The following is a 144,179-nucleotide window of genomic DNA, read 5'->3' as shown; positions in this document are numbered from 1 at the left end:
AGCAACAGCTTGCAGATGTTTGGGGCGATGCGGCCAGGGAGTGAGCGTTCCCACCGCGGCCTGAATGAAAAAGCATGTCAGAAAGTTCTCCTTGGCCAAGATCTGACAGTGATCTATGACTTCTCACTGCCTACCCACCGCTCCATCAGCCCTTGACTTCAGTACCACGATATTTGGCCACAAGATAGTTAGCACTGGTTTGGTTCAGACTAAAGAAGCTTCAGCATATACTATTATTTATTTATTTATTTATTATTAAGTATTAGGCCCACCTGGATGGAGTCCAGTAGCAGATGTTCTGCTGGGGCCGTGGCTTCAATGCGCAACTCCAACCAAACGGCCCTGCTGAGACCCAGCTCCAAAAGCAAGCTAAATAACAGCTCCTGCCGAGTTCACTCTAGCTGAAGGCATCAAACTATATGAAGCTCTCTGCCCTAGCCCTGCCTCAGATAATGCAGTCTTTAGAGCTAGCAACAGCAGCACATGGCAGATCAAACTGTACTCATAGATTTATGAGTTAAATATTCATTAAATATTTTGATGTTTAAGAAATCGCTGTATATGGATATGGCAGTTACTTTTCTCCTTTGTTAACTTGGCAGAAATTGGAAAGCTGCCAGTCCTGGCTGGACGATCCATTTAAACATTTGGTTAAACACCTGCCCAGCACCTGCCCTGAAAGTGAAAGATTTAATTTTTTTAACTGAAAATAAAAACAGTAACATATTGATGTAAGAAATATTACAGAAATATGAACAGTATGTTAACCTTCTACAGTATGTTAACAAGTTCTGCAGTTCGACATAAATTTGATCTGAAATGTGATCAGATCTTCATTTAAGTTCTTAAACTACATAAAGATAACCTAATTGAAATAACAGCTCAACACAACTAAAATAACAAGTTTTTTCTCCAAACTCAACCTCTTCCCAAATCGAATGTCCTATAAATTCCATCTTTACCTCACATGTCTATGTCTTTGTGACCCTCCACCACCCCATCACCTCCCTTTTAACCCTGTCATCTATCATTTCTAGCTCCACTTATCAGAGGGGGCTGGCTTTCTACCAAAAGCAGAATGTACCTGAACTCCAGCCCAAAGTTTTCTTCCATATAATTGTAAGGTGATTGCATTATCCGAAATAATAAAATGCCACTTTTAATGACTACTGCAGTCTTATTCAACCCCTTCATGACCATTGTCTTTAGTCTATAGTAGAACACTTCTTTGCAGTTATGAGTAATTTTCAAGTCAAGTCAAGTGGGTTTTTATTGTCATTTCAACTATACACAGAGTACACAGTGAAACAAAACAACGTTCCTTCAGGACCATGGTGCAACACAGACACAGTGCATACAGAATTTTAGCCTGTTCCCCATGGGCAGTGGCCCCCAGTTTACAAACATTTTTGACACCAACCAACCACGCTTCAGAAGAAGTCCTGGAAGATCCTGGATTGTCCGTCACAGTCGCCTGACTTGAACCCCTATGCAGTACATTTGCAGAAGGTCATAACAGCAAAAAGTGGTATTTTGTGCTGAATTTAGGGAAACTGCTTGTTTTATTATATCTTGCGTTGAGCAATTTAAACTGTCCTTGTTTGATTGGTTCATCACAATCGGCTGAAAGTTTGTACATTTTGCTAATAAAGCTAATATGCAATGGGGCTAAATAATTTTGATGTTGCAGCTGTATGTTCAAAACATTACAGTTCTTATTTATTTATTGAGGAAATTATTAACAGTAAATGTCTTTGTCTGAACAATATGACCCTCTGCTTATAGTAAATGCTGTGAGCCCATTGAGCAGCAATAACTTCAGATGAACATTTCTGGTACCTAGGGATCAATCCTGCAATGAATTAGAGGGAATTTTGGCCCATTGATGCTTCAACCCAGTGATTCTGGTGAGTTTGTTTAAGCTTCACAGACAGTAGTCATAGTCATAGACATAGTGTTTTCTAGAATTCACAGGTTAATGTGAATAATAATAATAATAGGAAGCCTTCCTGGCCCCAAGGCAGAAAAGCAGCACCATACCATGATATGTTTGGAGGCTCTTTTGTTGAAATGCAGTGTTTGGTTTTTGCCAAGCAAAATGTTTTACATTCTACTCAATTTTGGATTCCTTAGAACATTGCTCTAATAGTCCTCTGGCTTGTCCATGGAGCTTCAGAGGGGCAGCAGTGTTCTCTCCTTCCTATCCTGTGATGCTCACCATTCTTGTTTAGTGTTTTCTTGATGCTAGAAATTGATATTACGCAATGCACAAGAGGCGTGTAGGCCCTTGGATGTTACCCTGGGTTCTTTGCGACTTCCTGTAATATTACAGCATGCTGATGGAGTGATTCTTGTTGGATGATCCCTCCTTGGGAGAGTAGCAGTGGTGTTGAATTTCCTCCATTTGTGTGTTATTTGCCTCACTGTGGATTGATGGAGGTCAAACTATTTAGAAGTTATTTTGTAGCCTTTTCAAACCTGGTGAGCTTTGGTAAGTTTCTGGAATCATTTGGTCAAGGCATGCCACACATCCATTCGCCTGTGTGGTGAAGACCAAGACTGTGCTCTAAACTAAAAATATTGGGAAAATTCTGCTTAGTAAATAATTTAACAAATATTTGTTTTTTTGTGGGTTTAAATGGGCTTTCCAATTTTAGGGGAAAATTGGGGACTTGTGGTGATCACATTTTCAGTCACAAATATGTATAGAAATATAGAATATAGACAATTCATAACCACGTGAGTGGCACTGTAAATAAAGCAAGATTTTATTTGAAGTAACTATTGAGCCTTTCTATTGGTCCTTCTGTCATAAAATGTTGAGACTATGTAAAGGGCAGCTGGACTGACAGCAAGAATAATGTATTATACATTGAATTTGTACACAAGTCAGGAATCTTAAAAGTGTATAATAAACAGAGAGAGTGAGAAACAGAGAGAGAGAGAGAAAGAGGTTGTCTGATAAAGCCAGCAGACACTATTGCCAGATATAGGTGCAGCAGTGTGTCGGAGAAAACATCCTTATCAGCAGGCTGGACAAAGCTCCTCGGCAAAGAGCGGCCTGCCTGTGGGCAGATAGAGATTTTATCACGGTCAGGGAGAGCAGCAGTCTGGAGGGAGTGCTGAGGTTGAAAGCCATGCTAAGGTGGGCCTGGTCTGGGCTGGAGAGGACAGCACTGGTTCAAAGTTCCACCTCCGAGCACAGAAACATGAGTGTCTATAACTAGCCCAGTGAATGTATTAAGAACAGCTACAATGTGTCAAAGAATTACTAGAGCTGCGCTTGGAGTAACAGCCTACTGGAGCATTCAGATCAGTGCCATGATGGCTGGGGTTGCCAACCTTGAATATGTGGTTTTACGGCTGTGACTGATCAGTCTAGACTGATTTCTACTGATATCTCTATTCTGATATCTAAATGTATCTACATTTTATTTCTTTGCTTTTTTTATTAATCAATAATGTAATGTAATCTATGTAAATACAGACTGACAGGAAGTGATAAAGCATTTCTATGCCAACGTACGTGCTGCTGTTGTCGTGACACATCCTTCATGTAAACATTTAATAAATAAAGTAAAATGGCAACACTTTTTCAAGATAAAAACATCTTAGTAATGATCAGTAAATGTCTTTCTATACATTTTAATTAGGCATTTAAGTATGAAGATGGACAATTAATCACGTGAGCGATTTTAACTAATGGAACAGTCGGGGATAGGATGTGTCACAACACTGTCGCCACTGGACTCACATTGTTGTCTGCCTTTTTTTTTTCTAAATTGTCCACACAATGTTGCTCCTCCTTTTCCGTTTTGAATTGCATTGTGGGACAATCATGTACATTGTTACCACACTCAAAAACTGAGCAGTTCTAAGTATGCATAGTAGATACTTGAGTATACTCAACTATGACAGTTTTCTCTATATCGTATACTCCATACTTAACAAGTTATGAGAGTTATATGATGATTAGCCATAACATTAGTACCAGTTAAAGTGAAAAACATTGATTATCTTTATGTACAGTGGCATCTGTCAAGGGGTGGGATAAATTAGGCAGTAAGTCTGTTCTCGAAGGCGATGATGTGTTAAAAGCAGGAAAATGGGCGAACATAAGGAGCTGAGACACTTTAACAAGGGTCAGATAGTGATGTCTAGACAACTGGGTCAGAGCATCTCCAAAACATGAGGGAGGTCTAGTGTGCAGTGCTTAGTAGCTACCAAAAATGGCTCAGAAAAAAAAGACAACTGGTGACATGAGCACACTGATGCTATCCATGTAGGCGCCACCTCACAACTTAAGGGCTTAAAGGAGGTCTTGTGGAGTCCATGCATTGAATGCTCAGATCTGTTGTGGCGGGACAAGCGAGACCCACTTAGTATTACTCACTAATGTTATGGCTGATTAGTATAAATTAGGTATTTAAGGTGAGCTCCTGCTTGATTGGAATGAAAACCTAAGGCCACTCCAACTCTTTGTGGATAGGATCAGTGACCCCTGGTGTAGATGTTCACATGCAGAATTTTATAACCGAGTTCGGATCATGATGATATGGATTAATTGTGCAGACAGTAATGATTTGTCTACATGTTTTGTGGTCCAAGCTTAGCACTCCAGCCTGTTTCGCCCTTGTTGTGTACTGAGCTTCAGTCTGGAGATCACATGACCACCAGTAGAGCATCTGGAAAATGGGAAAGCTCTGTTCTTGGACATGGTTGGCCATGAGTAAGAAAACGATTGGGGTCATTTGAAAATTTATGATGTTCACTGTCTCCTCTCGCTCTGGCTATGAGCTCGGTCTTGTGCTTTTTCTTTTTTTTTTGTCTGACGGTATTTGTAGGATTTATATTTGATTTTGGAGAGTAATGGCTTTTTCAAATGTGGAAGGCTTTGGTGGCTGGATGCAGTCAGGTCATTGTGAATTGGAAATGTAATATAGTGTGTGTGTGTGTGTATGTGTGTGTGTGTGTATGTATGTATGTGTGCAGTGCTACAACACAGATGGGTTTGGGCTGTAATTTGTTTAAACTTATTCAGTCGTGGCAGTCGTCTGTGTGTGTGTGTGTGTGTGTGTGTGTTTGCATCATTGGAAGCTGCAAGTTTAGTGAATGCTGTCTCTTGCAAGTTCGGCAGCTCGCGAGGGGATTTGCTTCAACACACTTTTTAGTCTGCTGGAGTCTTCTATTCCTCTCTCCCTCCGTCTTTCTTTTTCTCCCTCTCTCTCTCTGTCTCTCTCTCCTCAGATTTTCATCCGCTTGTTCCCAGGGTTGCTGTAAGTGTGTGAGTGCCAGAGGCAGGGAAAGACGAGACTTTTCCCCCCCTTATTCTCTCATTCCTCTGCTGAATGTGTGTATGTGTGTGTGTGTGTGTGTGAGAGAGAGAGAGAGAGAGAGAGAGACAGAGAGGGAGAGAAAGAGAGAGGGCCTGAGCCACACCGGGGGGACTGAGGGTCCGTCTCTACTCATCCTCAGTCCGAGCAGGAGCATACAAACGTAAAGCTGAGTCTGCCTCTCGCACTCTTTTCTGAGGGATTCATTATTTTAGTAAGAAAGCAGACGCTACAGTTCCTGCCAGGCTGCAGAATCAGGGCTATGGGCGAGCGAGGATGTTACACCTGTCAGGAGTAATCAACACGGCCCATAATGGAGCGCTGCAAACGAGACGGCTGGACCGCACACACATATACGCGCACACACACATACACACACACACACATAAACACAAACACAAAAGGCTGGAAAACAAACACAAACTGGAGTGTGAAGCACTGGCACTGACAGATGTTGGCAGAGGATTTGGGCTGGAAAAGAACAGTTTCATTTCTCCCTTTCCTTCATTTGGCTTTCATGGTGCTGATTGCTGAGAGAAAGAGAGAGAGAGAGAGAGAGAGAGAGAGGGAGAGGGAGAACAAGTAAGAGATAGTGCTGTGGTCTGCCTATCTCACTCTACATTGTGGCCCAGTCTCAGTCTCTGGTTGCTGCTGTACCTTTATCTTCAGTTTTAAATGGAAGCCTTCATGGCAGGCGAGATTAGAGCTGGAAAAATGATGGAGGAATCGTAGTGTGATTTTTCTAATCAGCCATTGTGTTGATATTTGTATGCTCTTTTGCAGGGGGAGCACATTTGTATTTGTCAAAAAGAGAGAAACGGGAACAACTGGAGCCCAGTTGTGGAATCATTTTGAACTTTTCTGAACCTGGCCTTCAAACCCCAAAATTTCCAACAGTCACACACTGTATGATTACTGTTGTTTTTCTCTGTCTCCGTTAATATTTGAATAGTAAGCAAGTTGGGGCTTTTTCTAGAGATGGTACGATACTGCTTCTTCTGTTCAGACACCGACACTGAAACCTTGCTGAAACCGACACTGATGCAGTGTTTCTTATAAAAAAAAACCTTAATATGAGCATCTATAGGCTGCACAGTATATCATTATCACATTGCAGGATGTACAATGTCATGTAAGACAAACTTAATTAAATGTTACAACTTTTTTCTTTTTGCTGCTTGATGCAAAAGAAAATTCCCACTGTTGTCATTTCCCATGACACATTTACCCGAGGCAGATTATATCTGCCCAGTGTGGTTTATTTTACTCCAATCTTGCATACACAGAATGTATTACTAATATCGTAACATGTTGGATCCATGACTTCTGGTAAAAATTCCTGTATTTTTTTTAATATTGCAATATATATCATAGAAAAGAGAAGTATTGCAATGTCAGGATTTTTTTTTATTATCATGCAGCCCTAATGCTTAAGCCTCTCAACACTCTACTACACTCTACCAGTACTGAGAAAGGGTCCTTTGACTTATGGAGATAGTGTACCCCTCCATAAGCTGCCTAAAAGTGTTTTTCCTTGTGTATAAAGAATCATTTACACAGGTGTATTATTGTGGTCCTACCGAAAAAAACTCTATTTTTTCACTTCCAGATTTTTGCTTTTTGACATAATGTGAATGTGTCAGTTGCTGTTTACATTGTAATACAATTTTATGATGAACGGACCAATAGAAATGATACAGAAAGACATCATTTTTAGATTTTTTACATTGACTTTCATCAAAGGTCCTGTAAAATTGCTATTATGGAGACAGTAAGGAGAAGTTTTTTGTGTCTTTGAATTGCCGTAGTGCTGTATAACACCAAAGCCTTCACCCTATATCTTTTTTAAAGGTGTGCACAGCCATCAGCATCACTCACACAGTGCGAGTGTGTGCGGTTTCAGGCTAGATTTGCTGCAGGACTCAATCAGATTCATTCTGGATATACGATCCAGCATTTTCTGCTGTCCTATTGGTCCAACACTGATGCCCATCCTTAGCAATATGGTGATTCCAAATCTGTAACAAATATACCTTGAAACAGCACATACTCACACACTGTGTGTTGGGGTGTAACCTGTGTGTTTCTTTCCTATGTGGTCATTTGAACATGATAGACTTTAGATGCTAATCATAAGTAAAAGTTTTAAAACTTAGCAAAAAAAAGTATGAAATATGAGATTAATATTTTAAAATGTGTAACATTTCAATACTGATACCCATTCATACCAATAGATGTGTGTATTGCACTGCCTTTCATACTATATCATAAATAATAAATATTAGTTAAATATTATTTGTATAGTAATATTAATGAAAACAACATTAGACACAACACATGGTATGACCCGAGTTATGAAAGTAGAAACTTATAAAGGACTTGAACTAGAGAGGCTCTCACGAGGAGCTCTTCCTAGAGCAGCGAGCATTGGCCGTGTGTTGGTTGCCGAAGGGTGTTCGCGCTGCGGCCACTGGGTGGCGGTAAAGCCCCAGTAAAAGCGGAAAGCTGCAGCGACCGAGACTCCTCGCCGAGCACAACACAAACTCATATGGAGCAGCATATGGACGACTGGCAGGCCTTCAGTGATGAAAACCTAAAAAACTAAAGAGAGGACGCGAAATTTTCTTGCTTTTGTGTTGTCGCCAAAAGGTTAGTGTAGAGCTGTGCCCTTTAACCAGCCTCCTGTCGGAGAGCGCCGCCAGCTCCTGTTCTCCGTAGAGCAGCTGGAGAGGCTTTAGCTGTGAAGAGAAGGGGGATCTAAAATAACGCAAATCACACTGATTCACACTGTCCGATACATAGCTTTAATATTTGAGGAAATCTGTTCATTTATAGGTTATAAATGTGTCTGAATGAGGGATGATTTGTCTGTGTAACACGGTTTAATCAGTAATAACATAAACAGTGTAAATATATCGAGCCTGTAGCTCATTAAAATGACTTTTAATTTGCTTAATGTGAGATAAGGTACTGATTTTATTCAGCACATTCGACGAGAAAAGACGGCTAAAAATTCTAATAATATTAATAAATAAAATAAAAATGCGCGCGTTAATGTAATAATAATAATAATAATAATAATAATAACAACAACAATAGGACGAACAATAATAATAGTAGTAGTAGTAATAATATTAATAGTAATCGTTTGTAATGGTAATTATTATCGTCATTATTATTATTATTGTTGTTATTTTAATTATTGTTTTTATGAATTAGACCGTGTTATTTATATATTTATTAATAATAATAATAATATTAATAATAATAATAATAGTAATAATACAACTGCTATTAACTTGTATTAAAATGATTAGCCTGGACATTTTTTCTGAATTTAACAAAAAAAAAAAAAAAGTACTTCAAATAAAAATGGCTAATCTGAAATTTCACTAATCTGAAATTATCTCACAAATATTTATTTATGTATTTTTTTACTCACTTAAATGTTCTACTAATGTAACGGATTGTCCTCATAGCTTGAAAGAAGAATAGATGAGTGGTTTGATGAAGGAGAGCTCTCTTAGTGTGTGTGTGTGCGCGCGTATGTGTGTGTGGCACAGTCCCAGCGCTCCTCAGGGTTAAATGCTCTCCCGCTGAGCTGGACTGAGCCCGCTGGCCTCAGTGCAGGACAGTGTTTAACCCTGCAGGGCTCAGGCCTGCGCCTCTCGCCTCACTGCTGCACAGCTAAAAGGATGGAGAGGGTTTGGGTTTACAAATCTAAACTCTTTATCCAAAACCGGGGAGCATTTTCAACAAACTCTGACAGCAGCATCACAGCAGCGCACCCGGCACTGTTCTCTCCAGTGTCATCACATTACTATGAAGGGACAGGTCTTATATATTTTAAGGTTTGTTTATCCCCCAACTATGTCACATCTCAGCATGATCTCGAGTGAAGCGTATGTTTTGTGCTGTTAAGGTTGTGTTTGTGCTCGAGAAGACTGGGGAAAATGCCCCCCCCCCTCCGTTTCTCTCTCCATACATGCATTTGTTTATGTTATGTATTTGTACGCTAGTGAAGGGCAGTATTTAAAGTCTGTATCGATGTTGGTATACATTCATAAAAATATAGTTGACTGTATTGTATGTTGTTAACTGTGTGTTTAATATATGAATACTACATTTCAGTGTTCAGATTGTAGAAGGAAGGGGGGTCATGGATTTAAAAGAAGTCAGGTGCTGAATTATAGGTACGCTTACTTTTCTACTGCAGACAAAAGCATTTGAGGAAGACCATTCAGTTGTTCATGTAGAACAAACTGTAAACTGGCTGTAACAATTCTTAGACTTTTTTATGAAAAGAGCACATTTCCACATAATCACCTCTTTAGTGCAGACATGATTTTCCCCAGTTGATTGTAAACTTGCTATTTTGTTCTACATGAACTCCCAATACACCCAAATACTTATACGTCGCTGTAATGCGCAAACCTAGTATGTTCAAAATGGCAAATTTACAAGAGGAGGACAAATCCTTCTTAACTTTCAATGGTCAATGTAAGTTTTTTTTTTATTTCAATTTATTTTGGAGCATTTCTATTGGTCCACTCATCATGAGATCTGAACACAATGTAAAGAACAACCGTCAGATTCATATTATGTCAAAGGAAAAAATGTTAAAAAAACGGAGCTCAGGGTTTTTACATTACAGCGATGAAATGTATTTCTCCAAAATGATGAGTTTATGGGAGAAGGCAAAAATGTTCTCAACTTTGAATGGAAGTCAATGTGAAATAAGAGTTTATTTCATTTATAGCGTTTCTATTGGTCTATTCATCCATAATTATTCACACAGTATACAGAGCCGCTACAGCGTCTAAACCAAAACAAAAATGGAGATGTTTTTCATTGGACAGCAGTGATATAATGTGAGAGATGGGTTTATTTGACTATGTGTTATATATCTTGGACTACATCACTTAACAGTTCTATTATATTTATAACCTGATATTCCACACTACTCCAAATGGCTCCAGTATTGAGATAGACATAGCAGCATTAATGTAAACCTCATTAACCGTGCCATATCTAAATGGTACTGTCAGTACTGCCCTGCGCTAAGGTCCAGTCACTGCTGTCCACGTGTGGGTAGCAAAGAAGGAGCAGACTGATGAGCCATTGGAGCAGTGTAGACGGCGGTAATTGCTGTAGTGGTGCGGTTGTAGTGGATGTAGAATGTACACAAGCAGACGATGATAGGCCCTCTGATGATGCCACCTACATTTAGCAGTAAGCTTATTTGAACCAGCTCCAGCCATGCCTGTGCCGCCTCAGTTAAATCAAAAGCCTCGGTGTGCGTCGCTGACAGACACTGGGTTTTCATTGTGGATGTGAATGCCACATGCGTTTAAGTTCAAAGAAGCCATTTGATCTAGATGGGGAATGTTATGCTGGAGTGAAAGACTGTAGTGTTTAAGGTATACTGATGCTTTCAGTCAAACTGGGATAAAAGGGCTTTGATTGTGAATTGATGTAATAATCTATTTTAGTGTATTTCTGTTGATGAAAGGGTGTAAATCTGCAGAACGGGAGAACTCTCCCAGTGCAAATTGAGCTAATTATAATGTTGTTTTCGGTACTTTTTAATCTGCTGCATCCATCTGCTTTGCTATATGGTCTGAAATGCCATTATCTGATACAGTCCATCATCTCATCAGTGCTAGTCTTTACACGCTTAGCATCTCCAGAGCAGGCCACTGTCACCATGGAGACGGTGCTGTTCTTTAGCTCCTACGAGGAGATTAAAAGTGCTCTGCCCATTACTGACACAGACCCTGAGACTTGAACGGACAGCCGTTACAAGCAGGTATGACTCCTTCACCCTCCTGGTGTGGTATGCTACTCTCTTTGCACCATGTGTGCATATGCGTGTGTGTTTGTGTGGGCGTACGAGCACTTGGGACATGTGTTTCCACATACACACGCGTGTGTGATGTGACAAGGGCGAGCTCATCTCCATTCAGCCTGGCACGACGAGCTCAGCAGGGGACAGCACTCACGCACTCCTCTCGCTCTCTCTCTGTCTTTCTCTCTCTCTCTCTCTGTCTCTCTCTCTCTCACACACACACACACACACACACACACACACACACACACACACACACAAGTGCGCTCCGTGCGCCATCAGCCCCTGTCTCCGCAGAGCTGCCGTGCTAATCATTTAAACAGTGCAATCAAAGCAAATAAGATGTTTCACACGCGGAGAAGAAAGCAGGGAGGAAAGTGATTATTAGTGTTTGTGAGGCGCAGGCAGTGTGATTGAGCTGAAGGGGGACTTTGATTTTGATATTTTTCTCCGCCGCGCACTGACTCCAGGTTCAGCCAGTAGGCCTACTAAAAACCACGCTTGTCATCAGGCAAATTCAAAGTTTTCTCTTTTTTTTATTTATTTTATTTATTTATTTATTTCTTTCTTTATCCAGAGAGAGAAGACAGAACATGCTAAAATTCAGGAAGACTTCAAGTCCTGAATGGCTTTGATATTTGTATTTATTTATTTATTTTTATATGGGGGAAAAAAAGTCTGTTGGCTTAATCCTGTGCATCCTCAGTAACAGACAAAAGAAGGGGGAGAAGGTCCGTATTTAAATGCAGTTTCAGGTGAAAGTGGGAGGAAAAAACAGTCGCATCTAAAGAGCCGAGACTTGAGATATAAATAGTGCGCAGTTTAGCGTGTACCTTGCTCCAGTCTGTGTTTAGTAATTCTGCTGGGTAAATGTGAGGTAGATAATAGACTATGGTGGAGATGAATCGGGCTCTCTCTCTTTTCCCTCTCTCTCTCTCTCTCTCTCTCTCTCTCTCTCTCTCTCTCTCTCTCTCTCTCTCTCTCTCTTTCTCTTTCTTTCTCTCTTTTCCCTCTCCCTCTCTCTCTCTCTCTCTCTCTCTCTCGCTCTGCTCTTGCTGAGGTTAGTTAATAGACACATTTGATGTCATGCGGCATCACTTGTCTTGAAAGGGATTTGTATGAGTGTTGGTTTCACTCCTCCACACCCCCCCCCCCCCTGCGAATGAAGCTACTTAAAACAATAAACAGCCCAATGCACCCCAGACCAACAACAGCTAAACTACTCCCTTTGATATCAAACACCTATTAGAATTTTATTTAACGCTGCAGCTTTTCAGTAGGTACTCTAGTGACAAGTCAGGTGAGCCGTGGATAAAAAAGCACTGTTTTTAGCTTGGCTAAGGGAAACGATGTTACGAGTGTATAGGTCTCAAGCTGTCAGGAACACAGGGCCTTTTACTGCAAGGCTGTAAAGCTTTGTCACCCAAAGGAGCGTGTTCAGATTTGCTCACACAGCAGGCCTTAACACTTGTTATTTGCCTGACCTTAATTTCCACTCAGCATATTATTGCCTCTTATAGGCTTCTGCAGTCTGTAAAACAAAGAATCGTAAATGGTTCTTGGCTTGGACGTGCGCTTCAAGAGGAAAAACATCAGTTAGGGTTTAGGTCAGAAAGGTATGGCTTTAAATGTATATTTCTTGTTGTTATTTCTGGCTGTTGCACATTATATCACAATTGTATTTTATTTATTTATTTTGGCATGTAAAACATTTGAATTTGACCATGTATATAATGGAGGTTTTAAGTAGTATAAGGTTTGCTTGGGCCCACAAATACCATACGACACTGTATATAAAGGGATCAGTCAGCATGAAAGAGCTGCAGAATGTAAAAACTGTGTGTGTGTGTGTGTGTGTGTGTGTATGTGTATATATATATATATATATATATATATATATATATATATATATATATATATATATATATATATATATATATATATAATATATATTGCTTCCTTTCAAACTATGTATTTAAGATAGTGGTATGATCAAAAATTCTTTTGCCAGATTATTTAAATTTGACAAATGAGCTCCATTTTTTATGGTGCATGAAAGAGTGAGTGAGAGAGTGGAGAGACTGAGAGAGTGAGCAAAAACAGGTTGTTAGAAAAGCTCTGCTTTTGTTTGGTGTGGCTGTGGCTGAACACAGCTCCTTCACTATACAAATATAGTAATCCCGAGTTTTCCCACAGTAGTGGTGGGCTTATTTTAAATCAGGCCGGCGCAATAACTTCTTAGGAGTCCTTCGGGATTGAGTGTATGTGTGCTATGCGTTTGAGCTGTTTATGATACATTTAAATTACGCAGCTCTCAAAATTGTTTTTGGTGTACCGTGGTAGTCTGGTATCTAAGGACTATAGGATGCATTTTAAATGGTATAACTGTAACCAAATGAACCGTCACACTACGCAGCACTGGTTGGTCTAGAATGATTGCATTATGAGAAGACCCTTTAAACCTTTTTCTTTAAAAAACAGTCTTCTGATTATGTCACTATGCAGCACTATGCAAAATAATATTAACCAATAATATTAATACCAGTCACCTCTTTGACTTCTTCCACCAATTCCCAAGCACGCAACAAGGTTAGAGACTGTCTCTGATGCTGTGTTTCGTTTGAAAGAGCATCATGGTAGAAAAGGGAAATGTGTCATGATCAATAATCCATGTTGACTTTAAAGAATCATCCATTGAAAGGTTCTGTAAGAAACCCAAAAGTGGTTCTACAGCACTGCTCCAAAGACGTTCAGTTTAAGAGTATATAATATTGAACCCAGTTGGCGGTTGACTCTGCATAGACAACATGGACTGGAAACTGTTGCTAGCTTGCTAACAATTCACAATGATCACGTCCTGTGGTTATGAGTATTTTTAACAAGTTGACAGAAAGCTTAAGCATGACTTCAGTTACCACTGCTTTCACCACCTGAAAATTACCTGCTCTACAGAGATGGAAATCATTAATACATAGAAACGCATCACAATATTAAAATGAATGCAGAGCAGTAAAAGAATTTTATCAGGTCCCACCATAAGTTGGAAATGAATAGCGGACCTGCTGGACAGTATTGTGTCTCTGCTGTGGATGTATATTATAGTCCTTGCTGTCATGCGTTATGCCCAGTGGAAGTCAATGAGAGCTCATGTTTGCGTGTCTTACTTTATAAGCAGATAAGCAGACAGACAGTCTCTAAACAGAGACAGAGACCACAGATGTGTTTGAGTTGCAGTAGTGCTGAACTGGGCTCAGGCTGTAGTGCTCCCACGTCTTCACCCTTCTCTCCTCTCTCTCTTTTTCCCTCTGTTATAAAACGGGAGTACGAGGGAAAAACAACCTGAAACACTCCCAGTTTAGTGCTGTACCTTGGGTCAGGCCACTGGCTCTTGACTTGATGTTCTGAAGTGCTTGAAAGAAAATATAGGGAAAAAAACAGTGAAAATTGCTGGGTTGGTTGATGTATACTTACTTCAAGGATTTCTGTCCCCTGTAAACAGGCTGGTTATATATAATATATATATCTTTTCTTTTTTTTTCTGTTCTTTTCCGTTCAGTTATATTCAGTCTATTCAGTTAAGTGTTGTAAGTTGTGTTTTCATATCTATACATACATGCATGTATGTGCAAAGACCTGACAGATTTTGTACTTCTAAGTTTATATGAAGGTGTCAGTAATTACAAAGTACTCTATATGAATGAAGAAGGTTGCGATATGTAAAATACAAACAGTTTAACTCTTTTAAATACACATAGAGATTTTTTTTTCAAAAAAGCATCAAAATGGAGCCATTCTGGTATAACTACTTAGGCCCAGGGTCAGTGTTTTCTCTAGCAACCACTGTGCTTTCAGGGACATTGAGTAGGTTAAGTACTTGTTCATTCTGTACCCAATTGTGCTCTAATAATTAGTTTTTAATGTTTTGTGCTAAGGAATTGAGTTGGTGTATGCACAGCCTGACATTGCATTAAATACACATCCGTTCTGTGTAATGGCGACCCTTCAAAGTGATGTACTCAACACACAGCCTGTAATAAGCAATATATTTGTGACAATGCATATTTTAATATCAAAATTAAATGTGTAAGATTAATTCGATGTGTGAGATTAATAACACTGTATAGAACTAACATGCAATATATATCCTATATGCATGTTTATGCCTTTTCTTATAAAGCCCTCCAACTCTAATATAACTTCCAGATAAGACACAGTCTCAGTCCTCAAATCTGGGCTGAGAACTCATCTGTTTAGTTAATTTGATACATTAATTTGAAACATTAATTTGATAATGAATGTTTCCCCTTAGATAAAGGGGTTCCACACTGGGAATATGGAGTATACTGAGATGCTGGAGCTGCTGTCTTGTTGTTTGCATGCGATCACTCAGGTTTGTGGACGGTGGAGCAGATGGACGCTAGCGTTTCAGGGTGCTCCCATGTCTGTGTTACCTTCTGGCTCTCTCCTTTTAATTAGGCTGTCATAGTCAGACCTGCTGGAGTTGTCAGCCACACTCTGATATTGCTCAACATTCTCCGCTCTCCATAAATCCATTCAGAACTAACTCTAATTGCATTTAGTGACGAGCAATAGTGAGGTAAGGATGTATGATGATCAGCATCCTACCTCATCCCCAACTCCACAACTCGTCCCCAAAGTATTGTATAGAACTCCACTCCAGAGAACACAATTCCACTGCTCCACAGCTCAATGCTGTGGGGTTTATAGTGTATACTCCTCTAGCCCTCCTCTGGCATCAGACATCGGACCAGTAGGTTTTTCTGCTCCAGAAAGTTCTATTGGCAGTACTTCTCTACGGAGACTAGACAAGCTGTGTGTGTGCATTTGCACATTTATGCTAGCTATGGGTGCAACCTAAAGTAGCTAAATGCATTCATTAGAAGGGGTGTCCACAAACATTTGTACATATAGTGTAACACAAATCAGATCATGTATAAGTGGCTTATTTGAAGGGCCCCTCCAACAACCTTGTGAAACTTTGCAGAAGAGTCACATTTATTAACATCTCGTCCTTTGTGCTGCTTTTTTTTTTTACCCTTCCCTGATCGACATTTAACATTTTCAGAAAATGAAGATGTTTCCTCTTTTAAAAATGCTAATTGTGAAAAGGGAAGAAGCGATGGATGCAGTTCTGTTAAGCAGAAGCCCTGTACCAGAAACCACCGTGCCTGAAGTGAGCATCCTCAATAACATCGGGTGTTGCAGATCCAAAAGTACTGTTTGTCTGATGATCCACCAAATAGTCCGTGATGCGAAGTTGATTGCATGGCTTTGTGTAGTTTATCACAATCACATATTTTTGAATTTTTGAATTTCCTCTTACCAGGATTTATGGAACACAGCCTTTGTTGAATGAGCAAAAGAATCTATCAAAGTTTTGAAATAGAACTCCCATTTCTCAAGGTCTTTCTCCACCATTCTTCGATTCAAAGGGTATAGAGTGACTTCTAATATAGTCTGATTCTCTTGAAGGCTAGAGTGGCACACATTGAATTTGCTAGTTGAACTACAGGTGATTTATAAGGTCACCTGCATTAACAGCACTCTTTTTTTTTTTTTTTTTTTTTTTACTGTGTTAAAGTGAGATTGCGTTAATATGTCATAATATTTATTATAACTGCAACAGCCCTGAAACTTATACAGAAACCTTTTCAGTCCTCTTTTAGTCAACATACTGTTCTTTCACTCAGCCAGCTCAATGACACCATGCTTAAAGCTAGAATTCCCAAAAGCCTTAAGAAGTCAGGAGCAGGGTGGATTTATTACTTTAGGCAAATGACAGTAATGGGCTCTCCTACATACACATTTTTAATGTTAATTTAGGTATTTTATTATAGTCCGCTGCTTTACATTAATGGAGCTAGGCCTAAGAGCCTGCTGTAGATCGCAACATCAGCTCAAGGTTGACTCTTTAAGCCTTGAGTTCATTGACTCTTATCAAATAGTTTCCATTCAGCTGAGAGAAAATATGGATTTTTCAGTGGAAGAGTTGACCTCACGTGTGTTGTCAGATGAGCTCTCTATACTGACATTAATGGCCAGACCTCAATGTTAGACATGGTTGTGAGCATGGTGACCATGCTTCCCTTCTGTCATCCTTCACACAACATGTCATGTAGACCATATTGCTAACATAACAGCTCTGTGGAGACGGCATTGGTGCAGCAAAGCAGTGAGCAAAGCAAGAGTGGTTCCCCCTTCTGGTGTAAAATGCGAACCATTAACGTGGCTTCTTTGCAACTCGTTAAAACAACCCAGGCTAATCTTTAACTGTATCAAGGTTTTTTCCAAAGTATTGTGAGGCCTTTTATAATATGAAGCAGTGTAATTACATATATAGCATTTTGTTCATCTCATGCAACCCTAATGTGCATGCATACAGAAGTGCAGATGTGTGTGTGCACATTTGTTTTCCCATGTATCCTCTTAAAAAATGTAATTTTAATTGAGTTGCAGGAATCACCAAAAAGCTCCAGCCAACGTGGTCAATCCCTGGCTTGTTTGTTTGTGTAACTCTAACTGGTCATTACCGCCCTGCCTGTCTAGTCCCATATTTGGCTCTGGTGCTGAAACACATATTTTAAACAACAGTCAACAGACCATGATTACCCCATCCTTCATCACTGTCATGTGCGAGGAGTAGGATGGCACGGCAGGGTGGGACAGTTGTTGACCAAAATTGAGTATATATGCAAGCCTTAAGCTAATTTGAAATTTCTGCTTACCCATACCCTAATCTCAGCAGTACTAACATCTAGTTTCAAAAGACAAAACTGCAATGTATGTAATTTCCTGGGTTCTTCTGGACAGTTAACAATACATAAAGACTAAATGAGTTATTTTTTTGGAAATGTGCTTGGGAAGACATTTACAGTACTATATGAGTATAATCTATAATCCTATATCCTTTGCTGACTCTTTTTTTTTTTTTTTAGAAGAAAAAAACAAAAAACTAAACATCCTAACCCGAATGCTCTTTTACCATAATCTAATACTAGAGGTGGGTACAGTAGCCTAAACACATACTGTAGTAATAAAGTACATTTCCCTCATAAAGTAAAAGCAAAATGTATCAAAGCTGACATTCTAAACCTCTATTCAATGTGATCTTGCTCATGTTGTTTTTTAAAAATTCTGTTAATAAATATATTTTATTATTATTATTATTGTTATTATTATTGTTAGTACTTTGTGTGTTCATGTACTGTCCCCTTAAAAACGTATTACTGCATACCACACTGTCGGAAACATGGAGGAGACCTCACAAAAAGCTGCGTCCGTAGTTCATTAAAATAACCATTTATTAATCATAATTAAGTTAAAATGTATAAATAAACGTGATATTGATTTGTGGCCATATCACCCAGCACTACATCAGATCTATTACCACAGCAATTTACTTTTTGATGCGCTCTTGTCAGAGTTGTGGGCATGTTTATTTTACACCGATATGAATTGTTTGGGAATTAGCAGGAATAAAAGAATAAGGTCTCTTGCTCTTCATGAATTTTAGCAATTACTTTGAGGTCTAAATGGAAAATAATTAAGCAATAAGTAAAAATAAAGTAAAAAGGTAGGTGCAAAATAGTTTCAACATCGCAGAATTGCCATGTGTGCATGCACAGTAGTCACATTGCAGGACGTGCAATGTCGTCTAAAATGTGTAAAAAGTATTTTGCTGCTTACACAAATGGAAATTTGCATTGTTCTCATTTTCCATGACATATCTACCAGAGACACATTGTATCTACCCACGATCACTTTACTCCAGTCTTAGATACATGGAGTGCATTATTAATAATCATGATGATAACCATAATGCAATGTCATTTTTTTCCAATATCATGCAGCCTCACTTGGCAATGTAATTGGGTAAAACACAATGCTTTATTTTAATAATGCAGTACAAAAAAAAGTTACCTCTGCCTCAGACCAGCTCAAGTCTTGAGCTCAGTATCTTATATATCACAATCTGATACATTGAGCCTAAATTTTACCATTACCACTCAGCACCTCCTCAACCCCACTCTTATGACCCAAATATGGCCTGCACTTCTGATCCTCACAGCCACAGTTTCACAGCCACAGTCTTAACAAAGAGTGTAAAGTTATTTTTCTGATTAGTTTCTCTACAGGAATAAAAGTTAGATTACTTATATCAAATCTATTTATTTGCTTAATTTTACATTGCCCAAATTTGTCACATTTTAATGGTTTTAATGTAATCTTCCAATATGTTAAACTCAGCAAAAAACATCTAAAATGTGTGTTGTGTGTTTCAGGTGTTTTCTATCTAGGAACTATGGGGAGGATTTGTCCAGCAGTGCCAAAGCTTTCAGTGTAAGACTACTAATCCTAAGCCTGGGGTCGAAGGTGGGTAATGTTCAGTGTAGTCCTGGATTAGTATAAATGAATGTAGCTGTGTCGTGATAATTCCCACAATTATTGCGGCCTTGCTCGTCTTAACTCTGACAGAAAGTGCGGTCGGAACATTCACAGACATCCGCAATAGCGCACATCAATGAAGATTTTGATTTGGGATGCGGTCGTGTTAAGCAGAATCTAACTTAGGAGCGAGGAAAGTTTTTCTCTCTCTCCCTTTCTCTTTCTTTCTCAGCCCTTGTGATGACCTCATCAGAAAAGCGCCCATCCTTGGTGTGGTTTTTGTCTTCAAACGGCGGCAGAGTCGCTGAGGTAGAGGAAAGCGCAGCCACACATCTCCAAAACGAGCGCTCTTCTCTAGTGAGAAACCCCAGCACAATCCTATACTTTCTTTCTTCCTTCCTCATGCCTTCTTTTCTTCTTCCTCCCCCCACTCACACACTACTTCATTCTCACACTCTCTCGCTCTCTTTCTTTCTTTCTCTCTCTCTCTCTCTCTCTCTGTCTCTCTCTCTCTCTCTCTCTCTCTCTCTCTCTCTCTCTCTGTCTTTCTGGCTGGTTGAAAGTTGTCCTGCCTTTTATTTTCAGCAGTATTAATTTGGTGGAGTTTGCCAGCTCGGCAGTGGCGCGCTCCTTTCTCTTGACGTTTTGCTGAAGTTTGTATGCCACTCGAGCCTGCCGTCTCCCTCACTAATGATAGCGCTGCTGACTCTCTGGGGAGCGAGGGGCCGCCTCGCTGCTGCTGCTGCTGCCGCCCGCCGCCCGCCCGCCCGCCGCGGATATTTTGGGAGGCAGGAGGGAGCCTGTGAGGCACATCACTCCCTCCTCATCTCCCTTTCCTTCCTCTCTCTCTCTCTATTTCTCTATCTCTTGCTCTCTCTGTAGCTCTCTGTCTCACTTACTCACTCTCTCTTTTTTTCTCGCTCTCTATCTCTCTCTGTTTCTCTCCCCTCCTCTCATTTCTCCTTTTTTTTTTTTTTGTTGTTATACTTCTGATCACGCATACATTCTGAGACTCTGTTCTCCCTCTCTCTCTCCCTCTCTCGCTCTCTCTCTCTCTCTCTCTCTCTCTCTCTCTCTCTCTCTGTCGCTTTTTTTTTCATTTAGGAGGAAGTGAAGTGATGGCGGTGGGGTGTGTGCATGTAAAAAAAAATCTCTTTTATTAACTTATTCATTGTATATGAAATCAAGAGTTTTCCCCCCTCTCCTTTTCTTTTCTTGGTTAAGCCAAATGAATGTTTAAAGAGGTAATTTACCGAGGCCCTGGCAGGATTCACATTGTGTATCGCACAAACATAGCAACAAAAGGAAATTCTAATCTAGACAGTAACATGAAGTGCGCTGAGGAATCTCAGCGGGAGGTCCAGATGAATTATACAACAATCTGTGTTTCTCCCTCGTTTAATTTAAAGCCCCGTTTTCAAGGCTATCGCCCGGTTCAACATCACAGGAAAGGGTTCGCCCGTAGAGGTCAAGCCCGTATTGACAAATATCAAGAGGGGGGTAAAAAAAAAGCAGCCAAAACGAAAAAGATGAATAAGTAAACATACAGATAAGCAAACATAAAGCAACAAGGGAGCGGAGACGCACAGCACACTGCCTGTGAATCCGCTACAAAAATATGTCTAGAGCCTTTTTTCCCCATTTTTTCCCTCCACAAGAACGACAGAGAGCAGGCCGTTCTGCCTGTGTCTACTCTTCATTACCCAGCCACAACACCACTAGACAAAAGCTAGCGCATCGATTCTATTTCCAAGGCAATGTGTAGTGCACTGCAAGTTATGTAAAGCATCTAGCATTTAGCCTGCACAGTGCTTACTTTAGCTACTGCTGTGGTAAACAGCCTTGGTATGTTGTTGTAAGGAATATACAGTAAAACAGATAGATAGATGGATAGAGAAATAGATACTTTATTGATCCCTAAAGAAATTTAGGGTAGGCAGTATGCAGACCTGCATATTGTTGGTATTGTCTAGAGTTGCACCACTCACAGATGTAGATTATTTTTTCATTATGCTGTTATTATCCTGAAGGTCAAACTGTTTGGGCTAAATAAACAGACGAAGCACTTTTACACAATATCTGTACTTTTGGTTGTTTAAAATGATATTCATCTTTTCTAGCACCCACATTTCCTAACCTCTCCTTAAGGAAGCCCAGTATTTACTTATTATCCAGTACCTGGTTTATCTAGTCAGTCCTTCATTAAACTAAATCAGGTGATCTGTTGGTGGAACTGATGATTCACAGCAACCAAACCTGTGTTCTTCTAACTGTATTTACCAACAAATCAATAAATTACTGACGAGAGGAAATTATATATATATATATTTCTCTTGCTATATGTCGGGCTATTTTTATTGTATAGTGATCTGCAGGGAAAAAAATACATTTACAATAGTTTTAAACCTATTTAAACCACATTCAGAAAATCTAAATAGAATATCATTGTTGCCATGTAAAAATCTCTAAATTGGCAACTTTACATGAAATGAAAAAAACATGAATATCTTAAATGTAAAAAAGATTTGATTTCAAGTCGTTTAGTGCATTTCTTTTGGTCCATTCGTCATGGAATGTTCACATAATGTAAAGAATAACTGTCAGATTCAAATAATGTAAAGTAAAAATAGCAAAAATGGATTTGCAAGGTTTTTGTATGATATAATGATATATTGGAATATATTGCTCTTTTCAGGTTACAGGGTGAGTGAAAATTCAGGGACCATGCAAAGATGGACAAAACACACACAACCAGTTTCTCAGGCCTAGATTAAGCCTGATCTAAGAATTTCCTATTAAGATTCTTCATTGAAATAGAAAATTTGTCATAGACTAGGCTAAATCCATGTCTGGGAAAATGATGCTGGATGATTAATGTGTCTTGCTCGTGCCATCACCATTAAGAAACCGCTGGGTGCACTGATAACGTAATGATGAGATCAGTCTAAGATTAGGCATCCCTCCATTTTTTGAATGATTACTGACTTCTAACTGACTCTAATGCTGAACTCCTCCCATGTTAGAGGTCGGACACATTCTTTAATTTCACTCGCTGACGTATCCAGTCTGCTTCATTCTCCACATCCTTTTCTCACGCAATGACATTTCTTCTGTCTCTCACTGTCACTTTTGACTCTTCACTCTGTCACTCTGTGGCTCAGTCTGGCTTCTGTTTCTGCATGGCGGCCGTGTGGCAGGTGATGACAGCCCACCCTCAATCTACTCTCGTCACCTCTGATTTCCTCCCCGCTCATGCTGTCACAGCCGCCACAGCCGCATCTCCCACGCCGTTCACTGCGGCCCGTCATACCACACTCAATCAGTAGGCCACGGCCTTCGACCTCACCCATGCCCCCCCCCCCCCTCCTCTGTTGTCCCGACAAAGGGATGTTGACCCACTGACCCTCAGAAGACGGCAGCTCAATTGTCCTTGTGTGTTGTAGTGAGAAAACAATGACCGGGTCTTCCACACGAGTGACACTGATGGAGGAGTGAGTACTAGTTTCCCCCTTTGGCACTGGAGCAAAAGAATGGATAGAGGGGATGTTTACCAGTTTAACCATGATGTACAGCCCAATGACAATCATATAATAATCTAAAAAAAATCTGATCGATCCTCCTGTCTTTGAATAGATTAAACTAGATGTTAAAATGCTTTTTACCAAATATATAATACTTCACAATATTTCATTATCTGATATCCGATTGGATTGGAAGTTGGATTGGACTAAGAGAAACTTTTCACACACTGCCCTGCATTAAATCTAATCAAGCATGGCTAATTATGCTTTCTTCCTAATGAAACATGTAGTTTTCAAATTTCTTGAAGTAAATTTGAATGTCATTTATTAGGATAACAGTATTGTCTCACAGTTTTTTTGGATGGGGTATTTAGGGATGTCAAGGGATGCGATATATTAGCCAAATTGTCATGGCTAGGCGACTGGGTTAGAGCATCTCTAAAACCTCAGGCATGTCTTTTGGGGTTTTTCTGGTGTGCAGTGGTCAGTGCCTACCAAAAGAACTCCAAAAAAGGACAATCAGTAAATCAGCAACAGGGTCATGGGCACTTAAAACGTATTGATGCGATCCAGGGAGGCCTCCCCTCACAACTTACAGGTCCTAAAGGATCTGCTGCTAACGTATTGGTGCCTAAATGGATTTGTATTCCTTCAGTAAAATGACTCTCTACTCTCTGGGTGTCCAGTCTTTCCCCCAAAAGGCCGGTGTGGCTGCAAGTTTTCATTCCAATCAAATAGGAGCTCATCTGATTCTATGTTTATCAGTTGGTCTTAAACAGTGGATCATATGAGCTTCTGCTTAGTTATAATTAAAGCCTGAAACCACACCAGCCCGTGGTGGAGAAGACCAGACTTTTCTATAGCTTGATGATGGTTGTAAGATAATTTAGGGACATTTAAATTGATTTTTTTTGGATGGTTTGGTCAGTTTCTACACAAGGAGTTATCAGAACAGGTGAAAGAATGTTTAAATGCTTAAACCTTTGCTTGATTTCAAAGGAGCAGAGGTTACCTTTGTGGTGAAGTTTGTAGTGGAATGCTCCAATAGAAAACTTAGCATGACTTCAAATCCGCGTCATCAGCACAAAACTCCAGAGAAAGTAGTCTTTGTGTGAGTGTGTGTGTGTGGTACCTGCCCTGGAGCAGAACTATAAGCACAGAGGTGGATTGGAAACTTTAGGGAAATCCTTTTTGATAAAAAAGCACCTATAGAACTTTGCTGAAACAGTGTGATCTCCTTCACTATAGTGGCGAGGGGGAATGGGAGTACACATACCTGTTCCTTTAGGCAGTTTAAGAAACTCTCTGTCTGTGTGTGTTTCTGTGTGTGCGCACATGGCCTTTGAGATCTCTACATCTAATTCTTGCTCGCCCTCCTTTTTTTTCCCCTTTTTTTTTAATACCTCTATTCTGTCTCTTTCTGAATCATCTGCTCATCCCTGAATAAACACTCTTTGCTTATTTTGATGGATAGTCTTTCATATATTTTGTATCTGTTCATGTAGACCATTTCCATAACACACCTATATGTGCCTAGTGACCCATTGAGAAGACCTGGGTTGCATTTTCTGCTCTTGTAACGATTTGTGGACAAACTTAAGCATACTTCCAGCAGGCAGACTAGTCTTCACATTAAGATAAATGCAGTCATGGCAATGGAACAGTCCCTACTCGGCCCTTCCCCATGCATGCATTAGGGCCATGATTGACAGGTTATTGCCTTATGTGGGGATGCTCAGCAGGGTGTCCATAGTGAAGATAAGTAAGCTGTTTGTTCAAGCATACAACCCTGAAATCCTTTACAAATCTGTGGAGTGTATGTTGTGACAGATGCTAATTACGATTCAGTCACGCCAGCGAGTTTATGTGGAAGCTGAAGGATAAATAAATAATGAAATATATATATATATATATATATATATATATATATATATATATATATATATATATATATATATATTTGTAGTTTATGGAACAGTGTACTCAGTTCTTCATATTCTTAATGCATATCATATTATATCATACAATTATTTAGTTATACATAAAGAAACAAAAGCAAAAAAAAATTGATAGCAGTTTGTACTGGCACTGAAAATATTGTGTATTTACATACTTACAATGCTAATGCAAAACACTAATATTGGAATAAATACAAATAACATCTATGCAAGATTTTATTATTTTATGGAAGAAAATGTTTTCACCATTTTCAAACTTCTCCCTGATAAAAGTCTGTATTATTGTTTGTCATCCAAAACCTGATTTGGTTCATCAGTGCTTCATTAAGTTAAATCAGGTTTGCTGATTGCTGCTGCTTAAGTCTTTTTGTCATGGCAATATTGGGCGTTTTCTAATAATAATAATAATAATAACAATAATAATAATAATGATGATTAAAAATATTTGTTTTATGTTTATTCATTTTGCATGCAGGGGTATGATGGAGCATATTTGAGGTACAACTGTACATACAGGGTCAAAAATATACATATACTTACTCGGTGATGCTAAAAGTTCCAGAATTACTTTATTTGCAAAGGCCTTATTAACTTCCTATTAGTGATCATTATTGACTACAGCTGGTAGCCTCTCTGTGCCCACATAATAAAGGTTTGTTGGAAAGCACTTGATTGAATTGCATTGGATTGACCAACCTATAGTGCAATGGGAAAGTCTACGTCACTTAAGACCTATTCCACCAAATATGATTTTGATACGAAAGAAAAACACAATGCAGTTTTAACATAGTAAAAACTTCACACCATGTCCGAAGCATTATTGCCTTCTGTGCTAAAAACGGCTCTCATACATTTCCACTCTTTCTTTTTCCTCTGCTCCCTGCCCGCTTTTGCTCTCTTAAACTTCCCTCTTCCACATGAGTGCTCATTAGCGAGGGAAGCTGTAGTCTGCATTTTTGTGGATGTGCATTAACAAACTAGGATGCACCTAAACACTCTTTAACCTCCATGTTTTTTATAGTCTGCATGTTGCTGCTCCTCATGTAAGCTTTTGAGTTCTGCTAAAGTTCTTGCGCCATCTTTATGCTCATTTGTTTGGTCTGAAACCATGACAGCGGAGCTCTGATTGGTCTGCCTGATGCTTTTGCGCATCTGAACAACACAGAAAATAAAGCTGACTCTAATTGAAAAACTATGTATATTAATGATTTGTAAGACATCACTAATATATGTGTTCATTTTCAAAACTTGACGTGTTTTATCTGTAAAAAACGCACAAGTAAATCTTGTTATTTGTCACGGAGTTGATGATAAATTGTATGTATTCTAATGAAATGTGGTATTTCACAGGCATAACATCTGTAACACTATAGAAATAATAATAGAATGAGATGTTTTTAAAGTTTTTTGTGTCAGTTTTGAATAGAAGCTCCTGCGGAACCAGATTCAGATTCGCTATCAGTGGCACCTAATGCACACGTGCAGATGTGCAGACTTGGTGAAAAGCATGGGCAATAAGCCTGCTCCAGCTGATCAGATGATAAATGGCCTTTGGTGAGTAGATGTTCAGTACAGGGAGAATCCTCTGCATTACAGAGCGCTCATAAATAAATCCAGCATCCCTCAGCGCACCCAGACCATGTTTAAACAGTGAGGGACCACGCCGGGTGATTGAGCACGGAAACGACATGCACATGGAAGTGCGCGTGTGTGTGTGAGAGAGAGAGTATGATTAGGGGATGTGTAATGAAGTGACAGAGATCTTGTCCAGCTCTTGGCTGTTTGTTTTCTCTGTCATGGAGAATGACATATCAGGGAGGCAGAGCAGCTGTTGTGTTTCTGAGGTCAGCACTGAGACACATGCAGTTTGTAAATGGCAGTTTTAAGTGAGGCTGTTCTGAAGGGTTTGCTGAATGTTTGGAGAATATGTAACATTTTAAAGCATATTTTACAGACCTCTACATTATATGTGATGAACATCTGTAAACATCGGTTTTAAATAATACTATTTTTAATAACCTCTAGTACTGCATTATTATTAGGTCCATAGTAAAATTTTTCAACTGTAAATTAAATGTTTTATGCTTTATGCTGATTAGTTTGTTTTACTGATGTATTGATTTGTACAAATCACTATTATAGCTTTATATTATAGCCTTATATTAAGTAATCTTGAAATGGGAACAATCTGATTTTGTACATATGAATTTCACTTATGTTTAACTTTTAATGCTCGTAAAAATGTTTACCTTTTCTCTTTCCCCCATAAAACACCCAACAACCCCCCAATGCACACATACAGACAGTGACTCGCACACATCAGGTTTGATTGATGAGGAAATAGATGGCAAATTGCATTGTCCATTCTGATGGATGACATCATTTGGCTGATGTGCTGATGATGTGTGTAGGAGTTCGCCTCTTGCCTTTCCTTCCATTGATTTGTTTGAGCTTGCTCAGTTCTGTCTCTCTTTGAATCTAAAGCTTGGAGAGGGCTGCTTGTCAAGGCCCTGTCTCTGCCCATCAGCCAGCGCTCATACTATCCATCTCTATCTGAGGGGCATTGGCCGTGACTGATTTGCACCACGATCTGCTCTCATTCCCCTGGACACACTGCTCTTTTCTCTTAAAGATCCTTCATTTCTTGACTGTGATCCACAATATGTTGTGCTGTAACACGTTACACAATGGATCCAAATTTTCAGTGCACTACGAAATACACGAGAACACTAAAGTATTCATTGGTATGAAGGTGCACATTCACTCAAAGTGACGGCATATTTATAAGTTTGGAGATCGGTCAATTCCAAAACATCCACTCCACATGAGAAAGCCCTAGTCAAAGCTGGTGAAACGATCAAATGTGATGGTCACTTCAGGAGGATATGGTGATGTCGATACTGGAGAGCAGCGCATCACCTCCAGACTCTGCTGATATGGGAATATGAGCTGTTACGCAAAGCAGGCCTTGTGATCATGGCTTTTCCCGCACCGATGTTCACAGAAGGGGAGATCAACAAAGTGAAAGCCAGGGGGAGCAAACAGGGATCTGTGCTAGGCTAAAAGCCAAAGCTAGTTGACACTAGATTTTGCTATTATCTTCTCTGCTACATCCACTCCCTGAAATACAATCATGACTACCACAGCTGACTACCAAACCGGAGCTAAACACACAGATGAAGGATGAGCCTTTTTTACCTGTAAAGGCCGGAGCACACCGGCCAAACATCCAAAGACCAAACAACATTTCTGGTACCGAACACAACAGCAGATCTTCATTATTAAAATATGTAGTGAAGACTTGTTTTATCCTTTATTCAGGCAGGATTTCACTAACACTGAGTCCTGTCTGTTTTTCTCAATTGTCCTCTGAGCAAATGGCTGAATTACCTTCTGTTTCACTGAACTGAACGGTCGTCTGATGATTTTAGACCTGTCCAGATTCTCATTCCTGTGTTGTTCCAGACAGATGTTGACTCATGTCAGTAAAAAAAGGTCACTTTGGCCACTGCTGGTTTTATCCTTTTATGTTTTTTCTGTTTATCCCAGAATTAGTGTTTGTGGATTAAAATGTCCCCTAAGTCACTAAGCTTCACTGACCACTGGTCAGGACAACCCCAGTGTAATAGGTCTTTATTAATTTATAAAGTTCTGAATCTTTTGAAATAGCAGTGATAATAAGAGCAGAAAAACAACTGCATTCAGTGCTACAGCTGTCCAACGTTTTTATCCCTGAAACAAACCACCTTTTCGGTGTGACCGGGTTTCAATGTGCTCATTCTTCAGTGTTGTGTTTTTTCCCCTGCTGGTGCGGAGTGGCAGGTGATGTGGAGCTGAGCTGATAGATGGAGTGTAGCATGCAGAGGCGGCCTGCTTTATGAGCCACGCCGCATTTGAATATTGAGAGCGGCTCCTCAGTGCCACACTCGCCACATTGTGAATTATTCGACAATGCATTATGTTGAAAATCTGTCACACAAAAAGATGAGCAAGACCTCCCTAGTGTGTGAAATTATGGAGTGTAGCTCCTACCATACGCCTGCATATCCTCCTCCGCGTAGGCCTGCATGGTCCTGCGCCTCAGCCGAGCTCTGATGCAGCTCTGTCATACACGTGTTAGGACATTCAGGTACTTGCTCATATATTAGTATTACTTTAACAGTTATCTCAAACTCATTACATGAGAAATGTTTGACAAGACCTTTAGCTTTCTGTTTGTCTGTTGGACAGCTGTGTTCTTTTCTTTTGTTCTGTTCTGTTTATTGCCATTGGTAGAGTTGTTTAGTGACTTTTATTAAGGTAAAATGTGAATAAATATTTATTTTATTTATTTATATTTGTACTCTACCAAATTGGCTAATTCCCCGATGTGCATTTAGGAGGCCTACGAGGTGGGGGCACTGTAGGAAATCATGCACTGAAAACACATGAAGGAAAAAATGTCTCACAGTAGCAGCACGTTTGGCGAACGTTATGCCGAGTTCACACTACGCGAGTTTAGCCCTGGTTTTCTGCTTGCCATCAGGTTTTGGAAGTTGCTGAGAAAAACATCAGCTCAGAGGCAAATCGGTGTTCAGTCGGGGCTTAAAAATTGGCTATGTGAAATATCTGGACCTGTCGGCGAGTGAAAAGTATCACGACCAGGTTATGACTGCTCCAGCCGATGAGAACACAAGGAGAGAGGAAAGCTGAGGAAGTAGCGAAAGGACTCCTAAATCCAGTCTTACCGTGTGTGTGTGTGTGTGTGTGTTGTATACGCCTGGTGTAATATAGTATAGTATAGTATAATATCAGAACAAATTGGCATACACTCAACCATAATAGCTAGATTTTCATTGCATAAATGTAGATTTATTTATAACTCCCTCTACAGAACAGACCATCCCTGCTGGCCGCACTTCCCAGTCCACTCCTTCACCCATATTCTTTTCTCTTCTTTTTCATTTTGTCAGCGTACAAATGAATTTAACCTCTAGCTTCTTGCGAACATCCGCATCCATGTTTTTCGGAATAACGAAGAACCCTTTCTCTCGCACGGTATCGCGTCATCCTCCGTCACTTCTTCCGTGTGATTTTGTGAAAAAATGAGAGCAGACACGTCTGCTGTTTTTCCAGGAACGGCCGTGTAATATGTGACCTGCTGTCGTTGAACAGTCATGTAGTGTGCAAACCACTACACATTAAACATTCACAATGACAAGAGCTGTGAGTTGTGTAGTTTGATCAGTACAGCGACCTGACAACTCTACAAATCACGCAGTGTGTCGAAGCCATTAGTTAAGTTAGCCACAGATTGGCGACGACTAGTGCACGTTCAATTTCAGCTGTTAAGTTACTCCTAAGACCATATGTTCTCAAAGATCTGATTTTATCATCTAAGTGTGAGCATTTTAAGCATTAGGCCACGGCCACACTACTAACTCTTCGTTTTAAAACACAGCATGTTATTACATTAATGCATGCTACGCTTACACTGTCCCCGCCTTTTTGAGGCCCAAGTAGAGAAGTTAGAAAACAGTGACCGTTTTTCCAGAGAAAAGCAAAGGTTTCATCCTCAGTAGCAGTTAAAAAAATAACATGGATTACAGAGAATAACACCTAATAATGAAGTGAGGAATGCGTTCAAAACACACGCTAAATCACAACGCTTAGAAGCAATTGACTGCACACACACACACACACATTGCTGTAAAATAACCCCTAGCTAACTCCACGGACTACATCAGCAGGGAGTGTTTACAAGTGCAGCGTTGTGTTTCATGGATGTTGTAGTAAAATGGCTGGTTAGTGTGAATGACCCTCACACATTAGACACTTTACAAGGTGATGAACTGTTCAGTCGAACATCTGAAGGCACCATTTGCGACTTTGCTGGAGGACAGTGGACATAAACATGATAAACTTCCTTTTGTTATCTGTGCTTGCTTTGTTCTATACAGCTGTGGTGACGTTCACAGAGAACCATGTACACCCATCAGAGCTAGTGAGAGCCGACAACAACGACACCAAGGGGAGACAAGTGAGACGTACGTTCTAGCGCCAGTAATGTAGTAAAACACTTTTGGAACTTGATTTGTAACTTTATTTTTAGCTGTCACCACTGCTCTACTATAGAGAGCGTCTTATGTAGAATGTGTTATGGGGTGTGTGTTATTGATATGATATTGTGGGGTATTTGAGTTTGTACACTGACTGGATGATGTTAAAATGTCTGCGTTTAAAATAATGTTTTAATAAAGCATCACTGTTCCTCTTTGTACATTCTGCAACTGAGCATCCAACTGCAGACAGTGTGTTTTTAGCTACTTTACACAAAGGACTGTACGCATGCCCAGTGTACAGGAATGGAGACATGATCTGCGTTTTCAGGCAGGTTTGTGTGTACGGAGGTTAGTTCTGATACAGAGTCAATTAATTGTTTTAAAATGCCGGAATCTTGAAAGATGCAGTAATTTTAACATGGTTGGTGCTGTGGTGTTGGAAAGCCACATACACCCGTATCCAGATCTTTTAAAAAAGTTGTTGTTGAGAGTCTAGTCCATACAGAAACACAGTTTTTGGCCACCGAAAATGAGGCTTTTTAAAAGCGCTCTCTGAGGTGGACGTTTTTGAAGGGTCTTTTTTTTTTTTACTTTTAAGCTTTTTAAAGACGCTGGCGTTACGCATGTATGTTCCTGGCTCAATCTCAAATACCTCCTTAATCCCTACATAGTGACCTACGTAGTTATAAATAAAACTACACTGTGTAAATCAAAGATTTGCCAGATTTCTGATTCCGACAAATGAATCAGTATAAATACAGTCCCGTTACAAACATTTGAAGCTCCATTTAGATTTATAATCCTTAATCATGTGACTTGACTAGTACACTACATAGGGAGTAGTGTGTCATTTGGGATTAAACCTCTGTGTTTTAACTTCTTTCTTTGTGACGTCTCTCTTTTAGAGGTACTATTGCCCCATACAAGGGTATGTATCATCTTTATCAACACTTTTGTCAACAGCATAGCAGTTAGTTAAAACCGCAGGTGTACTGTGCTGTGCTGGTCAAATTCCATGTTGTTGTTTTTAAGTTAAAATAAGTACATGTATTAAATGTGCCATGATCTTCAAACATGCCATAATTGGTGTTTTTCTAATATGTTAAATTAGACGAATGAACACATTACACATTAATGTGCTGAGGTGTTTTCTGTTCGGCTTTGGCATGTGTCTGTATATCGGTTCAGTGCTGTACGACAGGGAAACAGTATACATCAGATAACGCTTGTATTGTTAATTAATTGTATTTAGTATGATAAATCTCACCTGTGACTAAATAATTCCTACAGACACAGACTAGAATAAACAGACACCCTGACATACTGAATGTATTTCTCTTTGAATAACATTAGCAAATATGATGTTGCTGTGTTAACATGTGTACTTCATTCGGAGAGTCTCTTATCTCCTCCTCTCTCATTGGTTATTAAAGGACTCATCAGAGCGAGAGAGAGAGACAGAGAGAGCGAGAGGGATAGGAGAAACGGGCTTGGCCTGGGGGGCCCATTAAGCCCTATAAGTGGTCAATAATGCCCACCGCTCTTCAGCCTCTACACATGACTGACAGATGTAAAATAAAGCTACATGACTCCAGGGAATATGTTATTGACCCGCACTCATGGGAAAGAAGCTGTTGAACGGCCAAATTAATTTTCAAAAGCCCTCTTCAGTTCAACAGTGACTCTACGTTATTATCTCAGAGGATGTGTGGTTAACCCTGAGCCCTCTATATCTCCACCTGAAGACAAAGCCAGTGCCCAGTGCTGTAGAAACCAAGGGTATCAAAAATGTTTTTCCTGCTTTTATTGGAGTAACTGTCTCTCCTGTCCATGAAAAGGCCTCTGGTGAACTGCTGTGGGGATTTGATTGCATTCAGCGACACAAGACCGTGAGTGAAGTCAGAATGTCGGATGATCAGCACCCCACCTCATACCCAACTACCCAAAGCATTCCAAATTCCAACCAGGTTCATGTTTATCTGTTCTAGAGAGTCCTATTCTATTGGCAGTACTCCTCTCCAAGGACTGGACATTTTACACAAGTGTAATTAAATACATTGGATATGGGCCAGGGTCGTCATTAGACCCAATTTACCGGGACACGTGCCATGCAAATTCACTACATTTCCCATAATGACTCAGTGTATTTCCAAAGTCTAAGCAACTATTGCTTTTTCTTTTCATTACTTGCATGGAGTAATGGACATTCATAAATATTTCAAAGAAAACCAGTCAATTTAAGTCAAGTCAAATTTATCTGTTGTCACAAAGCAGCTTTACACAATCAGTAATTAGCAAAAGACAGAAAAAAAGGAAAATAAATAACATAAGAAGACAAATTAGAAAAATCTAAGACCCCCAGTGAGCAAGCCAACGCCCACAGTGGCAAGGAAAAAGTCCCCCAAAGCTGGAGGAAGAAACCTTGGGAGGAACCAGGACTCACAAGGGAGACACATCCTCTGGTGAGAACTAAAATGATCTTATCTTATAAATTATTGATAAAAGTGACCAAACCATCTATACTGTTGAACTGCTCTGGTGTGCAGCATTCTCATAATCATATAAATATAATTTAATAATATAATAATCATGGTGTAGTATAACCTAATGTAATCATGGCAGTGATGGTCAGAGTAATGAGAGTAATGATAGTTAATAGTGATGATATTAATTGTGGCAGGTAGTTAAGAGTCTTAACATGGTATAGTTTTAACATGGTCATTAGGCAGGTAGCAGTGGTAGGAGGGTGTGCAGTCCTGCAACAGACAAGGTAATGATTGCTCATAGCTCATAGCTTACAACAGCATAATCTACCAAAAATACACATTAGGCCACTAAAGCAAATTCATTAAATCCAAATCAGGTACATTAGCACAGGCTTTAATTAATACTAGCTAGTTAAAGACGAAACAAGCTTTCAAAATGGGCGTTGCGATGTAGCCAATATAACAGTAATAACTGTAATAATATTGATATAACTAGTACTATTGTTAGGCAGCAGAGGGTACAGTTGTACCTCTATATAAATTCTGGGGTGCCCCAGTACAAGTTAGTCTAGAAACGCCTCTGATACGGGCTCATAAAAGGGCTATGATTTTTTTAATGTATAAAACATATGAACGTTCATTTGTAAATGAGTTTGACTTTGGAACATTCTCGCTTGTTTATGCTTTCCCACATATTCTCTCTTTTTCCTCACCATCTACTTCTGCTAACAAGCCTCTGTTCATTGTTCATGTTTCGCAATTCATGCTTCACCACTGGATTAAATTTCCCAGCATGTTTCACAGCATCTGACTTCTTCCTCCGTGGTAAGAAATTTAAGTTACCAAAGGTTACAAAATCCAAAACCAAAGTATGATAGATGTGGTGTTTTGTAGACTTGTTGTTTTTTCTCTTGAGAATGCTCCCCAAGTTGTAATCTTCTACACCATACTGTGAGTTTTGCACAGATGAGATGAAGAAAGCATGCCACTCCCCAGTGTGCAATTATATATAGCGAAGATTAATTATTTTGAGTGCAGCATCTATAAACAATGAAATCCTAATCAAAACCATTAAGAGCTCAATGTTTTTGTATGTACAGCTTTACAACTTAACTGTCTTAGAAATTTGTGGAAAAACTAAACTTGTTTGGAATCAGGGCTACAAAACACTTTCTTCATGCTCTCATCTGACTTCTGGATTCAGACAGTGGGTGTCAACAGTTAATTAGCTTCACTCATCTGCGTCTGATTCAAGCCATTTTTTCTTAATAATATTAAAACTTAGACCTGACTTGGTCACGTTAGGCTGTGGAACGGCCAGTTCACTGTTAAATGACTCATGATCTTGCCTCACTCTTCACTTGGACATACATTTGGAATTTGACTTGGTTTTGATCCCATTTCAACTCAGCCTTGACTGGGTCTCGACCCCTTTAAGACTCTACCCTGACTGGGTCTCAGCTGCTTTTACCCTCAGTCTCAGCCGGGTTTTGACTCCCTTTAGACTCAGTCTTGACCCAAGCTCTCGACTGCAGCCCAATTTGAACCAGAGTACTACATGCAGAAAATGTGGAATTTACACATGGACTTGCTGAAGTTTAAATATTTACATAATACATGATAATAATCTCACACAAAAATATTTATACATAATAAATTATTTATATATTTTATATTTATATTTATATTCAAATTCAGAGAGAGAGAGAGAGAGAGAGAGAGAGAGAGAGCAATTGTTGCAGTTCAAAATTCACGGCCTTTAACCGGTCCACAAAATACACGCAACCTGTCTGTCACTTACTCGAAGAAGAACCGAGAAAACGGCGTTGGGGGACATCATTTGAGGGAACCCTGCTGTTTACAAACTTTTTGGAGCTTATAAACGACAGAATAAATGGACCGACATCAGTGTAAAAAAGGTAAGAATTACACATTTCACTATGGTTATGTTCGGAAAACGAGTTATGCAGATTTAGCTATAGATTTGGGTGTTTGTTACAGTTAGGTTAGGGTTCGGTGTAGGTGTTAATAAAGGTGTTAGGTAAGGTGTAGGTGTAGATTTAGTTTATCAAATTACATTTTACATTTTTGTATCTTAGTTTATGCTTGGTTACAGTAAAGTTGGGTTTGACGGACCGAATCGCGGCTGGGAGTCGAATCGCGGCTGGAAGTCGAATCGCGGGTGGGAGTCGAATCGCGGCTGGGAGTCGAATCGCGGCTGGGAGTCGCCTGTACTTGTTTTCTTTGCCGTTAGCGTTGTTTCCTCTGAACGTAAGTGTGGACGTTTTCACTGTAAGTTTTCACTGTAAGTCCAGACTGTCTGGTTCTTATTGTTTGCCAAAAATGCATGCTTTATTATAAAATTATAATATTCCAAAATTGATGCAGTTTCCACCTGCAGATCACTGAATCAGCACTTGGCCTAAATTCCAACTGAGTGAAGATAGATGTCTTTTTTTTATTTATTTATTTTTATACATGCATGCATACATGTATACATACTGATCATGGTGTTGTCAGTGGAACATGGTCTGAAGCATGACCTCAGGATGTACAACTTCATCAGTAATTATCCAACTGGCAAACACTCCACAATCCAGCCTGTGTGTGCTGTCTACTTGTGTATACTTGTAAAATGTGTGTTGTAGTTCTGCTTGTTGGCAGTAAATTGGACTCCAGTAATTGCTGTTTGCAGGTCTGTTTTAGCTTTATCAATCAGAAAAAGTCCCATTTCACACTCGCTCATTAGCTGGCGTTTGATCTAGTTGGAGTGACTCTTGCCACCCTGCGCTGTGCTCCGTTCCCTCCTTTGATTCATCCTGGTGACAAAAGTCCTCCTACACAGTGTAACAGGGTGTGATCACGTTCAGAAAGCTACACAGGAGCCGTCAGCACTAATCTCTTTACAGCGCTGCTCTTGTCTGCTCCAGCATTCACAGCACAGTGAATATTCTAATTGTGTCCGCTTTCAGCTTGCTTCAGCATTGTACTGCGGTGGGTGGAACAGCACAAACTGTTAAAACAAGCCAGCAGCTCCAAAGTTAGCCTTGCAAATAAAATATGTGCGGAAAACAAGAGAACAGATTCCTTCCTTCAGGCTGAGAGCTGAATTGTTACCATTACTGGGCCGAGGTTTCGAAAGTCATTTTCCAAACAGCAGGTCTGACCCATTCTTCCACACAGCTTAGCCTCATTTTTAAAAGATTTATTGATTTCACTAGCTAACTGAAAACAACACAGTGCTGCATTCACCCAGGTGAAAATAACTGGCAAAACAAAAAATAAATAGCTTGGGCTTGAAAACACATTACTGAGAGCGGTTATACCCCTTATATCATTCTCAAACCCTGGAGACCTTTGGAAGATCCCCAAACCTGCATCTCAGAGACGCAGTCATTAAGTGTTAGAGAGGGGGGAAAAAACCCTGTGTCCTGACCTCACTAAACCACACACTCAGATAAAGACCCGCTGAAGTCAGACCCAGGACACGAAGCCTTTATACACTTCTTATGCATATGGGGTCGATTACACATGACAGGTCTCTGTATATCTGCAGTGCTGTAAATGAGTCATTCCCAGGAATGGAGACACTCAAAAAGTGACAATCATTCAACTCCGTGACTCCACTCTGTTCAGGCCTGTCACATGCAAAAATGTTATGGGGTTGAAGTAGGGCTGGGCAGTGTGATGCTATTTTATCGTATCGTGATAAATGTTATTGTGATAAACAATATGCTTTTCTAAGCATAAGAAAGAATACTGCAGGTTTCACAACACACCGTGTAATTAGACAGGTTTATTAGATGAAGAGCAGCAGATGTTGAGTAAAACACTGTATTTAGTACGAGAGTGGATCTGAACAGTAGATTTTAAGAATCTGTCGCTACTGATGTGTTTAGTCTGTGATTACATGTATTGTGATAAATATTGTGTATCGTGAAAATGGCTTTTTAATATTGTGATATAGTATCTTCACCATATCATCCAGTCCTAGGTTAAATATTTGGTGCTAAAATGGCAAATGCCAAGCGCTAGTCTACAAAATGTTTTTACACCTGTTCTTGGCACTATGCCAAATATTCTAAGGGGGAACAGTGTTTAAACACTTGGCAAGTTTGATCTGACCTCAACCATGTGGTCAAAGAGGCTTTGATGATGTCACTTCCTCAATTTTGTTTGAAAGATCAAACCCTTTTTTTAATGAGGGGACTGAGAGACAACAGAAAATGCTTAGAAATATACAGATAATATACAGTGTCAATAGATAAAGATAATTAACAAAAAAAATAATTAAATTGTTAATAAACTAAAAAGTGCAATGTTTTTAAATGTATTTCTAATGGAATTTATTTATATGATAAAGTCCAAGGTCTTGCAAAATAAGAGTCGGTTGCATTCGATTGAGTGTCCTAATTATTAACCATATGTATTCTGGACTTTCTCAGTATTACGAAATGCTAAACTGCATGCCACTGCATTATTATTATTTAATTTGTTAATTATTAATTAAGAAGAAATCAATCAAACAAAAAATACAATTTCAGCATAAAAGCCAGACATTAGTATTTCAGTTAAACAGTGTTTTACTGACTGACATCAGGATCATTGGTTAAATATGACTGCCAATTTCTCAATGTAAATAAACAGCAGGAACTCATTATACTAATGAACTGTTGCAGCACTGGGGTGGAGCTACCCAAAATCTTAATTATCTATAATAATTAAAATTTTCTTTGCTGCTGTGTACTGGTAGCTGTTGTTGTTGTTGTTGTTGTTTACAGGATGTCTGTTATAATGCATGAAGTTGTTCAGTGTTCTAGAAGTACAGACAGCATGTGATGGTGTCCCCAATATACTCAAAAGCTTATGCCATCATTTTGATCACAGTAACTAAATCATGTTGTCAGTATTGCCCACCCCTGTTTGGAGACTATAGATATCCACCCCCCCCCCACCAATAAATAAACAAAATAAACCCTAAACTTTTCTTCTTTTCCTTCTTCATGCCCTGAAAAAGTCAAACTAGCTGTAAAATCCCTCGTCTTGCCCGCAGGACAGAAAGCACCTAGCCACATGCCTGGTGGGCTTGCTCTGAGCCGAGAAGGTTTGAAGTGTGTGATTGCCGCTCTCCAAACTGTTACGAGTCCTCCATTTCACTCTTTGTTGACACGCACATGAATAAGCGAAACTTCAAAAGCAGACGTTCCTCCTCTGCCTCCACCTGCAACATCGCTACCCCTCACTTCAATCTTCTTTAATTTTGCAGATAAAATCAAAGAGGCTCATTTTTGCCTCTCTGTCTGAAGCGGGGAGCCGGAGCGTGGCGCTAAAGAAAAATCAATCTGGACTAAGTGAGAGATCAAACTCAGTATGTGCGTCCAGATTCCAGCGTGACGGCGTCTTCATTACGCCAAACAAATCTTTTCCCCAGACAGCGAGCAGGGGGCACGCTTTGTATTAGCTGTGTATCTGAGTTTGTGTGCTAAAACACGGCAGTGTAATCTTGGCTAATGTAATGCTGAAGATTTAAAGGAGCTACAGTAGTTAGGCGATGGGCTTTAGAATGTTGAACTGTAGCACATACGAGACGCGTTATTGATAACATAATTAATAGCATAGTTTCTTAGAATTGTCATTATGCTATGTTTATTTCATGTGGCAGGAGGTTCCTTCCTTTGTCAACAAATGAACATGAATTCAGAGGCTTTTGTAGATAAATCATTTAAAAATACTTTCTGCATCATCTTGCATGCTTTAATTGTGGTCTCGGCATAAATTAACAAATTTTAACAAAAAATTACTGTAGATGTACCGTTAAAAAATACTGTGCTGGTATTTTCTCTCCTACTTTATGGCCAACAAAAAGTTTGGCATATTGAATATCTAACACATTTTGATGTATGCATTTTTATTCAGAATTGTACCGAATTGTACCTGCATCATTTCATCAGATGCTTTTAGCATATTTGCTGTTTTGTTTACAAATGGCTCCTTAGTCTGAGCTATATAATATGTAATGTAAATAGCACACTGAAAAAAACATGTATGTATATCATTCAATGACAGTTATGAGAAAATACATTCACTGAGCACTAAACCATAAGAACACTATACTAATACTGGGTAGGTCCTCCCTTTGCTCTGAAAACAGCTTCATGGCATGAATTTCACCATGTTGACATTGTTGCATCACTTAAGGCCTGTTCAGACGGGATGGGTTTTTACATTTAGGGGTGGAGTAGTGTAATTTTTCTACAGGATGTCTGTAAAATTTCCATTTCGCACAAGATAAATCTCAGCATAAATGATAATGATAATAATGAAATGATTGTAATGTTCATAACACATATGTAGGCTATAGGCTAAACTAACAATGACTTACCCAAAACTGCCAGAAGCATCGCGCCCCTAAGGAGTCTCTGGCTCTGAATCTTCTGAATTTAACTGAGGTTTGCCACAGACTTAAATGACCGGAGGTATCACAGAATATTTACACATGCTGATGCGTGCAGGATTTAATCTGAGGTTAACCAAAGGTTATTTTTACAGCTTGTTTTACAGAAGGTAAAAGGCACCGGAATCTTTACTGAAGCGGGAGTGCGCTGTCCGTAAAAATTACTGACATGGTCCTTTCGGACCGGACTAAAATCACTGAGTATCACCGGTAATAATCACATTACCCCACCTCCACATGTAAAACTGATCCCATCCAAATAGAACTGTATCCTGCAGATTCGTCCTGTCTGTCTGCTGTGAATCTGCCGTTCTGCCACACTCCAAAGGTGTTCTATTGCATTTGGATCCAGTGACTGGGATTGCCATTGAAGAACACTGACCTTGTTGTCAAGTTCATGAAACAAGTGAGAGATGACGTTTGCTGTGTGAAATGGTTATCATGTTGAAAGTAGCTGTTAGAAGATGGGTAAATTGTTGCCGTGAAGGGAAGCACATGGTCAGCACCAATATACAAATACGCTTTGGCATTCAAGCCATGATTATCATTAAACGGCCCAAGGCCTAAAGGCCTAAAATACAGCATGAATTTAAAACTTTAAAATGTACTTTATTTTACATGATCAGCATAAACCTAAAAAAAGTGTTTTTAAATCACAGCCTAATAACAGCTCATTCAGTCTCACATACCCAGTGTTTGTTTTTTGTTTTTTTAATAAATAATTTTTTCTGCAATCAGAACTTCTGAATATGTTGCTGGATTATACATCCATGTTTTCTTCAGGGCTCTTTTTGACCTGTCAGTGTTCTACTTTCTCATCGCAGTGTATCTTTGGAAAGGTTGAGTAAATCGCGATGAAGGCAGGCCTTGACGGAGAGATGTGGCATTAGCCTGAGGGCTCTCAGCACACTGAGGGTAGTTAGCTCACAACACACTGCCATCATTAGGGCTGTGGATGGGCCACTGCAGTCACACACCCTCAGAGGGAACTGAGAAACCTTCACCTCCCCCAGCACTACATCCCCTCGCTCGTCCATTCACTTTACTCTCTCTCTCATTCATTCACTTAACTCGGCTGTTCAGTCATCAGCAGATCTCCATCACCTCAGCCAGCCAGTGTTGTGTCTTTAAGAGAAGCAGTTTGATGGCTTTCCTGCGTGGAAGAGTTTCATCTGCTAAACTGTTGTAGAGAAGTGTTTAGACAGTGAAGTTTCATTTCTATTGCTTTTTCAAGACAGCAAACCGTTTTTTAACCTTAACTATAGTTAAAGATCTTCCTTGCTGCTCTAAATCTCCAGGTCATGTGTATGTCTTATTTTTGCCGGGGGGTGGCAGAGGGTGGACGCATCTTTCAAAAAGTAACCAAAGAAATCCTTTTACCTGCTTTATTGTGTTTACAAGGTTGCAATACATTTGCTTTCTAGAAGAGGAAGCTGACAGAATAACTGGTCAAATGGCCAGAGATTGGGCCATGTTACGTTCTTCACATTTACAGATCTCAGTTACAACCAAAAGCAATTCTTCTAAAGCAAGGGTATTTCATTCAGTAAGGTCCAGTTAGAGAACATCTCCTCAAGCCAAGGTCCAGACCATCGTGATGTCTAACTATTATGATTCTGTTCCATATCCTGTATACTGAACAAGACTAGCAGTCATAACACGTAATGTAGTCAACAACTGAACATCAAATCAAACTACAGTTACAATTACAGTTCAGTATATTTCAGCAATGTTTGTTGTCAGTGTTTGTACTGCACTGAACTGGACCAATTATAAATAACACGCATAAAATAATTAAATGTCTACATGAAATGATTAATAACTCGTCCTGCTTGACGTCTGAAAAGTCCGTCCATATTTGATAAAATTCGCAGTTATTGCGCTTTTCTCTTCTTACAATGCAATTTATTTCTCCAACGGCTCTCACTCACTCAAAGCAGCGCTCATCATAATGCACAGATCTGATGAGAGATTGCGTCACCTTTGACATTTCCAGTATGTGCGATCGGTATGCAAGTGTCCTGGACTGCTGCCTAAACTGGTACTGTAATGGCTAGAACATTTACGCAGGATATAATGATTGCTTGGTCAAAATTAAGTAGTTTTCAATAGTTTATCAGTTATATCAGTTATATCAATAACATTGCCTAACAAACCATTTCCAGTAAAGGTCCTCCATTAGCATGTATGGTTTTTGTTTTGAATGCATTATAAGCAACAATGTACTTTATTTATTTATTTATTTAAATGATCTATACATGATGAATGGCTGCATATTGTCACTGTTGGAACAAATCCTTGAATCTGCTTTTTCACATTTTTATTTTATTTCTAGAATTTAGTTGAACAAAAGTTGAAAAATGCAGCTACCTATTTCACTGTGGGAAATTGACAGGGTTCAAAATGATTTATAGTAAAATCTCATTACATTAACATTACATGACTTAAAAGTTAAAAGTTAGGAAGCTTTTTTTTTACTCTTTCCTGAAAAGCTGACGTTTTTTTCCAGCAGTGATGATATGTTGGATCACTCTCATTAGTCTAATAGTATTGTAAGAGTAGTGCAATCACCCGTACCTGCAGTATGAATTATGACCCCATAAGCACTGAAATAGCAGGAGCTCTATTAGAAGCCATCAGCTTGGAATTACCATTCTGCTGTCAGACCATTTCTCATCTGTTCCTCCACTCAAAGTCATCCTGTCATGCACGAGGTTTGGGCCACCAGCGACAATATCACTCATCTCATTACCAAAGTACACAGAGTCTCTGTGGAATTCCTGCCCTGTCTCTGCCTCCGCTCTCAAATACACATGTAGACTCTATAAACTTTTTTTTTTAAAGCTTAAAAAGTGTTGAGTCTCCCAGGAAGTACTGACAGCTTGAGGCAATAACTGGATGAAGTGACAGTAGGAAGCCACTCATTATGATCACCTCGGCTTCTTTCTCTCCTTCTCCCCATTTTTTTTTTCCTTTTTCCTTTCTTCCTCACTCCCTCTTCTGCTTGATCTACTTCCCCCTTGACCAGGTCATGATTTATTAACCGCTACACCAGTGTCATACCTGCCACAGTTGATAGCCGCAGACCACACCACAACTTGAGCCCTGTTTTTTGATGCCACAGTCGTACCTCTCCGCTCACACTGAAAGACAGTTATGTAAATTGGAGGCAGGAACTAGTTCACTGTATTTCTTTCACTTGAGGCCTACAAATGCTGGAGTTCTGTAGCTGTATTTTTCCTGTCACCAGCTGTATTTATGATTAAAGTTAATATATTTTAAGACTAAAATGTGTTTGCTAGGTTCAAATGTAAAGTATATTCACACCTGTACATAATTCAGATTCTTATCCACATTTCAAATACAGTAACTCTCACATTTCTGTCGTTCTCAGAAGCTCAAGCGTGGTCAGTAGGTTTCACTTTACTGTCTTGACTAAAAACGCATAAAGCATCAGATAATGCACTGCACACGAAAAAGGCAATGTGCAAAGAGCAAGGTCATGTATTGTACAGAAGCACATGTGTGCAGAGCCCTTTTCAATCGATATTACCACTTTCCATTCAGTATTCATACAGTAGACTACTTGAAATGTAAGAGGCAATAATACTGTCATTTCTAAAGCGCTTTTGAAAATGTTTACCTTGAAGGTTCTGCCTCTATATCATCCTGTTATCAGAGTATTTATGTTTATAAGGCAAAGGGGAGGGGGGACTCCTTCCAATTACCCAACCCCCTCGTTAGTACTCCCCCATCACCCCCAGTCAAGTGTAATGCTCCCTCACTGAAAACATGAGGACACGTCCGATCAGCCACTGCCTCTTTTCAAACTGTTGCCAGTGCAACATCACCGGGCAACCCACTCTTGGGTACCCAGTTCTGAAGCATTGGCTAGCAGAAACAAACAAAAGTAATGTGGAGTGAGTGAGGTTATCTTACCCACCTGGAGAGAGCAAGACCAACTGTGCTGTCTCGGGCTCTGGCTGTCGATGGCCAGATGGATTCAAACCAGCAATCCTCAGGTCATAGTGGCATGGTCTTCGTCTGCTGGACCCCTCGCAGCCTTTTTGAATTTTTTATTAAATACTGTGATGACATTGTGGATAATGTTTTCTTTTGAAGATTATTCCATGCAGATTGTTTGATCAAGCAGTTCTGCACAGTAGAATGGTGCACCAGCACCCATGTGTCCACTAAACCATATGATGGTACAGCTGATGTAGCAAATGAGCAAATCGGAGTTTTCTTGTTATGCCAATGGTTCAATGTAACTGCCATTTTTACGACATTTCAGAGCTGGAAGTGCTTCAATATATTTTGATGTATTTTTAATTGTTTGCTACAGAAGTTGTTTACTTCTTTCCTCTTCTTTCAATGTATTCTGTAATATTGTTATTTTTATTATTATTGTTATTAATTTGGCCAAACTACTGTTACTCACTCACTTCATGCAATCCAACTTCTGTTACAAACATGTTCTGAAATTAATCTCCATCAGCTAGGTTAAAATGTCTATGAAGAAAGGCCTGTAACTGCAAGCTTCACCTAGGCTATGCACCAGCACAAAGCTCCCTGCTCCCCTGACTTAACATCCTCTTATATAGATCTGCAAGCCTGCTTTTATTTATAAAGAAGAGCTGCTCTAGATGCAGACCACTCCAAAAGGATGAAAACAGCTATGAAAAGAGATTGTTGAAATGATAATAAAATTAAAGAGGAAATTGATGGTCCACTCAAGGTCAAGAGAGAACCTTAATCGGTTGTGTGGCACAGTGAAAGGAGAGCCATTGAGCACAATAAGTTTTTGCTAGGGCGTTGTGTGTGTGTGTGTGTATATATATATATATATATATATATATATATATATATATATATATATATATAAGAGATTGTAATTACTTTATAGGTAGAGAGACAAACACCCATTTCCAGCCCCCCTCCAAGCATGACCCCCTCAAGAAAATGAATACAATTAAAAGACACCCACCCCCATGCACATGTTCCAAAGCTCACCTTTATCAGCCTTGCAGAGTATTTGACTGTTCATGAACTTTAGAAGGAAGTATATTCAGGCAGTGTGGGCGTTACAAAAATAAATAAGAACATTTGAGATTTGAATGGATGCGGAATTGATTACTTGAAACTTGAATGCTTTCGATTGATCTGTTTTGTTGACTAAGAACTTGAAAACTTAGAAACCAATCAGATGCGGGACGTCTTGCCCTCTGCGTTGTCGATATTCTTATGTGAATGTAAATGACAGACATAAAAACCAAACATCTTTTCATACCTGTTTATGATATTCACAAATGCAAACAAACATACAAACAACATTAATACAGACTAGAACGTAGAGAAGAACCAGTCTCACTTCACTCATAAAGCTTTGAAGGTGGAGCTCCAGACAGAAAGCTTTGTTCCCACTGTGAAAGAGAGCAGGAGGAGCCCTTTCCGTAGCATTGAGTGAAGTCCCTGACCCTCCACAGCATAGGATCTATTGACAGTTCCAGAATTGAGGATGTAAAGCTCTTTGTCTGGAAGTCTTCCTCATTTGCGTGCACAGTTGACATGTTCGGATGCAGGATAATGTTGCTTTGCTCTCCCCGATTCCTTCTTTACCCCTGCACACTCGCTCTTTATTCCTGCATCATGCCACATCACATCTGCCGTCTAACAGAGACTAAGACTGATGTGTGGACCTCTAGGATTTTTTGATGCACATTGTTGTTGGGGTTTTTTTTTTCCGAGAGGGGAAAGCTTTGCAGAGGCAATAAAGCAGTGCTGCTCTGAATCAATTGATACTTCATGATGTTTGTTTACTTGTTTGTCTCCTCTATTCAGAAGGAAGACGGCACCGAGCTTGCAGACAGCTGTGTCCTTATTGATTTGTTCCTGTGAGGCAGACGTTCAGCACTCAGAAGGAAAACATCTGAACAGTGAACCACACAGGTCAGTTTGTAGCTGCAAATCACCCATGAAACATTTCTATTTGTATAAATGGGATATTAGGAGTCACTCTATATATGTAAGTAAGCACTCTATATATGTAACTACCTGAATAAGTATTCAGGTAGTAGTTCATCTACTTAAAAGGTGCACCCACTGTTGATACAGAAATTCAACTGTGCATAGACAGTGTATGTAGTCTCTGTAAAAAAAAAAAGAAAAAAAAAAAAAGCTCTTGAAATTGAGTAGAACAGTATGAAGGTGCCTCACGTGAGCCTAAGGCCACCATGCCCCATGTAAAAAATCTGCTAGATCCAGTACTTTTGGGATGAGTGGAGTTTGTGATCCAGACCTGATCTCACCAGTGACTGTAGAAATCATGGACAGCACAAGGTCTCAGATTTTTCCAACAGTTTTTATTTACCCCCAGAAATCAGTTTCTAAACCGCTGTTTTGCTAAATTGCTAAATTAAAAAAACTAACGCTTAGGAATGAAGCGACTGATCGGCTTGGCAGGTAGAGACCATCTGCAGGGCTTGTATCGCACCCTGTCACCCTGTCCTGTTCATTACATGGAGTAGTGGAACTTGCATGAACTGCACTTTTGGCACAATTGGTCTGGGAGAAGGTGGAGGGTGTACCAAATAAGGAGGTGAGTGTGGCTAAGCCTCTGGTCTCTACTGTGCAGTCTCTGGTTGCAAATTTGATATGGTGGACAGTTTTGGCCTTATTTCTTCAGAGAGGAAGGGAATGGAACCTCTTGGGGACCCAGTGGGTGGGTTCCAGTTGGGCATGCGCTCACTCATATGTTTTGTTTGTGGGACCCAGTTAACACAGATAAGGGCTCATGTTTAACTTCCATCACTGACTCTGGTTGGCATCCATATGTGAGGTCAACATGGAACCCATAGACAAAACTTTCTGGTTCCCAGTTTAAAAGTGAAAAAGGAAAGACGTTCCATGCAAAGGTTTGAGGACCTTAATAGCTCTCGGATAACGTAGATACCATGGTTTCTGACTTTAATGAGCTTATTACAGCTACTGTTGCAAGAGGGTCCATGGGAACTTGGGAAATATTCCAAAATGTAAACAGTCCATGGCAAGTTTGGGAAGTTCTAGGAACTTATTTGAATGAATAGGACATATTAGATAATTTAAAGGAACTATATCATATATATTTTTTTCTTGTCAACAACAGACATGAAGGCATAACAATACCAATAAATGTACCACTAGAATAAACAGGTAATTATGGGAATTAACTGGAATTAATGGGAAGAAAACGGAAAGATTCGAAGCTAGAGGTGAGAAACTTGCATATAGTTGGTAAACAAATCTACTGAAGCATAACCTTGGCTAAAATAATTAGATATGATACCATGACACATTACACTCTGAAGGGCTATTGAGACCACAGCCCCTGCATGCACTGTTCATTCCTACTCTAAGCAGCTATCTAGCACTCTGAACATTTTTAATACATTTTCAGTCTCGTGGACTGATGAAGTTAAAATAGAACTCCAGCAGGGTTATGATACACACCCCAAAATCCACAAGCTGAAGGTTATGCCATGGCCTTCACAGTCTGTTGTTGTGATCATCAGCAGTCTGTGGATGGGCCTGAAAAGAACAGTGCATTCAAGAAGGCCCAAAAATCTTACAGACCTAGAAGCTTTCTGCAAGGAAGAAAGAGTGAAAATCTCTTAAACTGAAGAACTGAAACATTCTTAGCTGGCTGCAAAAATCATTGCAAAAGTCGTGATGCTTGCCAAAGAGGATGATACTAAGTACTGACCATGCACTGTGCCAAAACCTTTGCTCCAAAGGTCCTTTACTTTCTTTATTAAAAATAAAAAAAAAAGTAATCCTGCTAAATATCAAAGTAATTTTCTTTGGCTCACATAACTTTTCGCAGTAACCAAAAACTGAACCTTAAAGCAGCAGAAAAAGCCATGTTTAAGATTCTTTCCTGTAGAAAAGTGCCATTATTTGCATTTAGAAAAGCAGCAAACAAACGTAATTTAACCAGAGGTAAAAGGAATGTAATATTTTTACCTTTTCCTGTTAAAACAGTGGATTATCACCAGAACATCAGTAGGCCATTACTAATATCTAATCCATCTCAATTATTAATAGTAACAATCTTACCAAGGAAATACTGTGATACTTATAGCTGATATTTACTAATGGCGAGATTTTGTAGCGCATCCCATACTTTTGGTCTTATTGGATAACTACTAGAAATTCTAATAACTAATTACTTAATGCAAGTGTTGCATATATTACTGAGCATGAGAAACTCAATTGTGGACACACATACAGGCCCTTACAGTTCAAGGGGTTAAAAAGGTACCATCATTAAAGATGAATTGTGCAAGGGATGCACAGGGGCAACTATCAACAGAGTTATGATCAGGAGAACCTGACCCAACAGTAAAATACACACATGTGTTAAAGGCTTTAGCCTTGCATAAATAAGAGCATTTGAAAGTCAGTTAGCCTACACCAGGCAGGGTGAGGGTGTGTAACACGCACAATCTTAAACTGTTGATTGAACCAGTTGAGTGTTGCAGTGAATTAGTGAAAGAGTTTTCTGCAGTTCTAACCAACAGAATTTCCTTCTGAATCCCTCTCCGAGTGGAACCAGATGCAGATAGCACTGTGTGATGAGAGGAGATTTATGTCACTCCACCAGAGAGGCCTAACCATTTTCAGGTGGATTTGACCCAGTTTCAGAACCATTAATCATCATTATTTACGTTCCGAGCGTAGTGTGAGGAAGACTCTTACATACACATGTAGCTAAGCACCCGCCATGCTTCTGCCTCTAAAACTTTGTTTGCCAATGCAGCCCAAACAGGGAAATGAAGGCCACAGGAACAGTCGCTAGAGAAAGCCAGGCCACAAGCTGATCTGCACATACTAAGTCGCTTTTATTAATACAGAACTGCATGCTACAGAGACTGTACAGCATAAACATTTATTCATTACAAAAACATGGTTTGGGAACCATTTCAAATAATGGAAAACAAAAAACAAAAACAAAAAAAAAACAAAACAAAAAAGAAAACGAAAAAAAAATCCAAAGCAAACAAAAAAAATAAAAAGCTAAGAGCGTAAAACAGAACAGGAACATCACAGCCGTTAAGGAAACATTCAAACTATTCATCATTAGCATCTTAATAAACCAGAGAAGAAATCGACGGCTTACAGTCGCGTCATGTCAACTACAATGGCACCGAATGGATGATTCTCTTGTAGCTTTTTTACAGCTTCTTGCAACATCAACATGCCTATTTTTTCTATCTACCTATATGTAGTAGTGTACTTAAAAGTGGCAGTTTGTGTATTTTTTTGTGTTATTTAATAGTTTTTTTATGAACCTCCTAATATACATAATTTGGCCCTTGAGGGTTTATACAGTATGACGTCCGTCTTTTTATTAAGTTTAAATTTTAATATTTGACAATCTGCTACCAAACACATTTGTTATAGCAACATTTATACTACATACATAGCAATCTATGTAACGTCACAGCAAAGTATGGTTGAAAAAGAAAAAACAAACAAGTGACAACAAAAACCTACAGCGTAATAAGAGGGGGAGTGAAAATTATCACAAATTTTGGCACGGAAAATCTGTACACAATTCTACAGTCCGGTGGAGATGAGACTGTGCAATAAAAAAGACGGGCTTTAGACGAGATCCAACTACTAAAGACATGGTACCCACTGTCCCCGTTTCAAGTTTTCTTTTCTTCTATTGTAAAATGGCTTATAGATATGTTTCTAGAAATGAAGTTGTGCATACATCTGTTTTGGAGAAATCTACACTGTTTTGGTGGAATTCTGGTCTTCAGCAAAACAAATGTATGTGGAAAACAATAAAACAATTTTTAACTTCAAAACCTCCTTGTAAAAATGGATCATTTATATATATATTTATATAAGTTGCTTACATTAAAAAAAAGAAGATTTGTACAATGTATTAAGAAAAAGAAAATATTTCAAAAAGGGACGACATACAGGATACGACAAGCAATCTCTAAAGCAATAAATACTACTGGTCCTAGCGTTGTGACATTTTGTATTGAATACCCCGATCCCTGACCCCCACCCCATCTTAAAACAGTTCCTCCAAGTGAGTCTAGCCAACCCAACCCACTTCAACCCCACTCCCAAGGTAAACAACGACAAAAAATAAAAAATAAAATAGACAACGCAATGGAACAATGCATATTAACACAGTAACCCCCCCCCAATATTTCTGTACATTTAAACAAGAACAAGTAACATCACAATTAAAGTTGTTCCTCAGTTGGAGAAGCGTCTCCACGGTCCTCGTGCCCTCCGTGTTTTGAACAGGTGTAAAATGATTGGTTCGCAAGCTCGTATTTAATACAAATAATGAAGTAGAACCAACTCTGTAAGAAAAGGGCTCACTGATCCTCACTTAACCTACTTTTTATATCTGTCTTTTTAACACGTCTATGTCAAACTACATAACAGTTATGGATTTTTCTGTTGTACAGGTAAACACTAGAAAAAAAGGGAAAAAAAGCAAAAAAAAAACAAAAACAAAACAACCCAAATCTTAAAAATTTTGGCAGATTCACAAAGCCATACTCTACAACTCATTGTACTTTATTATCAATATTATAATTATAATAATTTCTTTTATTTTAGATAATGACAGGTCAAATATTGACCAATGAACTTTGATAAAAGAATTAACTAATTTCCAAAGCCATATGGCACAGAAAAAATAAACAAACAGAGGAGAAGAACAGAACGTAAAAAAAACAAACAAATCAACCAAAAAAACAGGCAGCAGACAGACGAGAGGAGTCGAAAGCTGGTAAAGCAAAGCTAGTCTAGCCTAGTCTATTGACTTGGTTACGAGCGAAAGTGGTTGTGTGGGGGCGGAGCTGGGCAACATAGAATGGGAATGACACGCTGATGCAGGCCGAGAGGAAGCGGAGCCTGAGGGGCGGGACGACGACGACACGTCTGAAGGGTCCAAGGAGCCGTTGTGGGCGGAGCCGGGCGTTTTGCCTGCCCCTGAGTTGTCCAGCAGAGCTAAGGGCGGCGGCATGGTGAGGTGTTGGTGTGGGTGGTGCGAGGACAAGACCAGGGGGGCCGGTTTCATAGTCAGTGATAGAGGTTGCATTTGTTCAGTCTGTGGTTTGGATTCTTTCGAGGGCGGGGAGGTGGCGACCATGGAGGGGGAGGATGGGGGGGACTCTAGTAAGCTTCCATCCGAAGAAGGAGGACTGGCACAGCTGCCTTCACCTTGAATGTAGCGAATGCACTTCTTTTTTCTCCTGCAAACAGAGAGCAGCCTTGTTTTAAACTCCTACGTAATCTCAGCAGTGTTTTCTAACTTGCCGCTAGGCTTGTTCTGCCTAAGCCTTAGCACCCATTTAAATGCACGTTTCCAGCACCACCACAAGTTCTGAATATATGCATGTGTCCACTGGCAACATTCAGGGTGTAAAATTGAGCATTTACACACATCGATTGGTAACCTTGGGTAAGCTAGTGCATCTAATTGGATGCTATTGCTTTTGGAGAACGCCAATACAAGCAGATGAGCACCTGAGCACTTTCTGCTCACTGCCACTGACTCCCTCTCACCTTCCATCCCATTACCAGACATGCAGAGGAGACGGGAGAAAAGGGGAGGACATGTTGGAGAGACAGAGAGATGGACAGACACACAGATGCCAGACTGGGAGATGATGAGAGGAGGATGGGGAGAAAGGTGATGACGAGAGGTGAGGGGAGGAAGAGTAACCGCCTCCGAGGCTCGGAGGGACACAGCCAAAGAGGTGAGCACTATATCTGCCTTTTGTTTTCTCCTAGCGAGATAACAGAACGAGCTCGAAACAAAAGAACTCCACCTCGGCGAGGCAAACCGCAAGGGAACCCATCCGGTTTACACATCAGCTTGAATTATTACACTCCTCTCTTTTGCTTCCCTTTTTCATGTCTCTTTTCTTGCTTTTTTCTGCACGTTCCTTGGGGGGGAGTTCAGATGGAGAGGTAAGAGGTTAGAGGAGATGCGCTACTCTCAGCCTGCCCCTAAGACATGTGTGTGAGCGCTGTGCACAGAGGTCGCCGCGCCATGTTTGCATTTCTGCTCGGGTCAGGACCCTCCCTCGTCTGCTACGCCTACGGCCAGCCATCCCAGCCAGCCACACGGGCAAAAGCTCACCAAGCGCCAAGCCAGTACGCCGAGAGGGGCGGGAGAGGGAGCGCAAGACGCAGAGTGAGATATTGAGTGAGCGTGAGAGAGAGAGAGAGACAGAAATGGAGAGTGAGAGATTTCCTTGTCTCCAAGGTGACTGGATACACACCATGTTTGGAATCAGGAGGAGAGAAAGAGAGAAACCAGCGGAAAAAGAGATGGAAAAAGTGAGTGAAAGAGAGAGCGCGAAAGCCACAGCGTACCTTGCCCTAGCCTGACCTGACCACCCCCCTCCACCCCAGCCCCCTTCACAAAAAAAAAAAAAAAAAAAAAATATATATATATATATATATATATATATATATGTATATTTATCCTGCCTAAAGGCCAAGTTGAACTATTCAGGACTCAGCAAGCAAGAGAAAGACAAAACATTGGATAAGAGAAGAGGAAGACGAAAGACAGGGGGAACTATAGAGCAATGAAAGATGGAGTTCAGGGAAAATAACTGTAACCCTTTTTTGAGGAAGGTTTGTTCATTGTAAATCCTATTCAAATCCAGGTAAGGATTGTTTCCTAAGTTATACCCCTGCCTGGTCTTATGCAGGTATAGGTTTGAGACAAAAGTGCAAGAGAGAGGCAGAGGGACAAGGACAGAGAGGGGGGACATATTTAAGAGGCACAAGGATGAGAGGAGTAAGAGGAAAATGGACAGAGTTGGAGAACAAGGCAGACATCTTGGTCCAGACACATAATATCCTGTATAGGCAGAGGACATGCAGAACTGAAGACATGCACTGAGCTCTACAGGACTGTGAAGAAGCACAATGATAATCAAATGGGAAATGACAGTCAAATGAAATGATGTACAGTATGTGGTAATGGCAGAGCTCATCTTGGGGTAGTACAGCTCGGAAGAGTTATTACATTTTTAAAAACGGTCCACTTTCTAGCGGTCTGAAGTCCTCTGCCCGCTGGCCCACACACTCTGTAGACCATCTCAGGCTTAGCACTGCACTAACTGCCTGTCAAAAGGCTGCAAATAAAGTAATATCCATTTTTTAAGATCCTTATTGATTCTAAGTATCTTCCCGTGTTCTTTATTGATTTCTGCATCTCCAGGGGAATTACACCAGATGCATCTTTCAGGAAACAGAGCTGAGTGGGGTCTTTTAACCTCCCAGCTCCCTAAATAAGGGCACAATTACCACAGCTTCTCCCCAGCGCATCCAAAAACACCCTTCCTCTTTTTCGGTGTACGTAGGGCACTGTGCAAGGACACACTCTCAAACCTAGGCTATACTCCAAAGTATCCAGCTGGTTAAGAGGTAATAGTCAGATAGTGACGTTTAGGTTTATGTCTTACAGCTGTGTGGAGCCGAGTTACAAATCAAGTAAGTAAGGTGGGCTAAAAGACAGGGGAAGGGAATGGGGAATGGGCTTAACACAGCATACAGACGTGGAACACAACAGAACAGAACAGGACAATGTTTGGCATCTGTGATAAGGGTAAGGGGTGGAGAGATTGACAAGTGTGACACAGAGAAGGGTATTACTTAGCAGAAACAAATACCTACCATCAACATATTCCCAATTCAAAGACTGCTTGTGTTAGAACAGAAAGACAAGAGGTTGGGGCTGAATAGAGGGTTATCAGAAAGGGAGGGGAGAGGGGAAGTGAGAAGTGAGTGCAAGAGGCTACATTACAGCAAAGTTTATACAGCGAAGGGCAGAAAATGGATCGTTCAACGGACCGAACTAAGACGGTAGTTTTGGATCATATGGACAATGAGTTTTGTTGCTGAAAGAATTGTCAGAGAGGAACAAGACTGGCTGAAAAACAGCAACCCATATAAAACCGATAACAGTGGCCTGATCGAGATCACAGTACCTGAGCCATTTTCTGCCCCAGGACTCCAGCTGCTCTATTACAGCATGTGAGATATTTCATTGAGTGAAAGACAGCTATGAAAATCAACCATTTCTAACACATGTAAAGTGAAGGAAAAGAAAAAAGAAACAAAAAAACACAAGGCTGACGTGATTGGAAGAAGGAGACACATTTGGTGGTGAAAGTGACCAGAAAAAGAAAAAAAAAATTGATCTTAATTGAAACCAATTAGTTTAACGATCCTCCCAAGAGTGGCACTGGGAATATACCTGCAGGGTTTGCACCATAAACCCAGCTGGTCAAGCCCGAACAAGGCACGACACTTCTTAGGGGTATTTGCATCTGTTAGCCAAAAAAAGGTAGACACACAAACACAAGAAGGGAAAGGAAAACAAAAGAGAAAGAAAAAAAATGGACATGTCATTTGGACAAACAAAGGCATGTAACTAGAGCGTAGGTTACAGCTGTGGACACTGGCATTACCTCCCTGACACTTACCAGTGGATGCCAATCCCAACCCCCTCTCAGCCACTTCCCCTTCCAACTGAAGTCTTTTTTTTTGTGCTGAGACATCATTCGATATGAGTACACACACACAGACACACGTACACACACATGCGTGCCCTGTGATACAACTGACTGCGGCCCATCTCTGTGAAGAACCCAACACTGTACCAGTGTCGGTTCCTGGATCATTCCTGGGTCATGCCTGCGACTGCATGTGCACGCACTCGCTCCGTTCACACAAGCGCACTCATACAGTCTGCTTGCGGCTGAATGAAGCACACTCATTCCCTATGTGGCAGAAGCAGCTGATTGGCAGAGGAAGGGGTGGCGTGGAGAGAGAGAGAGAGAGAGAGAGAGGAAGTGCCAGTGTAAAAAGTTCCCCAGCTGTCACCTGCTCTAGCGTACCTGCCAGCACACACCAGATACACACCTGCACGGGCCACACCAGTTATTCTGCTGATCGAGCCCAAAGCGTGCACGACACTTCTTAGGGGCACTCAGGTCTGACCCGGTGAAGTAGGAGGAAGCCAGCGAGAGGAAGGAGAAATGGGAAGGAAAAAAAGGTGTAGAGAGAGGAAACCAGTGAATCTAAAAATCACTCGGAATCATGGCATTTTATCATTGTTTTCCCCCACTGACAGGCTCAAATCATGGCATTTAATTGTGCAGTATTCCTTTACAGTAAGGACTGCTATTTACTGTTAGTGCTTCAGAAATTAGTTTAAAAAAAGTTATAATAGATATTAATAATAAAGGAAAGGCCAAACCACAAGCAAAGTCAAAAAATCAGAAATCAAACCAAAGGAACAGCATGTATACAGGCAGAAAATTCAGTTTAGCAGAAATGTCAAAATAAAAGTCAGTGTAAAAGAAATCTGAGAAGCAAGGCTGTAGAAATAAAATAAAAAAGTATGCATAAGAGCAGCATAAAATAAAATAAAAAAAAAAAAAAAAAGATCTGGTTACAAGTCTGCCATCTGGGTTAGGCCTGTCATTATTAGCTCTCTGTTTGACACTACAGGGGATGAGGGGATGGAGGGGAGCAAGCAGCAGAGGCAGAGTAGAAGCAACCAGGAGGGGAAGTGTTGGTTAGTTGCAGCCAGTGAAACGTTACAAAGCCAGAGACTGCTAAACTTGGCTGCTCGGGCCTGCGTTCATCCACCTCTCATGCCAGTCCATGAGGAGGGCGAAGAGGGCAAGGGGCAGGAGCAGGGTGGTGGTGAGTGGGGGCTGGAGGCAGGCCCGGAGCGTTAAGTCAGGCTGTACAGAGCTGAGCTGCTCCAATGCTGGGGAGTGGGCAGCTACTGAAGCCAGTAGATTAAGGAGGTTTACCCTGATAACATCTCTGGTTATTTTCAGTGTTCAAAGATTGCTGACTTTGAAACAGTCTTTTCTATAAATATACTGCAACTGGTGTTTGCTAAATGGGAGAGCTTTACCAGTATGGGACTCTTAACCTCTTTAGAAGACGAGAAAGAAGCATAATCATAACTGAATACACATATAGAGTAGGAGCAAAATAAAGGGAGAGTTTAAGCAAATCATAAGTGTAATATTTGAATAGAACTAAAAGACCAAATAACATGAGGAAAAAATATGCTAGCATTATGAGAGAAATGTTACATATACAGGGTACTGCACAAACGTGTAAATCAATGGGTCATAAACTAAAAAGAGGGGGAAGAAAAAAAAGCAAGTTAGTAATTTAAGACTTAAAATGACATTAGCACCTGTAATCGGAGGGAGTGAAAGGCAAGGATTTGGAAAATATTCTCTGTGTTCTGAAACAAAAAAGAACAGATAGAGAGGCCTTCAAAAGCGATTCCATAATGGGAAAAGATCGTAAATACAATCATTACTGCGCATTTCTCCTTCACATCTCACAATATAGATATAGACTCAGAATCATAAGACCAGCGTAAAGAAGAATGTCAAAATGAAGGAAATCAAAGAACCAGCAAACCTCCTTAATTTGAAAATATGGGTGATTTGCACACAGTTATTATTATTATTATTATTATTATTATTTGATTAAAATGACATCTAACTCTAAAATGCAGCATGCAGCAGGCACAGCCCAAAGTTACAACCACTCAAGAAGGACAAACATGAAGCACACTTCACTGGCATGACACAGGCATGGCAGCACGGTCAGCGCTGGCACAGGACCAGCTTTCAGCAGCATGATTAACTCACACACATTCTCAAAACACACATCTCACAGTAGGCTAAATGCTGGGGGGGGGGGTCTGGGCCATGAGAGACCAGGAGGGACTTGGGGGTAGGGAGGGAGGGGTGCGACTGGTGTGCTGGGGATATTTGAGAGGAGTGGGAAGGGGGTAGGTCATGCATATTCAATGTTATTAGTGCTCGACATAAGGCTAGGATGGGGGATAACAAGCAGGCTAACGTGTAAATATTGCATTGGGTAGCATAACTATATACAAAATGAGGCAGGCACAAAAAAGGGATGAAGAGGAGAAAAAAAAAAGCCAGACTTTTATCTTTGAGATGTCACCCTTGTGACAGATGATGGATCTGCTCTAATATGAGACATAATTGCAGCTCACTTACCATTGCCCTCTGCTTGCTGCTTTTCCCTTTTTCTCTTCTTCTTTTTCCCCTGTTGGTTAGCCGCCAAAAAAAAAGAAAGACAGGAACCTTAGTTATTATATTGCAGAAAAGGGCTGAGACATGAAATGAACAAGAGAGACCCGTGTTTTTCACTCATTTATTTATTCATGCTGGAGCCTGAAGGATTGAACTGCCACTGCAGGCCAGAGCAGAACTTTTCCCTTTTCTCTCTCCCCCTATTCTTCTCTCTGTTTCTCTGTGTTTATTCCTTTGTTTCGAGCTGCTCCTTAGTTTTTTCCCCTCTGTTGTGAAACGATTTAAGGCTCTCGAGGTTTCTTTGAAAGAGTGTGATTACTGCGGGGAGAGTTGAGAGAGGATGAGAGCAGCTACTCTCGACTGCTTGCATCTCAGCCTTGTTGGGAAAGGGGGAAGAAAATAAATAAATAAAAATCATCGCCTACTTATGGTTTGAGTTCTGCCGGACATGCTAGTGACCGCTGACTGGGTCAAGCTGCTGTACTCTAGTACGTATTTAATAATAATCTCCTTCTGATACAGACATTTCAAAGTTCACTGAACTAAAACTGCTCTTTTTCAGCAGGTCTTCCCTTTTCGCCTCGAAAGTCAGCAGGCTGCAGTGAACTGACAGGTTGGGGCGGAGGGCGATTTGTCGGCCGTTCGGGACGAGAGCGAGGATCCGTCTAGGCCACAAAACGGTGTGGTCATTCTCCATTCGGGGTGTCTCAGCGGTGGAGAGAGACGTTCCCTTTCATCAGAGCTGTGGGGCGTTTAGGCCCTGCGGTTATTTAATTACTCTGATCTGAGCTCGTCTTTCTTTTTTTTAGGTGAAGCAGTGGAATACTAATGATAGCAGCCCAGAACCCCACTGCAGAACGAGGCTAAGCACAGCAGATCAGATGCTACACTGCTGCCGAGAGAAGGATCACAAGCACCTGCCCTTAAACTGCTACATCTCCACTGTAAGAGAAGGTGATTCTGCATCTGTTGGACAGTGGGGAATGAAACAACATGCTCTGAACTAGAGATGGCATATCCGTACCAGTAGGTAACAGAATCTGAAAGGGAGAGAAAGAAAAGAAGCGGATTCAAATCTAGTCTGAAACACTGTTGTTAGCTCTGTATTTTTGTTTCTATGGGGTTTGAGCAGCTTGAGCATGATAGCCTACTTTTAGGTGCTTATCTTAAGTGAAGATTTTCAATAATAATAATAAAAAAAAATTTGTATCGGTACAGGAAAACAAAACATGGTATTATGCCATCTGTAGTCTGAATTGTCAGAGCGAGGGTGAAAATATCTACTAGATTCCAGCATGGTTAAGCGGCACAGGTCTGCACAAAGGTTTTTGGAAGAATTACAGGTAACAGAAGTCCCTAAATTTCTGAGGGGAGAAATGAGCGTTACATGTTGAAAACTTAAAAACTTACATAGTTGTCACGTGCTGACCAGCCAGGGTAGAGCTGCATGTGTAGCTGTCGTTCTTTCCTGGCCAGCTCGTAGTATTTGGCCTGCTCCTCTCGAGACAGTGCATGCCACTGGACAAACACACACACAGAAAAAACAGACACTTACTAAATGAATACAGTGGGTTCATGTTTGTTTTATACTTGAAGACTTCAGTGTTTTTTTGGTTGCTTCAGTTCAGCCTGTTTCCTTTGGTTTAATGACAGCTCACTTACACATGATGGCATCACTGAGCAAGATTACATCTGAGCATAGGTGGAAATGCAAGTGAACTGTACTGTGTTCTCTAAAGACGAAGCTGTGACCAGCTCTCAGTACTTCACTATGTCACTATGTGCTGAGCTGAATATGGCTAAATATAATATGGCAGCTTTTGTTGGAGTAACTGTCAACCACTGGATAATCACCATCTCACCTCAGGTTTTGGATGGAGCACCATCCTTCCAGAAAACACAGTTCTACTGCTCTACAGCTCAATGCTGGGGGCTTTACACTCCTCTAGTCCACGCCTGGCATTAGGCATGCTGTCAATAGCTTCATGCTAATCTGCTCCAGAGAGACCTATTCTATTGGTAGGCATTCTCTACAGGGACTAGACAGGTTGTGTGTGTTTGCACATCTGTGTCAGCAATGGGTGCAACTTAAAGTAGCTCAATGCATTTATTAGAAAGGGTGTCCAAAAAACATTTGGACATATAGTGTATGGGCATTTTTGCATGTTTGTGCAGCCTGTGGCACCCTCACCCTTCGGCCCAGGATTTGATTGATAGCTGCACTCTCCTTCAGCGTGCATTCTGCCACCACTTTGGCCCTCATCTCCTTCATGTACAGCATGAATGCGTTGAGGGGCTTCTTTATGTGTGGCTTCTTCTTTTCATCCTCCTTTTTCTGGTCCTGATGTTTCCTGTTGGCAGAAAGGGCAATAGATGAAGGGATGTCACTGGGAAGTAATAGCAGCTTGGATTGAGGAACAGGTCAGTATATGAAAGTATGAGAAGAGCAAATCTGTGGACTCACGAGCTGTTGAGCGTGCTGATGTCGCTGTGAGAGGACTCCTGCTTGACGTTGGGCGTTACGATGGCAGGGTGAGGGATCCCCGTGGTGTGCAAACTGTGGTGAGGGGGCACCATGTGGGGAGGGAATCTGGAGGAGAGAAGACTGTGTAAATCGTCAGAGTGGACACGGGTGAAATGGGGGTGGACACACATACACACACAAAAAGATACACTCTCAGTAAATGTTTAAAGGGTTACATTAAAGGGGAATGTCAGCACTGTTAACATGTCTGCATAATTAAATCCTAAAGTGATGTACACGTCATTCATTGTGGTTTGAGGTAAAAATTAAGTGTGTAGAGAAATGCATCAGACTAGCGACAGGAACCAGGGGGTGGTGATGTTAACAATTTGTGTTATTTTTTCACTATTTATCAGCCACTAGTGTACATAAATGTGGGTTCTACATGTGAGGAAATATTCAAATTTATGTTTGATAGTAAAATAAAGGAAATAAAGTTTTCTTTGGGAACCACTTTGCTTTACAACACCCTGTAACCCTCCGCCATTAAGGAATTTTTAAACAATATTTTTAGACCAGAAGCTTTCTCCAAACTATCATAAACCAAAGCACGTCTCAGGCAGCACCCTGGTAAAGATTTAATGTAATAAAATCTGTACACTATAATCTGAATAAAGAGTTTGGACTTCTGGTTACTGTCGCCATCACCCTGAACAATTCTGGACATTTCTCTAGAACAGAACACTTTTATATCAAATGGCACTTGCACACTTTGTACACATTTGATTATTTAATGATGCAGAAACTTAGAAAACTTTGTGAAGTTCCCCTTTAAGACCATTTTTGTAGGAAGAGGCCTCTGTGGATGACAAATGTTTGCATTTAAAACACAGATGTTCTGAATATCACCATTTATAATCTTTATAATCTAGAAAAGAAATCTTTTTGCCTTATTCAGAATAATATTTTTGGTTCAGAGCTGGTGTGGCCATTCTTCTTCCCCTCCATCTCCTGCTACATATCGAATTAATAAAACCAATTTCCCATGGCTATACTGATTGAGAAGATTATCTTTAATAAGATCTTAAAGACACATCACACTGTCTCCCAACACAAAGTAATTAGCCTGAAGAAAGCCTAGATAAATTCCTGTGTGATAGGGTAGCATGCAGGCTGCTATATTTGTGTGTGTGCGTGCCATACACACAGCTGAGAATAGGAGTGGAAGATGATGAAAAAAAAGAGAAGGAATATTAAAAAAAAAAAAAGAAAGAAAGAGAGAGAGAAAAAAACAGCTCATTATCCTGCTGAGTCTGGCTGCATGGCTTGGAGCCAGAATATAATGATGAGCATAAACTCACAAGGAACAACTAGTTTCTGTTGGAGGCACTCTCTGGGGACTGTGTTTTTCCCCCAGTCTCTCCTCTCCACTCCTCTCTCCTCCCTTCATCCCTGACACATTTGTGTTTGCGCCATGTCATGTGCCCGCCTGCCTCTACTGAGGGGACCTGTGCAATAGCTCCAGCTCCGCAATCATTACACCCCCCATCCCCCTTTACCCCCGAAACCCCTCCTTCCCTGCATACTTGTTAAAATTTCCTCTGTTCCACCGTCCAATTTTCCCCTCTCTCTCTCTCCCCTCCTGACTGTCCCAGCAGCCCCTGATCCCACACCCCACAACCCTCCTCCCCCCCTCCTCCCTGTGCCGTTGCCGTAGCAAGGCCCAGGTTATGGTTTAAACAAGACGGCCATCTCTTTGAAGCAGAGGGCATCATCCAGCTCATCAGTGCTGAGCAGAGACTGCCACCAATTTAGCCCTACAGAGAGAGAGAGAGAGAGAGAGAGAGAGAGAAAGAGAGAGAGAGAGAGAGAGAGAGGGAGAGGGCCCCTGCAGGCTCAGACGTCTCAATCTTCTACCTCACCAGCCGTGTGTCAGCGAGTGCCATTTAATTGCCGATTGGAGCTGTGGCCCCCATGCCTGTTTAATGTATAATGACCCTGCTGGTGTTACTCCCACCCCCCCACACCCAGAAAAGCCAACGCTTCGGAGCGTAGGTGCAGATGGAGGAACATATCAAAGGGCAGGCACGGGTAGGGGGGCAGGGGGCCTACACTTCCTCCCCCTGCCACTCGGGACGGGTGATGGACCTGCTCGTCTTTCACCCCATTATCAAAATAATGTAGCTCATTTGCCGGATCCAAGTCCACTCTCTGCTCGCCTTTTCCGATGTATATTTCAGGAGGCTGCGGTGGTGTCTGGGTGCGGAACAGAGTGCTACATGAGCCCTGCACACTAAAGCGCATACTAAACGCCAGCCTGTCAGACGCTAAAGAGTGGAGGGGTTCTTGCGACCAAACATGGGAAGCCGGGGTACAAATGTCTGGACGGCTTCCACCAGCCAGGACCCTGGAGGTCAAAGCTAATGCTGAGCACAGAGAGGGTAAAGCCTCTAAAACAAGCTCCCTCTCTCTGCTTCTTTCCCTTACTCTTCATTTCCCTTTCACTTTTTTTATTTTTTCACCTTTCTCTATCTTGTCCTCTCTTTCCTCTCACATTTTTGTTTCCCTCTTCCCATTTTTTTACCCCTTCATTTCACTCTTTCCCTCCTTTTTTTTTCTTTCTCTCGCTCTCTTTCTCTCGTAACCTTTTGACACAGGAAAAAAACAACAACAAACAAAAAAAAAAAACCACACACAATTAACTAAGGCTTCTCCCGCCGTTCATTATTTTTCCAGGATGCAGGTGACAGTGCACCGGTCTGGCGTGTATGTGTGTGTGTATGTGTGCGCAAGCACTGCAGTTTTTGACACAAACATGCTAAAGCACCTTCCCTGCACGCAGACAGGAGACCACCACCTATTAATCTATGCTAATTCAATTACAGATTATCAAAACACATTAGCTTTCCCCCAGCCCAGCTCCAATCCCCCTAGCCCCCATTCAACAGATTCAATTAGGCAGCACTGGAAATAGGATGATCACAATATAAAGGGCTCATTAGGGGGGAATTAGCTGTCACTTAAGCCCAGGTCCACTGGAGGCTGGTGCAGAAGCAGAAGCAGCAGCAGCGCCGTTGTCTGCAGGCGCACACAGACACCTGGGTGCGTAGCTAGCAGAGCTTAGCCAGCCACAGCAAGGCACACACAGCAGCCTTCCGGAGCCATGGGCCACACAACCCAGGGCATGTGGGGTACCTTTGCTGTCTGCACTGACCTGCAGGAGTGAGGAGCAGCCTTAAGGGCCTGCAGCAACATCACATGAAGCTTTTCATTCTTAAATAATATTCTGTAGTGCTGTAATGTTACCCTTTATTGCTATTTCTCAAAAAAACATTTTTTTAAACATGTCAAAACAGGTGGACAAACAGAAATGGTCCAGATTTATCTGAAACAAATTACTGTTACATTATCTCACACAGTCCTTGTGTCTCCAAATTGGAAATTCTTTATATTATTACCCAATTTTCTTCCCCAATTCTTAAGATACCCCGCTCTGAATGGCCAGCATCACACTAAAGGGATGTGGAGAGCGAGCCATTTACCTACCTGGAGTGAGCACGGCCAATTGTGCTCTCTCAGGCTCTGGCTGCTTGGTAACTTTCAATAGAAGTCAATGTAAAAAGATTTTATGCCATGACATTTTTGGAGCATTTCTACTGGTCCATTCATCATGAAGAACTGCCAGATTCACATTATGTCCAAATGGCCAAAACAGAGATACAGGGTTTTTAAGGAGACAGCAATGACACTAAGAATGACTTTCTATACATTTCATACATTTTGGGGAAAAACAGCTTTAGGACTAAGCTAATGATTAGTATAAAGGCTATGGTTGAGGTTTTGGGTTGAGGTTAAGTGTTACAGTTAGGATTAAGGCCAATATTATGGTAGCTGACTGTAAGTTCAGAGCCCAGATAAGCATCTACATAGCATCTACAGTGGGCTACCAGATTTCCTGACACCAGCAGTGAGTTGTAATTATTCTACTTCCAGCTGCAGCTCAAGGAAGAAAGTAAAGAGAAATCTGACTAAGTTTACCAAATGTGCTAAAGCCAGTAATGAGTTTACGGTCAGCAGTTGGAAGATATGTGTGGTTTCAGCCAGAGAACTGGGAACGTTCAGTTCTTCTATACACAGTAACCTCAGGTCAGGCTTTATGGGATTTTTTTTTTTTTAAACACACACACACAGACCCTCTCCCCTCATTTCTCTTGCTCCCTTGCTCATACTTATCCATCAACGTCCTGTGGCTCTGCAGGGCCAGCCCTCTTGAGTTGCTTTTCCAATCACACTGCAATTAAATAGGAGTTTGTCGTTGTCTGGAGACACTGGGGCTTCTATAAACTAGAATCCAGGCCTAACTCTCTCTCTCTCTCGCTCTCTCTGCCTTTCAGACTTCTCTTATCATCAACATCATCATCACCACCACTAGGCTGAGCTGAGGGTGACATGCTGCAGGACTGAGAAGGGGGAATGGAGGAGGTTGAAGGAGTGGGCGGAGGGAGCCGCCATATGGAACGGTTTGCGTTTTCCAGCGTCTCTTTTGTTTTTGAAAGACATTAAAAACAACAAACCATAAGGAGATTTGTCATCCACAGTTAACCCCTCCTGCTTCACACAACACAAGCAGCTACGAACCCCCAGGGAGCATTTGCAGTGACAGGAAAAACAAACACGCTCTTTTTCTTTCGCTCTGTTTCTCCCACTCGCACAGACAGACGCACACGCAGTCCTACAAATGCTCCCTTGGGTGCGTTTGTGTCCAGATCTCCACTTCAGCTGGACTCTAATGGCCCCCACAAAGCGCTCACTCAGAGTCCAAAAAAACCCCAAACACCACCAGCCCCACAGCCTTTAACGCTCAGCAATGGATTCATTTACTTATTTATTGTGCAGCGCCAAAAACAGTGGAGAAGACATTGCACAGTCCTATCTCATCCTCCACCATTCAGCAGGGGTAAACGCTCTTCAGGGGCCTCATTATAAAATGAAAACAATAATTAATATTTGAATAGAGAGCAGAGCGCTGGGGACGGTCTTTTTGAACGCTGAGGCGTGAGCGGCCTCTCCTTATGGGAAAGTTTATGGCGCGTTTTTGACGTGCCCCGTTACCCAAGCTAGTATTCTCCCCATGTGCGCTGTCCCAAGATGCAACTCACCTTGACATGGATGCGTTGACAGTGAGGGCAGTCGGGTAGGGGTGTCTAAAACCTCCCGTCGTGATTGGGTAAACTGGTTGACCTTGCCTGGGAAAAGAAGAAAGGGATGGAGGTAAAGGAAGGGATGAAAAAAAAAAAAAAAAAACCCTCACCACGTCTCACTCTCCATGCAGGCGGCTTTATTCTCATTTGATCAGAACAAAAATCTAGGGGATTGCAGAGCGCCGATCAAAGGGAAGCAAACTCCGAACAATTTGAATGCCACAAATCTGATAGGAATGGCTAATTAAATTTCATAACCCCGTGCTTGGTGTCGATGGAGCCCCCTCTCCCTGAGCTGGAACTAGGTGTTTTGTTGTGATAATTAAAGAAGAAGCGCCGGGCCCTTTAATGGAGCCATCACGCTAATTGAGGTCTACACATCCAAAGACAAACAATAATGAATGTAAATTTATACCAAAATAAAGTGCAGGGAATCAAAGGGCCGCGGCTGCGCTCGGGGCCTCTCTCGGTATTTAGATCGCGGTGAGAAAACATTAAATTAACAGAGCTTAATTTGTAGCCTTTTGTCATATTAACAAGTGTTGACAAGAGTTACCAGGGGAGAGCCCCCATGTGGAATTGTGGGTAAAATACTGGCAATCACAGTTCATTACTCTAATTGGACAATACAGAGACATGCAAAATAGCATTTGCCACAAAGAAGCAACTTAGGGTTTAGGGGAGGAAAAAAGCCACAGTGCATTGCCGTGGGCCCCAGAGGTGCATTACTTGAATGTATAAACTGCAGAGTGGGATGGAGCTAGATTTTGCAGTGTACTGTGACCAAGCCTAAGTCTGAACCTGGTTGTTAACAAGGTATGGCAGTGCTAGAACTGAGCCAGAGATGGTATATAATCTAATAAAATAGTCTTATATAACCAACAAATGAATTAAGAACTGCTGCTTTAAGCATACTGGCAATAAAACACAGCAGAGCACACACAAACATGTATGAAGACATGAATACAATAAGACAAAAGAAGAAGAAGAAGAAAAAATGGTTGTGCTTACTGTGGTACTAACCATCCTAGTGGATGGGGGATCTGGCCGACAGTGCCAGGCGATAGAGGGTAGTAGGGAGATATATCTGGAGGATGTGGAGGCCTTGGGATTCCTGCAACCACAAGAGAATTGCAGAGAAGAGGAGGGGGTGAACATTGTGAAAAATAAAAACCTTTTGGTCCACTTCTGTCCTGGCAGTGGAAAATCCCATTATGAAGTTTGACTGCTGAAAGTGTGCTTTGTGGAAGGTACAACTGAACGGAGTCAACATCACAGAGAGGTGGGCAGAGAAAGAGAGAGAAAGAGGAGGGAGGGGAAGGGGAAAAAAGAGAAAAGACTGTGCTCGCATGTAGCCCGCTATACAACACGTTTTTGATCAAAGCTTGTGGAGGCAGCCACAAAGTAGCACACAGATGAGGAAGAGGGGGATAACGGTACCCTGTCACATTCGTCTGCTGAATCACAGGGTTAATTGTGTGATAATTGTGGTTTAGAAATGAGCACCACCTCCTACACTGTACTGTTTAAGAGAGAGAGAGAGAGAGAGAGAGAGAGAGAGAGAGGTTTAAAGATTAGCAGTGGAATTCAGGCCAAAGGCTGTGCTGGGCTCAAGAGTTTCCAGTCACTGGGGCATGCATGCAGGTTAACCTCCTCAAACAGCACAGCTCCTGGGTATTCCCAAACATTTCAAATAAAATCCCAAGATTTTAGCACAAGTTAGCCCCAGCGGGAAATACAATACAAACAAAAGTATTGGGACACCTGCTCATTCAGTTTCTTTTAAAACTAAGAGTAACTGTCTGCTATCCAGGAACAGCTTTCTACTAGATGTTGGATCACTGATGTGAGGATTTAATTACGTTCAGCGACAAGAGCATTAGTCAGATCAGGATGTTGGCTGATCACCACCTCATCTCATCTCCAGCTCACCAGAAGTACTGTGCAGAGCACAATCATTGCAGAGAACACAGTTCCACTACTCCACAGCTCAACACTGGGTGACTTTATACTCGTCTGGTCTTAGAAAACCCACAAAACTAGAAAGAGTGTACACAAGGCCTGTGTAGTGAGGTGGTGAGTAGATAAATTGTCTAGCTTTCTCATAATTCAGTTATTCATGAATGAATAGCTGTATCAGTGCAATGTTTGTTTCCATACAGAATCAGAAAACTACCGTTAGCTCAACTAACATCCTGGAAATAATCCTGCCCACCCTCAGTTACATACAAGCTGTCCAAAATCTCTTAAAATACCTGATCCTTTCTAACTGGATGAAGCTTATGTCAGCTAATATTAACTTAGCTCCTGTAGATAGTCATTCTGCTGACTCAGAGCACAGAGTGAATCCAGTGCCGTTTTTCAGCAGTGGTAAGGCCATGGGCTTATAAAGGACAATTCAACATCAAGGTCTTCTGCTTTTCATATCTAAACAAACTACTTAAGGCCAGAGGACTGAAAATCATCATGTTTTTCAAGCCTCTGAACCTGCAAAGGCCTATTGCAAGTCTTTCCAAAAAGTATATGAAGGCAAATACGATTCCCATGATTAGGCCACACATTCCAGAGTGGCATTAGTTAATCTTTGGTTCCAATTGGAGATACTCAGCTTTTGAAATCAGAAAACTGAGGTACGCTTCAGGAACACTTGATTTTTGCTCTGTAAGTCTAAGAAGCGAGGAATACTTCAGCAGCACTATAGCACAGCCACTACACACAGGGGTCCTAATATAGCTCATTAATTAATTAAGTTCTAAACTCAATTAAGCAGCCCCATTAAGCGCACCATTAAACAGCCTCTGAATCCTTATTGGCCCTTTGTAATGAGGATCATCATAAGAGCAATGTTAGCCCAAACACAGCAGAAAGAGTTGGGTACGGCTCCCTAAACGGTGAGGCTGGTGCCGCACATAACAGAAAGACATGCTTTTTATGTGCTGTAGATTTAATGTTAATAACGTTACGTTAAAGTTAAGTTAAGAACTGCCACTGATGGACTCCAGTGGAGACCAGTAGTGAGTGAACTCACAAGTTAGTGTGCCAAAAGAACAGCATTAAACTGGGTGTGTGATAAACTCTAGCACACTGTGAACTCATACAAGTGAGACAGATTCATCTTTGTGCAATTCGTGTGGAAGAGCAGACAAAGGGGAACCTTCTTATCTTCTCAGAAGAGCTTGGAAAATGCACAAGTGTGGGTAAAGCAAGGCCTTTGGCCTGTTTTTCTGCCCACCCTATATACGTGCACTCGCAGCTAGTCAACAGTCTATCTGAGTTTAGCAATGAGCCAGTTATGGAGATTGCACTGTATCTCCACCATGTTTGACATATACTCTGCTCTACGTGATGTTGGGCTTGGATTGCAAAGTATTTAAACTTTGAAGAACAGCATATTTATGTGGCCTAGTGCTGGGCAGTAGTAGGAATAGAATGATGTCCTACCAACTTCAAGCCAATACTGTAGCGCTGGTACTGGTTTATATTGGTTTGCAGGTATAGATGATTGAACACGCAGCTCTAGTGCGACATGTGTCCTACCTGTTTTGGGGTCCACGTCTGTCTGTAGGTGTGGAGGAGGGTTCCCAGGCGTGAAGTGTTCATTGCTGTAGGTGATCAGAGGCGTAAGCGGGTGCACATGGTGAGGGTGCTGTACCACGGGGACCTTATTAGACTGGAGACAGAGAGAAACAGAAGAGAAGAAAAATGATGTTAATATTTCTTAGAGTTGAGACAGAGAAACCAGGTGCCTACACTTGAACCACACATTTGTCAAGATCCAACAAAACGCTGTGCTATCAAATTATCAAGCTCTCTGTCTCCAACCGCAGGCTTGCTTTTTTAGAACAGTGCGGTTTGTAATTAAAAACACTTGCGTCGAGGTGCTATGCCACAGGACAGAGATCGAAACAGTCATCTGACACTGAGAACAGCCCTCATGGCTGCTGGTTACGCTATACGCTCCTCTAACCCCCTGACTGTGCCCAGAGCTATCATCACAAGCACAATCAGAGAAACCACCTAATAAACAAAATGGCAGGCAATCCAAACACACTTCAGCAGCAGCAGCAGCAGCAGCCCACAGCCTCCTGCCTCTTTCTCTCTATCTCTCAGCTCCCCCCTTTCCTCTGGCTCCTGCCCGGCACTCCCCTCCCTCCCTCCCTGCTTTACCCCCTCTCCTCTTCCTCCTGGGCCTGGTTTTTGGGGTGGGTTTGCATTATAAAACACGGGGAGGGGAGGTCGAGAAAATCTATTTCTGCGTCGTGGCCAAATTGGTTTTAGCTATGTAATCTGCTCTTTGTGCTCCTAAGTGGCACAGGCCCCGTTTTCAATTACCCAAGATTACAGCTGAGCGGAGGGGTGCTGAAGCATAGCCTGGCATTAGTGGATTCCCAGCACACGCTACCTAACCAGATTACGGCCCTGCTGTAGATTAGACAGGCCCCACAGTGGCCCCCGGTCGTGGATTACAGTCTGCCTCCATTTCACCAACAATCCTTTTATTCAGAATGCCTTAGATAAAGTGTGGTGGAGCTAACCTAAAAAGGAGGAGGCCTGCACGACTGGAACTGTCCGAGACTGGAATCGGCGAAGTGTTGTTCTAAACACTATGGAATCAGCTAATTTACTAGTCTAGCAGTATTGCAGTGTTATGATGTAAATAGTGGGATCTAGGGAATGTAGTTTGCTTAAATGTAATTTTCTAACCAATAAAAAAAAACATTATTTATATTAAAACGTATAATCGTTGTGCGAGTGTGTTTATGGTCTTTTAGCCCACACACAGTGTGAGCTTCGGGTTGACAATTCCAGTCAGAATTAGAATCAGCCCTAACAATTTAAGATTACTGAAACAGTGTGTTTAGTGTGTGTGATTAGGATCTTTCACACTGTGCTTTTACGTGTCTGAAAAGCTGGCACACACTTGGACATTCACTATGTGCGCTTCTGCTGACCTGCCCTTAGTCACGCATGGCATTCAAAAGTTTGATTGACAGCAGCATGTCTGCTGTAGAGGGTTCAAGGAGACTGCCAGAGCTAGTAGAGACTCGCCAGTTTCTCCTTTTACAACACGCCCAATCAACCGGGCCTCAATGACACACAGTAAAGCCTGGTAAAGTGGGCTGTCACAAAGTACTTTAGAGGGGGGGGGGACACGAAACAATGATGGTGAACATTTGTACAGGCTTTGTGAAAGCAGACACAAGCCATCCTTTTGTCAGGCCTAATCTATCTGAGTCACTCCCCCTACATTTAGAGTGGAAGAGACGAGCCCCTGCATGTCCAAGGTTGACTGCTGCCTGGGTCTGGGCGGTTAAAGCATTCACCCAGGACCCCTCAGCCAGAGAGAGGGAGAGGGAGAGGGAGAGAGAGAGGGAGAGGGAAAGAGGGGCCACACTGAGCACTGGAAGGGGGGGTTCCCCTCCGCCATATTCCCAATGAAAGATTAATGAACTGAGCAGAGCTGCTGGGAGAAAGAAAAGGGCTCTAGGGACTCATTCAGGCCCCTGAGCACAACCACGGCTGGAGAGAGAGTTAGCACGAGAGACAGGACAAGGAGTTGGGGGGTGAAAAAAAAAAAGTGAAGGAGAGGCTGAAGAAAGAGAAAGAGTCAGGGAACGAAGAGGCAACTCGTTAAAGCTGGAATTGTGGAAGGGGGGGGGGGGTTAGAGGAAAAAAATTCCGTCATCAGAAAAAGGGATGGGGTGATGACAGCTGCCAAACACAGTTGACGAGTTTGCCATTGAGGCAGCAGCAGTGCCCCCGTCCGCCTGCTAGCCCCCATAACCCCTCTGCCCCCCTCCGTACCACACGCTAGCCCCTCATAACCTCCCCCTTCCGTAATGATGTGAAAGAATGTTGTCAATTCTCTCTGCGCTGAAAGGCTTTAGTAGCCATTTAAATGAGTTCTTTTGTCCAGCGCCTCTCCATTGAGAGACAGTTCCAAATGGCTGTCCACTGCGGCCACATTCACCCAGAGACAAGCCAAATGATTTACATCACAGTCACTGTGGGCCTAACAGGCCCCCTTTCAAACACCCCACAGCCCCACAAATAATAGGCAGCCATTCCGTTTATCTGCCTTCTGGGCAGCGCTGCATGTGAGCACCGCTTGCTACAGTAACGCTCGCTCCGGCAGGGCTGGACAGATTAGCAAGGCCCTGAAAAGACAAGCAGAATGGAGGAGAAGGAAAGGAGATAGAGTTACACTTACACTTGCCCCAATAAAAGAAAAGAGAAGGTTAAAAAAAAAGGAGTCCAAAGTTAAAACATTTGTAGAGTCGTGTCAGTGTGTCAATGTTCCGAATATAGCTCCGCTTTACAGTATTCCCTTTTTTTTTTCTTTTTTTTTTTTACAATAAACTGTGGTAAAAGTTCAGCATTAAACATTGATGAAAAATAAACATAATATAAGCAAATCCACAATTTCAACTGTAAATATTCTACAGTGCTCATCCTTCTTTTCTTCTTTTTTTTTTAATCAACATCCGCTTCCAACATTTTTATATCATCTTTAATATCTCTCACACACTAACACAAGCACAAAAATAACTTTGCAAATGGATAATCACTTCTCTCATAATATACAATCACATCCTCCAAACATTCTCTTCTCAAAGTGCTTCTCAACTCCATTAAGCCCCGAGCCTTCAGAAAATCCCCACTTTAAACATGCCACTATTGACCCCTCTGCTATTGTATGATGGCTTCAGACTGTTCCACCAGACATGGCTAATTGTCTCTAGCACTGGAGGGGGGGGGGTGAGGAAGACCACCTACACATGCTGCATTGGCTACTGCTGGACACAAACAACACAGCCTTCGTACAATCCTATTTCTAAACAACACATTGGGATTGTAGAGATTCAGCAGTACACACACACGCTCACTCAAGGCCATTCAGAGACGGACACTGGACAAACAAAAGAAAGAAAACATAGGGGCTGATTTCTATTTTGTGCAAAAAAACTAAACAAAACACTGGTAGAAAACGTCCTACAGCTCACTTCACTACTAGATAGATACCAGCCAAAAAAGACAAACTGGACAGTGACTCTGGACAAGAAACAAGGAAAAAAGTTAAATTATTTTAAATAAACAAACAAATAAAACCCCCTAAACAAACTGTGTGTGTGTCAGTAATCGTCTCTGATACTTGCACAAGAATGTGCAAGTGTGTTTGGACCCCTTGCTGCTGAGCCTTGCCAAACCAATGCGATTGACAGTTTATGCTTGGGGTCGTGACCCCTAGTGGTGGTCTTACAAAAGGCCTGGCTGCTATAATGGAGAGTGTGTGGAGAGGCTGGGTTTGTCACACTGGCTTCACTGCTGCATCTGTCAAGCCTTGTCCCTCACTCACTCACTGTCTCTCTCTCACTCTCACATGCACACACACACAAACAATTAAGATCCATTATGGCTAAGAGTGGAAGGCCGAGACGGAGTAAACAGATACTTAACCTGCAATATCTGGCTTTTTCAGGTACCCCTAAACAAACATTCTAGCATAAGCAAGAAACTCAGGTCAATGAAAAGGCTTAACGGAGCAGGAGCCGATTAGACACAGTCTGGATGTCAAAGGTGGTGGTAGTGGCGGGGGTTAGGTTGGGCTGCCGCAGGGTTTTTTTTTTTTGAGGGACAGAGAGTGAGAGTTGGACAAAGCTGGACTGGCGGGAAAAGCTGTTGGCCTTGCGTTTCCGCTCAGTGGCACCTTGCAATTTAAAGCCTAAATGTGAAGGTGGTGACCTTGTGGCCCCTGGGGGCCCAAGAGCTTTTCCCCGTTTTATGTCATGATATGATGAGTTGTCAGTAGGGCCTGCGGGCCTTAATGAGCTGTGGTGAGGTTGCGGATGGGCTTTGGGGGGTGGGAGTGTGTGTGTGTGTGTGTGTGTGGGGGGGGGGGGGGGGGAGGGTGACAGCGCAGTGATGGATAGGTGCACTCTCAGGCCTACAAATTCCAGAGCTAGCAGGAAAAGCTGCCAGGGACCTGAACTCCAGCACTATACGTGCCAGTGGCTCGCATCCAAGCACACACAGGGACACGATGTAGAAAACACACTCACACACGCGTGAACGAGGAGCATGCCTGAGCCTAGGAGTCATGAACATCCTGACCAGCGACTACAAGAGAGAGAAATACTGAAACTATGCTGAAACTGAGCTGATCTCACTGTTCCTGTAGAAGTCCTGTTAACAGCTGGAAAGCCCCTCGATGCACACACTCACAATCTGACCCCACACTTATCTGACTACAGACTTTACATATAGTGATCTACAAATCTGACATAATAAGAATTATACAGTCTAATGAATGGAAGCAAAACATTGAAGATCTTTTAGAAAAATATCATTCTTTTTAGCTCTGTAAACGTATCATAGTATAGTCCTTCATCTGTTTACTATTACATTTTCAACATTATCAGGAATCATAACAGGCTAATTATTATTACTGTTTTTTCTGGGATTTATACCATTTATTTATTGTTATTTCCATGAATTGCAGTCGTGGGAAATCCACCCCCTTCGTTCTAATTGAACTGCCAATACCAGACTAGATGCATACATGCAACATAAATGTAAAAAAAAAATCTTGTGGCTGCTGTTAATGGAGATATTAATAAATTATGAGTTCTAATCAATTCTGATGGCTTGTGCAGAACAAATCAGATCAAAAATGACGTTTTACATTTTTTTAAATTTCAACATAAATTCACTGACCTAACATTTATATTTGCCTACAGTTACGCAACCCTACATATAACTCACACACACCTAGCTAAAAAAACTCCCACTCACAGCGTTGCCTCCCATGTACATGTACTCATACTCATGAGCACACAGATAAAGCTTAAAAAGAGATATGACCTATGGTGTCCTGTGAACTACACTAAACAACAAATAGGGTAGGAGGTAATACTAAAAAACAAAGGGGAAAATAAAGACTGTATATATATGTCTGTGTGTGTGTGGCCCTAGAAATGCCCAGTACTTACCCAGGCACTGAGTGTGAGTGGCCAGCAGCTGACCTGTTGTAGCAGAGAGAGGCTGGAGGCCAGAGCAGCCCCTTTCCCTTCCTTGTCATCCAGCCCCAGCAGCAGGCCGTCCCGCGGGTACATGACCCCCCCCCTCCCCTCCCCTCTCCTCCCCTCTCCTCCCCTCTCCTCCGTCCCTCTGCTTCCCTCGCTACGGCCGCCGATTCAACGCAAAACCTCCTTTTTTGTCCTCTTCCCTGCGTTCAGCCTCGACTTCTTCCCCAAAGATGCTCCTGTGCTGAAGCAGGCTCATGTGTGTGTGTCCCTTGTGTTGTGCCCCTAAACTAAACTTCACAAGCACACCATTGCCAGCTGTACTGTCTCGGGACGTCCGGCCAGGCCTATCCTCACTCCTCACCAGCCCTGAGATCACACAGTGCTCCCCATCTTCACACACACACCTCAGCTCAGCCCTGTCCTCTTCGACGGCCGACCAGCAAACTTTCAAACGGTCAGTTGAGAAGAAAAAGAGAAAAAACGAACGGAGGACAGTGAAGCAAGGGAGCAAGAAGAAAAAGCCTGTCTGATGGTTTTCACGCCACTGCGGAGAAATCTTCCCACAAGCCAAGAAACATTTAAAAAAAAAAAAACAACAACTGAAAAACAAGAAAGAAAAAAATCAAGCTTGTTGGACTGTGTGTGTGGATGTTTGTGTGTGTGTGTGTGTGTGTGTGTGTGTGTGTGTGTGTGTGTAAGTGTGTTTGTGTGTGGGCTCTGCCGTGCCTCCAGGATGCCCAAAGAAGAACTAGCAGCTTGAAAAGCCTCGGCTACAACAAGGTAAAGCAAGCATGGCAAGTAAAGGAGACAAAGAGAGCGAGAGAGAGAGAGAGAGCGAGCGCGAGAGAGAGAGAGAGAAAAGAACAAGACACAACATCCACAAAGAGAGGGCAAGATCAGCAAAGTGTGGCATGCAGTCACTTAACAGCGCAATTCTGACAGTCACCACTCGGAGCTGGCGGTCCATTGGGGGGTGCCGTAAGGGGGAAAGGTATTTGTCTTCACTTTGACACGGACGTGGGGTCTTGTTGCATTTTTTTAAGGGGAAGAAGAGGAAGAAGAAGTGAATAAAGGAGATCCCGTGCTTAACTCCCGCTGACCTCCCTCTGTCAAAAAGCTGACTACACAAGGCCTTGGCCTACAGTGCACCTACCGCATTTCCTCTCTTTAGCCCACACACACACACACACATTCTTTTTTTTTCACACTTCACTTTGCTCAGAATAATTCCTCTAAGTATGCCGAAGCTGCGGTGCGGGTTTCCCTCAATGAAGAGGATCTGGCCTGATCAGTGGGGAAGGAAAGAAAAGAAAGAGAGAGGGCGAGAGAGAGAGAGAGAGAAAGGAACGCTGACCAGCACCACACCAAAGAGTTTTAACGCAGCAGTCTGTGTATGCTCACTATATAATACCTTGTATCTCCATTTTAGCACATGTTCACTTGTTGACCTAATTAGAATCTGGCCGTTGTGATTTATATAATATAATATATATTTATAATACATAATTATATGCAATATAATTTAAAGATGGATGAATACGAATGCTCCACAATGACCTGGAATAAAATCTTTGTGAATACAATATTTTATACCTTCAAAAATTCATGATGAATGGACCAATAGAAATATTCCAAAAATGACTTGGAATAAAAAATCTTTTACAGATTCCACTGAAAGTTCAGGTTTTTCCCCTCCTGCTGTGAAGTTCTCAATTTGGAGATACAAGGTTTTTGCGTGACAGCTACAATCATTGTTCTCATTTTTCACATAAACCCTACCATACATTAAAATACAAGCTGTCACACAAAAATGAAAAGGTTTTCTATTCTTAAATCATCTCAAACCTGGAGAATAAAGACTACCACCAATCTTCCACCACTGTCCACATTTTAATCCTAACAGGCTTTGTTATTTTTCAGCTGCAGCTCCACATCATTCTGTGCTTTTTCCTGCCCGACTAGAAGATCTCACACACAATAAGGAAATATACATATGACAGTTAATAGTAAAGTATGAACATGGAAAAAAAAATTATGCGCTGTAATTTAGGAGCACTTGCACTTTTCAGCACTGCAGTAAAACGTGTGTCTCCAGCTCTCCTCCGGCCTTTGGCGGACGCCTGAGGCCCTTAACACCAAAACGAAACCCTGCGAATGTCGTCTACGCCGCGCGCACAAAAGCAGCAGGCTGCAGTCTGACAAGTAAAAGAGCGGCAGCAGCATGGCAGCTAATTGCCTTCCCTCCCTCTATTCAGCCGCGCTGCCACACTCCAGCACTAACCCCTTTGTCACACACACACACACACACAAACACAAGTGCGCGCACAATTTCTGCAGTAAACTGGCAGTTCGGCTGCTCCTGACCGGCAGCCCACAATACAACAGCCAACAATACACACAGAGAACAAGTAACTCTCTCTCTCTCTCTCTCTCACACACACACACACACACACACACACACACACACTTTTATATTGTTATTTAATATCTGTAAATCAAAACACAAAAAATAATAAACACAAAAATATAAAAGAAATCACACTTGATTTAAGGTGTGTGATTAAATAGATTCCCATGAATAATTATAGTGACAATAATAATAATAATATGATGATAATAATAATAATAATAATAATAATAATAATAATTTATATAACATGATTATATTATATGTGCTCCTAAATATTATTACTGTAATCAAGGCCATTTGTTTTCTTTTTCTAATGGAAACAAAAATGTTTTGTTGTTAATCTGGTTTAAAAATATATATGTATATTTCAATATATCCTAAATAACTTCTGATATTAACTAATAAATATTATTAACGAAATATTAAATGACAAAATTTCAACAATGTAATAACCGCGAACACATTTAATTTAATTAAAAAACAAAGGCATTCAAAAATGAAATATAATACAACATACTTAAACAATTTGAAACAATATATTAATTTCTAATAAATGTTGAAATAAATTGTTAGAAGTTATTTTTGTGAATAAAAGTGATATCAGGTCTTCAAATATTTCAGTCTAAATCTTGGCTTCTTAAGCCACTGCTGTGAAGCTGCCAGACAATGCAATCAAACAGAGCAGCCTTTCATTATCAAATACTGCCAAGCTGTCACTTAACAACTTAAGTGGTATAAATTGCTAAATATCAGTCGCAGGGAAAATAAGAAAAATACCTGGCAACCAAAAAACAAAACCTGACGAACAGAATCATTGAAAATAAGCACAGCAGTATTGTATAAAAACGGCCAATCTTACCATTTAAAAGAGCTCTATATGGGATGGGGTCCTGATGCTGCTCGGTTCCTGGTTAAAACAAGCATGCTGACACTCGCAGTAGTGCTTAGACTACAACAAGATGCACATCACGATGTCATCCACTAATCCACTGGAGGGCAGCACCTCATCTACAGCAGCCCTGCAGCCCTGATCGCCTCAGCCGATAACACACGACACCCAGACACAGCAGCTGAGCCGCTCACCCGAGCCCAGAGCCCACAGCCCGCAGCCCGGAGAGCGGGCAGCCGGCCGCCGCTGACCGCTTCAGCCTTAGCCCGGAGCCGCAACGAGCCGGAGCTTGAGCCTCAGCCACCCAATCATTCACTGCACTCAGCCGCTCCCTCGCTCGGCAGGAGAGGCGAAGAAGAGCCCTCTCTCTCTTTCTTTCTTTCTTTCTTTCCTTCTCTCTCTCTCCCTCTCCCCCTCTCCCCGTTGCTCATCTTCATATCCCCTTTAATAAGTCCTTTTGTGTCCATCTCTCTTTCTTTTATAAGTTGAAAGAACAACAGAAAAAAAGAGGGAGAGAGAGCAAGAGAGGCTTCCCTTCTCCTTCTCCTTTCCGCGCCTTGCCAAGCATAAAGGTACTTGAGCCTCTTCTATAGGAGTTGCCCTAACTTGGCTAAACTTGAGCAGCAGGGTGTCCCTCGTCATGTCATTAATCCGCAACGCCACGCTCCATTCACAGCGTCCGCAAAAATAAAACACCAAAATAGAAGACAAAAAAAAAGAAAAAAGAAAAGGAGAGAAAGGAAGAAAGTGCAGGAAAGGCAGAGTGAGTAATCCGATCCGACCCGGAGCGAGCCTGGCTGCGGACACCTCGCCACAAACACCCCGCGGTTCCGCGCGCCGCTTGCCGCACAATTTTGATGTGGCGACAGAGGCGATCGCAAACGGATAAAAAAGGCAAACTGACATTTCTATCAACAAAAGACTTCTGCACATGCAAGCGCACTAACGCTTTTCCAACTTCCAAGAGAATCCCAGTAATCTTTAAAGACACCAGCAAAAAAACAAAAAACCACGCACCCACACTCTGAAGTCAATCAGTCAAAAACGAGCCTAAATCAACAGCCATAAATAATAAAGAACTGTAAACTTAAAAAAACAAGCTGCTCCGCTTTCTGGAAGACCGGCAACAGGAAAATTAAGCATGGCCAACTGATGGCTTGAAGTGAGGAAGCCCACTCTTAAAGCCGTGATCCGACCGTACACCATGCCACCGCTGTGAGCCTTTTAACCATAGCAGAAAAAAATCACTATTGATCTTCAAATGGCGATAATTGAAAAGATCAAAACGATTAAACAAAACCAAGAATGTGCTGACTTACCATGTTCCGATCCTTTTTTTGTGGAAACTTTTTGTTTCGGAAAAAAAGGGAAAATATTTGCTCAAAGATGCAGCATCGGAGGTGTCAAATTTTGCAGCGGTCTCTTGATCGTATTACTTCCGCAGCCCTGGCTTCCAATGCGTCTGAACTTTTTCCCTTTCTCTTTTATTTTGTTTGTGGTACCTAGCCTCTCTCTGTTTTTTCCCCCCGCTTAAGACTTTAAAAGCTTTCAGCTCAGTAAAGCAGCACAAATTATCTTGCCACCTTGCGCAGCTCTGATGCTTTGGCCGCTAACTTTGGAAGGCCCTTTACTACTGCATCAAAATTAGCATTGTCAAAGCAGTTAATGAATATTAATATTGTATTTGTCATTGGAGCTGGCCCGTTGCTGAACTCCGAGTCATCCATCAGGGACAAGATTAAGCACACAATTATTTCTGACTGACAGGGACTAAATCTGCGAGATTTTTTTTTTCCTCAACAATTTAAAGAAAAAGACACAACATCATCTTAAGGTGCCTCCCAGGAGACAAGGATCCAGATTAATACACTTTTAATGAAGCGAGATTTCGTTGTGCGTGTGAAGAAGTAGAATAGGAAGAAAGAAGGAAAAAAAAGAAATACAGAAATCATCATTCTGACCTATCATTTTGAGCGGTTTTTGATAAAAGGGTCAAAAACACAATTTGAACAAATTTCTAGGTTCAGATTTTGATCATAACCTTTTTTCCCCTCTCTAGAGCTTTGTGATTTAATTTCACAGCCAGTACTTTTTTAGATATTATTCATTATTCCATAGAGGAAAAAAAATAGCAAGGAAATGGCTCGGAAAACGGAAGGAGCCCTAGACTATGAGCTGCCTGATAAATAATTACAAAAGAAATGTGAGCTAAAGCATTCATCTCAAACAGCATCCTCCGACGCTTTTTCACATTTCTGGCGGAGTCGGCACAGAGCGGTCACCCCGGACCACACAGACAGTGCTTAACCCAAACACACACTCTCACACACACACACACACACATACACACACAACCACAAGCATAAATTCCAATTCCGATATGCCGCTAAAAACAACACTTTTTTTTAAAACCCCAAAAAACAGCAGAAACATTTCAAAATATTCCACAATAAACCAGCTTCATTATAAAAAGCCTTACCTTAAAGGGTCTGCTAGATAAATTAGCCGAGTAATGTGCCATTTAATCCAGTTCACTTCTTACTGTGCGGTCCATTGCAATCACGCCCGTGCAGTCGAAAAAACACACACACACACACACGTGCACCAATATTACAAATACACTGCGCTCTGGCCATCAGAGATTATGATGAAGTAAATTTAAGATCAGCGAATGAAATCAAGCACCGGGCGAGTCTTTCTGGACTACCATCACGGGCCGATGGCCGGCTTTCGCCCGCATCATCAGAAGCCCCGTAAGCGGCTGCGCAGTTTCTAAAGTTTCCCTCATTTCTTTTTGTGCTTTAGTCTAAAAACAGTGGAATAAACAGTGGAATAAAAAGGCGCTGACGGGGGGCAGAGGGACGACAGATGCGAAGCCCCTAATACTGCCGCAGCCGTGAATCGGTGCGGGTCCGGGTCAAGCTGTGGCCTCACCTTGGAGCGGCAGGCTCCTGCTGACCACCCTGCCGGTTCCCTAATACCATTAGCAACCCTTAGATGAACATTCTAAATTGGGCTTTTGTTCTGGAGGTGCCGCTCCGACCCCTCCGGCCCGGGGTGAGCAGCACGGCCACCGTCTCTGAACCGCAATAAGAAAAGCCGCTTAAGATCTGCTTTCAGTTTTTCTTCACGTTTTCTTTCACATTCAAGCGCCGTCGCCGCACTCGCTTTTCTCGCAGTACGAATTTCTCGTCTTAATTTCTCGTCTTTTTTTTTCCTCATGATTTATTATATTACAAAAATTCAACATTTAATTCTGTAATTTCCAGATCAGACTGTACCTGAGCTGTAAATTAAACTGCAGAATTTACGATAAGAGAATTAATGTTAATGTTCATTTCTTTAGAATTCTGCAAATATTATATTTCAGTAACAGAAAAAAACTTTTTTTTTTTCATTTTTAATTCAATATTTTAAAACTAATATCTAATTTTCTATCTAAAATTGAATATTTCAATGTGTACAAATGTGCTGCCATAAAGAATGTTTGTGAATGTTGGTTAATCGGTTTTGCCACTATTTATAAATTAATGTATAGTATAATTGATAAACAAACACAACTGATATAGATCCTAATTCAACACGAGCAGAAAAAAACTCAAAACACCAGGAGGAAGCTACACGGGTTCACACAGTGGCTGAAAGATGTGAGATACATAAAATATAAATTTGGGATATGCAAGCTACACTGCTACAGCTGAAAAACACAGCTTTGGAAATTCAGTGTTTGCATGAATCAATGTCAAGTGAGGAAGTGCGAGCTGAGATGAAAAGGCGTCGCGTGTTAATGTGCACTGAGAGAGGGAGAAATAGGCGCGATGTGTGTTGGGGTGTGTGTGTGTGTGCGGGGAAGAGGAGCGAGGAGAGTCAGAGAGAGAGAGCTGCGAGTGAGCGGCTGCCGGCCCAGCGTGATCACATCAGCACTAGTATCAAATTAACTCTCCGACTTTGAAACTTATTGATCTGCTATTAAGACACTAGTGAACTTGATGAAGTGAGTGCTGTAGGTGACTCGGGGACTTCAAAGTCTCGCACAAGCCACATAAAACAAGCCGCTTTGATCCCCCCCTTACTTTGGAGCTGGAGAGGGAGCTTCACAAGAACCCCCCCAATTCCTGCCTTCACTCTTCCATTCACTCAATCGCTTTCTCCTTCAGCCCGGCCCGATCTTCAGCCTTTCTCCTCCAGCACCTCCAAGACCGGCACTGCCATACCACCACCACTACCACCACCACCACCCAGCCATCTAATTACACCTGCTTGAAATGAACCAGACATACAGGCGCATGGGAACAGCATTCGAAGACGCTTGGCGAGGTGCAGCCCACTCTGCCGTGCAGCTCCAGGGCAGCACAAATAACAGATGCAGCTGAGAACATCCGCTCGCGTCTGAAGATGTCAGCATTAAAATTTAAAAGTGATAAGGAGCGCTGTGCCGAAATACTACACTCAATGTGTGATACACCAAAAACACTGGCAAGAACAATACGAGGGGGGGGGGGGGGGGGGGGGTTACACTTGTAACAACAGTTAATATATGATAAAATATCCTCCCCTAGGCAAAGCCTTCACACCCTGCTTTCACGCCACGATCTGCATTCTGACCTCCTCCGTGCCACTGGGTGGAGACACTTCTTAATGTAATACATTTCTTTAAGCCAACAATGAAAACAACTAAATGCACATCCAATAATTACAAAAATATATTTTTCACAGATTTTGAAACAACACTTTTAACCTTAAATTTAAATAAATAAATAAATAAATAACCCCCACCATTTCAACATTTCTAACAGCCTCTACGTGCCTTTTACGCCAGCTCTCTTCAGAACATCTGCTAAATGGATTTCAACAAGCACTTTTGTAAACAGAAGAGGTAAAAGAGCTCAGGTTTACACACGAGCCCTCGTCTGGCCTTCAGGGGTTTCCTAAAATAAATATTAAATATTAACAGCTAAATGAATCACTGGCAGGACACTGCCTGTGCTCGGGCTCCAAATCTCAAGAGGAGTGTCGCACTGGCACTGGGTGTTAGCGCTAAAGCTGCGTCTGTGTAATTAAGAAGCCTAAACAGATGACAAACAGGAGACAGTTAAACATTTACTGTGTGTTTCTCTCTTTCCCTCCTTCACACTAATTTATTTAGTTATGAGAGGAATCAAAGAGGGGGGTGTTAAGCACTTAGACGGGAGATGAGAGTGTGTTTAAACACGGCTCTGGAACATGACAGCCTGCATGGAGCAGAATGAAAACGCTGACAATTGTTTTGACACGTCTCACAGTTGAACCTTTTGTTTTTTTTTTTGTTTTTTTTTTTCATTTCCTAATATGCAGTGCTGAGCGTGAAAAATGCAGAAATGCGCTCGGTAAGCGTACTTTAAAATTAGGATGGATTTTTACCAAAGCTTAACTAAGCTGGATTAAACTGCACAGGTGAAACTGCAGCATTTTCATTGGCTAGAATTAAAAACAAGGAGGAAGAAGGGTCCTAATATCGTTGTAATGAATTGTATTTGGCAGTAAAATCAGCACACTCCCGCTAGTTTGTTCAACACCAACGTTCTTCTGCCAAGAGTCAATGTCAGTCCCTTACACTATCAGATATCCTTCTGTAAAAGAAAGAGAGAGAGAGAGAGAGAGAGAGAGAAACAGTACGAACAGTGCCTACGGCACACACGTCATATTTAACCCACTTGCAACATCTAACTAAAAGTTATCACTTCCATTGTGACAACGTGGAGGGGGAGAGAAAAAAAAACACACCATAAGGTGTGCTGATGGGAGAAGAAGAACCAAGAGCTAAAGAAGAAGGAGAAGAAGAAGCAGAAGAAGAGGAGGGAAAAAAAAGAGCCCTGTGCCACAAGCATATATAAGAGAACTTTCACCAATTAGTGAGGAGAAACGGGAGAGGGAGCTGCCGCGGCGCCGGCGCTCAAAGAGCCAGGCCTCGCGGCGAAGCTGTCATGTCGGCTGGATTGATCAACAGGCCTGCTATTTCTAATGGCATGTTGTCATGGAGCCGCAGCCATGGGGAGCCACCTGCCTCGTTCCTTGTAGACAGCAAAATATGTGTGTGTGTGTGAGAGAGAGAGTGTGTGTGTGAGGAAGAGTGAGTATATGTAAGGGTATATTTTGTGGGGGAGCAGGTAGGTATATATATGTGGTTGGGTCTGCACTGGGGCAGTCAGGGGGTACCGCACTGTAGATGCACTGTGCCCTATCTTTAACTAACAATTTGAGAAGAGGCTCGCTTTTCTCCTCCCCACCACTCTGAGGCACCCCTCTTCATCAGCCCTCAGGTGCTGATATGTGACAGGTGCACCGATACTGCTCTCCTCTGACTGAAGCACAATACACCCGCGAGATCCGCACTCGCTGCCAGTGGATTCACATCAAAGACAAACAGGGATTGGAGATTCACATTTAAATATAAGCTGTGAACGACTAAAATGTTGTATGTGACAAATACATTTAGTTAATGTTTGTAATGAATGTATTTATTTTTGCAAAAAATATGCAAATAAAAATGTGCTTTGAAAACCTTCTATTAGAACAATAAAAAAGCAAGCTAGCTAATATTGTTACTAGTTTAGTATGAAATAAAAAAAAACATGGCGTTATAAAAATAGCAAAAACAATAAACAGTAAAATGCTCATAGTCTACGAATAATTCCCCGCTTTGATCCCATAATTGTGTCTGTGCTAAACAAGCTTACATTAACGCGGAAAATGATTTGTAAGGAAACGTTTCCTGCAAAATTCCGCGCATTTCCTTTCTCGAGCGTGCATGTATATACGCCCTTCATTCCGACTCTCGACGGCCACAAAAGTGCTGCAACACAAACGATTAGAAGTCAAATAAAAGTTAAAGAACTTTCGAGTTCAAGGTAGCGCTAGCCATTAGGAGTGCATGTCACGTACAGGTAACCTTTTTATCGGGCCTGCCTCTGGTCTCATCAGTCGATGAAATTCTCTGCCCGCGGCGGTGGCTTAGCCGAGGGACACCAACCAATAGAAAAATATTTCATTGTGTTAGCATTTCAAATGGCGAGCGGAGGGCGGGGGGGTGTGTTTGGGGGGAGAAGAAGCGCTAACCGATCATTGCCAGTGGAATTAATTGGCTATTCCGAGAATAATGTCCCTTACTCTGGATTCTCGGAGGGCCGAGCGCCAGCAGAGTCCACTTTTTTCGGTGTCTTCAAAAAGAAGACCGCTTGGGGGTACTGGCCGTATTAGGGTTTTAGCTCATTCCCCTAAAGGCCGGGGAAAAATAATCAGAAGCACTGAACCGAACTCGGCTAATCCGCGGCCTAATTAAAAACACAGAACCCCATTACACCTAGCCATATTGCCAATCGACAAATACGTATTTTATACAAAAATAAATAAAACAACCAACGCTTCATAATTACCGTAAACCGTTCGAATCGTCCAACGAACAATGGCGACGAAAAAGCTTAAAAAAAAATTGGCTTGAATGTATTGGGTGATATCGCAGAACAGCAGATTTGGTTTGGACTTAGGCCAGCGTTCGATAAATGGCTAAAGATGGAGCTACCATGGTGGTGCTTCAATCCCTTTATTCAAGGGGATTTGAGTTTGAGCCCTGCTCCACTTCGCCCAAACATATGCAATGACCCTAACTGATATGGGTGCATCTCTTAGACATATCTTAATCTAACCTTTTTAAAGCTCAACGGCTTTTCAGACTCAAAACAGCATTAAGAACGAGCATTGTCTGGATCGGGAGGGTAGCCCTGGGAGACCATTTCTTCGAATTGTCGGGCCTGGTCCAGAGCAGGAGCCCTCTGGATACACAGCTGCTTCTGTGCACCAATCAGAAGCTCCACAAAACAAAAAATAAATAACCACAATAAAGGAGGGGGTCCATGCACAATGTCCTGGGTTTTTTGCATGAAGCGTATTGGACCAATAGCATGCTGGGTGTCGATTTCATCCCCTCCGAAGACGGACGGGCGAATTTGCGGCAGGCCTTATTATACGCCTCTCCTTTCGCTCATTGTAAATTCCGTCAACGTAGTCAATCTTATTAACTTCCGCGCTGGTTCACACATGACATTTTCTTCAATTTTCTCGCCAACATCAAAAACATCAATTAGCAGCTCGAAAATAGGAAGGAGCGAATGACAGAGTCCGATAACGCTGACTTATTTGAAGCTGAGGGTAAATCTATTCTCCAGTTTCTGAATGTGTTCATTACAATTGCGGTTTCAAAGAAGACCTCCAAATAGCAAAGAAATTAAATTTATCTTCTAGAAATGTCCAGAAACCGTTTCTTTCTTTATTTCTTTCTTTTTTTTTTATTTAAATCCTGTGTCTATCTCTCGGCCTCAGCGGGCAAACACAAAAGCGCAGCGGTGCCGCATTTTCACGTACTTATAATAACAGATCGTAATTCCGGCGGACGCTGAAACCTCAGACGCCAACCTTCTGGCCTTCCCCTCCAATCGCCACTACCAGAAAGGACACAATATATGTGCAAATGTTTTGGGGGAAATATCTGGGTAAATAAACAGGGCTGTGGCAGAAGACAAAGATGTGCCATAGTGATTAATGACATTTCTCATTATGTCAAATCAAGCCAATGTGACTGAAGATACATCACACATTTACTCAGCGAGATTTCAGAATTTAAGTGAAACTGTAGACTAATTTCTCTGCATCCTATTTCAAATTCAGCTTTGCTTTTGGGGAATATTAAACCAACAGAGCTTATTATATTGTATATATATATATATATATATATATATATATATATATATATATATATATATATATACACACACTAGTCTAATCATTTTTTCTTTTTCTTCCTACAATGGGACGCAATGCAGAAAAATAAATGCATCAGGTCAGGGCACTGTGCTCTCCTCTGGCCTTTTTCCTTCCTTAAGCAATGACATGTATGTAACTCAGTAAAGCTCGGATAGTAACCTTTAAGTAAAAAGGCTATTTTCTGCTGATAGCCGACCATTGTAACACAGCTTCCTAGCGCTTATGTTACATCTCCATGGGAGTGAACAAAAGCAACTTTAGTGGCCATTGAAAGACACTGTGGTGGAGTAAATGTGAGAGGGGCGTGTGGATCACGTTCCTCCGGCTCATTGATTTCTGATCTTTTGACATTATTTAGTTGCTTTTTATTTTCTCGGCTGTCTGTTTTTTCCACGTCACGGACGACAGCCATGTCCAAACAAGCGACGGTCGGGATATCTACTATCTGTCAAAGGAGCAGGCTCTTCCCGGCACCGGAGCAGCGGAGAGCACTGACACAGTGCCGAGAATTGGCGGGATGAAAATATCACTCTTTATAATGGGGGCTAATCAGATTTCGGATGCCATTTGCCTTCTAGAGGAGGGGAGCCGGGTGGCGTGGAGCAGGAGCGCTGAAACCAATACACTTCCCGTGTCCCGTCCACGTCCACCTACCCATCGTCTGCCTCACCCCTTCGGGCTGGGTCCTACAAGAAGGTTAGATTTATCAAATGACTGATCACCAGTGGGGACGAGTTAGCGTTCGACATCTAGAGTATCTCCTAAGTGCGGGAGCAGAGCTCTCAAAGAAGCGCGCCGCTGGTAAAAACGCAGAACGAAACGTGAAGAGAAGCATTTATAATGCCGGAGGCAGATGAAAACTGAACAGACCCAACACTGATCATTTCCATTACTCCGAGATTTGATCATCCTCAGCATTCACTCTCCGAGTCCTTCAGATTAGATCACTGTGAACATTGTCAAATGGCTGTGTTTATCTCCCTGTAATTATTTTGATGCAGTTGACACAGACTGTCTACCTCGGAGATGAAAAACACGGCACACACATGCGCGCGCACACACTTTTTATCATTTTAAAATCTCTAAATGCCATTAACCCATTAAATGATTTTAATAAAAAGCCGCAATGAGTGTTGGGGCTGAAACATCAGCCTGATTTAGGTCAAACTCCAGGTCTGAGCTTCAGCAATTATTATCCTATCTCTAAATAAACAAAATGGTGACAGTAATGTCCTCTAGCCTGACACTAATGGACTTTCAATGAGGTAGGAAAACTAGGAGGGGTTCTGGGTGACCGGGGAATGCCTTTCACTGCGCTTTTCCTGTATGAGGTTTCAGCCGGTCACTCCAGAGGACTCCACACAGGCTCTCTCGGGGTGATGAACCCTCACATTTGCCATTCTTCAGGCTCGCACCAAGCAGACAATGCTCTGTAAAAACCATACAGATAAGGCGTACGGATTTGCCAGTTTAGACACAGAAGCCCAAATACCGAATGCCCCCTGAACCACAACACAGATGCTCAGCTGCCGCTCAAATTTCTGATCAATCTAATAAAGTAATTAAAAGTTTGCACTTTATGCATTTTATAAGGTCTTGTCTAATTCCCCCAGCGACGTACAAACATCTTATCCTCGTTTAACGAGTCATAAATCATGCCCTTTTCTATTCTGGCCCAAACACGGCTATCAAATGCTCCTGCCATTATTTTTCTAATCACTTTTTTTATTATTATTATTTTCAGTCAATTTCAGTTCAGCCATGTCACTTTATCACTACCCTCCACATCTACCTTTCCAATTACTTTTAGAGTTTGGGATTTACAAATTTGCTCTTTCATGTCCTATGTTGGCAGATAAGTCTGCTCCTGGCCATGAAAGCAGCTTTTTAATGAGCTAAGCTGAGGTTAATTGGTTCGCTAAGATCCCAAAGTCATGTGTCTCAATATGAAATTAAGCCATTTCCTGGAGTTTCCCCGACTCATTTAATTAAAAACACTTCAGTCCAATTTTCATTTCCCACAGTGCGGTAAACTAGGACTGGAACCTTGTTGCTGTTTATAATGAACATAAATATTTTTAATGCTTATTTGCGATGATGAAGTTAAAAAAAAATAATAAATACCTGATATTTTTATATCATAGATGACAGGAGCATGATGTTGTGTACATTAGTACTAAATTCTTCCAGCCACTGTGGGAACACTGCTAGAGGGATTGAAGGGTATTTTTCAGCTTTTTCTGATAACACTTATAGTAAATAAATAGTAAAAAATATAATATAGTAAAAAATTTTAATAAAATAGAATTTAATCAATATAAATACAAATATATGCCTTACTGTAGTGTGTTTTGCTTGTAAAATGTTACTTTAGGGAAACATAAATAACATGCAGGATAACATGTATACAATTAACAATGACTGGAAATTCTAATTTTGAAGGAAGTGGTTATAATTATGTGTTCGTCTGGAACACAAAGATTGGTTCCAGATTTCTCTGGGACGCCCCCAGCCAGATTAACATCATTAAGCACTGATTTGCCAAACCAGGTGTTGGATGATAAACACTGTGGTGTAAAACCACTCGTTTTTACATTAATTTTTATTTATTCTATATTAAGAAAATAAGTAACACATATACTGCCCTTTTCCCCCATAGGTGCTTAAAATATATGCACAGTATTCTATAAAAAAATTTAAAACTATATTAATAAATAGTTAAATATCATGAATGTTGCTAGAAGAGATTTAACACCCTCTATAACTCTATAACTGAAATCCCCTTCAAACATGCTGCCTACCAAAGCAGGCCCACCAAATGACCATACATTCACTTGTGATTAGGGACTACATGAGGTGAATCTGCCCATATGAGGGACCTTGTAATTAACAGGAGTGTGAATGTGTTACGGCGGGATGGTTCACTTCTCCTGACAGAGTAATTACGGGTTTGCTCAATTGGCCGACCATTTCACTAAAAACTCATTCAATCCATCTTCATTTCCCTGGACCCGCCCCCTCTGATTGATGGATAGTTATCATTAGCGCACGACAAAGTCAAGCATGGAGGGGGAAATGTGATAATTCCCAAAGCTAATGCTAGGCCACCAGAGGATGCCACCTCTCACACACACACTTACGCACACACTGCTGCCATGTGCCTGTCCTGCACATATATTACCACAGGAGCCGGACTGAGACACAGAACAGAGGCAGAGTTATGGGTCACTGACCAAGGTGATGCCTGGGGGGGGAAGAGCACGCACAGACACACACATACACAACACACACTCATAAATGTGCACAGCACTTGGCTTAGCGTGGCCCCTGCACACAGAGAGGCTACACTGCTGCCCCACACTCTTTTACAGCATGCTGCTAAGACTGTTGAGAGATGGAGGGGAGACACACACGCTCGCGCACACACACACACACACATAATGCTGCGAACTCCCGTATATGCTTGTGTCCAATGTTAACCACAGGCCGCTGATTAACGGAGACTCGTCTGCTTCTCTATATTTTAAGTCTCTGTCTATATAAAGACCCAGCCGGGCCATATATCTTAATTATGTGTTCTGTTTTTCCCTCCACAGGGAGGCTGCACTAGGCCTCTGCAAATGAGGGCCTTGCAGACTTCATGGTCTGCGTTTGCAGACAGCGTCAGAGATTACACACCTCGCTCAGGGCATACTCCTCTGAAACCCAGAGGCCGCCGCTAACCGCTAGCGCGCCCTCGCTGCGCTCCGCCCCGCCACGGCTGCAGAAGGGCAGCCGGCAGCCGCTGGACCGGCGTCCCGAAATCCTAATTATCTCAAACTCAGAGGTGAGTGTGCACTTGGTGGAGGCAGATGGGGCCTTTGTGTGCGCATAAAGGTGCTAAACTTCGACGGAGGCCCACCGCTGAAGGCCTGGAGCGGCGCGGGTGGCCACACAGCTAAACGGAGCGCGGCGGTTGAGGAAAGGCGCTCGCACCGTGCCGTGATTATTCCCGTCTCCTCTCTCCTCTCCTCCCCTCTCCTCTCCTCCCCTCTCTTCTGGCTCCGGGTTTCAGGGTCAGTGGCGCTTCAGAATCGAGGCTGGCCTTGCCATTTCAATGATTGAATTTTGTCTGGATCTCTCAATCGATTGTGTGCGGTGACCCTTGAGAGCCCCCCCCCCCGCGAGAACACCCAGCATCATCTCACTCACCGAGAGCGTCTGCACACAACCCACCAGCGCACGCGCCAGGGGGCCGGCAGCTGGCACCACTCAGGAATACAACACACACATGCAAATAATAACCACACTCGCACACACACACACACTTCTCAAAAAGCCATGCTTCCTAAATCAAAGCAATAGGTGACTATAGACTCACTGCATTAGTTATTTTAACAGCTGGCACAGAACACATGTTCAGTACTCCTGCTGTCATTTTCCTGAGAGACTGTGGCTCATACGTTATTATAGAAATAATCACTGTGATATATAAATGTATGCCCGTTTTAAAGTTTAGAACTGTCTGAGTACACTAAAAATTCTATACTAATAAAATTCATACACAATGTTGTGGTTTTACGTCACTGTGTTTATTAAAAAATATTGTAAGATCTTCTCTAGTATTATTCAGTTATCATGCATCACCTGGTTTGGTAAATCAGCGCTTAATGATGTTAAATCAGCTGAGCTGAACAAATCCACCAGCTGGCTAGAGGATTCAAGGAGAACTCTAAAATGTGTGTGTGTGTGTGTGTGTATATCAAATTTTCCTTGTATAATCAGCAAGTAAGAAGCACACAGGTGTTGATAATGATAAGACATGTAATACAGATAATACATGTAATACAAAGCCTATGGCTCACTGGTGGGCCGAAAGCGTTATTACAAACTTCCAATACCTAAGAATAGCCCCAACGGTTTGTACAGACGTCCCTGTAGTTGCTAAATAATATGCCTTAGTGTATATTAAGCCTTGGAGTGTTCAGGGGTTAAAGGAACATGCTGAACTGGGCAAAATCACTACTATTATACAGATATTTGTATGTAATTTGCATTTATTTCTAATATTAGCATTTTCCTGACCCAATAAACACATACTGCCCATATAAACAGCTCTTTAAATAGAATAGTGTCCAGTGCTTGGAACTACATTAAACTACTACACACAAACATGTCTTAGACAGTAGAGTAGTTTCAGTGTCAGCACAGGCCTGATCTGATCCAGGATGACTTCTGGGTGTCTTCAGTAGGAGGGCTGGCTAAGTCTAGCAGTGTAAGTGTAGACAGCAGTGGGACCTGTGCTCTCATGTTGTTCTGGCGCTCTGTGAGAGAGGAATGTGTGCCTAGTGTTCCTGCAGTACTCACACACTGCAAGCCCCAACTCATACAGCTCTCTGCCCTGACTCTCTACATACACAGGAAAAGAGCAGGCGCAGTCCCTCTCTCTCCCTCTTTCACACACACACACACACACACACACACACACACACACACACACACACACACTCACACACACACACACACACACACAGTAAGATGGCCGAACGAAGTGGCAGACACAGCTTGCTAGGCTCCAGACCCTGCAGTTTGTTTAGTAACACTTGAGTTGACGACGCCCGAAGGGTGCAATTAAGTCCAATTACAGGCTGTGGTTTTTATTAAGAGCTACAAGCTGGCCAGGCTGCAGGGCCAGTGAGCAGTGTGTGTGTGTGTGTGTGTGTGTGTGTGTGTGTGTGTGTGTGTAGAGAAAGCATTTTAAACCCTCACTTTTCACCCAATAAAAAAAAAAACATCACATGAAGAATCCCATCATTAATTTACTAAATATTAATGTAGTGCTTAAATGTTCCGGTGGTGAAGTTACTACCTGAAATATACCAGATACCTGATTTATTAGATTTCATATTCAAAGGGTTCAAAGGTTATTTGAGCGAAGCCACATAAGAGGCATGTTTTCTAAAGGTTTACACCACCCTCACTTGATGTAAAGGTACTTTTTCAATGTAAAGGTTTTTCACAGTCACACATCTCTATTACATGGTTCTTCCAGGAACCAAAAGTGGTTCTACTATGGCCTTCAATCCATATATTAAGGTGACCTGACATGACCCAGTGATGTCATGATCAGGACAAGCAAGTGAGAGCAAGCGCAAATGTGTGGGAAAAATGAATGAGAGAGACAGACCCACAGTAAGAGAGAGAGAGAGAGAGAGAGAGGCCACAGCACAGTGAACTTTACCCGACTGACTCTGTCCAGCGGTACAGAAATCCCCCTCTGGCTGCCACTATGGGCCAATAACTGAGCAGAGCGGCATGGATTCAGAGCAGGCAACGCTGATGTGTTTAAAACAAAGATCTCACATGAGTGACAGTTCAATAGCACTTCACTGTTATTCGTACGGAGGGGAAGGAAAAAGAAACCGAAGGAAAAACACCCAAAAATATCAAAAGCCTGGCCCGGCCTTTTGATGAAAATGGCAGGGGCAGATGTCACAAAGCATTTTTTTTGGTGGGGGGGGAGCGGTGGTGGAGAATGGTGGAGTTTCCGTCATGTGACCCCTCGCTGGGGATACTTGGGCTCGTGAAAAGTGAGCTACAGCTGTGAAGGAACAAAACAGGAGCGCATCCTACTGCATTCATCAAGGCATCATGAAATCAGCCCCAAATCAATCAGCTGCTCACACGACGAGGGAAGCGCTTTCCTCTTTGTGTTCCTGTTATTGGGCTGTTTACTGATCGCTATCACCCCCCCCTCCTCAACACTGCGCTTGGACACATTTCAAAAAGGCAGGCGGCTTTTTTTTTAACCCCCCCCCGTCTTTTCTGTAAGGAACCCCACTCCTTAATGGCTTTCAAAACAGGAAGTACAACAATACAACTGAAAAGTGAGAACGCTCACAGTAGACATCCTCTCATTTCAGCGCACACGTCTCTCGCTCTCTCGCTCTCTCTTTCTCTGTCTCTGGCATATATACACATCATCCACAAACACAGACACACGCGTACACGCTGACCTTCATACGTTTTACACCCTGCCTGAAGTGGCTCCATCATGGAACACAGGTAGATTTGAGAGGAACTAAACAAAACAAAGCCACGTCCTTGAAAGGTGAAGCCAATCTATCAATGGCTAAACACACCAACCTTAATGACTTGGCCTGCTTTTCGCGAATGCCTAAAAAACACAGCTCTCGCGCCAAGACATCATCTTACAAATCTCAACAGCCGCGTAATATTCACTGCCCATCAAAGGAAGGTGTGCGGCTACACTCGGCCTGCATCGCTTAAGGCTGGGATGCATCAGAAAGCCGAGTGTGTAGGTTTGTCCGCTTTCCTCTGACAGGCGTCACCGGAGAGCCTCTCTGACCCGATCCTCTACATGTCTCGGGAAAGCCAAAGCCATCCAGGAGCCTCAACACGCCAGGAGAAGTGCTTTTTGCTCCCTGACTCAAAGAGCTGGGAGAGACAGCTACACACCCTTCCGCACAGTTGGATAAAACAAATCCTAACAGCGCAACTACGCCTGACCAAAGAACTCCCTTTCTTCTCGGCATCCTCAAATGGATTGCGTTGTCTCTAGGTACGCTGAACCTATCTATCATTTCGGTCTAAAAACAGTATCTGGCCCCCTCCTCCGCGAGGGCGAGGCGCTTCCCCTCCCCCCATCGATTTCTCCCAGCCGAGGCCTTTCCCTGCGCGGACCCGCTTCCGCAACAGTGTCATCTTTTACCGCCAGTCCTCTTTTAACTGACTTTTACTCCAGTGGCGGAATGTACAAACGGCGAAGGCGGAGGGGAAGAAAGAAAGAGAAAAACTGATACATGCGCTCCAAAGTTTCGCCTATTGATTTCTTTTTGATGCATAGCCGAAAAAAACGGGCCGGAGTTCAAAGCTGAGAAGGTCTTTTTTGATCACCACTACAGTAGCGGTGGTGGTAGTAGTCATGGAAGCGGCGCTGCTAGACAGAGAGAGAGAGCGTTTGCGCGCATCCCTTTGTTCTGGCCGCGGCCTGGTTCTGAACGCCGCCGCTGCCGCCGCAGCAGACGCGTGGTCAGTGGCGGCTTTAATGCGCCACGACATTAACACATGCTGAGGGGTAATCATCCACAAATGCAGAGCTGTCCATTCCCATGGTGCGCCAGTGCCCGCACACAAAGGGAATACATTCCCCTACTGTACGGCAGCGCGGGGCTGCAGACATGAGTAAGCGCTTATGGTCATGCAAAGAAACGGCAGAGAGGGAGAGAGAGAGGGAGAGAGAGAGAGAGAGAGAGAGGCAAGATCGAAGCAAGCGTACATATGTGGGAGGAGAGAAAGTGAAAGCCTGATGGCAAATGGACAGAAGGAACAGCAGGGGAGGGTATGGAAGCTTAGCAGTAAGGACACCCTGATCCAGCCTTTATTTATTACTAATCTCAATCGAAGCACTTTAATAGTGGGAATTCACTGATAGTCCTAATTTAATCTTCAGATTTCTGGAGGAAATTTGGCCTCGCTATAAATAATTTGAGGATATCCTGGTTGATATAGCGAGTGTTTTTCATTCTGGGACTGTTGAGAGACCATTTTTCAGACTTGTTAAAACTTTTTTCTAGAGCTAGTTTTAAACCATTTAATTTATGAAATTGTCTGGGTCTACATTTTGCTTGTTCCAAGCATCATCTCTTAATATAAGTAACATGATCTGCCAACAGAATAAGACATTTCTCTAGACAAAGTGACCTGAAACTAGTAAATCATCTAGAAATAGGATTAATATAATCAATATTCAATATCATTATAACAGCCTAAAATGAGGCCTATAAATATACACAGATTAAATTTAAGATGTTGAAGATTTTAGTTGCCAAGTTTTCACATCGTGTTATCATGGATAACATCACTGCCTCCCCTCTGAGACACTAGGGTTCAACTAGGGTTCCACACCAGTTTTTGGGTAAGGCTCCTAACACTACTTGGTTCAGATGAAAGTCACTCTGGGTAAGACATAAACGCAACAGCAAAACTGCTTTACTTTTTAATAATAATAATAATATCACTCTCATACTCTGAACTGACAGGTTTGTGCCTTTTGTCAGTGCCTTCAGTAAGTTACTTTTGTATTTCAGGCTACTCTAACATATTTAAAGGCCTACTTTTCTCATTTTACATGTGGTGAGTTTTCAAACTAGTTCCACATTGCAGACTGCATCTCACTGCCACAACTTGTGAAAAACGTCAGTGTGCCACCTCAACACCCCTGTTTAGTGCAATGACGAACAGAAATTGGATTCAGCTTAAATACGATCAATACTAATCCATTACAACATGCACTGACCGGCTTCAAAACCGGTCTTTCGGTTTGGATTGGGACATCCCTACTTAATAGCCCGTACAGTATCAGACCATCGCTCCACAGCGTGTCCAGTAGCGTGCTCCAGCGGTGCAGAGCGTACGCTGTGTGTGATGGTGTGATGAGCGTAGGCCCGGGCTCTCTGTGATGTGCTGTGCTGTCCACTGGGGGCTACAATTAGACCATCAAACTCATTCCAGCCGGGAATCTGCACACATCTCCAGAGCCTCTCCTCCAAAGAGACGGCCAACTTGTAAGACTAGGGGAGGTAGTCTTTGAAGTGCCGGGCACAGCAGAAGCCTCCCTTTTTGCTCATATTAATGGCGAGGAGATATAACAATTAAAAGGGAAAGAAGCAGGCAGACAGGCGGCTCGTGCGGGGCTGGCATTAGCATACAGGAGGTCCTGCAGCAGACACGGAGGCTAATCGTGGAGGAGTTTGGGAAGAGCCCTGCTAGCCACTCGAGATGCTTTAGGACCATTATGAGAGCACAAAGAGGAGGGAGTTCAAAACTCAAGTGTCAACAGTGGAAAAGGTTTTAAAAGGGATAACTGAGGGTGTGGATCGTTTGAGTCATAAACGCCATTAGGATAGAAATCCTTGGGCGAGAGGTGGCATCCTAGGCCACAGTGAAACACTTGATTTTTAAATTCTTATTTTTTACGCAATGTTTGGTTCCTTTAAAATTAAAATCATAAAAAAGATGGGGGGTGGTGGTAGTGGTAGGGGTGGTAAGGTCAACTTTCTGGTAGTCAAAGCTGTCTAACATTTAGCTTAGCAAAGATCTCAGATTTGATTCCTATACTCGGGTAAGCCTGTGTTTTGGCGTGTGTCCTGCTGCTGAGGGCCAAGTTACACCCCTGGTGTTGCGTAAGGTGCAGCATGATTCCTCTAACTGCTCCAGTGGCTTTTAATGGCAAATCTCCAGATAATTACACCACCGACACTGAAAGGAATGGTGGCTTTAAGTCTGCTCAACACATTCCCTTTCAGACTCAGACAGGGACAAGTCAGACAGGCACACTCCGTCCAACGCTCGGGCGATGACTCTCGGCCTGACACTCTTAACACCCGCCGCCAAATGAATGCCGTGTATGCACTGAGAACTCCATGCCTGGTTCATCAGCTATCTCCTTAGAGAGCCCACAGCAGCTCTGCTCCCCCAAAACCACATGCGGCGAATCTTAGCTTTCACTTGCCTAATAGGAAACCTCATACTGTCAGTAGTCTTTCTTAGAGATGTTTAATACAATGATACAATGGCCTCTCTTGTTAGAGAGCACCAGCGGAAGTTGGAAAAGTAGCGCAAAATCTGCTTATCTCATAATAATCCAAACAGCAGCGGCTGCGCGGACGCAGTGGCATTTTCGTTAATTGGAAAAGAACACACTAGTGTAAATAAACACCAGGCGGAAAACCAGGCGCTCCTTCATCTGACGCCGTTATAAAGGCCTGTCAAGAGTCTTCCGAACTCGGCTATCACTTATGTGCCATTTCAACACAAGATGGAGACAGTGGCAAAAGTTCCAATTAAAGTGTCTATTTACAGTGTTGCATAAAAAACCCAGAGCTGAATAAACAACAACAACAACAACAACAAAAATCACTGGGCTATCCAAAGTGTGAGGAAAAACGAAGTTTAAAAAAACTAAATAAATAAAAAAAATAAAAATAAAAAGAGGAGTGGGAATCAGCTCCACACCCGAAGGAGTGTGGCAGCATCATCTCAGCTTTTCACACTTGCGGGTGGCGGGGGGAAAACAGAGTGAGGAAAGGAAGGGAAAAAAGAAGAAGAAGGAGGGAAAAAAAAACAGCCGTGTGAGGAAAAACGTCTTGTTACGGAGGAACAGAGCATGTCGCAGATGAGAGCGGGACAGTGTTCAAAGAGACGCAGGGCCAGTGAAGCGCTGGCTGACTGGCTGGCTTCTCCTCCAACGTGGCGCTGTCCTTAATGAGCCTCCCCGTAAAGCCCCAGCTCCAGCGGACACCACGCCTGTCTCGCTCCAATCACGGCCCCGCCATCTTATTCAAATCCACACGCTCGCGCTGTCAGAGCTCGCAGGCACGGCCCGCTCTGTTTACCGCTCCCGAACGGCTGTTAACAAGACAAATGAATGAATAAATGCGCAAATAAACGGGTTTAGTTAACGTTAATAATGCATGAAAAGTAACTAGCGTTCTGACAGCTATCCAGCTGCTGCAAAACAGGATAAAGCTCAGGCTTTATACAGCTACCCCCCTTACTCTCTCTCTCTCTCACACACACACACACACACACACACACACACACACACACACCCCACCCTTCTCACTGCTCATATGAGGGTTTTTTTTATATTCTTATTATTCATTTGTGTTTCTTTTGTCTATGGAGTCCATTGTCCATTCTGGCAAAGAGCCTCACAGGACCAGCAAGAAGTAGTGGCCCCCGATACCTGCCTGTCAAATTACAGTGAATACAGTGAATAGAGCTTGTGTTTCCAGCACTCTCTGCTGCACTACAGAAGCATCGCGCTCGCTTACGCTAAATAAATGACAAAGGTAGCCCACCCGCACCTGCAGCAGCGTGTGTGAAGAAGATCGTTTACCCTGCTTTCATTCAGAAAAAAAAAATAGAGCACAACAAACAACAATGCAAAGAAACAACAACAAAAACAACAAATAAATAAACAATAAAACAAACAAACAAACAAAAAAAACACAAAGACCGAGATTTGACTGAGAGGAGAGAGTCCCATGTCACTTTTCTCTTTTTAAGATATAATGGAGACGAAGGACTCGGCACTCAGATACTACTGCCTGAGCGCACTGTGGAGCAAACATCAAAAATAAATAAATAAATAAATAAAATAAAACGCAGAGAGAAACAAATACAAAGCAAAGAGATGTCTGCACCCGAAACTGCTGAGAGGAACAAAATCAAATAAATTGGGCGTTAGTCTCGTAAAGGGTGAGCTGACACACACAAACATACACACACACACACACACACACACATGCGCGCACACTCTCACACACTCATCTGAAAACAATCTAAGGAGGGAGAATGTGAAAGGACAATGCTCAACTTCTTCGAAATCAGATACCAAGTGTTCCAAAATAATCCCTCTCGCGCTCTCTCGCGCAGAGGCCTCGGAAAGTAAACCTGATTCGGGTCGGCTTAAGTGCTCCCTGGAAGCAGGCAGCATTCCGTCAGCCAACACACACACACACACACCCACACACACACACACACACACCCCAAAAGAGGGAAGGTGTTAAACTTTAACTGTCACAGCACTTTCAGTTACAACAGTAAATTGTTCTATTGCGAATGTCAGCCTCCCCCCCCCCACCCCTTTCCCTCCCCTCTGTACCCTCAAACACACTTGCATACTCTCTCACACACACGCTTTTTCCGCCTCTTGAGTTGTCTAGAAATCCATAAAGCGATCAGTAATTGCATCTGAAACGTGGGTTGGGGGGTGGGGGTGGAGGTTTGGGGGGCTTTCGTCCAACTTAAACAGTGGATTAGCGCAGGGAACGTGCTGTGAGACGCTAGGTGATTTCAATGGACCACAAATGCCTTTAGCTTCATCTCCCTCAACAGCCAAACAGCCAAACAGCTAAACATCCCAACTCCGTCCACACATGAATCTGTGCCACCGCACATTTGGTGGAAAGCTCCATTAATTTTCATTGCAATGAAATTATTGCCTAAATATATCTCAGTTTGGGCGACGGAGGGTGGCGAGCAAGAGGCTTACTAAAACAGCCGGAGCGGGGCCAAAAACAGCTCCACATTCTACAGGCCACCCGGGGGAAGCAGACTAAATCAATTCTAACCCCCTCCCCTGCTTCACCCCCCCCCCCCCCCCCCCCTCCACCCCAACCCCCCTCCTCACCACCACTCACAAAAGTTCACCTAAAACTTCCTGGAACCAGAGCAGGCCACGCTCGAACACAAATAAAGAGAGTTAAGTAGAAAAAGCAACAGCAATTATGTAAAGCGCAAGAAAGCGCAAGTGCACAACAGGCCACGCAGAGCCTCAGAAACACAAATAAACACTGGGCATGTCAGCGAAGCCAGTGTTGTCCTCTGTGTGTTACATTTACATATAGCGCATATAATCACTGCACTGGCTTAATAACACAGCTATAATAAAAACGTAAAGACTGCACCACTGATCATCCAGCCAGCACACCGATTACACACACAGTGTAGTGGCAAAACACCAGCTTTGTACACTACAGTGTATGTGCGTGCGTGTGTGTGTGTTTCTTGGACAATCTGGCGAGCTAATGCTAAACTGTGGGCACAAGGGGCATTTTCCTCATCCTTATCATGTCCCTTCCTCTTCCTTGTCTTCTCCCTCTCTCTTGCTCTCGCTCTTTCTGCTGAGAGCTACTTTCCCAAGCTACTCTATTACAGGGCTGTGAAAGGAGGTCACGTATCAGCTTACTGAACGGCCCTCTCTAACCACATGACCCCCCCCCCACACACACACACCTCCCCACAGCAGCCTACTCAGTCCCATGTCATTCCATCACTCCGTTTCCCCCTCCTCCTTTCCTCTCTCCTCCATTCAGTTCTTCCATAACACCGCCCAACAGCTACACCCCCCCACCCCCCCTCTGCCTGCCCACAGCCCGACACTAATTGGTAAATCTGTTGAACCATAGCAGGCCAACAATGAGACACCTGGAGCTCTGTCAAAACAAGTTTCTCTGTGAAACAGCCTCAAGTACTAATACTGTACTGGCTAAGTCCGTCTCTTTCAACACCACCACAAGGTGTGTGTGTGTGTGTGTGTGTGTGTGTGTGTGTGTGTGTGTGCGCGTTCAGGTCTGTATGTGTTAGAACGACATGTCTCCGTCATGCGGTGGTGTAGTCCGGAATCCAGTGTCGAATGGATTTGCAATGACGTGAAAGTTAACCCCTTAGCCTCTAAAGGGTCCACACTTTACACCCTCACTCTCACAACTACACCACTTACACTTTCCTGATACTGTTAAATAAGACTCTATAATAATAGCTGAATAATAAGCCTGACGTTAAATAATCGCTGTTAATTTGTGCTATTACATGCATTCATTATTATGGAACCATTTCCCACCCTCTATTTGCCTTATACTTAAACAGGCTGTTTTTGGTTACTGTGCCTTTAAGACTGATGGAAATCACCTTTGTTCTGATTGGCTGGGCTACACTATGCCTCAGTCAATCTTTTTACACTGACTTCCATTAAAAGTCAAGGCTTTTCCCCTCTTCTGCATACAGGGTTTTTGTGTGACACTGACAGTATATACATAAATTCACCAATCAGCCATAGCATTAGTACCACCTGCCTAATACTGAGTAGGTCCCTCCTGTGCAGCCCTCTTGGCATGTACTCCACAAGACCACTGAAGGTGTCCTGTAGTATCTGGCACCAAGACAGCGGGGCAGACCCTCCATGGATTGCATCAGTGAGCCGGTTCGCTGATTCACCTGTTGTCCTTTTTTAAACCACCAGAAAAAAAACGACAAGAACCTGCCTGATGTTTTGGAGATGTTCTGACCCAGTCGTCTAGACATCACAATATGGCTCTCGTCAAAGTGGCTCAGATCCTTCTGCTTGACCATTCTCCCTGCTTCTAACACATGACCTGCTATCACCTTCAAGAACTGACTCTTCTCTTGCTGCCTATAATATATCCTACCCCCAGACAGGTGCCACTGTAGATGAAGATTCTCAATGCTATTCATTTCACCTGTCAGTGGTGCTAATGTTATGGCAGATCTGTGTGTGTGTGCACTGGTTGGACCGTTTTAGCTGTTTGTTTTCTTTATACGGGCTGTCCGGATTGGGGTGTAAAACTTTAGTGTGATAAGTGGTAAATGGTTTGTCGGGTTTTGTCGAGTCCTTTAAGGGGTTAAAACTCTTCTCATATCAGTATGAAGTCTACAGTGTTTGTGTGTTGGGGTAAGAGGGAGGGGGGAGTGTCTCCTCCACTGGCTCACAGGAAGTCCTTGAGGAAGTTTTTTTTTCCCTACAAAAATCCAAAACATTTTCAGCAGAACTCCCAGTACCCCCACCGTCCCCATTCCCCACTCCCCGTGCACCCCCACCCCCGTGCACCCCCACCCCCCTCCTGGCCACGCAGACACAGCGGCCAGAGTGTACTACGTCATGTCAGAGTGAAGGATGAGTGTAAGTACTGAGAAGTGTGAGTAAGGGGCAGATTTTTGCTTGTCATTCAGCAGAGCATGTGTATACACACTCTCAAAGACACACTCAAACACAGCGCAGGTACAGACAAGAGCACACACACACACACACACTCAAAGTATGCAGACATGCAGGTAAACATCTGGAGACATACATGTAAACAAACTTACACACTCTTTAAGCCTCATACCTGGGTGCGCATGCACGCACACACACACACACACACAATCTTGAAGAGCTCCTCCCTAACCTGGTAAAACAAGTTCTGGCAGCAGCATATTGAGACAGAGAGAGCGAGAGCGAGCGAGAGAGAGAGAGCAGAGAAAAAGAGGGAAAGAAAGAAGAGATAGCAAGAGAGAGAGAGGGAGAAAATGAAAGAGATAAAGAGAGAGAGACAGAGAGGAGAAAAGAGGAGACAGAAAGTGAAGGAAGGAAAGAAGAAAGAGAGAGAGAGAGAGAGAGAGAGAGAGAGAGGGAGAGAGGGAGAGAGAGGGGAAGAGCGAATCAGGGAGGGAGTGAGAGAGGGGGAATTTAAAGCTGGGATTGTTGTGCCTGTATGAGATGATAACAGTATAAAGCTGAGACCTCTTCAAGTGCTGTGTTTATTATGATCTACAGCCGTCTGCAGAACGTGCAAATCAATACGCAATTGATCTAGCGCGCGATTCAAAGTGCAAAAAAAAAACGACCAAAGGAGACCAAAAAATGAGTTATCCTCCTGCCGTCTCCATGACACGCTCTTCCCACAATGCCACGGCTCCCTTCACAGAGCTAAATGCAAGACGATGAGCTAAACAATCTCTCAGCCCACTGATCCCTGCGCCCGCAGTGTGTCTGGCAGACCAAGGCTACCCCATTGTGCGCCCTTCTTTTAAGCGCCCCCAACTATTTGCGTCCGTCAAGGAGGGCCGAGGCGTGAATGAAACACTCTGCGGCCCCAGCGTCATGCCACTCTGTGCCTAGCCAACACTGCCACACAAGTCTCCCTCTATCTCTCTCTCTCTCTCTCTCTCTCTCTCTCTCATTCTCCACATACACTGCCTTCCTCTTAATAGATCGTTTCTGTGCCAGTGGACAAGAGGACAATTAAGACAGCTAGACTGCGGCCTTGTCTCGTACAAACATCCTTAACCTCGACCCGCATGACATGCCACTGCACACGCATGCGAGCAAACACAACCCACTCCACTCCACCTCCTAACTCCTCGCTGGCATACGTTCAACCCCAGATGCCAGAACTGAAAAGCACCCTCTTCATGCCAGCTGCTTCAGGAGAAAGAAAACGCAAAAAAAAAGAAAGAAAGAAATAATCGGCACCATTCCGGAAGATGAGAGAAAAATAATTACCACGACACGAATGCGGCTTGCGAGCGTGGAGCACTCACAAAGGTAAAGCTCAGGGAGGCGCTGGGGCCGTGAGGAACGCGCCCTGAGGGACCAAAATGCTTCAGACCAACACCAGAATCCCACAAGCTAACACACACACACACACACACACACACACACACACACAAACACACACACATCAAGCAGGACACCAGCACTACAGTACTAGGGGGTGTAACAATACACTCATGTGACACACTATGAGAACATACTGCTGTGGGTTAAGACGGGAGTATGACGTTCTAAGAAAACACTGCAGTGGGTCAAGTCAGGAGTGTGATGCTATAATTACATTATAAAGTTGGTTACATTGGAAGTGTGACACTGTAAGATTGTGCTGGAGGGGTTAAGCTGGGAGTGTGATGCGGTAGGAATGGGCAGGAAAGGTTAAGATCTATAATAATGTGCAGTAATGGGATAAACTGGAAATGTGCCGCTACAGCGTGCTGGAGGGTTAAGCTGGTAGTGTGACACTAAGATTGTGCTGGAATTTGTTAACACAAATTGGGAGTTAACACTATAAGAACATGCTGAAATCGGTTACGTTGGGAGTTAACACTACATGAACATGCTGGAGGGGGGTAAACTGGGAATATGGCAGCACACTAAAGTGGATGAAGCGGATTAAATAGGGAGTTAACACTAGATGAACATACCAAAATGGGCTATGTTGGGAATATGCAGCTATAACAGCATGCTAAAGAGGCTAAAATCAGGAGTGTGACACTATAAGAACGTGAAGTTTGAAGTTTGTCCACACTGAACATGTTAACAACTGCACTGGGTGGCCTAATTTATTGATTTATTGATATGGATTGCAGCTTCATATCTGTGTAATATTACATTTTTACACTGTGATGAATTGTCAAATTATTGTTACACCCAAAGAATACACAGTTTATGAATGCACTGTACACCAAAATCAAAGGACAGCCTCCACCTCAGCACCTCTTCAGCAGGCCTGAGCACTGGACAGGACTCCAGCTACAGCATTGAGTGAGTGTGGATCTGTGGCAAATGTAATCAACCGCAGACTCACTACACAGAGCATGAACACAGCAGCACGTCAGCAGAAAAGACAGCAGAACATTAAGACAGCATTTCAGTTGAAAACCCAATGTCGTTTTTAACATCATTTATATTGACTTTATGATTCCTACATACAGACTTTAAGTAAGCAATCATTTCAGCTCTGTACAATCCAGCTACAAGATACTTGGAATTCAAAATTCTCACCAAATGAAATTGGTGAAGGCTCAGATCGGCCTGTCCGGGGAATTCCAAGCAGAAGGGCCCCTGAAAGGCAAAGACGGACGTGCCGGAGTCACACAATTGTTGCATGGCACACTCTTTTCACACAAGGGAATGAATTTAGACAGAGCACTAGCACCCACTCTCGCTGCCTCCTTCCTCTACACAGCTAGCTTCCATTTACAAGCTGTTTCCTGCGTCTGAGGCCACACTTGGGTCCATGCCCGATCACTCTACTCATACGCTATACACTATACACACACATACCACAGCGTTTCCTGAGTGGGAGGTTGTAAACTCTACGTCGGGGGGACATCTCTGGATAGTGGGTCAGCGTAAACTGGAGGCATATGCGGTCTACATGCTAACATGGCTATGCTAACACTTCTCGCTCTCAGACGGGTTCAGCGGGGCTCCCTGGCGCATCATGGAAGGTTGGGAAAGGGAGAGCAGGAAAAAGGAAGAGAAAGGAGGAAGGACATAAAAATTTCATACATCACCTCATAAAAGGGAGTGATGCTAATCATAGCACTCTCTTTCTTTCTCTCTCTCTCTCAAACACACACACACACACACACACAAACTTTCCCTAGGCAGGCACACTCCAACACTCTTTACGAGGCATGAGGTGGAGCCCTGGGTTTAGCTGATGTGTTGAATGTTTGAATTGATGCGCAATTCAGGATGCTGCAGGACGCTCTCTAACTAGCATACACACACACACACACACACACACACACACACACGTATACATCATGCTCCTTGTACAGTGTTGTGGGTGGCCTGGGTGTTCAGAGTTAGGTAACTAACCCAAGAGCACAGGGGTCGATGACCTTGTCACTATTGACTCTCAGCAAAGCGTATGTTTACATGTTGTGTTTGGGTGAGAAACTGAGTGCTGTTGCTGGACTGACGCATCGAGTCCAGCTCACTTGTAAAATGGATTACGGATAAAAAAAGGAAGTATGTAGAAAGTATTGGGAGTAATTTGGCCTCTATTGCTGCACTGAACCTTACAGGGCCCATATCAGGAAAATCAGGACGTTTTTTTTGTAAAGTCACAAAACACTAAGCATATAGCTGCCTTTTCAGAGTTATTTAAGCCTGCTTTTCTTTCTTGACTAAGGCAAAGCAAGAAGATACAGGCCAGCCAATCAGAACAGAGGTAATTTCCACATATGCCAGCCTGTTTAGCCCTCTTTTGTGATTTGAGTGTGAGGAACTGAAGTATGGGTCCACACTGAGGCCTTTAGGGTTAAAGGGTCAGATGTAAACGTGAGCATATAGGCAGGGATCCTCGCTGGACAGGGTGCCAGTGCATCACAGGACACGCCATCCATATAATGATTAGCCAATTCTAAAAATATTCTAATCGATTATACAAATAACGCCTGGCTGCAGATCTAACTTCAGTGACCATAACACACTTCTTGCTGACTGTTGCTGGGCTGCCGGTACTTAGTTTTTAACGTCACATCCAGTGCATGACAGAAGAGGCCTTTAAAAAAGGTGCAGGGAAAATGCCAGTGCTGTGCACGCTAAAGACATGGAGACTAATCAAGACTTCATCAAAAGAGGGAGCCGGAGCAGAGCGAGCGAGAGCGAGAGAGAGAGAGAGAGAGAGAGAGAGAGAGAGAGAGAGAGAGCGAATGAGTGTGTGTATGTGTATTGGAGTTGAGTCTGAAGGCTGTGACACTGGGGTGCTCATTATCAGCAAGGGGGCTGGGATTTCCCAGCAGGCCCCTGGCCCTCCCTGCTATTGTCCGGCCAGTCCAGGTGCACCACCATTCACACAGGGGAAAAAAAAAAAAAAGAGAGAGCAAATTACCAAGCAAAACTCCTGGCCCCACACCAGCCTGCAGCAGCCAGCTCAGTCTCCCACACTCAGTGGGAGGCTGGGAATCCGTGAGATTTTTTTTTTCTTGAAATATTCTACCCTATATGATTCAATATTTACGTCCGGTCTTAAAGTAAAACCTGTAATTCTATCTTGATCTGTCGCCATGGTGATGTTAGTTCTGGTTGGACTGGTGTTAAGAACACGCGGCATTGACTGGCTCAGAATGCAGGGCTTCAGGTGGGAGGTCTCGCGCTGTATGAACTGCTCACATTCCGTTACTTCCTCAATACTAATTACCATACACTCGGAGCAGGCACAAAACACAACTCTTCCTCCCTGCTCTCCCCCTCCTTTATTCCCTCTCCCCTTTCTCTGCGCCCTGCCGGTTCCCGCGTTCCACACTCACACACAAGCACGCACCCACTGCGTATACACTGCAGTGGAGCCTGGTGGAGAAACAGTTAACACTCCAGCCATCCCCTGCTGCCAGTGAAAGCCCAGAAAACAATGGAGACATTGTGCGGCCTCGACAGGACTCGGAGTGAAGGGACAGTGTGCAGTGTGTGTGTGTGTGAGAGAGAGAGAGGAGTGTGGTTGTGTGTCTCTATGTGAATCTCTGCATCACTTTTGCAAATCTCTGCAAAGTTACATATATTTAAGTATACTTAATATAGAAGATTTATACAAGTTAAACACCAACACTTACTCAGTTTAAGGTCCAATTCCTGACCTAAAGGGGAACTACAGTGATTCTTCAAAATTCCTTTTGAAAACAATTAAATGGTAGACTCCTTAAACACCCTGCATGCAGGCTTACGCTGTATTGCTATCACAATTTACATCGCTTTCATAGGCCCGAAAATAGAACCCTGTGGTACTCCACATAATCCAATAAACCAAATGACTACGCAGTAGTTTCCTTTTTAGGATTATTAACTGAATCATTAACTTAGGGTTTAAGGGGTTATAATGTAAACAAAGTAATTCAGTGTGGCCTGATGTGAAATGAGGAGAAACTCATCCAGTCAGAATTGTTTCTAGTGGTGAATGGAGGCCAGAATGGAACCAGATGTCTAAAGCACTCAACGACTCCAAAAGCTACATCATGGAAAGCTATGACATGAAATGGTTAATGGTGAATATGTTGCCTAAGGGCTGAGACATGGGAACTATGGTTTTGAGATGTTTCTGGTCTAAAATTTCAAATCCATTCCTGGTGGAGGGTTACTTATGGGGCGTTGTAGGGCAAAATAGTCCCTTATTTTTTTTCTTTCCGCATTTACCACTATTTTACCATTAACAACATGACATAAACACACATACAGGCAAACTAGCAGTTATGGCTAGGCTTCCTACCATCACCACTGTAAAGAAATCTGATTGGTATGTTACTCTACATGAGACCATTTTACACTAAACCACTCTGAATAACTTAGGGCACTAGGGCACCTGCATGCGCACACTTATTCACCAGTGTATCTGACCGATTCCGTTTATCTGTTCTCAGTCATGAGCCTGGCTTCTCTACACTCCGTCCTGTGGTATGAACGTATCGTTGCAGGACTCGGTCACGTGCTGATGCCGCACAATGGCGTCCGCTGGAGCAGCAGTGGACAGCTGTGCACACAGTCAGACAGGACGCAGGAAACTGAGCCTGGAACGAATGTTCAATCTGTCACAGCTGTGGAGAAATATCACATCTCCAACTTCTCCCAACAGCTTCCCCTTACAGCTCTGACTACAACACTGAGGTTTTGCTGCCCAAGTGTGTGCGCGCATTAGAGGTGCGCAACCAAGCCGTTACTGACTAATGGGCTGCCGATGCCAATTGCGATGCTGATACATAAATATTTACAGTAAAACTAGGGCTAGACAGACCTGGATCAGCATTATGGAGAAAGAGAACACTCATTTCTGAAGGTTTACAGATGCAGTAAGTGAAATCCTCTCAAGCTGCTTAATGAAGATCCACCAGGGATTTTTTGTGGACAAATTTATGACAAACAATAAAGATATCCGATGGCTCTGTCACTCTAGAAAACCCCACAGATCTGGAGGAATCTAAAATTCAATCAGGTCAGAACATTTTGACTAGTACTGTATATAGGCAATGTCACTGTAGTCTGAGGTCTGATGTACTCATCAGTGGGCCTTAAAAGATTCCCCAGTGGCTGTGTAGGAGGTCACTCTTTATTGAGTACCCAGGCCATTCAGTCAGTCTAGTCGTCCAGGAGCGGCTGAAAGGGCCCCATGGCCATAGGCACTCTTGCTGAGCAAATCTGACCTGCCTGTCTATGGGGAAAGAGACATTTCTTTCCTGTCACTTTTTTATTGCCCTTCTTCTGGACACCTGTTTAACACGCTGCATCAATATGTTGCGCAATGCCCTCCTGCTTTGCCCTTCTTCTCCCGGCCCCTCACTACCCCCTCATTTTATTTCCTCTCCGCCAAGTCAATGTATCTCTGTGGTTCTACAAGTCTCTGTCTCTTTCTCTTTCCAGCTGATTGGAGGGTCTCTTGAACTTTTGCTCCTGTTCCTTATCTCACACCCATCAGCATCCTCTTATCGGCCCGCAGCAGACAGCCCAACCTGGCTGCCATGGGTCAAAGGGGCCAGGTGTTATTTCGATTGGACAGCAAATAGAAACCACTCTGTACTGTTTGGGGTTACAGAAACAGATAAGAGAATCACATGCTGGAGCATGTGGGATATATATATATATATATATATATATATATATATATATATATATATTATTTTAGTAAGTTTTTTATTATTATTGAGAAAAACTCGTTTTTTTATTTTTCACGTTATGAAAGACTAAAAAACAACAGTCATCAGTGTGACCTGTGCAAAAGACCTTGGCACATGACCCAGGCATAACCTGGCATTTAGTATTTTTGTGGAATCAATCATACCTTCCCTTATTCAATACTGCCAGTGATAATGGCTGCAAAGAGATTTTGGCGATGTTTAGGATGTTTTGCATAGGCCACACTGAAGATTTCTGAGTAAATGTTTATTTCATTACATATGTTTAATAAGGCTGCGTTTACAAAATCTTAATCATCAGATGTTAAATCATATCTACATATAAGACTGCTCTTTCATGAGGAGAGATAATGAACTGGTTAAATGAACAGTGACATAAGTAAAATCGAGGGTTCCTTTGTGTATTGCAGCATCCAGCGATAGCAAAATTGCAAGGCCAACATCACAGCAACAATTAATAAACAACATATTTATGTTGTGTTTGAGTATTTAACTTGGAATGTCCATGAGATTATAGATATATGTGTGCGTGTATGTCTATCTCAGACAAGTGCAAGTTATGTGACTAAAGGTTTCCCACCAGCATGATGCAAACGAAGGAAACATCAAATTAAAAACAGACATCAGAGGAGAGGAAGAGAAAGAGGCACAGGAAAGAGGGAAGAGAGGGGAAGAGGGGAGAGACAATATGAGGTGAAGCTAGAGCTCATATCTGATTTGCTCTGGTACAACCCGTTCTGACGTGTGCCTGGACTCACCAACCCGGGTCTTGATCAAACAAATCACAGAATGAACCAATCGCAACAAACAAAAACAAATAGAGGCCATGATTAGCGTAGCAGGAGAGGGAGAGGGAATGCAGCGCCACTTGGAATAAGGCCTGTTCTAAGGTCGAGGTGAGCCAAAGGAGGTCTTTAAAGACATACTCTGAGGCAATAGAGACCACTGTTGATCAGTACTGTGCTGATAAGTATTTACAGCCTGACCAGGCCAGCAGGGATTACAGTCAAGTGCAAAATTGACCTGAAACTGGTCTTAACCGCCTACTACGCATTTAATGGTTTAGAGAAAGAGGGGTGTCCGTTTCCTCCGTCTTAAAATAAGCAGAAAACAGTCTTATAAACCTGCCCATCTTGCTCTAAAAATAGCCGGCTACCTTTACAGCGTGAAGATCTCACTGGCTCTTCAGTTCATCAAAACGCTGCCATCGCCAACTCTTTGCTGCTAAACTTAACTTTTGACAGGTCTGTTTCAAATAAACACAGGGTGGCAGAGGGAGCTATTCTTAACTCTGCCGAGATGGGCTGAAGTCTGGGAGTTTTTATGTGCACTGTTCGCAACCGCAGCCGATTTCGGGAAGCAATGCAAGTTTTCTTGTATTACACCTGAGTCACCCCAAACAAACCGAGAGCATGTCAAGGAGAAGTTTTTTTGGTTGGTTTGTTTGGTTTTTCGAAAGGCAACTCAAAAGCTCAAAAAGTCTTTACTTTTGGTAAAAGAGTTGAGTCCCCTGACACCAATTAAAAAGTAAAGACAACAAATATACTAAGGGTCGAGTACTCACGCTCTGCCAAGGGCTGAGGGCAGCCTGTTAACTAGTTTTTATTCAACGTTTTATTGACTGCTCCTCTTCTCACCTAGATTTGACCGCAGAGCCACGGTAAGGGCAACCACAACTAAAGGCTAGAAATTCAGCAGAGCAACCCCAACAATCTGCCTAGTAACGGAGTCAATGATGAAGCCCCAGGATTCCATTACATCAGTCCATTGATATGTCTAACCTTGATGTTACAGCTACATGTGGATGTTGAATGCCCAAGTTTGAGGTTAACTGTGTGGATGTAAAACTACCCACGTTCCTGCTCTTACAAGCTGGACAATAAATAATCCTGCAGGGCTCGACTCAATGACGTGCTTTATTCGTCCTCCGCGCTCAGCCTGGCCGCTAATTAAACGCTTCTGCCGCAGCTACGTTCTTGCTTTGGGCCGCGGAAGATTGTAAAAGAGTGCTGGAGGTTTGCGGTTGATTATCAGGATTTGAGGATGTGATTATCAATTTCCTGGGTATGTTATGCAATTAGAGACCCGCATTTCTAGGCTTTCAAATCGTATAAAAGGGAAATTGCTAATTACCAGCTAAACTCAACAAGGCTCTTTTATCACCTGCCGTACTGCAGCCCCTCAACCTACCGCCTTCTCAGTTCCTGCAACGCATTATGGCCGCCACACGCGTCACGTAAACAATAAAAAGCAGCAGACAGTCACTTGCACTCACTCGACAGGTTTGTTTTAGGACACAAGTGTGAGGTCCCAAAGAGGCGGACAATACAGGATACAGGAAGGGATGCTTTTCTTTTCCTTCTCTGCGCCATAAAAAACAAGAGAGCTCTGTAAATGTAATGACTAATGGGTGTTACTTACAACGATGTGTGCCGGAGAAGGGGACCTGGCATCTTTAAGTGCTTGTCTACTTTGAAGACTTCCTGCTTGAACATCTAGCAGTGGCCATTTCATCTGTAGATACTGAATGGTAGAAAGAAACAAAATGGAGAAACAAAAACATGTTAAACAATGCAGAAAGCAAAGGGAGGAAGAAACAGAAGGGTAAAAATAGCCTAAAAATGACCATATGATTCAGAAAGCAAAAACGAAGAAGGCAAAAGCAAATAAACAAGCGTGTTGAAACAGATCCTGGGTTGAATGATGCATGAAGTGGAACTGGCCATATGTGCCATGGAGATAAGAATTAGGGGGCTTTGTTTCTGTTTCTTTTATTATTATTAACTCCTAGCTTTTCCAAATGACCATGAAACGCGAGTGTGTGCGCTCATTTTCTTTCTCAGACTAATTTGTGTCATATTGCAACGTTCCCTGGAATGCCAGGTGCATTTTTATTGTCTTTCCGTGTACTTGTAAAGGGTGTGGACTCAAGTCAGTTCAGCGACTGGACCAGTGAATGATTGACCTAGACTTTTTCAGTGCTCATACACACGCACACACTTGCCAACGTCATGTTCTTCACAATGGCTGGAGCCAAGTTTTATGTGACTTCCTGTAACAGCAAAAATACAAACCAAAAAATAACACCCAATTATGTAATTAGGTTGTAAAACCTGTCGTCTCTTTTTTTGGACGCCATGGGCATCATTTTAGATCTGGGTGAAAATTAGGGATGCACCAAACGGTCCTACTGAGTATGTATTCAGAGGTGAGCTGTAGCTCAGTCCTTTCCAGAGTATGAACCCTAATACTTTGACTTCTGCTGAGGTTTATTTGTGAGGACGATTTTGAAGCATTAAGATTTAGTTGATGGTTCCTGTTTTCCTGTTAAATTACACTGGGTTCTGTTGGTGAACACATCTTGTACTGCTCTGCAGTACCTGACCTTTGAGATCACTTTGGGATTTTAGACCAAAAGGATCTAAAACAGAAACTCAGAGTTGGAGGCAAGTAGCACAGCAGTTGTATAAGTTATTCATTCCTAGAGTAGTTTTGTGACCAGGTACTCTTATATTTGCAGATCTTGGTACAGTATTTTTACTTGCCAAGTTCACACTGCACGACTCTCATTGGCTGTAGCTACTTTGCAACTTCCAGTCACAGCACTTGGATTCACAGGTCCAGATATTAAACTTGCTAGATGTTTGTCTGGGGCTTGTGAGGCATCTGCGATCAACCTGTGAGCTCTTAGGTTGCTTCTCAATGAGCAAACATTAACCACTCAAACATCGGGGATAAAATCGCGTAGTGTTAACCTGGCATTAGTCTACTCCACACACTTTTGACTGGCACCAGTTTAATTAGTCATGGTCATCATAAACATGTAACTTGTAAGGCATTACCCAGTCATTTATTTGTTTACAGTCTGTTACATGTAGTTTCAGTCTAATCTTGCTCTAAACAGAAGAATTCATCCCCACAGGTCCACAGAGTGAGGGCCACTTTTAAACCGAAGAATAAATGAAGAGCACTGGTATCGACTGGAAATCCACACCATCCAATTCCCTGCGTTCAGGCATCGAAATCAGGGGTGGGAAAGGGGGATTGGTGCATCCTTTCTGAAGCTAAATTGTACCACGTATGAGGCAGCACTGTTATGACACTTGACCTACTCCAGAATAAAAGTGCACAGCTATGGGGCAGTAGGTGAGGTTCTGAACCCTGCCTTATCCGCCTCACTCAGCCACAGGAAACGAGTGTGTCGTCCCTCCTGTCCTCTCTTTCCTCTCACCCCATCCTCCAATTCGCCCTGTGGTGAAGCTGGGACGAGCTGATGGAAGCAGGCTGAGAGGCCACGTGTGTGCGCTTAGCTCTCTGCTCTCCACATACTGGAAGACCTGCATACTGACCAACTCCCTCTTTCCACCCTCCTGGCCAAGCCAGTCCCTTACACAGCTCTCGCCCACTGGGGCCTATTCCAAGTCTTTCCAGTGAGTGCCCGTAATGTGCTTTAGCAAACCTCATCATTAGGGTTGGGCGATACAACATCACATCATTATCACCGAAACGGATCACTTTTCTCAGTTTGCTGAGTACTAAACGAGGGCGTTGACCAACTGTATGCCTGACTGAGAACACTTCTAGATAGAGCTTTAGGATGAGAGTTAGAAACCCAACAATGCTGTCGTCCCTGAGAAACTACTGCAGCGAATGCGGCTTAATTAGATGCAGCAAACCTCAGACAAGAAAAAATATCACGGTACTGTGATACTGCACTCTGAAACTTCAGCCCATCATTCCCACAGCCAGGAAACTTGACCTGTAAACTTCTGACCTACACCTGCGTAGCAAAGCACATCTGTATTCACCTGCACTCTTAAAATGAAGGATGCTTTGAGCTATGCCATAAAAGAAGTGTGTACGTGATGGAGAAGCGTAACTGTGGAGAAGAGGCTCTTCACACTCGCACATCTCCATTACAAACATGGTTACTTATGGAACCAAAAGTGGTTGTTCTATGGCATCGCACCTTCATTTTTAGTGTGGTCTCAGAATGTCAGTGTAATCAATGTCATGGTCATTCCACCAGTCTTCTCACAACACACGTGCCCACCGCATTATCCTAATTAGCCAGGTCAGGGGTTAACTGGCTCATGATTGCTGTTATTACAGGAGACCTGAACAGCAACATAGATGGAGGAGGAGGGGTGGTGTGTGTGTGTGTGTGGGGGGGGGGGTGACCTTTCGAAACAGCTGTTTCGTACACTGCCCGAGAGTAAATGCAAATAAGTATTCAAACACTACATGGTACTAAGAGGAGAGTTCAGCGGCTTTGCATGCAAGCTTAGCAAACGCTTGATCATCTAATGAGGTTAGGCGCAACTGAGGCAAAACAGCTACCAGAAAGAGCCAAAACACAGACATGGAGCGGCAACAAGACGATAAAGAAATAAAAAGTACAGAGAGAAGGACAAAAAGACAGAGAAAAGAGAGAGAGTGTGTGTGTGTGTACGGGGTAAAGGTGAGTTAAGCCAGCCAGACCCAGGAGCTACACGCCTATTTCTTAACCTTGGTAAAGGTTAAAACATGAAAAATGGATTTGGAGTAAACTCGATAAAAATGAAGCCCAGCGCTACACTACAGTGGTTCCCTTAAGAAAACTTCTGACAAGTCGGTCGGCCTTGTAGGTTGGCCTGCGATGCAATCGGGACATCAACCGCTGGGCTCGGAGGCAAGCCAAAAACTTGGCCAGGCCGTGAGTGAAAATGTTATCATTCCAGCCTCGTCTTCGGCCAGATCCGACCAATCACAGGCTTCCCCGCTGCTCCTTCTCTTTGTCCTCCTCTTCCCGATCTGAGAGCTTCGTGGTTGTCTTTAAATCAGCCTATCGCTCCGGCTCCGTCTGCTTGACCTTGCCAGGACTCTTCTGAGATTTCACAAGCTGTATGAGGACATTCACCACTCAGCTTTCATGAAGGCAAAAGAGTGAGCAGCAGCGCAGGAGAAGAAAGCTCAGGTTTGAGTTGGTTGTTGTTGCCCGTGGGTATCTGCACACGGGCTTGTACAGTGCTTGTACACGAATCTTGTGTTGTGTGAGAGTGTGTGAGAAATGAGTGTGAGAGTCTGTACTGTGTGTGTGTGTGTGTGTGTGTGTGTGTGTGTGTGTGTGTTTGTGTCGGGACCCTCTCTGAGAAATTGGTGTGATTTCAGTGGTAATTAGCGGTGGGTTCACTGTGGGGTGCAGTCCTGTGCTTGGTGCTGGAGGGACTTATTGACTCCCAGCCTGGCCTCAGCTCCACTGCTCCCCTCTCTCTGCACTCCTACTGCCTACCACTGCCTCCCTGTTTGTTTATGCATCTGCTTGTTTACTTAAAAGGGTGGATGTGCCCACCAGTTGAGAAGTTCCCCAGTTGAGGTCTTTGTGTTTTTGCCCGTTTCTAGTTTTGAAGTGGGGCTATGGTAGGTACTTCAACAGTAATAACTCATTTTGAAAACTGTCGATTCATGGAAAGATGTAGAAGAAGAAGGATATACTTTACAATAGTGCCCAAATACAGCATCCAAAAATGGTATTTTGATTAATATCATAGAAGAACCACCTTGGTTCCTCAAAGAAAAGAAATTTAGTATTCACTCTTTTACCTTTTAGTGCTTTTCTTGCTCTAACACACCCATTCCGACCCAGGAAGGGCTTGTTAATGCGCCAATTAGTTGGATCAGGTGTGTTACAGGTGTGAAACCAAACGCTGCCAAGCAGGGTTACCCCTGGACCAGAACTGCGAACCACTTAACCTCTGCAGAAGAACAATGATGCACTTTAAAATGCATTCAGGCCTTGGTTGTCTCTCTTAACACTTTGTTTATTGTAAACTTGCACAGAGTAGATGCAGGCCAGGTGACGTCTCGGGATGTGGAGACACAGGGTTTGTTTTTAGGGGGAATGAAATGAGACACCCTGGATGAGTGTGGCTGCTGAGAGAAGAGTGCACATGCTCTGACAGGCGTATCCACTTCAGACCACTACTGCAAATGTTCCCTCGGCCTAATCCCTCCCGCAGGTTTTACAAGCATGCCAAGGAAAGCGGAGCCCGCGCCGGTGCCAAAGCTCCATCAGCCCCCTCTCCGGCCCCGCCCCACTGCTCTCTGGCCCGTTGATGGACGCAGCGGCTGGGCTGCAGGAGGCCACGGCCCCTGACCTCCGCCTGCTGCCTGCTCCTCCTCCCCCACACTCCCCTCCTGACAGGAGTACCCCCCCACACCCCATGTAACTCAAGTGCCGTTCCAATGTGACAAATTGCTCTGGAGTTCCAGGATAACTCCGCACCCTTCCCCCCGCTGCTCGGGTGAGTTCCACCGGCAGTGTGCACTTTTTTGGCTACCCCTGCCAGTCCCCCACCCTCTAGCAGCCCTCCAAGCCTGCCTCGTCTCCTCGTTCCTGCCTCCCTGCAGCCACAATGGGCCTGAATGACTCAATTGTCTCTGATGAAGTGAAAGACAAGGGAGTCCTCTAAATCCTCCCAGAGGGATGAACTTTCTCTCGCGCGCGCTCTCTCTCTTTTTCCAATCGCCCAGAGAGTTCCCAGAGAGAGAAAGACAGATAGACAAATACAGCACACACTACTGACAGCCAGTTAGACAAATAGCTGGCTTTGGTCCCATCCCAAACTTTTCCAAATGTGTAGTCAGTAGCATTTCACTATAATTATTTTGAGCAGATCTGCTTTTGTTCGAATATAATCATCTGCTTACATTCAGCCCATTTGTCCATATTTAGCCCCTCATGAACCACACGTAGGCTAAACTACGGCTAAAAAAAGAGAGCTTTCTGGTAACAGATCATCATGCAGAGCAGCGTCTGCTGCTATTCCCTTTACCTAAATGACAGTAAGTTTTTTTTAGCATTCAGAACATCACATTGTCCAGCAGCTATTCGCTGTTTTATGCTGTATTTTGGCCGTTCACTTTGACAATGTGAATAATGTAGGCAGTTCTTTACATTGTGTCAGAAGTTCATGGTGAATGAACCAATAGAAATGTTCAAAAAATGACCTGCAAGAAAATATTTAGAATATAATCATTGACAGATAGGAGAACAAGAATGACAAGGTAGAAATGTACCCATGTAGGCACCTGAGCTGGCTTTGGCCATCATGGCACAGGTCCTAAAAGAACACCAATGCTCAATGCCAAACCTGGCCCTTGATCTGAAGATATGGACGCTTTATAGAGAAGCACAGAGTCATTGTGAAGATAGCTGCTTTAAAAGCCACTTTTAAAGTGCACTTGAGGTCATTAACTGCCTGAGGCTAAACTTGTGTGGAGCGCTGAATGCCACTGCATTACAGGGAGCATCCGGCACAGTAACTAAATCGGCGCAAACACATCTGATGTGATTATCAAATGAAAGGCGAGTCGCACTATAAACGGCTTGCCCGTTTTGTTTGGATTAAGAGCAGAGGCATTTGCTGTAATCAGACAAATCAGACGCCTAATGTGCCAGCGAGGCTTCGGAACGTGAGGCTATTCCCGACGGTCCGGCAAGGGATGAACTGCTCTGTCAGAAAGCATTCCAACCACGTAAACAATACAAACAGAGAGTACTGAAGAGAGAGAGAGAGAGAGAGAGAGAGAGAGAGAGAGAGAGAGAGAAAGAGTGAGAGACATGGAGACATGGGCTGGGGGCCGTAGTCAGCATACGGCCCGCCAGCCTTCCACTAGGGACACTGTGCCAGGCCCGAAACATCCCAGCCCATCTGTGCCCAGGGGTCAGGCACATACAAGGCTACCACACACACACACACACAATTACAGGCACACGCACCCACTGACCTAGCCATGAGCATGTCCGCGCCTGCCCTGCAAGGAGAGGATGCTGGGATTGGGCTGACAGCTTGCAGATTTGCAGCGATAAAAAGGGAAAATAAAGCACTTTATTTGGGTTAGGAGAAGCCCTTCTCTGTGCTGAGTGCGAGCGTGGAAACTGCTTAAGAAGCTGATTAAAAACCCTGAGACCTCGGGATTAGACGGGGAGCTCTGTCAGGGAGGCCGGGGCAGGCGCTGTGGAGTTCAAATGCAAAGACCTGGAGGAGAGCAGACCTTCAACAGGATCCAATACTAACTCCTGCTCTACACTACTGCCGCTCTCCGTAGTCCTCAAGCCCTTCGCGCCTCATTGTCTTGTTTGCAGGTGCGGAGAAGCAGAAGCACTTGTGAATGCACATGCATTTCACTGCACTCGAGTACAAACTCGCTTCCACAAAAGAAGCAATTTTGTGTGATTGTGAAGAGGACAAAATGATGATCCGGCCGGGCCTCTTTGAAAGTCGCTGATCCGAGGGAGAGGAAACTCCCTCAGCTGTACGACCCCATCTCCATCTCTCTGCCTCTCTGAGAGACATGGGGCAGCGTGAGAGATGTGAGAGAGAGGGGGAGAGCGAGACAGAGAGTGTATGTGTGTGTGTGTGTGTGTCTGTGTGTGGCAGACATTCAAATGCCCTTGATTTCAGATGAACAGAAGAGAAGACGGGAGAGGGGAGCAGAGGAAAAAAGAACAGGTAAAGGAAAGAGGCGGAGTTGCCCCAACACTAGATGAAACTGAAAGTTAGTCTACACGAGGGCTTCTTCACACTTGCTTAGTTCTTCTAATACACATTTTATGAGTAAATAAAGAAGAAGAAGAAGAAAAAAAAAGAGAGAGAGAAAAAGCACGCCCCACCAGCTCAGATAGCCCGAGGCGGTTTGCAACCAGGAAAATAAAGCTGGAATGTGGGCAGGCGTGGGGTTTGTGTGCCCCGGGGCAGGAGAGGGTCCGCAGGGCCTGTGCATTTACTCCAAAGCCTGAGCCGCTGGGGGCTCCTCAGCCCCTCTGACAGCCAGGGGCCGCAGACCCCATCCATCCGCTCACCTCTCACCTTCCCTCCTCTCCTCTCACTCAAACTCCCTCTGACACTTTCTCTTTCACTCCGCCTCTCCCCGCCTCTCCCTTCCTTTCTCTCTTTCTCTCTCTCTCCACCCCCACCCCGTTTACTTCGCTCTTCCTCCAAACAAATCCTCTAAATTATATGATAGGCAGTCCCCTTTTACAACTCACTATGTGCTTTTTTTAACATGGACTTCTCAGAAAGAGAAGAGAGAGCCAAGAGAAAGAAAAAGAGAAAATGAGCAAGATGATGAGAGAGAGAGAGAGCAGAATAAGAGAGAGAGATATAGATACAGAGCAGAATAGCCTGTGCTGTAGGATTTAGCCTGCTAGCTAACTTATCCAAGCCTAGATATCCGGCAACGAGTCCAAACATGGAAGAACACCAGTCGCTCAACTTCACTCTCGCAGAAGTGTTGACAATCGGTCAACACTTGTGTCGGCAGCTCAGCAGTTAGTCAACAGAACAGCTGCTCTGGGCTGTCTGATACTGGGTGCAGCTGAGCTAGCTAAGCAAAAGCCAGTTTAGCGAGTGGCCTACAGAACCAACACCAAGAAAAACACCTTTAATTTAAGCTTTCTGTTCTTCCAACAGCAGCGGCTCAGTCTAAGCCACTGCCTTCTAAACTTGGAATGAGGCAGGATGAGATTGAATGGAAGCCACATAAACACAGAACCATCTGTGGTACATTTACATTTAAGGCATTTAGCTGATGCTCTTATCCAGAGCGACTTACAAGGTTACTTGTATTACAGAGGTGGGCCAATGTAGTGTTAGGAGTCTTGCCCAAGGACTCTTATTGGTGTAGCGCAGAATAGTCACCTAGACCGGGAATCCCACATGGTGTGGTAGCTTATTGGCAGGTAGTGGTGTTATCTGTCATGCCACACCAACCACTGTGGTACTGGTGCAACTTGCCCTGCCCTGGTTATACCGTATACCATGGTGATATGTTTGTGAACAGTATGACAGTACAGGACTGTAACGGTCATTGCTGTTATTAACTATGAATATGAAATATGCCCTTTTCGTGCTTTGTTAATATTATACTTGATAAACGGATGCCAACTAAGCTAGACAGTCGGACAGACCGACAGAGCATTAGTCAGAGAGAAAGAGAGGAACAGTATGCTTATATGCAGAAGAAGTGAGTTCGGCCTATTCCACACTTATCCCCAGTCTGTGGCTACACTCATCTTATCGAAGGCCATGCGTATGCTGAACTACATTCCCAAACACTGGGGCATGAGGTGTGTGTGTCCTCGCTCACGCTCTGTTTGTCTAGCAGGTGTGGGCCCATGCGCTAGTCAAACAGCCGCTGAGTCACCTGCAGAAAGAGATTGGGCAACACCTTGTACCTGCGCTCTGAGTTGAGAGGGGGGGAAGTTGCTAGCAGTGTAGCTAAGCTAACAGAGACGCGCCATCATCTGACAAGGCTGTAAAACACACAAACACACTCGTTCTCCTGGAGACAGTCAATAAGAGTAAACGGGTAGAGCTCTGTCAAAGTCCACAGAGGCCGACACACTGGCTCTCAGGCCAGACAGACAGTTTGTGAAAGGATATTGTCACCCTGTGGCACCTAGTAGTGCCCCTAAAGACCCCAATAGCCTGTATAGCCATTCCTCTCGCTCTGGGTGACTATGGCCTCCTCAGAGCCTCTATAAATAGACTTTTGAGTCAAGCTGAGTCTTTAGTGCCAGTGTTTGCCACAGCAGGGGTACACGCAGGCATCTGGAGCCTACAGTATCAATACACACACACTCTAACCTATGCAGAGTGCACGCTTTCCAGCCTGAGAGGGCTCTAATTCCTGTGCTGTGGAAACTCACACACACTGACCTACTTAACAGCTACGTGCTCTTGGGCCTGACTACACCAGCTCAGCACTAGGTGTGCCTAAGAAGAGCTAGCTGTGGAGTCAGTGTGTGTGGGTGTGTGTATGGACTTTGCACATACACATACCCACATACATTGAACACTGCAATTCTGTTTTGTTTTTTTATTTTTTTATTTTTTTTATTTTTTGGGGTGGGGGGGGTCACCCCTGGCCACTGAGGGAGGGAGGGGGGGTAATTACCACACTAGTGCACACACTCCCAAGTTCAAAATGAAGACTGTTCACACCTCCAGCAGCAACAGCAGCCTTCAAACAAGCATCAAACACACGCACACACACAACACACAAGTGTACAGAAATACACACACACACACACACACACACACACCTTGAAGCAGTTCAAACTCCATATTCATAAGGTTTGACCCCTGAGTGCAGCAGAAGCCCATTATCAGGAATCTCAGTCAAAATTCTAAATGGTTTCAGGACAAGAGCGCGGACTCGTTCACACTGAACCCCCCGAAGGAACAAGCTCACAAAAGAAATCCTAACAACTTTCAGGGCATGCACGAGATCAAAACCGTCCACACAGACCATGTACATACCATACTTCATCACAGCTGGCCTGTACAGCCCAAACACACTCTATAGGTCCAATCAACAGCCTGAATGGGCATCTGTGAATGCTGCGTTCAACTGTGGGCTCCTATGATGTCACAATGGCCCGCAAACTCCAGCCTATCAGAGGGAGACTTTCGCGCTGCCTCGCTGAAATAAATAAATAAATATACATACGTAACAAGGCTGTGGTTAATAGAGCTCATTAGAATGGAGCAAGCGCGGCTGACAATAAGACGCAGGGAAGGTCACGGGGTGGTCGCTGTGGGCAGAGTGGTGTGGCTGTTCGGATGACCCTGTTCTCTTCCCGCACGCACCCCACGAAGAGCACTCCTCACCTCCAAATAAACTGCGGTAATGACCTGGCCCTGTGGCCCCTCGCGTCCCTCCTGGTCACGCAGGCCAGCTCTCCACCCACTCTCTGTTAATTACCGCCAGCGTCCGTCCACAAACAGCGGTGACAGACACCATCACACAAGCCAATTACTACTGAATCTTTAATGCCTCTCTTTCTCCAATTCACTCTCGAACACACACACACACACACACCACTACCACCACAGGGCAATCTCCCACAGTCCTAAAGAAAAGCACACTGAATGAGAGGCAGATACACTGGAAAGTCAAAAAGGCATATTTTTGTCACGGTATTCCTGGGATAGGGTTTCTACATCCAATACAACCTTCTGAAATAACTGTAACTGTAGTTAACGTGTTTTCCTGCTTACTGCCTCATCTCAGTGTGGCGTTACTCAAAGACCTGTGATTAGGGATGGTCAGTACACCCATACCAAAATACCACCTCTACATTACAGAGAGGAATCCTAGTCCTGGTTAACTGGATTCAGGGAATTGGCCATCTAATAAAAAACACTGCACTTTACTCAGGTTGTGATTGTAGTTTTAAGACACTATGGGGTCTCCCGAGTGGCGCAGTGTTGGTCCTATCATCAGAAGATCGCCAGACTGATTGCTGGTAATGCCACAGCCTTCTGTATGCAGGGGTAGCTGGGTAGCATGGCCCTCCCTCTCCCTCATGGGTTGATGCAATGGGTGCAACTTATAGTAGCTGAATGTCTTAATTACCATTAGTACTGGTGAATAGCATAGCTCTACAGTGTGATGGTGAGACTGTTGCAATTAATCAATATATTGCAATGTATTTAAAAAAACACATCAACAGATCGATGATGCGACATGGCATAGCCTGCATTATCTTCCGCTAAATGAACGTAGGCTGCGTTTTGATTCTAATATCATTCAAATCACCCACAGAAACACTCATCTGGAACCGTGGCTGGTCAGGATATCCTGGATGGCTTCTATGCAGGATAGAGCAACTGTTTGGGAAATCAGCTTCGCGAAGACCAAGATCAACATCTCAATAACGATTAGCCAACGACATATTGCCCAGCCTTGGCTCACCGTGTCAGCCCTCCACACGGGCTGGATATGGAATCCTCCCCCCCATAACAGATTCTGACAGCTCCGCGTCAGATCGGAAAAGAAGGCAGCTGAATGCATCTGAACATGCATGTAGCCGCTTTCCACAGCTCGCTACTCTCCTTTTTTCAAACCTCCATTTAAAGAGAGTCGCAGCATTGATGCAATGCTGTGCAATACAGCAGCTGCATGTCATCCGTCGCATTATTAACAAAGCTCCAGCTCATTCAGCACACCCATCCTAAATTCATCATACGTGTGGCACCTTGCCTCACCTCGCCAAGATATAGATTTATATCTATATCGGGGGGGGGGGGGGGGGGGGGGGTTGTAAGGTTTGTTTATTTACTTGTTTATTTTTATTATTATCATTTGTTTTGTTTTTTTACAGATGGGTTCTATAAAGGTTAACATGTTCCAAAAAAAGAGCCTTGGCTACAAACTGTGTGTTTTTGTCAGCAGAGGGAAGCAGTACAGCAGCGAGAAGGGGAAAAAAAGCCCTCAGCCAAGCCATCAAGTTGAACATTGAACTTCACAGTAGTAGCTGCCTTTCTATGCCTTTCCTTTTGATGTTACCTCCAAAGCAAAGGATCAAAGGCTTGGAGTGTGGCGTGGGGAAGTCCCAGGCTCTTAGCCTGCCAGCCCGTGATATATGCAAAAGTCTACGCCAGCGAGAGAGAGAGAGAGAGAGAGAGAGAGAAAGAAAGAGAGAGAGAGAGAGAGAGAGAGAGAGAGAGAGAGAGAGAGAGAGAGAGAGAGAGAGAGAGAGAGAGAGAAGCTTGCATGGAATGTGGCTAAATAGTGTGCTTTACCCCTAATGAAGGCCAGGGGTGATGCAATCACTCTTTCCAGCATATTTTACAGTGGACTGCTGAAAACAATGCACCTAAGCCTAAACCCAAGACTGATGCCTTTTATAGTGGGGGCACAGACGGTGTATGTGTGCGCATGTGTGTGTGTGTCATCCTCATATCCCCCCACCTCAACCACCACCACCACCACCACTACTTACTCTCTCCACCCCCTGCTCTCGTCCAACATCAAGGAGAGCCGAGGCAACTCATAGCCACATAAATATATAGTGTGCTGTTAAAGTGTGGGCCACAGTAAACACACTGCAGATGAAACACTGTCCTTTACTCACAGCACACACTCTCATAGACACTGAGTCACACACAAACAAGCAGACACAACACACATATAGACACACACACACTCACACACACAGACACTGAGTCAGGTACAACACACGTGGTGGACACAATGGACTCAGCTGGGCAAAATATAAGAGAAGAAGTGTATTCACACTGACAAACCTGTGCTGGGCATGCACACTCACACACACACACACACACACACACACACACACACAGATACATGCATAGACAGATAGACACACACACAGACACACACACAGCCTTTCCCCCAGGGCTATAGGATTAAGTGGTCCAGCTGGCTGACAGCAAGCCCTTCCTTCCCACGTATCCTGCCGATGCCTCTCCCCACCCCAGCCCCTCGGCCCTGCTCTGCCAGCCAGCAAGGAGGACACACCTGAACCTGACATCGATCTGCCCTGGCTTTTCCCTTCTCACTCACACACACACACACACACACACACAGAAAATCACACTATACGCTATACACGTCTTTAAGGGGTGGAGAAAGAGAAAGTCAGTAAAAGAGGAGGAAAAAGGCATTCTGAGAGGAAGAGAGAGAGAGAGAGAGACAGAGAGAGAGAATAAGAGGGGAAGTAAATAACCAAGGTACACCCCACCTCTGGATTTAATGACGCAAAGTTACAGTAAATTTACACTATATATACACAATATCATTTTATATATTTTATTTATATATTCATTACAGGAGATATCTCCACAGGCTCTACCAACATGCTCACCGCCACAAACGCACGCACTCTGCACGCCCCGTCTATTAGCGACAGCCATTAGTGGCATTAGTGGGTCAGCATGTGTGTGGCCGTGGGTCAGGCGGCCCGGCTGTGCCGGTGTGTGTGCTGCAGAGCCAGATTCTTCAAGAGTCACGGCCTTGTGAGGGAGGAGGCAAAAACCTGGGCACGCATAATGGGCCTGTTGTTGGAGGGACGGAGGAGAGCGAGAACGAGAGAAAGAGAGTGGGAATGAGTGGGGAGGAATATAAAACATGACTGGATCCGATTTCAGCCTGCCTGCCAGGCCCATCCAGGGCTGCTGGCTTACTGTCCCGCTCGGCGTGTTTGCATATTACTCCACCGGGTCAGTTCAAGTGGAATCACAACCAACACTGTTCTCCTGACACAGTGGTAATAGCCCTGTGCTTTCTGGATGACTTTATTCAGGGAGAGAACTACATGTGGCACAATACCACTTCTTCCTGTCCTGGTAGAGATTCTGAAACCTTGTATCAGCCAATATCAGCATCTAGAAATCTAGGGATGCAGGTCCCATAGGTCATGTCCTTCAGACTGGATATGTTATAGATTGAATTAGATTCATTATATGGGATCCTTCCCATTTACAATCCTGCTGATATCAGCTTGACACCGATACACCTTGATAGGGTATGCAGTTTCTATTTGGAGTGGCACTGGTTTATCTTAACCCTCAGTAGTGTGTACCCACAAATGTCAGTGGTAATAAATAAGTAAAGCTACAACTAAGCACACAATAAAAAAAAAACTATTACTATTCAAAGATGAACACAGACCAGATCATCCATCCCCATGTTCAGTCCACTGACCGTTAGCCAAGAGTCAGATGGGCGAATTTGAGGAGCATAAGCACGTACAGGTAGATTTGGCCTGAAATAAAAATAAGCACTGGGCTGCCGACAGGACTGTGCTGCTAAATCTGGGCTTCAATTTGAGCTGTAGTGATGGATAGCTAATGAGAAAGAAAAATCCATCCAGTACAACAGCAAAATACCACTGACACCGCTGATCGCTAACTCCCCGCGTTGCCAAGATGAGACAGGGGGGGAAAAAAGAGAAAAGAAAAAGAAAGCGAGGGGTAGACGGGGAAGGGGAGGGAGAGAATGAGAACGAGGGAGTGAGAGCGGGAGGAAAAAAAATCACAATGATGACATGTAAGTGCAAAGACCGATTAAGGATTTACTTTCAAAAGGGCCTCCATTGATCTTTTTTGATAGACCTGCAATAAATCAAACCAGATTGACTCACATGAGAACGAAGCCTAATCCTTTAGTCAGATCCAGAAGAACTCAAACCAAACCAGCTGTTAATTTAGGCTTTACAAGATAAAGCAGAAGAAATCCAACCTGATGTACCCTAGGGCAGGGGCTTACATCATCTCTGTAAAGCAATCAACTTATTGCCAGTTTGGAGAGGTAATCAGGGAGCATGGTGTGGGTGAGTAAGAGAGAGAGTTAGAGAGAGAGAGAGGGGGAGAGAAAGGAGGGAGGGAGAGAGGGAGGGTAGGTGCAGCTAGACAAGGTCTTAAACAGGCAAGTGTAGAGATAGTATGGGAAAGGATGGGGGGGGGGGTAGAGCTAGAGCTCTGGCCAGGGGTCGAGGCAGGGTAGGCTAAAAGCTACAATAGAGATTTGGAGAGAAGGACTCCATCAGAAAGTGAATAAGGGAGGAAGTGGAGACCTTGGGCTCTATTTCTTGCCTGGGCAGCCTGTAATTTCCCAGGAGTTTGGCCTTGTGCCCATGGATAGTGCCACCTCGGTCATGCCCGGGCAACCACAGAGGCCGCGCCACAGTCAGCCATGCTAATTAAAACAGTTATTTTTGTTTGCGTCCCCCCCCCCCCACACACACACTTTTCCTCTGGGCGGAAGTGTCGGTTAACGCCATCCAGCCATTACTGGTTACATTTCTAATGTCTTTTTCAGACCCACATCCTGTTTGTGTGTGTATGTGTGTGTGAGAGAGAGAAAGACAGAGAAAGAGAGAGAGAGTGTAGGAAATACATAGAGGTAGAGACTGGGGGGGAGGCATGTATAACGGCCATGGAGGAAGGAGGGGCGTGTAACTCAAACAAAACACATGCAAACACACACAGGCACACACACTCATTAGGCCCCCATGCTCTTGTCTTTAATGTTCTGTTTACTACACGCAACAAGATCAAATCTGAAATCCAATTCCAGGCCCTGACCAGGGCCCTTCATTCTGGTTCTGAAGGAGCCGTGAAAAAAAGCAGGCTCGACGTCTCTGGAAAGTGTCCAAGGGAAGCCGAGGCTCAAGAGTCAAAACAAGAGCGCACGTGAAATCAGAGAGAAAGCAGGAGCACCTCACCCCCCCCAGCCTCACCGGGTGCACCCTTCTAGACACACCGGCTGCACACAGGGATCACTCGGACTTTGGGTGTCTGCTCTGCCCAACTAAACGCATGCCAAATAAGCTAGGCTGGGGAGTTTTAAAACACACACAGATGCACACACAGATCCATGTAAAGGAGACTGCCACTTCTGCCTCACTCCGTTACACATGCTATCTTTAGCTCCGCACCGAAGCACTTCCCTTCACCCCTAAGCCCCCCCCCCCCTCCCCTCGCCCAGGTCCGAAGAGAGCGCGCCACTCAGCCTCGTGCCTCGCAGTCTCTCCTCCCGGGGTCACTCTTTTAATTACACAGAAACAGTAATCCCACCAGACAGATGGCAAACAGGCTCGTCTCCCGACGACAGTATGCCCAATTGAATCATTACTGATGTTATTTGCTAAATTACAGCCAGCAACAACTCTACTGAACAGGCTTTGCTTGACCGACTAGCGAAAGCAGATGCGGCCTCTTGCTCAGCATCTGTGACGGTGATCAAGAGGGCGTGAAGAAACAGAAGAGCAGGACTGGCTCCATTTTAATATTACAATCAGCGAAAAACAAACGTGGACCCTTTATTATCCCGAAACAAAACAAAACAAAACAAACACACGCAGGCCTGTGTCGGACTGGGCCTTTCGAAACAACTCAGTGTGGTGAACCACATAACAAGCGCAATTGAGAAGTGACGAAAGTGTTCTTTTCTTAAAAGAGGGAACGAGTTTGGTTTACGGGCTTTACTCGGCACCGCGGTTTGTCTTTGGGGAGCATCCCAGGAATCCGCTTTTTCCTGAAAACCCAGCAGCGAGCTCCAGTCCATGGCCTCGCTGCCAGAGCTCCATTCATCCTCCTCCACTCTCTCTGCCACTGGCTTCTGTCAACAATTAGTGGTCGTTTCTTCCAGCGTCTCAGACCACAGCTCCCCGAGCGTTAAACTATGCAACCTCCCCATCAAGCCCTCAGCATAAATTACAGTCGGTGACATCGTCTGAGAAAGGACCACCGATGCCAGCACTGAAACAATGCTTCCACCGGCGACAAGAGCAGCGACTCCACTATGTGTAGTTATACGCCGACACTAAGCCCAATGCCATCACCCATAATAACACCAATAAAAATATTTGGAGCCTGTCTTCTTTGGCATACAGCTGAGTCTGATTGGTCACCTGTCGTGTTGCTTGGTGTTAATGGATCTCTGATTGGTGCATGTTCTGGCCGGGCCCCTGGGTATCGAGTTCCATGCAGGGAGGAAGCGCTTCATGCCGTCGAGGGGCGCAGCTCCTCAGACCCGCACCAGCGCAATAAATCTGCACTAACCATCAGAGGACATGTCACAATGTAGCACTACACTAACGTTTTCCCTTTCAGAAAACACAACAAGGCAAAAGACGCGTCCTGCCTTTGTTTTCTCCCGACCTTAAGTCAGGATTACTGTCCTCTCATGGATAGAGGCCAAGAGGTCACAGGGACTATAGCCTTGGCCTTTCTCCCCACAAGTCAAATTATTTAAGACTCACGTTTGAATACATATAAAATGGCTGGTCAAAACATTTGCCCCCCCCCCACTCCTTTGGTCCTAATAAGATCAGCCAGCCTCTCTCCCCAAACGGGAACACTTGCGTCAGGAGGCACGTCTATCACTGTAAAACGATCTGAGGAGCATATAGAGAAGTCCAAGCTGTGTTTTTTTCCCGTCTGCGTGTTGGGCAAGGAATTCCATCGCCCTACAGGCTGCGGCCGGCAGTTGTTCTTGTGTCAGGGTGTGTGAGAGATGGCGATAGAAGGGAGAGAGAGAGAAAGAGGTCACTCCAACTGCAGGGAATATAGAGCAAGAAGTTCCAAGATCTGGAAAACGGTTCGAGTGGCCGGGTAAAGAAGGGAGTTCCTAGTATATGCGCTTGGGATTAAAAGACAACTTCCTGTGGAAAGCGCAGTGCAGGGAGGAAGCCGGAAATTGCCCACATATCCATCAGACTACTGGAATGAGAGGTTTCTGAAAATAGTACGGGATCCATGATCTTTGGGGAGCTCAGCTTCTGTTTGTAGGGAAGTCTCTAGGAGAGTCTTGTTTTATTGTCAAGAGAGCCATAAGGAATGTGCCCTTAGCAGCCGTCCGTATCAGGGCTATACACACTGAAGAAGTATCAATCTGACCACAAAGAGCAACACGAGTGGCTCCCCTCAAGTGCAAAGAGTGTTGATCTCCCGCTCCTCTTGGACTCTGGCCCCAGAGGCGAGCGTTCGAGGCCACCGGCCACACAGCAGCTGTGAGGAGGCTGCTTGGCCAGCTGCCTGAGCCAGCTCTCGTTTCCTGACCTCGTACCCGGGAGGCATGCAGTCAGGTGACCAGAGACAAACCCTCCCTCCACAAGACAGAAGCCTCTCGGGTACACTGGCCGCGGGACACCGAGCAAGCTCTTCTTCTACCTCTCTACCTTAGCCGTGGTATTTAGTGATAGCAAAACCCAACTTCCCCCCACTACACGCCCACCAGCGCCACAACAGCGCTATCTGAAAAATCCGTGGTTCAATCTGCGGCTGCGAGCTGTAAACCGACGCCTCTTTCCTCCTTGCTCTCCCCACGCTGCAACCGCTGCTTTTGCATACAGCTCGTCTTGCGTAACTGTCAAGTGGTTTTTCACCCACGAGACTTTATGCGCTCAGAACAGGCTGAATTCACCCACTCCGATTTAAGAGATAAAGACATGGTGTGCAAGACGGAGGGGACAGATAGGCCACAACAAAAGTGTACGATTTCATAGTTTACACCACAAAAAGAACAACCCTATGAAACACTGTGGGCCAAAAAAAATGCTTTCATTATCTTAGGCTTAAGCTGTAGGGCCTTGCTGAAGAATCCTGAGGAGTTGGAAAGGATGGACGTGTCTTCGGTCTCCACAAAGCTGCACATGACCACAACCTAAGCCTTGTGTGCCTGCAGTAAATAACAGCATCCATGCCGTAATTGTAACTTAATTGTAAACTGTGGAGAGTTCACTTAGAGTGTCGGAGGCAAACTGGGTCAGCCCGGACCACAAAAAGCTGTCCCTCTTGACCTGCATTCTCCCGCTACCTCAGCCTCTCCTTCAAACACAGTGAGGCCCTGGCATCCACAACGGTGAGTGCACACAGTGTGAGCGTGTGCGTGAAGGTTTAGGCAGCAGACTGGTGCTGATGGAAGACTCTGGAGGTGTGCACAGTGCTGCAGCTGCCGAGGCTGCTCAGTGGGCCACGCTGTCCTCCCTGCCTCATTTGCACGACTATGCCGCTCTCTTGCACTCAGTGTATCTTTTTGTCATTTTGGAGCGCTGGGTCCATTTGTATTATCCCTCTGGAATGGCAGGAGGAGGAGGGGTGAAGGCAGAATAAGGGAGGTGTGTGCGTGGGGGGGGGGGGTTGGCTGGTCCGAAGGAGGCAGTGCCATCTTCAACAACACAACCACACTCCCCCCTGTTAGACACAAACAAATAGACACACACACACACAAACACACACACCCATCTACGGACATGCACACACATGCTCCCCTTGACTAATGTGCCCCGACACTCGTACATCACCCGCAAATTGGCCAAATGAATTAACCACGGCCCCTGCTTAGCGTTACAGGCTTTAAATGGATTTTCCCTTTCCAGGTCTGCCCAATAATTGCGTTTATCCATCTTGTTGAAGCGCGGTTTACACACTTGCTAACATCATGCCAATCCGGGCTACATTTTCCGCTCCAGTGGCAGGAGAGGGGGAGATTTGTCATTGGATCACAACAGGTAATTCAAACAACAATTAGTTGATTCTACCGTATGTCAATGTCTCTCTCCAGCATGTATGGTCTTGGTGGAGCAAAGGGGATTTCTCTCTCTTTCTCTCACTCTGTCTCTTGCTCAGCCTTTCTTTCCCCACTCTCTCCACTGCCCTGCTTACTGAGATGAATTGAGCTTAGCCGCACTTCAATATCCATCACCCAAACCACTAGGCCCTAGCGAACAACATCCCGAGGAGTAAATGGGGCCTGCAACTATGGATCCTGACTCCACAACTTTCTGCACACATACACACCCACAAACAAGCACGCGCAAAACACAAACAGATGGACATACACACACGTATGCACAATGGGACCATCTCTGGGCTTGTGGCTAAGGCTGCAGTAGGGGTCATCTCTACATACTTGAGTGTTTGAACAGTAGTGAATTAGACACTGCGGGGCCCGCAGGACAATTGGGCTATGTAAACACTGAGGACTTCCTTCCCTGCAGTCCTTCAGGCTTGTGCAGAGACAGCCCACTGTTTAAACAGCTCTGAATTCCACAGCATGCTCACTACCAAACATCTGCTCTCTGCAGTACTACCCCGGCTGAGCTGAGGACAGAGGCTGGAAACGCACAGGCCTGGGAGCATCCTCAGCTCATACAGACCACTTTTATACGTCTTAAATCACACAAGAACTAGAAAAGCTACTCAACCTTTTTAGCCAAGAGCTTAATTGGCTGAAACCGGGAACATTCGGCCCCTGACCTGAAACCCCAGCATTCGACGCTACCTGTTATGACAAAGCAGGGAAATTATCTCAGTTGATATTTGAAAAATGCAAAGTGTGGACGGCTCATAAAGATAGAGGAGCAGTAAAGCTGGAGATAAAGGAAAAACTATGTTCTAAAGGGCACCCTGACGGACGGAGCGCTGCCACGGTCATGTGACTGCGCGCAGCGTGGCTAAAACTGTCTGCCGTCCAAAGCCAACAGCCTCGGGTCAGGATTAGGCCCTCTTTCCTTATAAATCACTCCCAACTCATCACTCCCTCTTTTGCCTCTGTCAGATAGCCAGCACAGACAGATTACTATTTACTATCAGTGACAGGCGCTCATCATCTCCATTAAACACGAAGAGCCGCTGGATTACACACCTCCTGTGTCATTGTGCTGAGCCTCGCACCCTCGAGATGAGTGCACATCATTACAATCTGGCTCCACATCACTGGCCGCTACCTAATGTCAGCCACATTCCGCTCACCCCTGGGCCAGTCAGCCACAGATACACTTCCATTCAATTTGCCCCCCTCTTGGTATGTAATTGACAATTCACTCAGCATGGGAAGTCAATTCCCTGCGTTTTGGAATCGACTGCGCTGGGTTTTTCACACCGCTCTCTAATGAGATGTAGTGAGCGACAGTTGATCCAGGCTTATCCTGAGCAGAGAATGCAGACAGCCACACATTGCACTTTCCCTACCTACAGCATGTGCTTACGAAACACTGTTAACACCCCAGTGTCTGAATGGGAGCTATATTGATCCGCGTCTGTGGTTTAGATTTTAAACCGAGCGCTAACGTGGGCAGCAGAGCGCCGGCACAGAGGGCCTGGTCATGTGACCGCAAAAGTGCTAATCAGGTAAAATGTTATCTATATTGTCAGACTGTCATTCTGCCCAAGATGGAATGGGATGGAATTACTGGATGCGCTGACACTATCTACAAGACTCCAGGTTAGCCACCATTTCATGCCTATGATTCAGGCCAGAACACCTGGGTTTCTAAACAGCTTTATCTGTCACAGCAGGACATTTTGGACCAGGAATGTCAAAGTGTGAGAAAAACGGAGGTCTGATTGTTTTTTTTTCTTTTTTTTATTAACATACACAGAATTATTATAGGTATCTCTAAATGGTAACTTTACAGATGAAGGAACAATCTTGGAAAAATCGGTGGAAAAACACTGTATTCCAAGTCATTTTGAAGCATTTTGGAGATACCAGGACTTTGCATGACAGTGACGATATATAAATAAACAAAGCTCCACAATATTTTCCAATAATTTAATGAATTACATCCCTCCTAAAGGAAGATTTCAGTCACCCTTTACACAATTAAAAATGTAGTTCCTTTACCAGACAATCAGCTCATAAACACACAAACCCACATTCATGTACGCACACATATACTCATCCCACATACACACCATACACACACACGCACACACAGATTCTCCAGGCTTTGCTCTGAGCTTATCCGCCAGCAATTAAAAGTTTAATTAGAAGATTAAAAATACATGGGCTGAGTTTTATCACCTATTACTTTCTCAATTATGTGTTTTACCGATGCAAACCGCTCCCAAAGTATCTACAGGACTTAGCGCAGATTATCGGGGTAAACAGGATTTCACCTTCCACAATAGAACGTCCTGGAATCTCAATTTGCAATCAGCCTCTAAACACACAGACTCATCTGGGTGGTCTCAAATTAGCTCACTCTCTTATCAAAGAGAAACATTTCACAGAATAGTTTGGGATAATAATAATAAACAGGCCTACATAATCAACAAGACACACAAGAGAGCTTGGTCAGACCTCATCTTTTTATACAGGCCTTAATAACGTAATGACAAGAGCCTAATATATGCAACTTCCTCCTTCTTTCATGTTAAAAATAGACACTGATGGGTCTTTATTTGTTGTTGGTTGACGAGGAAAGATATTGCAATGAAAACAGAAACGGCCATATTCCGTGATTCTGTCCCCAGACGCGACGCGACAGTGTCTTGTCAGTTATCAGGCTATTTTTGAGACTGAAATATTGTAGTTCAGTTGACAGTGACACACTCATACATACATATATACACACACACACACGCACACACACATATACTCAGTTGAACTTCCTGTCCTGAAGGTGCACTCTGTACATTGGCATTGATTGCCCTTATCTCTGCCAGTTTGATAATGAAGTACTGTGAAATAATCAAGACAGTGTGCACATTCTCACACACACACACACACACACACACACACACACACACACACACACACTAAAAGTAAAAATGCAGGCACTCCTATCCTCATTTGTCATAAAAAGGTTAGAGGGGCAACTCCTTTCCCAACAGAAAGCATGTCAGTGTGTATGCACTTTGGCCCAAGCCGAGCACGTTCCAATCCAAACAAAAGCCCAGCGCAGCAGCCGGATTCCAGCAGCAGCCCGGCTTCTCTCCGGGACGTTCTGATGACGAGGCACGAATCGGGAGGAGCTAATGACTTAAGGAACCGGCCCAAATCATTAAAAGAGGAGAAAAGCCACACACATGGCTTGTCCATCAAGCAAGGCTATAAACTTGTCGCCTCCCCCCTTGTCTTTTCTCGGCCCTGCTGTGTTTTTTTTCCTCTCTTTTTTAGAGAAGATAAATGCAAGGCCTCGGGGCTCTATTGTTTGGACATCTAACCAGGAACTGTGGCCGCTCTCATTGCCCCAGCATTAGGAGCAATTATGCACCCTATTCAGACGCCCTTTGTGCGCCTCCCTCCCTACCATCCACCCTGTGTCCTACCCCCCGCCCCACCACAGCGGGCACACCGGCCCCTGCCTTTCCCGCTTTTCTTAACCTCCCTGCCCCCTCCAGACCGTCCAGCACCGCACACTAACACTAACCTCCTCCAGCTACACAACTCCCAAAAACACACAACCCAGTTATCTCATAGCAGTGAAATATAGTATAGAAAATGTATTGAAAATATTACAGTATTATTAATTATGTATTACTGGGTGACATCATGATTGACCAGACATCAGTGACAGATTTTTTTTTTTACATTTTTATGGACAATTGTGGTTAAACTATGACTAATTTATACACATAGCTTGATCAGTAATTACACACAAATTCCTTATAAATGAACACACAAATGATGACATCAGAATCATTACAGTACATAACTGATTTGTAAGAACTGCTATTTGATATATCTATTATTATTTCTTATTAATAAAGGGAAAAGCTGAATGCTTATGTCAAGCTGGGGTACTGTGATTAAAATATCTGTATTTAAAATGTTTACATTTTACAATCATGCATTTACCTGCACTGTTAGAAATCAATATTAAAATATATCAGATATCGGCATCAACCCAAAATTCCAGAATCAGTGCATCTCTAATAATTTTTTTTTTATCATTATGTAATTTATTCAATCTTCTTCCCAATTCTGATTCAAATGTACAGAAGCTTCAGCACTCTTTTCAACACTATGGAATATTTATTTCCAAGTCTTCCATATTCTATATTTTCACAGGGACACAGAATATAAAAGAATAGGGAATAAACAGGGAACAGGGATTTCTAGTCTGCAAAATAAAAACCCATTCCACCGTCACAGATTCAACATCTACTCACTGTAAAACGCCTGTAAATACTGAGTGTGTTAACCTGCAGTCCAGCAGCACATGTGTGAATCTCCACTGCACACAAAGGCCTCAGCGGTGCTGCATGTTTTATAAAGCCAATAAATACATGATTTACCATTGTTCCAAAGAATGTCCAACACACACATCTGCACACAGCTAAAACATTAGGACATGAACACTCTGTGTGTAAATAGGACTGTCCACATGCACACGTGGGACATCAGGACTGTAATATGATTTCCATGTTTTTGGGAGCCTCTCGCACTCAGTGTGGGCCAGCCGCACTATATTTAACAGAGGACAAAAGTTGCATTCCAGATGTACAGTGCAATCTTTGTGCTGAACTTTATGGAAATGAATGGGTGGGGTGGGGGTGGAGAGTGAGGGTCGGGGTAGGGGGTGGGGGGTGACTAGCACACAGCTGCTGAGCCAACACTGCTCCAGGAGACTTACAATTTACAACTGCTACAGCTTCCATTTATCAGCCAGGGGACAGCACCACGTTCAGTGCTCTACAAACAAACACTCTGGAAGCAGAAAGGAGGAGATTATTTACGGCTCGGGTATCTTTTAATACCGCAAAAAGTTTTCAGGGTGAAATGAGATGTTTCTGTATAAATTTTTCAATAATGAAATGACTGATAATTCACGTCTGCGGAGCCTTTCCGTTTCTTCATGTTTAGAATGAATTAGATCACCAAGTGCTTAGTGACCCACATCAAAGTGATGAAGGCACATATTTCAATAATAATAATATTTTTAAACTGTAGTAAAGGATGTAGCTTGCCAGCATTATCTACATTATCATTATCATCCAAGTCATTTTGAAGCATTATCTATACATCATCATAAGATAATTGAAGCCAGCATGCAAAAAAAAAAACCTCAGTAAATATTTACAGCGCAAATCTTTTCCATTCATTCACCAGGCGCTAACAAAACCTTACTGTACTCTCTCTCTCTCTCTCTTTCTCTCTCTCTGTCTGTCTCACTCTCTCCCTCTCCCTACATCTGCGATTCATTGACTTTACAATTTACCACATGTCGAGATGGGAGAGGTCGAGACTCCATCTGAATCACGGCACAAATATGCGAGTGATTTATTGTTTTAAAAACCGTGGGCCGATTTAGTGCAACTCCACTTTTCCTGAGCATTACTCCTATTGGCAGACCATGAACAATTACAGTTCGGACTAATTAAGCCCTGAGAATGTGCTGTGTGCCGCTAATGTCTCGCAGGCCCCAATTTCAGTTTAATGGTGCCAAACTTTGCTCCCCAACTTAACTCGCACAAATCCAAAACAGATTGCACTTCTTTTTCCTTTTTTCTTTTTTTTAACGGCTGTTTATCAAGCTCAAGCAAAATAGAGACCGTTTCTCTCTTGCGTGGGATGAGAAAGAGAGAGAGAGAGACCAGGAGGAGGAGGAGAGGAAGAAGGAGAAAAAGAGAAAAGAGCAGAGAGAGAGCGGGAGAGAGAGAGAGAGAGAGAGAGAGAGAGAGAGAGAGAGAGAGAGAGACTTGCTTCCACCATTCTTTGTAAACAAAAGTGATTTGCAAAACAAAAGGACGGCAACCTTCTAAATAAACTGGGAGTGTATTTTGTGGAGAGCAGCACAAAACATGGCCGCGTAGCTCAGTGAACCCCCTGCGGATAGCAATTAGGAGCCATTAACATGTAAAGCCAATTTGATAAGGTATGAGTCTATCCCCCTAAATCCGCATTAAACTATCTTTTGCACCTCGCGCGACAAGCTATTCAGCACCGCGGCGGAACACACATAATCCATATGATATGCCATTGTTGTCTAGGTATTAGTCAAAATGGCTAGCAAGATACTGCCGTGGTCTATTAAAATGTGTTCATCCCAATCCGTACAAAAGGGAAGTGCGCGCACACGCATTCGGACCATAATGAATAAATTCATTTAATACAGCTTACAGTTCACAATGAAACAACAGCTGGGGAAAAGAAAAAAAAAAACAAAAAACAAAAAAACACACACACAGATTGTTTCTCATTTTAAGAAAAGTCACCGGGAGCAGAACGTCACATAAAGAATAAAACAAAGAAAAAGAAAGAAAGAAAGAGCTATTGTGCAACAGCACAATCCAGCGTGCCAGGCTTGCTGTGGAATTGCCACAGATTTCAGGGAACATCTTTTCCCTTCCTCTAAAACAGAGCAGGGGACACTCGGTGCTGCAGCTTTTTTTCTTCTTCCTTTTTTTTTTATTTATTTATTTTTTTAGGTTCTTTTTTAAACTACGCATAATTACACGTCGAAACCCGAAACCCCTGCCAAAAGTCTGCAGGCCTGAGGAATTATGGGGCCAGGGGTGGCGTCAAATATCTTAACATTCATAAGTCGGAGAGGCAGTAAATAAACCCGGAGGATTTACGGGCACGAAGCCCCCTGCCTGCGCGCTGCCAGCCAGCCCTGCGCACTGCCTCCGCCTCAGACCTGTTGAGGTGTGAGGGAGGTTCGCCTACAGCAGCCCCCTTAACCAGCCGCCGTTTCCTGACACATGCAAGCATGCATGCCCGCACGCTGGCCGGGCCGGTCGACTGGCCGCAGCCGCGCGCGCACGCACTCACACATACGCGCGCTTCCTGCCTCCGACCCGCTCCAGCCGAGAGGGCTGGCCGGCTATTGTTGTGTGTGGAGAACGGGGAGGGGACCGGTCGCCGAGGGGAAAAGAAAGGGGGAACCGGCTCTGGCTGCGTGCAGCTTCATGTCAAATTGCTGAACGGCACCAAATCGCCATAAACCTTTTAAGGCTGAGCTAGTTGGAAAAACAAACTTCCCGTTATTATGGCCCTCAGAGGTCAGACTAATTCCAGTCCTCCGCCTCCTCCCAACCCAACACCACCACTCAACCCCCAAACCACCCCCCCCCACCCCAAACCTTCCCACTGGCATACACTCGAGCCTCCGGCCCAGGCACAGGCACAGGCATTTCATCACTATTGCACGAGTGGGTTTCAGGAACGGAATCAGCTGACACAAGGCTTATGAAAATTCAAAAGATTTTTGTCACATTGCAGACATCAACCTCCACGCCACGGCCGACCACACGGCTAGTCCTCTCACTGACACTTTACATCATCCCCTGGCGTCTGGAAATAAGACTCAACTTAAAGCAGAGGCGCAATAAACAGCCCAATTTGTATGAGTGTAAACAGGAATGGTGCTATTCCCGTAGATTGTAATTTAGTGGGGGAAAAAACTAAACAAAAAAAAAAAAAAAACCCACACAACAGAGGGTGCGTGGAAGAGCGAGGGGGCTGCAGATGCACACTTGCGGCCGATGTGCACGTTTGGCACCACTGAAGAAAATGTTGGGTAATAAAGGTTTAACTGCATCAGCACCGGCCGCGAGGGTCCAGCCCCGTGCGTTTGTTAAAAAGAAAGACAGCTAATCGATGCTCAGGTGAATTATTTATACTGGACTTAAGTAATGCGTTTATGAATACAACGGCTTTCAACTTCAAAGCTGTGTGGGTAGGATGCCCGGACAACACACAGGTAGCTCATGGAGAGAGGGAGAACAAGAGGAAGAGAGAGAGAGAGAGACAGCTCACACACTGACTGACTACAGTACTAACCGGACTAAGGCCTGGATACAGTCATTAGCCTACACCACAAGACGAACAATTACAGCACATGCAATAAAACAATTCACAGAGACGTGTATCACAATAAACATTTAGGTGAGAGGCTATGTCAACATTACATCCCTGATTATACACGGCTGCTATCACGATAATACATGATAACCTTACAGTGTAATCTATGGGGAGTGGAATACATGTAAGTAATATGTTCAATATTCAGTAGACTCCCAGCCGTTTAGCTGAAGCCAGAAAAGGCTGAGGTTCGGCAGCGAACTGAGAGCAACCTTCAGATCACGCTCTTCAACCGCATCCCTCACTCTCTGCACTGGAACTATCTAACCACCGCCTCTGAACACACCAGCAACAGAGGGGGAGAAAAGCAGATGTGTCCAACGTCTCCTCCGATTCGTCATACAATACACATTTTAGGTTTTATGTGGTCACACAAACTCACTGCTCACTGGTATGCGTGTGTGTCTATGCATGTGTTTGTATATACAACAGCGTATGCCCCTGTAATTGGCCGGGTATTACTGTAATTGGTGTGGTATTACACTGCAGAAGACTTCCGTGCATAAGAGAAAGCAAAGAATGGTGGCTAGAGGACGGCGTCATGTGAAAGTCCAATTCAACAAAGAAGTATCTCTGGAAAAGCATGCTGGCAATGGCCATGCGCCGACAGACGCAGTTACACAGCAGTGAATCAATGACACTGTGTCTCACTAATACGCACTACAGACTGCCCTTAAAATGCCACACAGACAAACAAGCATTAGGGTTGTTTTAAACCTGTATTCTAACTACACAATCTTTTTGCCTGTGCATATTCATGTTGATTTTTTTCATTATTATTATGTTCGCACGCAGCTTTGCATTTTAGTTTAATTCCAACTCCCAAAAACATTCAATAAATAGATATTCCTGTGCAGAGATGAGGCACAGAGCCAGTTTCGTTTCGTCTGCAATTTGTCTGAAGCTCGTAACATGAGACGAACAGGTCTTACAGCAATGCTATGCCATTAAAATGATTAATATAAATACCAACTGTGTATTAAGAAAATTGCCCCGCTAAAGCAGCACTAATATCCTTCGGGAACACGGGAATGCACTGGGAAAAATTGTAGACATGCATAATTATATCAACGATGCTAATCTTTAAAGGGGGGAGAAAAAACCCCACTAAAACAAAGAAAACAAATAAATAAATAAATAAAACAGGTGCATTTTCTGCAGACATATGCTGCATTTCAAAAACACGTGTATGAGCTGGTTTCTTTCATCATAAAAGGTCAATCATGTCATGCAAAATTGCTGTCAATACAAACATTAATGTTTTATGTGGCGTGCATATTTTATGCAAATATTTACTTGCTTAAAAATGTGTAAACGGTTTCTTAAAAGTGCTGCTGAATATTTCACTGGGGTAGGTTTAGGGGTATAATGTAATGCATGCATTCTGCCAGTCTCAGATTCACTGAACTGAGGGCTCCTAATTACCATTTAACAGCTCAATGTGCTCATGCTGACCAGCCCCTATCTGCCATTATGCTTTATGGAGAATACAGCAAGCAAGCACACTGTTCTTTTTCTCTAGGTTATATATATATATATATATATATATATATATATATATATATACATATTTACATTACAAAATAAGAAATTATGATGTTATATAAAGCATTTTGGTTAAAGCATTAAAATCATACAAATCGATTAATTATAATTTTGCATTTATAAAAACAATAATAATTATTATTAATAATAGTAATATATTAACAATACAATAATAATAATAATAATAATACGCCTGCAATAATAAATGTAATACATTTAATTTAATTTGAACTCAATTGCTACTATTTCTTTCCATTATTATTATTATTAGCAATACTATTATTATTATTATTGTTATTATTATTATTATTATTATAGTGATCACCGCGTGTGTTTCCTTGTCCCGCAGCAATGTTGAACAGAAGAGTGTGTGTTTTTGCTTGTTGTTTTTTGTAGTTTTTGGAGCGGGCAATAACAGCAGCAAGCAGTGTGTGTGTGTGTGTGTGTGTGTGTGTGTGCTGCGTGAGTGTGTACAGCACCATGCCCTGCAGCGGGAGCAGCACCGCTAACCTCAGCGACAACTTCCCAAACTTGTGCTCCTGCGCTCCTCCTGCTAACAGCTCCAGCCCCGGCTCGCCTTACCGCAAGCCCTCGGCGTGTCAGTGCGGGGTGTGAGCGTGTGTGTGTGAGAGAGGGTGAGTGAGTGAGTGAGTGTGTGTGTGTGTGTACACGTGTGCGTACAGAAACGGGGTACAGAAATAAAGCCACTTACTGTGCGTGCCGTCGGTGAGAGTGATCCGTTGGGGAGGTAGGGGCTCGTTAGATCGGGGATCATTATAAATGGATAGCCCGGGTACGGGGGGCTCTTGAACAGCCCTCCATCTTGCCTTTTCGCAGCTAACATGGCGGGGGGGAAAAGAAGAAAACTTTCTTTTAGGCAGCTTCAAATCAACTTTTTTCCTCTCTCTCTCTCTCTGTGAGTGTGTACGCATTTCAGAAGCAAGGCTATAAGCCGTGTCTTACGGCTGGTGTACTTCTCTCATGTTAAAAACACAGAGGCTAAAAGAGTAAAGCGATTTAGAGAAAAGAGCAGACTCACTCACCCTCCTCTAAACTTTCTCGTGTTTTGTCTCTGAAAGTTTCCGACCTAGGCGGAGGCCGTCTTTCCGCCTTCAAATGCAACCAAACACAGGGACAGCGGCTTAGAAACACGCTGGTAAAGCGGCGGCTAAGCTTACTTTATTACACGGCTAGCTTAGCAACCAAAAACACAACATTCAGCGGCTCACATTAACAGTTAGAAGAACAACAACAGCGGCGGCAGCAGCAGTAGCTACAGAGGTGGAGGAGCAATGGACCTCCGCTCGGTCCCTCCACTTTTCAGTCGCTTACCTCCGAGTCCGAGGAGCTGTTTTGGTTCGTCTCTGACTCGTTCACGAGAGAAGACTTGACATCTGCTAAATCCCTTTCTGCAGAAGAGTTCTCCGAAATCTTTTCTTCCTGCTCTCCTTCGTCTTTGAACGAGATCATTTCATCGTTCGCGCCCAGATCGTCCCCTCCACCGCCGTTCAGCTGCGGCATTTTCCCGAGCAATTTTGGGGGGCGAAAAACGCAAAGTTTTTAAAGCCTTGATCTTTGCGATCCCGAATCCCCGAGTCTCTTTTTTTAAGGAGTTTTTAGGGGGTCTGCCCTGGCGTTTCCCGATCTCTGGCGGCTAGTAGAAAAACTAAAAAAAAGAGGGGGGATCTTGGCAGAAAAAGAAGCCGGAGATGGAGCCGAGGCGCTCGGATTGAGTGAGTTGAAGTTGGTCGGAGTGGTTTTCAGTTCAAAGGCGGCGCTGATTGACAGATAGAGAGGGATGGAAATAGAGAGAGTCTGGATTCGGGATTATTGACAGGGAGAAACACACAAGAAACTAATGAGATTCAAACAGGGAGGGACTTGAAGTGACGTTTTCATAAATAGAGAGGGGCAGGAAAGTATTGGAGGGGGAGAGAGAGAGAGAGAGTGTGTGTGTGAGAGAGAGAGAGAGAGAGAGAGAGAGAGAGGGAGAAAAAAGGGCTTGAGGAAACGGGCAGACGAGAGAGCAGTTTGAAAAGCAGGGAAGGAAAAGGCAGCTTTGGTGAAGAGCAGCAGAGTTTAGGAGAGTCGCCCTGTTTGCTTTAGTGCTGGAATGGCGGAGCAGGCGGAAGCTGCACAGAAAGAGAGAGAGAGAGAGACTGATAGATAAATACACACTCAGGCAGTTTCTAACACACACACACACACACACACACATGGGCGGACTCATACAAAGGAATTAAATTAATCTCGCTTCCTCTTTTTTTTACACTTTCGGTAATAAACTGGAACCTCCCGATTTTATTTGCAGAAATCTGACTGTACACCAATATATTATATAATTTAAAACAAATAATTATTACGATATTAATCATATTTTTAAAAAAAATCCAAAAATAAAAACAAGCTTATTTTATTTTTGTTTTAAGTGTAATTTTTATTTTAACAAACTAAACTATTTAACCGATTTCATTTCAATTTAATGTCTGTAATTTCTTATTTTCTATATATATAGTCTGTATTTTTCAGTGCAGGCATGTGGGCTGATGCAGGTGAAGGCAGTAGTGTGTGTGTGTGTGTGTGCTTCTGCACTGAGTGAGTGGGATGAGGAGGGCCGGCAGTGTCCAGCTGGACTAATGAGGACTACCTGCATTCAGGATGAATAAAAGAACAGGGGCCTGGATTCTGTTTCCAGCACATTTCCGAGCTGCAATAGAAAACCAGAAAAGATGGTTAACATGTAAACACTAACCATCGTAAGCTTGGCTTTTTAATTAGTTCCTACCGGCTGTCAAAATTCAGCTATATAAAAAAAATAAAAATTATATCAGCCTGTAAAAACAGATAAGAGTATAACTAAACTATCTCTAAATATTTGTATTAATTCTGTGGCTTTTAATTATTGGATATGTTTTAATGCGTGTGGTTGGCCTGATCACTGTTGTCTTTTGTGGATATGAAGCATTCAAAAAGAACATTCACCATTTTTAATACACCCAGCGCCTCCTGCTCCAAAAACCCATGTCCAGTTTGCTCATAAGCAAGCACTGGACTCATCTACGCAAACAATGGCAGTCATATGGGCATCAGAGGGCCACAAAGACGGGTTTAACTCCCACTTGATTTGGAGCAGTGTGTCATTTCCATTTCTGCCCTTTGGATTGCTCTATGGAGTAATTACCCAGTACCAACGCGCCGCCAGATCCACAGCAATATGTTATAACAGCCTGTGTATACACAGCAATTACGCCTACAGAAGCAGAACAACTGTACCGCTCAGTAAATGTGATATACAGGTGTTACTGTTATCAACAGTGTCGCATCGTGTTAGATTGTGTAATTGATTTTGAATTTCAGTAAATAATTAACATCTTTAATTTCCACAAATGGGTTTTTATATTAAGTATAGGATATTAGATGGCTTAGCAAAGACTTGAAGCTAATGCCAACTCTTTTCCTAATGTTATTGTACACAAGGATGATACTGGATTATGTATACAGGTATATATGGACATACAGAGGAGATATTATAAGTATTTTATCATTGTCATAACCAAACCTCTAATATCAAGATCCCTATAGGAGCAGGTAAAATGCTCTTTATGTAAAATAAATCATGTGCATGCTGAGATTTGATCCCAATTGATTACATTTTACAGGGTGTAAATAGCAGCTGTGTTCAAATCCAAAGAAAATGAATAAAAAGAGACATATGGCTTTAATGTGACAGCAACTATAGTACTATAAAACTATAGTAATATAGATGATGCATGTAAGAGAACAAAACCAACACGGTGATGACACTTTTCCCGCTTCTTTTCTGAACCAGCAAGCTTAGTTTGTTTAATTATGCACCTTCAGCTGCGATAAAAGAACCAGGCCAGTTTGGACAGATAAGGCTCAGTGCTCAATGTGTACAGTCAGCAGCAGCAGAAAGATGCTCTCTTGCTTTTCAGCTCAGAAATCTGGAGCCTGCAGATACCAGACCAAAGCAGCGGAGCTCCTAG

General features: G+C 43.1%; 1 protein-coding gene across 23 annotated transcripts; it reads right to left on the bottom strand.

The window, feature by feature from the left end:
- Positions 1-48,913: 48,913 nt before the first annotated feature.
- Positions 48,914-141,992, bottom strand: tcf7l2 (transcription factor 7 like 2). 23 transcript variants are annotated; one of them, XM_072668210.1, is made up of 16 exons: positions 141,505-141,992; positions 141,216-141,282; positions 140,885-141,009; positions 111,154-111,255; positions 104,105-104,164; positions 68,394-68,526; positions 65,868-65,970; positions 64,815-64,901; positions 59,656-59,796; positions 59,383-59,542; positions 58,602-58,709; positions 57,156-57,219; positions 56,312-56,362; positions 55,012-55,084; positions 53,761-53,785; positions 51,231-51,317 (listed from the first exon to the last, which is right to left on the bottom strand). In XM_072668210.1, the coding sequence occupies exons 1-15, from the start codon at positions 141,691-141,693 to the stop codon at positions 53,779-53,781; spliced, it is 1,470 nt and encodes a 489-aa protein (XP_072524311.1). In that variant the 5' UTR covers positions 141,694-141,992; the 3' UTR covers positions 51,231-51,317; positions 53,761-53,778. The 23 variants fall into 23 exon arrangements, 22 of the variants coding, with proteins under 22 accessions (XP_072524292.1, XP_072524291.1, XP_072524293.1 ...); XR_011978257.1 differs by lacking the exon at positions 53,761-53,785 and adding an exon at positions 54,344-54,416 and having other exon boundaries at positions 51,300-51,317; XM_072668191.1 differs by lacking the exon at positions 53,761-53,785 and having other exon boundaries at positions 48,914-51,317.
- Positions 141,993-144,179: the final 2,187 nt, after the last annotated feature.

This window comes from Salminus brasiliensis, chromosome 22, assembly GCF_030463535.1.
Source record: "Salminus brasiliensis chromosome 22, fSalBra1.hap2, whole genome shotgun sequence".
In the NCBI taxonomy this organism is placed as follows: domain Eukaryota; kingdom Metazoa; phylum Chordata; class Actinopteri; order Characiformes; family Bryconidae; genus Salminus; species Salminus brasiliensis.
This window is presented reverse-complemented; position numbering and strand designations above follow the sequence as displayed.

Excerpts from the sequence above, each read along its gene's own strand:
- tcf7l2 (XM_072668191.1), bottom strand. The coding sequence starts at position 141,693 with ATGCCGCAGCTGAACGGCGGTGGAGGGGACGATCTGGGCGCGAACGAT. Across the intron at positions 68,527-104,104 it reads GCCTTCACCAATTTCATTTG|TCTAATAAGGTCCCCGTGGT; the intron begins GTGAGAATTTTG and ends CTCTGTCTCCAG. Across the intron at positions 55,085-56,311 it reads TTCACTCCCTCCGATTACAG|ACCTGAGTGCCCCTAAGAAG; the intron begins GTGCTAATGTCA and ends TCACCGGGTCAG.